The sequence below is a fragment of the Mesoplodon densirostris genome, chromosome 4, assembly GCF_025265405.1.
Source record: "Mesoplodon densirostris isolate mMesDen1 chromosome 4, mMesDen1 primary haplotype, whole genome shotgun sequence".
Classification (NCBI taxonomy): domain Eukaryota; kingdom Metazoa; phylum Chordata; class Mammalia; order Artiodactyla; family Ziphiidae; genus Mesoplodon; species Mesoplodon densirostris.
Genome location: NC_082664.1, coordinates 2,395,649 through 2,532,325, shown reverse-complemented (window position 1 = coordinate 2,532,325; position 136,677 = coordinate 2,395,649). Strand labels below are relative to the sequence as shown.

Sequence of the window (136,677 nt, the reverse complement as noted above, 5' to 3'; positions counted from 1 at the left end):
AAGGCCAGCCACCACGTGGCCACCGGTTCTCCGCCGGCCGCTCCCCACACTGCACATAAGTGTGTGGACGTGACTGTCTCCATAACGTTTCATTTGCGGGGACAGCTGGGCCACATTTGGCCCTTGAGTCATGGTTTGCCGGCCCCTGGTCTAGGCCCGTGGTTCTCAAACTTGTGCTTGCGTCATTTTACCCCCGCGGGGACATCGGAGCATAGATTGTCGGGGTCCACCCCCGGGTTTCTGAGTCAGGCCATCTGGCAAGTGTGCATTTCCAAGTTCCAGGTGAGGCTCTAGACCAGGGCTGGCTTTGAGAGCCCTGCTCCGAGTGCCGGGTGGGCAGGGAGCAAGTAGATGAGGCTGTGGGTGCATTGGGACCAGCCAGGAGCTTCCAAGTCCCAGACACGCCTCCCCCACCGTGATCCCGCTGTCTGGGTTGGGGCTGGGCCTCATATTTTATAAATGCCCCGGGAGGGGTTCTGACCACGAGCACCCCTGCGCTGGGTGCAGGGAATGGCTCTAGCAAGGGTGTGGATGGGAAGAGAGAGAGAAAAGAGGGTACGAAGGATCCCTTGGGGTCCAAGAAACAAGTTCCTCTGAACAACTTGAGAAGTAAAACAGATAAAGGCAGGGGTTGGGGTGACCTTGATGAGAACTGATGGCCCTGCCCACGTCCGCCAAACCCACCTCCCAGTCTGGGCACCACTGGCAAGGCTTGACCAGCGGAGGAGCCTTGGGGGATCCTGGAAGAGCTCTTCACTCCAGGGAGAGGGTCTGGGACAGCTCCCTGCCCCCAGGGGGCAAGAGAGGATTGGGGACAGCTCCTGCCCCAGGGAGAGGGCTGCATGTGTCATCCCCCCCAACCACAGAGTCGGGGGGGCCCAATCCCTGTGGGAGGAGCCAGATCCTCCGGCGGGGGCACGATGGGCACTGAAGCAGCCCTCCAGGGGTCGTTCGTCCCCTTTGCTCCATGACTGGGGGTCAGGTTGCCCAGGGCCTTCATCTTGCTCAGGGTCTGGGCACCCCCCCCACACACACACACACAAGCCCTGGTGTTGGCATGTGGACCCCACCTTCACCCCTGACTCGCCTGGCTTCTCCCCTTTTCCTGGCTTCACAGCTGCAATGCGAAGCTCAGGCTGGGCCATGGTCTCCCTGCTTCCACTCCGAGACACCTTGTTGCTGTGACTTTAAATGTCATCCCTGTGCTCTTGACTCTAGAGCATACAGCTGTTGTTTCCTCTGGGCTTTCCAGGTGGCATCTCAAACATAAGGCACCCAGTATGGCCCCAATTCCTGCCCCAGGCTTTCTGGACTTGGGAAAGAACATCTCCTCTGGTCCAAACCTGAGTCGTCCCTGTTTTTATTTTTAGTGTTCCAATAAAACTTTATTGGGGATGGGGATATATGTATATGTATAACTGATTCACTTTGTTGTAAAGCAGAAACTAACACACCATTATAAAGCAATTATACTCCAATAAAAATGTTAAAAAAAAAACAAAAAACTTTATTGGGGGACTCCCCTGGTGGCGCACGGGTTGAGAATCTGCCTGCCAACGTAGGGGACACAGGTTCGGGCCCTGGTCCGGGAAGATCCTATGTGCCGCGGAGCAACTAAGCCCGTGCACCACAACTACTGAGCCTGTGCTCTAGAGCCCATGAGCCACAACTACAGAGCCCGTGAGCCACAACTACTGAAGCCCATGTGCCTAGAGCCCGTGCTCCGCAACAAGAGAAGCCATTGCAATGAGAAGCCCGAGCACCGCAGTGAGTAATCCCCACTCGCCACAACTAGAGAAAGCCCACATGCAGCAACAAAGACCCAATGCAGCCAAATATAAATAAGTAAGTAAATAAATTTAGTAAAAAAAAAAACTTTATTGGAACTGGCCCAAGTGATGGGTCAGATTTGGTCCATGGGTCACTGTTTTCCACTTTTGCATTAATCCACAGTCCAGTGGTATGTTTTTTTTAAAAAAATTATAGTGATTTTTCTTTCTTTCTTTCTTTATTATTTATTTTTTTTATTGCGGTACGCGGGCCTCTCACTGCTGTGGCCTCTCCCGTTGTGGAGCACAGGCTCTGGACGTGCAGGCTCAGCAGCCATGGCTCATGGGCCCAGCCACTCCACGGCATGTGGGATCTTCCCGGACCAGGGCACGAACCCGTGTCCCCTGCATCGGCAGGTGGACTCCCAACCACTGCACCACCAGGGAAGTCCCTTTTATACAATTTTAAAGGTTACTTTCCATTTACAGTTATTACAAAATATTGGCTATATTCCCCCAAATATATGGAACACTTTGGGAATTTGCGTGTCATCTTTGTGCAGAGGCCACTCTAATCTTCTCTGTATCGTCTCAGTTTTCATATATGTGCTGCCAGAGCGAGCACGAGTCGTCCCTGAGTCTTGTCTTTGCCTCACACCCCAAGCTACAAAACATGCTCCCGGGATGACCACCTCTCACTTCCTCCCCAGCCACTGTCACCCTTCTGCGGGACCCTGACCGCACAGCCCTCAGCGGCTCTCCTGACCCCTCCTGTCTGCCTCTCTCCACACAGCAGAGCTTAAGTCAAACCAGCCAGCCTTCTGGGGGCTGACAGTCACACTTAGGGTTAAACCCAGGGTCCTTACCTGGCTCCACGGCCCCTCAGCCAGCATCTGACCTCCTGGGCATTGTTCAGACTCTCAGTCTTGTGCCCGTCTGGGGCCCTGGCACCTGCCTCTTTCTGCCTGGCATGCCTGCTCTCTGCTCAGGCTCTGCTCAGACATCAGCGCTCAGAGAGACTGTCCCTGCCGCCCTGTTGGAAGCAGGACCATCTATCAGTCTGCTGCCTGTTGTTCCTCACAACGCTTGTCATCGCCTGACACTGGGGGAGGGTCGCCTGCTGCTGCCCCTCCCCCCAGACGGTGTGCTCCAGGAGGACAGGGGCTGAGGCCCCAGGGCCCAGAGAAGCGCCTGGCACACAGCAGGCACCCACACACGTGTCACATAAACAGGTAAGTAAGAGAACGTTTAGACGTAGGTAACCATAAGCAAAAATACAATCAAAGCAGAATAGTGAAGAAGGCCGGCAGAGGAGCTGAGCTGCCTAGAGACGGTGTCTGCAAGTGACATTCAGTCACACACCCTGGAAGAGAAGCCACTGTTAGGATCACCAGAAAAGCCCTGCCCGACATACACACTTGGTTTCCTGGGACTTATGGTTAACCAGTGGGTTGTAAAGGAACAGCTTCCCAAGGTGAATTGTGGCTCATATAGACAGAGGAGCACGTATGAAAGAGTCTACTTACCCCACAGGCAGGGGCCCAGGCAGGTGTTAGGACCCGCTCCGGGGAGAAGTCCAATGACAGACACACATGTAGAGCAGGAACGGTGATGTGAACGTGCAAACAGATGCAAAACTGGGCTTTCTGGGTGGGGGTGCTGAACTGTGTCTCCCCCTATATTAACATGGCAAAGCCCTGACTCCTCAGCACCTCAGAATGTGACTGGCTGTATCTGGAGACAGGACCTTGAAAGAGATGATTAGGTTAAAACTAAAAAGAAATGTGGCCATTAGGGTGGGTCCTAATCCAATCTGACTGGTGTTCTTTTAAGAAGAGGAAATTTGTTTACTCAAAGAGACAAAGAGATGTGTGTGCAGAGAGCCATTCACTTACCAAGTAGAGGCCTCAGAAGAAACCCACCCTGCTCAGCTTGACCTGGAACTTCCAGCCTCCAGAGCTGTGAGAAAATAAACTTCTGTTGTTTAAACCACCCAGTCTGTGGTACTTTGTTGTGACAGCCTGAGCAGATTAACACAAACACTCACTGGACAGGTTCATTTGCTTGTGTGTAGACAAGAATTACTTCTGCATTGTTGTCAGTTATCAAAATAACTTCTGTCAATGAAAAAAATCAACAGTCAACCTAAGAAACAGATGGAAAATTTTATTTGAACCAACCTGAGGATTATAACCTGGGAGACAGTCTTTCATAAAGCTCTGAGGACTGTTCTGTCTCTTAGAGGTCAAAGCACACTTATGTAAGTATTTTTGAGAAAAAGGGTTATATGTCAAAGGACATATTGACAGTTTACACAATTCAGATCTGCATGTTCAAAGTGAGTAGTGGGTCATCGTGACCCCTTACAGGGTTAAGAAGGAAGCGTATCTCCTAAGAAGTTAAGAATGTGGTGGGTCATTTCGACCTTTACAAGAGTAAGAAGGAATGTTGTCTACTAAGGAGGTCTGGTTAATGCAAATGCACAATGCACGCTATGGGGGAGGGAGGAAACCCAAACAGGCAGAGAAAATTTTTATGTTTAAATTTTTCTTGACTTGCCATAAAATATGAATTTTATTTCATCAATTTCCCCCTTTTGATCATTAATCTTCTGATAGAAAGCATTAGGTGGTCAAATATTTGGTCCCTCAGTATCAGGGTGGCTGCTTACCTGCCCTGAGTCCATCATGTCCCTCAATGTTGGCTCTTAGTAAACCCAGTTCTTTCTTTCCCTTTAGCGGTTGCATTAGTAAGATATTTGGCAAGGATGAATGGTGAATTCCAATTTGTCCAATAGGACTTATGCCAATTTTACCTTGCATGTGCATTGTGCATGTTCATTAATTTGTAGAGAACTATAGGTGTGAGCAATAGTTTCAAGTTGTTTAGATATCATCTTAATAGAAGTAGGTGATACACAGACCGAAAGGCAAGAAACTATCACTTTATTTTTTAAAAATATTTATTTATTTATTTATTTATTTATTTAGCTTGCTCCGGGTCTTAGTTGTGGCATGCAGACTTCTTAGTTGCAGCATGCAAATTCTCAGTTGCGGCATGCAAGCAGGATCTAGTTCCCTGACCAGGGATGAAACCCGGGCCCCTTGCATTGGGAGCCCTGAGTCTTAGCTACTGGACCACCAGGGAAGTCCCAAGAAACTATCACTTTCTATGTTATACAAACTGTAATCAAAATTGACAATAGCAGTAACAATGTCATTAGTAAAGGTTTAAGCACAGATCCTGCTAAACCATATACCATTTTCCTAGTATCTCCCCTAAACTGGGAAGAGGATTCTTCAGAGCTGAAATTTGATTCTTCATATGTATCTTAAGATGAATTATGTTAGAAGACTCATCAGGTATAAAAACCCAATATTCAGTATGTGTCATAACACAAGTTCCCCCTTGGAAAGCAGTTAGAGAATATTTAGGGCCATACGATTCTGCAGGACTGATTTTCTCATCATGAAGAATTCTGAATCAAGCAAGCTAATGGCTTGATTACTACCATTCAAAGTTTGCTGAGTAAATTTTGTTAAAGCCTCCGTGGTTAATGTTATATTCTATTCCAAGTGAAGGAACAAATATTGCCACCAAAGGGTCATACCATTGGAAAATTGATCAAAGCCAGTGTGCTCACATGACAAGCAGATTGGCAGGGACTGTCTCCAAAACTACCCATAGGTGACCTTGAGCCAAAGGGAGAAATACATTTGGTTCATAAGCATAAGTGTGAACAATTATCAAAGTAATTGGTATACAAGCCTGGTCTTGTATACCATCTTGGGTCAGGCGTCTACTTCAGATGTTTGCTGTCTTCTCATCCTGGTCTGGAAGTGCTGGTCTTAGTTGAAGTAGGGTGTCAGAAACAGGAGTTGCAGTCCATTCAAGAGAGGAGGACTGTTAGGTCCCTTCCAACCTGGCTGTAAAGAATCCTTTATCTGATGCCTTTTCCAGTATGCATAATCTCCTGATCGAAGTTCATGGGGCATCCATCTTCATCCAAAGACAGATTATTGTGATAAGATTCAGGAACAAACTTAGAATGTCCTTTTAATATAATTCAGTTAAACTTTACGGTAATGTAACATAGCAACAAGGAGCCATCTGGGAAGTGATTCTTAGGTAGTAAATACAAAACAAAAACAAAAACACCCTTAAAGACAACAACACTAGAACTTAATGTTCACTGAAATGTAATATTTTTCTCTCTAAAGTTACCCTCATTTCTACCAATGATATAGCCAAATTAAGACTAATTAATTTGCAAAATAAGTCTGGTTTCAATAAACTTGGCCTGATTATTTCCATAAGTGTAATTGATCATACGGGGTCTTACAATATGGCTGTGCTGGAACTTTTTATAAAGAATCTCAAATTGAACTTTTAAAAGACCTCTCAAGGCCAGGAAAGCCATGCCAAGGTCTTGTCATCAGATTCTGCCTGTAATATCTATAGATTTGGGTGGGTTCCTTTCTTCTAGAGGTCCCCCAAATATCTTGAGATTCTTGCACCTGTCAGGAGGTGGCCTTCCTTGTTCACCTGCAAAGGCTGCTGGGAACTTAAGAGTTTCCAGTTTCTGGAGAGATCAGGTAGAGAGAAAAGATAAATGCTTCAGTTCTAATTACAAAGGTATAATTTACCAAATTTAAGTCATAAATAGCTTAAGGGGAAGAGTTTCCTGATATCTGGAAAACACAGATTAAAAACCAGTAATATTCCAGACAAAACCCCCCAAAATTATAACCATACTCATCAGGTTGCTCAGTCTATGTGACTAATCCTTAATCTTCTTTTAACAGCTTTATGAAGTCACCAGGTTAAATAATTCTTTAATTTCTTACCCAGCTCAGCAGTATGACCTGAAAGTGATCAGAAACCTGTACTTGTCCAAAAGTCCTTTATATGAATCTTCTTGAAGATGGAGCATTTTTGCAAAAGCATCTGAGTAAAACAAAAACTATCTATAAATGACAAAAGACTTTAAAAGGCATGGTTAAAGATCTGATTACAATGCAATTGACAAACTTGGTTACTGTTGTGACATACAACATTTTAAGATGTTAACTAGAATTATAATTGATAACATTTTATCAGGATATACCCAATTTTTAGGAGTTCCATATAATTTATTTTTTAAAAATAAATTTAGTTATTATTTATTTATGTTTTGGCTGTGTTGGGTCTTCGTTGCTGCACTTGGGCTTTCTCTAGTTGTGGCTAGTGGGGGCTACTCTTCGTTGTGGTGTGCGGGCTTCTCATTGGGTTGGCTTGTCTTTGTTTAGGAGCACAGGGTCTAGGTGTGTGGGCTTCAGTAGCTGTGGCACGCGGGCTCAGTAACTGTGGCTCGTGGGCTCTAGAGCACAGGCTCAGTAGTTGTGGCACATGGGCTTAGTTCCTCTGCGGCATGTGGGATCTTCCTGGACCAGGGCTCGAACCTGTGTCCCCTGCATTGGCAGGCAGATTCTTAACCCCTGCGCCACCAGGGACGTCCCTGTATAATTTCTAGACTATCTATTTTAATAAAATTTACCCATACAATATAACCTAAGAAGGTTTATCACTCTTTTGATGATGCTTCCCTTGTAATTTAACATACCAAATAAGCCTAATTAGTTTAATACGCTTCTTTGATAAGAAGAGCAAACAATTCTCTTGAGGTGTTCTGGGGGCCCTTGGGAAACATCAAAGTCAGAGGTCAGACAAACTTCAATTAGAATTTGATCTTTGTCAAAAATATCAAAAAGGCTTTAAAAACCCTTGGTCAAATAGGATCATAGGTCTCTGTGAAACAATACTTATTCACTTAACCAAGTGACAACAAAAGATTTCAAAGGCACATACATAAAGTTACAATAGATTAATTAAAAGGTAAAGGAACCTTACAATCTGTTATCAAAAGCAGATTGATATTCTAAGAAAACTTTGTTCTCTTAACAAAGAGAAAATCATACTCCATTTTTGTGCCAGCCTTTTTTTTTTTCTTTTTCTCGCTGCACAGCTTGTGGGGTCTTAGTTCCCCAACCGGGGATTGAACCCGCGGCCCCAGCAGTGAGAGTGCCGAGTCCTAACCACTGAACTGCCAGGGAATTCCCACCAGCTCATTTTTTTTTTTTTTTTTTTTTTTTTTGCGGTATGCGGGCCTCTCACTGTTGTGGCCTCCCCCGCTGCGGAGCACAGGCTCCGGACGCGCAGGCTCCGGATGCGCGGGCCCAGCCGCTCCGCGGCATATGGGATCCTCCCAGACCGGGGCACGAACCCGTATCCCCTGCATCGGCAGGCGGACTCCCAACCACTTGCGCCACCAGGGAGGCCCCCAGCTCATTTTTTTTTTTTTTTTCTTTTTGCGGTATGTGGGCCTCTCACTGTTGTGGCCTCTCCCGTTGCGGAGCACAGGCTCCGGATGCGCAGGCCCAGCGGCCATGGCTCACGGGCCCAGCCGCTCCGCGGCATATGGGATCCTCCCAGACCGGGGCACGAACCCGTATTCCCTGCATCGGCAGGCGGACTCTTAACCACTGCGCCACCAGGGAGGCCCCCCAGCTCATTTTTAATAACAAAATTCATTTACTCAAATTCAATCTAAATCTTAGTCCTGACCACCGTAGAATTCCTTATTTTTTTATTTTAAAAATTAATTAATTAATTAATTAATTGGCTGCATCTGGTCTTAGTTGCAGCACACAGGATCTTTATTGCGGCATGCAGGATCTTTTGTTGTAGTGCGTGGGCTCCTCTCTAGTCGTGGCGCGGGGGCTCCAGAGCGCACGGGCTTAGTTGCTCTGCGGCATGTGGGATCTTATTTCCCCGACCAGGGATCGAACCTGCATCCCCTGCATTGGAAGGTGGATTCTGAACCACTGGACCACCGAGGAAGTCCCTAGAATTTCCTTCTAAAAATCTTTTTTTTCCCCCTGCAAACCTTCTACAACTTTTTATATCCATATTAATTTGTGCTTTATTTTCTTTACTATTTAGAAATAACCAGCTTTAGGACAAAATTACTTTCTTTTCACTTACAAAAACACATTTCCATTTCTTTTACCTTCTTTTTCCTTGCATACAGTAGTGTTTTCCTTATTAATTTTTAATTATATATTTTAATTACAATTTTTAACCTTAGTTTTAAAACCTTAAAAAACCTTAGTGAAAACCAAGAAGAAGTTAATTATGAACTATTTATCATACCAGCATTTCCTGATTGGCAAATTTAAGAACATAGTCTAGAAACTAATTTCTTTCCTCAGTGGGATACAAGACCTGTCCAACGAACAAAACATCTTTAATTTTTCTCTAATAAGAAGACAAAAGTAAGGGCTTCCCTGGTGGCACAAGTGTAAAGAATCCACCTGCCAATGCAGGGGACATGGGTTTGCACCCTGGTCTGGAAAGATCCCACATGCTACGGAGCAACTAAGCCCGTGTGCCACAACTACTGAGCCTGCGCTCTAGAGCCCATGAGCCACAACTACTGAAGCCCGTGTGCCTAGAGCCCGTGCTCCACAACAAGAGAAGCCACTGCAATGAGAAGCCCACCCACCGCAATGAAGAGTAGCCCCTGCTCGCCACAACTAGAGAAAGCCCGCATGCAGCAATGAAGACTTAATGCAGCCCAAAATAAAATAAATAAATTAAAAGAAAAAAAAAAGAGTAGGTAAACTTAGACTTGTTTAGCAATGAATGTTTCAGTATCTTATTTGGAAATGATATGGATATTCAATGAATTCCCATCATTTAACTTAATTTAGCAGTTTCAAGTTACCAAAAATCTGGAGAAACTATTTTTAAGTAGACAGTCCTAAAACATACTTATTCCTAAAGAATTCACCTAGAAACTCTTATTTACATTTAATTTACTTAAAAGTTTCGTCATAGGGCTTCCCTGGTGGTGCAGTGGTTGAGAGTCCGCCTGCCGATGCAGGGGACACTGGTTCATGCCCCGGTCCGGGAAGATCCCACATGCCGCAGAGCGGCTGGGCCCGTGAGTCATGGCCGCTGAGCCTGCGCGTCCGGAGCCTGTGCTCCGCAACGGGAGAGGCCACAACAGTGAGAGGCCCGCGTACCGAAAAAAAAAAAAAAAGTTTCATCAAATCATTTTATTTTTCTTGCTGACAAATTTTGCAACAGGAATAAAATTTTTGTTTTTAAAGGAACTAAATTAAAAAAAATCATTTTTGGCTGCGTTGGGTCTTTGTTTATAGAACCGCTTAATTCCCTTTAAGCCAGTTAAATAGAGCTCTTTTAGTAGTTAAATTTGGCAACACCACACATCTACAACACACACATATACATAGGTACAACACACAGAGACCCCATAGTTCCCATTCGAAAATTTCAGCCATGAATCAGGTACAATAGTACAAAATCCATCAGTTACATACATCACAGGGAATATAGCCAATATTTTATAATAACTGTCAATGAAAAAGCAATCAGTCGATCTAAGAAAGAAATGGAAAATTTTACTTGAGCCAAATTTGAGGACTCTAACCTGGGAAGAGCATCTCAGAAAGCTCTGAGAACTGTTCTGCCCATTAGAAGTCAAGGCACAGTTACATAAATTTTTTCAGACAGAAGGCTGTACGTCAAATGATGTATTATTGACAGTTTACATAATCCAGATCTAAGCGTCATCCTGGTGAGTCATGTGACCCCTTACAAGATCAAGAAGGAATGTTACCGTTTAAGGAGTTGTCTTGTGGATGCGCAGAAAGTTCCTCTTCACGGTTGAGCAGGTGTTCCTGCCGATGGGGGAGGGGGAGGCCTGGTCGAGGCCTAATGCAGACACACAGTGTACGGTGCGGGAAGTGAGGAGGCCAAAGGGCAGAGAAGAGTTTTTATGTTCAAATTTTTCTTGTCTTGCCATAAAATATGAATTTTGTTTCACATAACTATAAATAGAGCATAACTTTTAGAAATTGTGAATCGCTATATTGTACACCTATAACATATAATATCTACATCAACTAAACTGCAATAAAAAAATAATAATAAAAGGTAAAGTTACCCACGCAAAAAATCTCATCAGTTACAAAATTGGGTTTCTGGAAGACGGAACAAATCAAGGTCACCTGTTTAGATGGCTAAACCCTTTGTACTCATATACAGGGAGAAGACATTTGTATCTGTCCTTGACAAGTCAAGTTCCAAATCACCTATCCTTCCCCTCCCTCTTGTTTTTTCTTAGGTTAAGAGTTACCGTCCTGAAATTTGCATTTTTAAAAGACGGCCTGGATAAGAGTTCCCAGAGAGGACCAGCTAGAACATTTACATCCGAAAGGCAAAGGAGAAAAGCAAGTTCCTCCTACTAGGAAGATTGTGTCCCCTTAAGGCCAGAATTATTTTTACTCTTGTCTTGCCAGAAAATAGGAATTTTATTTCATCACTTCCATGGAATCAAAATCAAGTACGGGAAGGGCTCTCTCTGGAGAGGAATCAATTTTCCAGCAAACCACGTCGTGGTCCCTGTCGTCCCCCCAGCCCGCCACCGCCGCCAGTCAGGGTACAGGGCCTTGGTGTGCTGGCACCGAGGGAGGGAAACACGGACTCAGTGCATCGGAGATGAAGGCTGCAGCTTGTTCCTCCGGTACCCTGCACCCCCCTTCCCCTCCCTCCGTAGGCTCTCCTGGGACTGAAAGTGGTGGGCTCTGTCTAGCCCTGGAGGGGGTCGCCTCGGGCCCTTCTGGACGGTGTGAGTGGGCCGGCTGGGGTCTCTGCCTGCCCCCGCCATCCCAGGCACTGGACACCGAGGGCATGGTCAACAGTGCTGGATCTGCTGGAGCGCCAGGGCCTGGGGGGACTGCCTGGGAGGGGAGAACGACCCCGCTCCGCATTGGGGGTCCTCTGGCACCACCGTCCGTGAGGCACCTGGCCTTTGAGCCACAAGCCACAGCTACTCAAAACGCCCCGGCCCGCTGCACTGAAGTCGGATCGCCTGGGATCGCTCGAGACCTGTCCCCTATCCCCCCACCCGGGACCGGACCCGCCCCGCCCCGCCCCGCCCCGTCCCCGCCCCCGCCCCCTCCCCCCATCCCGGGACAGGCCCCGACCCTCCAGCGAGTATCCGCCCCAAGGCAGGTCCCTCCACCCCCCCCGCAGGTCCCGCCCTCCTCCGCCTCGCCCCCGGCAGGCTCCGCCCCTCCCCCCGGCAGCCCTCTGCCCGCCCCGCCGCCTGCCGTCAGTCCCCGGTCCCCTGGCTCACGGGCATGGCGCGCGCGGCGGGGTCCGAGCGGCGGCTCCTGGTCATCTACACCGGAGGCACCATCGGCATGCGGAGCGAGCGCGGCGGTGAGTGGGCGCCGGGGTGGGGTGGGGGTCGTCCGCGCGCCCTCTGGCCTGTCGGGGGTCGCCAGGCCCCGCGGTGCCGCGCACGTGACCCCGCCGCTCCCGGTGGGCGGTCAGCCCGCCCGGGGGCACAACCTCTCCCCCGCGCTGTCGCCGGCTCCACCCGGGGCCGAGCCTCGACCACCGTGGCGTCTGTCTGAGCGCCCTTCCCCGCACAGACAAGCCGGTGGGCAGGTGTTCAGAATCTGCCGAGACCCCTCACTCGGGACCACCGAGCGGCTGCAAGGCGACCCCAGCTTCCCCGCTGTTCCCGGCCCGGGCTCGGCCGGGCAGCGGGCACCAGACACCTTTGGGAAGTGTTCACGTGCCCGAGCAGTCCGGGCAGGTTGGGCGTTTCGTTTCTCTGCCCCTGTGACGTTGGCCTGAGTCGGTCCTCGAGGCAGTGACTGCTGGGCCGGGCGCTGAGCTCTGCGGGCCACTGGGGCAGGGGTGCCCCCAGGCCGGGCAGAGCCCCTTCGGGCAGGGGCCGGGTTTGGGGAGCCTGGGGTCCTGCAGGGGCGGGAAGAGGACTGCACACACCTGCAGAATGTTCCAGCGTTCCCGGGAGAGCGGACACTGTCTGTGCCCTCCACACAGGCCCCCCCGGGCTCCCTCCCTGGCCCCAGGTGCCTGTCCGGGCTGTCCTCACACCCGGGGCAGCCCCACACCTGGCCCTGGAGTGTCCCCCTACTCGGATCGTCTGCCAGCCCCATAGTGGGGCACTTGACAGAGCTGCCCCGTGCTAACAGGACGGTCGCCTTTGCCCTTGATCCTGGGGCCACTTCCCCAGCACCCCCCTCCTGGCCACCGTTTCCGCTGAAGCAGCTACCCAGATGCCACTAGCACTTTCTCGCTCCAACAACTGCTTCTGGGTCCTCTGGGCCTGTTCGTGCCACCCCCCGATGCCGGCTGCCAATTCACAGACGTCTCTTGAGGCCCACTCTGTGCTGGGCCCCAGGACTCAGACCCCCAAAGAGCCCTGTCCCGGAGGGGCTCAGGGATGGGGAGCATGGTTTCCACACCCCCTCACACCCTTCCCCCCAGTTGCTTCTCCCGGGCTGCTGGGGAGTCTGCCCCGTGCTGCCCCAGGGCTGGGGCAGAGAGGGGAGTGGCCGGCCCTGCCTGCATCCCTGGACTGTCTGGGGCCCTGGCCCACCCCTGCCCCTCCAGGCTTGGCACCTGGCCAACTGTGATTGCTGAGATTCCATTGAGCTCGACTCATTGTTCTCCAGCGTCCAGGCTGCAGGGACAAGGTGGGCTCTGACCTGGATCCCACCTGCACTGCGTCGCATCCCCTCACAGCCCCCCACCTCCCCGGGGCCCCTCAGGCTCACTCTTCCAGGCGCTGCATTTTCCAGAGAGGATGTAAACTCCCACATCTGGAAGGTGGCCTGGAGACCGACTCTAGAAAGATGGGGTGTGGTGGGAGCACCTTCCAGACAGGCAGGGGTCATCCAAGAGACCTCAGGACAGCATCCCAGGCTGGGGACAGAGCCGGATGGATGGAGGACCCAGGCCTGGGCCCTGTGGGCCGCCGTGCTCTGCTGGCCTCTGCCCTCTCTGAGCCCAGCTGGGGGCTGGGGGGAGGCAGACACTCCAGGCCCTTCCTGCCCGGGAATTCTGATCCGGAGGGCGGAGGGCATCAATGATTAACTCGCCTGGCACTGCTGATGTGGGCTCCGGGGCCGTGAGGGGCGGCCACAGCAAAGCTGTTTGGATTGTCGCTGTTGGGAGGCTTTCTGCGCCTGCTGGTAAACAGTGGCCAGCAGGGCACTCGGCGCCCCACACGTGAGCGCTGCCAAAGGTCAGGATGGTGAGGGGAGGGCAGAGGCCGTGGCAGCTAGGGACGCCCCTCACCCATCCCCTCGGAGTTCGGGGAAGATGTTGCTGGTCAAGGGACATCGTGAATCCGAAATCAGCCCATAACCCCAAGCCCAAGGCCGAGCAGCATCACGGCTGAGGAGCCCTGATGCCCTGAGCGTCCCTCCTGGGCCTGGCTCCTGGCGGGGGGAGCAGGGTGAGTGGAGCCTCGGAGCCGGGCAGCTGAAGGTGCCAGGACACCCCAGGAGGCCACCGGAGGGCCTGGCAGCCAAGCCTCATCCAGAGGGGTGATGTCCGTGGCTTCTTGTGCCCTTGGCCTAGACCCCCTTCCTGAGCAAGTTGCCGCACGCTCACAAGTCCACTGTTTTAGAGCCTGAGCTGTCCTGGGACGGCCCTTACGGATGAGTGCGTCTGGTGGAGCCTCTGCCAGTGACTCAGCTCCCTGCCTGCGCGGCCCGGGGACAAGGCCTGGGCAGGGCGGCTTCTGCTTTTGTAGGGCCTGAAGCTTGGGGGCCCGTGCTGAGAAAGAGACTACAATTTACAAAATCAGAATTAGATGAGAAAGCAGATGTTTATTTATTAGTTTGTTTCGTTGTTGTTAAGTTTGTTCGGCTGCACCGCGCAGCATGTGGGATCTTAGTTCTCTGACCCGGGCTCGAACCCATGCCCCCTGCAGTGGACATCTTAACCACTGGATTGCCAGGGAAGTCCCCTTATTTTTGTTTTTCTTGGGGGGACAGGTGTTTATTTAGAATGACGAAGGAAATCACAACAATCCCAGAAAAATATTCTGTGTTCGTTGACTTCCTGACCCTCCCCAAGGCTGTTTTCTCCACACTTTTGGCTGCTTCGTGTAATGATGTGTCGGCAGAATTTTGCACAGAGCGAATAGAACAGAAGGAGAGTTCAGCCTTCTCTTCAGCTGGTGTTGCCTGTCCACCCACAGGCTCCCCAAGCGGGGACACCAGGGTCTGGGCCGTGTGGGGCTCGCTGACCCTGCGCCTTCCTGCCACCCCGAGGCGTGGGGTGTCCCCGGAAGCCAGTGTCCCACTGTCCACTGGCAATAGCCTCGCTCTGGGTGGAGGTGACCGTGCACATCACCTCCCCTGTCGGTGGATCCCCAGGTTTACATGGACACCCCAGTGCCACCCACTGGAAGGGCAGCTGGAGTGAAGAGTGGTGTGTGGGCTTCCTGTGGCTGCCCTGACCCGTGACCACAACTGGGGGCCTAGAGCAGCAGAAGCCTCTCTCGGGAGATGCCCCATCACTGCAGGCTGGTGTGTTCGTGTCTCTGCTCTGTCCTTACACGGCCTTCTCTGGGTGTCAGCTCTCTTCCGCCTCTGTCTTACAAGGATGCAAGCGGTGGCATTCAGCACCCACCCGCCTAAGCCAGCATCATCTCATCACCCCAGGACCCTCACTCAATCACGGCCTCAAAGACTTTGCACTTCAGGTCCTGGGGGTCAGGAGGGGACACCTTTGGGGGCCTGACGCAGAAGGGTGGGCGGCTCTGAGCCTCCCTCAACGCCCAGGGTCTGGAATTCAGGCCTCCTTGCTGTCAGGGCTGGTGAGTCCAGACCTTTGTGGAGGCAGGTGTGTGTCCTGGTCACACTTCAGGCGTCTCGGGAGGGTGGCTGGGCTGGCAGTCACACACGGATGTCCCCTCTGTCTACTGAGCCCCGTCACTCCTGCAGCAAAGCATATGGAGCCCCTAAAGGGCGCTTCCTGGGTTGGGGGGCTGTTCAAGGTGCTCCCCCTTGGGTCTCCTTCTATGGCTGGGGAGATGGCACCACGAACATCCTTGGGCCAACACAACTGTGTTTACTGGGGGTTGGCAAGAGCTGGGCCTGGGATTTACTTGGGGCAGTTTATTACGCAGCAGCAGCAGGAGACTGATACACCGGGCAAAAGGTGAAGGCTGGGAGCAATATCGTCGCCCAGGGTGACCACTGACCCTGGTCCTGAAGGTCTTACATGTTTCAGCCAAGGGTGCTTCTCGAGGGGGGACCCTGCTGTTCTCGCCTCTGTGTCCAGGTGTTCGACGTAGCCAGGCACGTGGGAGACGCCCAACAGAACCTCAGTGAGGGGTGCATATACCCAGAGAAGTTTAGCCGACTTGCCCAAGGTCACGGAGCTTGCAGGGAGCAGGGTGGGACAAAAAGCCAGGACCCCAGTGCAGAGCTTCTTCTGGGAACCTTTGCTGAGGAGTTGTTTGTTTCCAGGAAACACTTGTGACTTCTCAGGGTTTTCTTAGAACACACACCATTTCTGCCCAGTGCCTCCTTAGATGCATGTTTCTGGACATGGAGGCTGCAGGCAGAGGGCCTGGGCTGGACCCTGAAGGTGTCACACACAGTCCAGGTAGGGAGAAAGGGTAACGGGGAGCGTGTGGGAATGGCACCAGCATCTGGACATCAAGGAGGGCTTCCTGGAAGTGGTGTCCTGAGCTGGGATGAAGCAGCTGCCGGGTGAGAAGCGGAAAGTAGAGGACTTGCAGGCAGAGCCAGCAGCGTGTCCACGGGCAGAGCCGTGTGGACGTTCTGGGAAGTGGGGGACGGAGAGTGGGCACATGTGTCCTTGTTGTGAGAGGCCAGGGCCCCCTGAGCCTCGGGACGGAGCCCTGGGGCTGTCTGGGTGAGACTGGCACTCCCGACCCGGGGCAGCTGCCCATCCTTGCCAGGGCCCAGGGCAGCTGCAGGCCCGTCTGCCCAGCCCCTGACTTCCCTGAGGGCCAGAGCTCACCCAGCCAGCTCCCAGCGCCCCACCCCTGCTGGGGCCTGGCCCCCGGTGAGGAGGGAGGGGCCGGTGGCTGAGGGGGGATGTGGGGGGGGCGGTGCTGGTGGTGGCTACCAGCCTCTGACCCCGCCCCCTGCCCCACCCCGCCTGCAGTGCTTGTCCCTGGGAAGGGCCTGGCCGCCGTTCTGAGGACGCTGCCCATGTTCCACGATGAGGGGCACGCCCAGGCCTGTGGCCTCCCCGAGGACACCTTAGTGCTGCCGTGAGTGTTGGCTCCTCTGGGGTCCCGGGCAGGGACGATGGCCAGCTGTCACGGGGTGGGGGGCATCCTGAGACTGGCACCTGCCAGGCTGTGGCTTCTTAGTGTGTCCATGGCGAGCTGCCAGAGGATACTGTCCCCACGGGCTCCCACTTTGATGCCTCTAGAACTGACTACAGCCCCCTTTCAAGTGAGCCCCGTGGGGACTCAAGCCCATCAGGAGAGGCAAGGGCTGGCCCCAGGCGCCCCCTCCTTGTGAAGGTCCTTCCGTTTCCCAGTTCGTGGCCCAGGCTGCCCGGTGCTCTTCACTGCTGGCGGGCTGAGCGGGGAGTTGACCTCCCTCCTCCCAGGGTCGTCCTGGCTCACCGAGCGGAGGGGACACTGCTCTGGAGCAACCTGGCCTGGTCTGTCCTTGGCCCCTCCCGGGACCACGGTCCTTGCTCCTGGGGCCTCGAGTGGAAGGGAGCCGGTGGGGATGCAGAGCCCACGGCCACGGCCCTGGGTGCGGGGGCCTGGCTGGGCAGAAGGGAACGGGGCCGCCGAGCGAGCGGGCGCAGAGTGCAAGCCTGCTGTCCGCCTCCTGCAGGCCTGCCAGCCCCGCCTGCCCCGACCAGAGGGTCATGTACACGGTGCTGGAGTGCCAGCCTCTCTTCGACTCCAGTGACATGACCATCACCGAGTGGGTTCAGATCGCCCAGACCATCGAGGTGAGGTGACGGGGGAGTGTGGGCGGGGCTGGGGACAGGAGCCCAGTGGGTCGCACCTCAGCCACAAGGCTCCCAAGGCCGTTTTACCTGCACCCGTGCGGGCGGGCATCGAGGGCCACGTCCGCTTTCCTGGCGAGGCAGTGACCCAGGTGGCCGTCTCGGTTTGTTCAGTCAGTTTGTCCCCGTTAGTATCCTGGGCTGAGACGTGCAGTGCTTCCCTGCAGACTTCATGCCTGGCCCACCCCGTGCCCATGCCCACCCTAGACCGTATAGTCTTCGTGGATTTAGGGCCCACAGGAGGGCACGGAGCCTGCGAGGGCCTCGTGGTTGACACACAGTGTGGACGCCTTACCTGCAGCCCGAACCGCCCCCCATCAGCTTTCCTCCGTGTCCTGCCCACGCCACCAGCACCAGCCCCCATTCCTGCCCCAGCCTGGCCCCCGCCAGGCCCAGTTCTCACCTTCCTCCCTTAAGAAAGCCCGCTCCCCACAGAGGGGCTTGTCATCCAGCCTCCCTTCCTGGCAGCTGGGCGCTGGCCCCAGTTCCACACTCGTCTCGTTCTCCTGGGGCAGAACGGCTTCCGGGGCCTCACCCCTCTCACGGTGAGCGCCTGGGACCGCGTGAGGCCCTGGGCCCGGCCCTTGTGTCTCTGAATGTCCGTAGCCGTGATCTGGGGCAGTCTCCCTGCTCTGTGGCCAGCAGCATCCTACAGTTGGGGCCTGACCGCTTCTCTGAGCGCCTAGGACTGCTGTCCTGGCTGCAGAGGCCAGCCATGCGCAGATTCATTGTGTGGCCAGCAGAGGGCGCCCCAGCCCGCCACGTGGCTCGGCTCCCCTGCCGCTACGGGCCCAGCCTGGCTTGGTCTTTCACTGGGCCACGAGAGATGGTCCCCTGAGGTCCCCTTGCCTCCCGGGACTGTGCCCCTTGCAACCACAACACAGGCCAGCTGCCCACTGAGGCCCAGCCTTGGCTGCCTGCTAGGAGGTGGTGGCCGGGGGTGCATCCCTGCAGAGGTGGCCTGTGTGCCTGCCGGCATCCTCCCCACCTCCCATGTCACAGCCGGCTCCCAGCACTGGCTGTGCCTTGTGCCTGTCGCTTGTGTCTGCACCTGGCCCTCCCACTGGACCGAGAGGCTGGTGGGCTTGCTCACCCCTCAGCCCCTGCTGCCCTGGGGGCAGTGGTCACTGAGCAAGGGGCCCTCCAGGAGCACTGAGCTGACCAGTGTGCTCGGGAGCCCAGGCCGGGCATTGCACAGGGGGGACCTTCCTACCCTCAGATAAGAGTGTTCAGAGACCCCGACCTGAGTTCTCTCGTGGGCAAGGGGTGTCGCAGGGAGGCCCGAGGGGAGAACACGGGCGCCGGGACTCCAGGCAGAAGCTCCATTTCCAGCGGGCTTCCCCGGCCAGCGGTGACCCGGGTCCCACTGGTACCTCCCCGGGTCCCTCCAGCTGTATGTGGGGCCCTTACCTTCCTTTTCCTGGTGGCCCTGAAAGCCAGACCTCCCTGAGCTTGCCGCCCTCCTGCAGAGCCACTACGGGCAGTACCATGGCTTTGTGGTCATCCACGGCACCGACACCATGGCCTTCGCCGCCTCCGTGCTCTCCTTCATGCTGGAAAACCTGCAGAAAACGGTCATCCTCACTGGTGCCCAGGTAACAACCCGGGCTGCCCAGTGGGCATAAGGTCTGGGCCTTCCTGAGGCCACAGGACAGTTCAGTGCTGCTGGGGGCCCAGGTGGGTCCCCGGGCTCCTTGCTCGGTCCGGCAGCTCCCCGAGCTGGCTCCTGCTCAGTCTGAGCCGGCCAGCGCTGGTCAGCGCCCTGGTCCTGCCTGTTGCCAGCCCTGCCACCCTGGGGGTGGGTCCACAGCCTGCTGCCGGCCTTGTCCAGCTGCCCTCCTTTTGTTGCTGTCCTCCTCTTCGCACTGTGGTTCCCACCGATGCCATCCCTGGGCACCTGGGCACATGCTACCCCCTCCTCTCTCACCCTGACCCAGCACAACCCCCAAAGCCAACAGGTGGAATATTCTAGAAAACTGCTGGATTTGAAGGGGGGTGGTGGGGGAAGCCTGGACTTCCGTCGGGGCCTGCGTCAGAGGCTGCCTGCGGTGGCGCCATGGGGCCAGCCCTCCCCAAGGCCCTGGAGAGCCTTCCCCGGGGTCAGAGGTTGGGAAATCCCGTTGCCAGGTGCTGACCCGGCTGCCTGCCCTGCTCTGTCCGTGGTCCCTGCGGGTGTCACAGTGGGGCGGCACCACGCAGGGGAGGCCCAGGGCCGCACCGCACACACCCCACTGCTGCCGAGCACGTCCCACTCGGAGCTCGAGTGGAGGGATGGGGTGCAGGCTGCCCTGGCTCTTCCCAGACCCTCCTGAGCCCCTGGGTGTAGATCACCATCAGGCCTCTCCCAAGGGATGAAGGGCGGGATTATGAGCACTGCCGGCCCCGGGAAGGATCACGCTTGTGCTCTTCTAAGCCCCGCACTGGCCCTGACGAAGCGTCCCTGTTATAACGCAGGGGAGACTGAGGCTCAAGGCCCGGGGCTGCTGGCCCACTGCCACACCCCTTATGAGGACCCAGGACTGTGGCCCCAGGCCAGGGCTTTTCCTCTGGAGGCCCTGGGCCCACCCCTGCCCAGCCGGCCTGTCTGCACACCCCACAGCAGTCCAGCCCTTTGTTGCCTTCCTGGGCAGGAGTGGTGGGGATCTGGGTACGGGTCAGAGTCAGCCCTGGGGGCATTGGCCCTCACGTAGACACGGGAGCAGGTCTGGGACCCGGTGCTCGGAGGCCCCGCGTGAGGCTTCTGGCCATAGCATCCACCCACGGTCAGCTCTTGGCCACCCGGTCCAGAACTGGCTGGGGCAGTGAGGGACCAGAGCCTCTGTGCCCCGGGGCCAGGGAGCTGGGCTGGGCAGTGGCGGGTCCCTGGGCAGGAGCCCATCCGGCCGGCCTCCGGCAGCGGGGACTGGGGCCTGTGGGGAGCAGAGGGCGCTGGGATGTGGGCCAGACTGGCGTGGCCAGCAGGTGCAGCTCCCCGAGCAGCGGTCCCCACCAACCCGAGCCTGCCTGCCGCCTCTCCTGGACCCCTGCCCGGGCTCTGCACTGGCTCCCTCCTACGCTGCCTGAGCCTCAGCCCCTCTCCTCTCCGTGGCCGCTCCCCCAGGTGCCCATCCACGCCCTGTGGAACGACGGCCGTGAGAACCTGCTGGGTGCCCTGCTGCTGGCTGGCCAGTACGTGATCCCCGAGGTACCTCCTCCTGCCTCCTTCCTGCGGCTCCTGGGAACCCAAGCCCGGGGCTCGGGGTGTGGTGCTCAGGGGGACACACGGGGGCGCGTCTGGAGGGGTTTAAAGATCTGTCTTTCCCCTTGAACGCGAAGTACACCGTCACCGTAGAGAAAATAGGGAAATAGAGAAGGCAGCAGGAGACAGTCACTGCCTCTCACCCCCCGAGACGTCTGCTGCTGACAGTGTGCTGGATTTTCTCCGGGTCATGTATATATATATATATGTGGTTTACGTATATTTGTCTCATACCCACGGTATGGTATATATTTATTTACACTACATACATATGTACGTGTGTACGCTTCCATCAGTAGGTTGTACGGCGTGGTTTTGGAGAGGCCTCTTTTTCCTCTTCATCTTTCCCGGTCACGTGGTGACACCGGGGGACATTTACAAGATCCCCCCCTCACGTCTCAGGGGACGGGGAGAGGGGCCCTGGGAGGGGGTCGCCTGCCCTGGGGAGGGGCTTCACGGAACGCCGTCAGGGCCTGTCTCACTGCCGAGGTGCCCAGCCCGCCCCATGGGAACAGCTCCTGAGCAGGGCAGGGGCTCCCCGGCGCTGAGCTGCTCCCCGCCCCCCGCAGGTCTGCCTGTTCTTCCAGAACCAGCTGTTTCGGGGCAACCGAGTGACCAAGGTGGACACGCGCAGGTTTGCGGCCTTCTGCTCCCCCAACCTGCCCCCTCTGGCCACCGTGGGCGCTGATGTCACAAGTAAGCGGGCAGGGGTCACATCGCATCATGGCGTTCAGGGAGCTGCTGCAGGGACAGCGCAGGGCCTCCTGGGTGGGATCGCACGGCTCGGGGTCCTGCCCGGGGCTGCGGAGAAGCCGGGGGCCGGGGGGAGCTGCTCGGGGGGGGGTGCCCAGCAGGTAACCCCGGCTTGGAGCCGGGGGGCCATCCCGGGCGGGGCCGCGTTTGGGCGATCAGCCTCCTGTGCCTTTCCCCGGCCACGTGGCCCCAGGCCCAGGAGTTCCTCAGTGACGGTCAGTGGCTCTGCCACTCGCCTCGGCCTCCCGGGGACGTGGTTCTGGTAGTGCGACCTCGTCCTGGGGACTTTCAGGGGTGTTTCTGTGCCCTGGGGCCTGGCAGGCCGCCCAGTCCCCGTCGTGGGGTTGCCCGACGCCTCCCGTGGGTGGTGGACCCTGAGCCCTCCCCCCGAGGGACCCCCGATGCTGACCCTGGTGAGCAGCCGTCTCCAGCCTAGTCCTCGGCGAGCGCTGCTGGGTTGGTGCTCGGGCCTCACCCGACTCAGCCGCCCTCGTGGCCGTGGAGACTCTCTCCACCCGGGATGTCCGCTCTCCTGTGTGTCTCCGGGGCCCCCTGGCCCCGCTCCGGGTCTGCCGTGGCCATGGCCAACCCCTCCGTGAGGCGGTGTGACGGCTTCGCTCCGGTGGCCTTGCTGTCCGCCCAGCCCCTGCCGTCTACATGCTGTCCCCTCGCCACCCCCGTGTCTCCTCCTGTGCCTTTGAGACGTGGGCATCCAGCCATGGTGGCAGGCAGGATCTCTGCCAGGCGGTTGTGGGGCTACAGCAGGAGGAGGGAAGGACCATGCAGGGAGGCATTGCGGCCCCGAGCCCTGACTTCATCCTGGGGGTCTCACCCTGCATTTCCCTCCCCCTGCCCACCCACCCTGCTTGCTGGAGCGGCCCGGGGGTTGGTAAGGCCCAGAACGGTCCGTGCGTCTAAGCTGTGTATAGCACGTCCGGGTTCTGGGGGCCAGAGTCAGGGAAGGCTTCCTGGAGGAGGTGGCCCACGTGCTGGTGCTGGCAGATAGATCGCTCCCTTGCTGTGGTGGGCAGTGGCGCTCAGCCCCTCCTGCCCCAGTGCCAGCCAGCCGAGGAAGCAGGGGTGGGCGGAAAGGAGGGGGCGGCCGCTGTGCAGGCCTGCCTCCCCCGTGGGGGCTGAGTCACACCTTCTCTGGGGCTCAGAGGGGAGCTCCCAGGACGCAGCCCACTGGCAGGTGCGGAGTTCACCCTGGATCCCCAGGCCCCTACCTGTGTCATGCCAAGCCCGCGCCGGCCTTGAGGTGCAGGGCACACGGGTGCTGGCTGGGCCGGGCGGCTGGCCGGGCGCGGGGCTGGGGCAGGCCCCGAGAGGAGAGGCCGCCCTTGGACCCCCAAGCCCGTGATCCCAGGAGGATTGTGTCCCCCAGCCAGGGTGCCCGTGTGGTGTGTGAGGGCCCCGGGCTGTTCCCGGCACCTGGGGCTGAGAAACAGCAGCTTCTGCCTGGGCTGTGCCCGGCGGGGCCCCTGGGGAGGCGGGGAGCTGGGGGCTGCCACCAGCACTGGGGCGGCGGCGCCCTTTCACTGTTTTTTGTTGCGTTTTCCCTCCCCTCTGTGAAGCCGTCACAGACGAGGCGCTCGGGGGCTCAGGGGCGGGGAGCTGTGCCGGGCTTGGAGGGGTGCACGGCGGGGGGTGGGGGTGGGTGCTGGCCCCGCCCGTGGGGGTGGGTGCTGGCCCCGCCCTTCCCCTAGTGGGTGAGGCACGTGCGGCCACAGCGGGCCTCCAGGAGCCCCAGGTCCTTGCTGTGCAGAAGCCCTGGCCCCAGGGAGGGGGAGTCAGGCCGACAGGCTCAGGCCAGCAGGGTCCCGGCAGCTGAAGGGGACGCGGGACCCAGTGTCCCCTGTTAACGCGGGCTCCGCTGCGTGGCCCTGCGGTGGCACTGTTAGGACCGAGCAGGGACGGTGGTCCTCACACCACCTTTCCTCCTCTTGGCCCCTCTGAGCATGGGGACAGCGGTCCCCTGGTGTCCAGTAGGCCCAGGTGAAAGGACTTGGGGTCCCATGGGCTCTGAGGGGGCTGGGCTGGCCGGGCGGGGCGGTGCGGGCCCGCTCTGTCTCCGTAAACCCCCCTCGGCAGCCATAAGTCCTGGCTGGTGGCCTCGCTCCCACCCGCCGCCGTCTTATCTGCTCGCCCAGCTGGGGCCGGGGCCCGAAATCGAAGGACACCCCTCGCTGCTGCCGGATGCTGCGGCCGCCCTCCTCCCAAGCCCATCCCCCAGAGCCCCCGCATCTCCCACCCTCCCAGCTCCCCGTGAAAGGGCAGCACGTGTCTGGAACGTTCCTCAGTTTATTATCATATGAGAATTGCTCTGGTGGAAACAGCAGGAGGCCCGCAGGCTTGCACCCCCCTCCACGGGACTGGGGTGGTGGAGGAGCCCTGGGCGGGGGTCCTGGAGCCCGCATTCCCCTCCGGGCTCTGCACCTGACTCTGGGCAGCCTTGGGCAAGGCCCTTTACCTCCCTGGGCCTCAGTTTCCCTGGGCTGGACAACGGGCCCTCCTTGGTACCTGCTCCCTCAGCCCGGCCTCTGCCTGCTCGAGGCTGCCATGTGTGAGGGGCCGAGAGAATGGGACCCTGGGCTCAGCGCCGGGCTCCTGAGGGTCGAAGGCCAGGCCTGCTGCCCAGACCCCCGCCCCCTGCCCATGGGTGGAGCAGGAGGGCTGGGAGGCCTCTGGTGGCTTGGTCCCTGCAGAGCAGCAGCCTTTAGACCCACAGAGAGCCTGATGCTCTGGGGAGTTCTCTGCGTGGCGGGCACTGACCCCACGTAACTGCCCCCTTCCCTCTCCGCGGGGCTCAGGAGCCACCCTGGGCGTGGAGAGCAGGCTGGCCTCACGTTAGGCCTCTGAGACTTTGGGGTGAATGAGATGAAGGTTTTCTTTCCCCAAAGGTTAGGGATCCAGAAGACTCATTCATCCATCCATTCATTCATTCACTGACTTGCTGGGCCATGGGCCAGGTCGGTGCCCAGTAAGGGGCTCGTGAGGCTGGCTGGTCAGAGGACGCTGCCCCGACTGCTCCTGGGATCCAGGATCGCAGATTCCCGGTGATCCCCTGGCTCTGCCCCGTCTGCTGGGCTTCTCGCCGTTGCACGTGCCGTGCCCTCTGCCTGGAAGGCCCTTCCTCCACCTGCCCTCTCCCCTCTCCTGCACTGGCGTGGCCTGCTGGGCTCTGGTGGCCTCCGTCCCTGCGGGGTCCTCTTCGCCCCCTGGCCCCCACGCCCGCCCCGGGGGCTGGCTCATGCTGAAGCTGCGCCCCTCGCCTGAGCGAGCTGGGAGAGGGGGCAGGCGACGGGACTCCGGAGGCACCAGACGGAGGCCGGGGGGTCCGGGGGGTCCGGGGAGGCTGGGCCGGGGCCTGCAGATGGCCGGAAGGTGTGCATTCGGTCCCTCTGTCCTCACAGTCAACTGGGAGCTGGTGCGGAGGGTCCGTGGGCAGGGCCGGCTGGTGGTGCACAGCAGCGTGGAGCACGACGTCGGCCTGCTGCGCCTCTACCCTGGGATCCCCGCCACCCTGGTAGGGACCCCGGCTCAGCCCCCGCGGTGCTTGCCTCCTGTACCCCCTCCCCTCCCCACCTTCGTGTCACTGGGACCTGCGCCCCCTCCGCTGCCTTCTCAGCCCGTTCACCGTATTTGTGAACTGGGCTTGTCCCTGCGGACGTCACAGCACCGGGTTCCGAGGGCTCCTCTGAGGCTGGTGGAGTGTAGCCCTGGACGCTGCTCTTTCTTGTGGCCGCTCTGGTGGTCCCTGCCGTCCACCCCTTGGCCACCAGCTGTTTCTGGGGTGGACACGGCGCCTGCCTCCGTCGTGCCCAGTGAGTCAGGCCCAGATGCTGGGCTGCCAGTTGGATGGAGGGTCTCGGGTAAAAGCGTCTCTGGGCATCGCTGGCGCTGAGTGTGGGGCTGCGGGGCCTCAGAACACGCGTGCTTCAGTGCTGTGACCGGCGGGGCACTGCAGCGCCCTCCTCTACCTGACACACGTGGCTTCCCAGGTGTGTCCCTGTACCTGGGGCGACGTCAGGCTGCCTTTAACCTCTGGGCCACAGTCTGTGAACTGGAGCCTGCTCCCCTCCCAGGGCGCTGGGGACAGACGGGGCAGAGCCGCGATGGGACCAGAAGGGGTTTGCTGGAGGCGCGCTTTGGTGAGGGCTGCCCTCGAAGATGAGGGTCGTCCCAGGGGCTGGTGGCCGGATCCCACGCACGGGTCTCACATCGTGTAGTAGCCAGAGGTCACTGCACGAGGCTGCCATCTTCAGTGGGGCTGAGCTGCACAGGCTCCTTCTGGGAAAACATGCTGGCTTGTGAAGTCTTTCTAGAACATGCTGTAGCTGGGGGAGTGCAGAGCCATAAGCTGGGCCAAGCTCAGGCAGGGGGACGGGACCCCCAGGGCTTCACTCGACGGGGACTTCTGGGCCGTCGGGGCAGGGCCTGCTGGTGGTGACGTCGTCCAGCAGTGGGCCCTAGTCTCCAGTCTCCCCGCTCCCGGGTATCTGCCAGGAACAGGTCTGCTTTTACCTTTGGCCTCTACCTGGAGAAGCAGAGGGAGCCGATGGCAGGTGTGAAAGGCTCTGATGGGGGCACAGCCGGAGGGCTGGACACCTGCCGCACAGGCCAGCAGCTTGGCCTCTGGGCTCCCCGTGTAGCAGGTTCAGGGACAGACATGCTCAGCCCTGGGGCCTCTGGGCTGTGCCCACCCGTGCTGACACAGGGCAGGGCTGAGCTGGGCAGCAGGTGTCCCCGCAGGGTGGCCTCTGAGGGGACCATCCTTGTTCGAGGTAAACCCCAGGCCCTGTCCTCTTCTTTTTTTTTTTTAAATTTATTTATTTTTGGCTGCGTTGGGTCTTCGTTGCTGCGCACGGGCTTTCTCTAGTTGTGGCGAGCGGGGGCTGCTCTTCGTTGCGGTGCGCGGGCTTCTCATTGCAGTGGCTTCTCTCGTGGCAGAGCATGGGTTCTAGGAGCGTGGGCTTCAGTAGTTGTGGCACCGCGGGCTCAGTAGTTGTGGCTCGCAGGCTCTAGAGCGCAGGCTCGGTAGTTGTGGTGCACGGGCTTAGTTGCTCCACGGCATGTTGGATCTTCCTGGACCAGGGCTCGAACCTGTGTTCCCTGCACTGGCAGGTGAACTCTTAACCACTGCACCACCAGGGAAGCCCCCGTCCTCTGTCTTCCAGTGGAGCCTTGCAGCCTCGTGGGATGTGCGGACAGCACCCTGGCTTAAGCAGAACCCTGCATGTGTATTTAGCTGCAGGGCCCTTTCCCCACAAACTGGCTTGCTGGGAGCATCACCTGTGTGTGTCAGACGGGGCAGAGCTTTGGACCGGATGGAGGGGCCAGGGGCCGGGAGGGGCGGTGTGGTGGCCCGGCTGGGATGGGGGGCCCTTCACCCCGTGAGACCTCTGATGGCCCTTTCTCATCTCCAGCTGGCTCCTCGTGACCTCTGACCCATTTCCACGGTGTTTGTGGCCTTAACACTGAGAAGGGGACAAGGGTCCCTTTGGGGGGATGTGTTGGGGAGCGTGGTGGGCCCCGAGGGTGCAGGGCCAGCCTGTTGGTCCCCATGGCTGGAGCAGGACGCGAGGCCCCTCACCCTCGCCTCCCGGCCCCCGCAGGTCCGGCTCTTCCTGCAGCCCCCCCTGAAGGGCGTGGTCATGGAAACCTTCGGATCGGGAAACGGGCCCACCAAGCCCGACCTGCTTCAGGAGCTGCGGGTGGCAGCTGAGCGAGGCCTAGTCATCGTCAACTGCACCCACTGCCTTCAGGGCGCCGTCACCTCGGACTATGGCGCTGGCACGGTGGGGCGGGGACACCGAGGCCTTGGGAGGGAGGGCAGGGGCAAGTCCGGCCGTGACCCCGTGCCCCATCGTCCGCCGGCACCTCCGTTCCTGCAGGCCCTGGCGGGAGCCGGCACCATCTCAGGCTCCGACATGACATCGGAGGCGGCCCTGGCCAAGCTGTCGTATGTGCTTGGCCTGCCGGGGCTGAGCCTGGACGGCAGGAAGGAGGTGCATGCCCCTCCGGCGGGGGACCTGGGCCCGCACTGGTGGGCAGTGGGGCCCAGTCCGGGGGATGCATCCCTGGGTTTGGAAGGGGGGCGAGGACGGGGGGGCTCCCCCGATCGGTTGCCAGCCCCAAGCCCAGGCACTGCCTGTCCTCACCTCAAGGAGCCCCAGGTCTGGCTTGGGCCGAGGATCCCCAAACTGCTCCCAGGGTATCCCCTCCCTCTTGCTTTTCAGGCTGGCCTCAGACACAGCTGTCCCCGGGCCCTGGGGCTGGGCAGAGGCCACAGGGGCCCGGGGAGACCCTGAGCTGGAGGGCGGGAGGGTGGGGCTAGCCTGGTGTGGGGATCTGGCTAGGGTTAGGCTCCGGCCTCAGGCATGGAGCCCGAGGGAGGAGTTTCAGGCCCTGGGCAGCCCTCTCCTGGGGCCTGGGGTGCCTGGCCTGCGAGGCTGGTCTGGGCTGCCGGGTCTGGGCCCTGATGGAGCTGGCCCGGCTCTCCGTGTGCCCCCACGGCAGCTGCTGGCCAGGGACCTGCGCGGGGAGATGACGCCGCCTGCTGCGGACGAGCTCCGGCCCTCTCTGCGGGGCAGCACGCTGGGCCGCGGGGTCGCCCAGCTCCTTAGGCTGAGCCAGGTACTGTCCAGCGTGGGCGAGGGGGTCTGGGCGGCGGGTCCCTGAGGGATGGGCTCCCGTCCCCTGGCATTTTGGTGCCAGGAGCAGAAAACCACCAGGCGTGAACTGGTTCTGGGCTCGGGGCCACAGTGGGGAGGGTTTGCAGGGACTCGTGGGCCGGTGTGTGGGAAGGGCCCAGGCCGTCGAGAGGGGCCCTTGCAGCGTGCACACGGTACTCAGAACGTGGCCGCTCCCCCGGGGGGCAGCCGGGCCGGGCCTGCTGGCCCTGGTGCAGGGCTGCCTCGTGAGGGGGGCGCGCTCAGGCACCACGGGCAACTCCGTCCGTCCTGCTGCTGGCGGGAGAGAGGTGTCTGCTCTGGGGTCTCCCCGGGAAGAGGGGCCAGGCTTGGAGCTCCTTCCCCTTCTCAGCCAGGGTGCCCAGGCCCAGGCAGGGACCGAGGGCTTGCTTCAGGGCCTGGGATCTGAGATTCAAGCTGGGCCAGGCTCACGGGGGTGACTGGGGCCTCCCGCTGACCCACCTTACCGCCACCCCCAGCACCGGCCTCTGGGAGAAGTGTCCAGACCTGGTGCGCCTGGCAGGAGACGGGCACTGTGTCCCGTTGCTGACCCGGGTCACACCACGTGCCTCAGTTTTCCCTCTGCAGAGTGAGGGTGGGAGAGTGGCAGGAACTTAACCTGCTGGCCAGGGGTGGGCAGCAGCCGGACGCGGGCGGCCTGTCGTCCCAGCGGATGCCTCGGGCCTTAGTGACTCCAGGGGTCAGGACCCACCATGGTGCCTGGTGCGGGGATGCCTGCGGGGGCCTCTGATGGGATCCCCAGCCTTCTGGCGCCTTGGGGAGCTGTTAGGCGACCCATGGAATTCCCAGCACCGGGGCCAGGCGGCCCTTCCTTCTGGGGAGGGCCAGGCACCCCTTCCCACCTTCCCCCAGGCAGGTGCCCTATGAGTTACCTCTGCCTCCTGGCCCTCAGGGGAGGCAGGCGAGGACGTGGGTCTCATGGGCGGGTGGCAGGCCCCGGTCACACAGCTGCTGGGACGGAGCCAGGTGGGGGCCTGTATCCCGCCTGGACTTTGCTCCCGGGGTGGGGGTCCCGAGTAGGCCTCAGGTGTGCCCACAGCCCCTTTGTTGAGACTCGAGGGGGCGCTGGACCCCGTCCTGGGACTCACTGCCGGCGCGGTGTGCGGGCCAGCAGGGTTCCCACGGGCCCTGCGCCCCACCTCTGCCCACCTGTTCCCCTGCTCCTGGCCCTGTCCACTCCTGGGGGTGCTGAGGACCCCAGGAAGCGGCAGGGGTCCCAAGGTGCTGCGGTGCCCCCTCACTCCAGGAGGCTGATGACGTGCGGGATGCCCTGGCACCCAGCCTGGCCTGTGCCGCGGCCCACGCTGGCGACCTGGAGGCCCTGCAGGCGCTTGCAGAGCTGGTGAGACCCCTGCCCGCCCTCGGGGACCAGCTCCAGCTGCACCAGGCCCCGGGGGGTGGGGTGCTGCCCAGATATGGGCAGGACTGCCTGTCCCGGGGCTTGCTCACCTCCCTGCAGCCGAGGGGGCCACGTGGCTGTGTCAGGCCCCCCTTGGGTGCACCCCGACCCTGTCCCTTCCCTGTGGCCTACCTGGCCCTGGCCGGCCTCCTCTCAGTGGGTGACGATCCCTTGCATCGCCCCAGGGCAGTGACCTGAGCCTGGAGGACTTTGGTGGTCAAACTCCGCTGCACTCGGCCGCCCGAGGGGGCCAGGTTGGGGTGGTCACCATGCTGCTGCAGAGAGGGCTGGACGTGAATGCACGGGACAAGGATGGCCTCAGCCCGCTGCTGCTGGCCGTGAGGGGCAGGTACTGGGCTGGTGGGGGGCAGGCACTGTGGCGGATGTGTGGGCAGGGGTGCCGTGTGGGGCAGGGCCTGGACAGGGGTGCCTCCGAGGGGGCCTTCAGGGTACCTGTGGTCACACAGCATCCCCAGCCAAAGCCAGGTGGGACCAAGGACGCCTGCTTCCTGGAGCCTCGCCCACCCCCAGCTGGGCCCTAGGCACTAGCGGTGACCTTGCCAGGTGTGAACAGGGCCCAGACTGGGAGGACTGACTCTGGACAGGGTGGTCAGGGAGGGCTTCCTGGAGGTGACCACCAAGCTGAGCCAGGCAGGCCCGGCAAGACCCTGGCATGGAATTTCTAGAAAAGAAAAACGCTTACAGAGCACAAGGGGTCTCATGTGTGTTCCCTACATCCTCCACCTGAGGGGCTGGGGGTGGGGCAAGGGGAGAGACCCCCCACCCAGCACTGGGATGGAGCAGGTACAGAGCAGGTGACATAGTGCCAGACGTTGGGCTGGGTGAGCACAGGTCCCCAAGGGGGCAGGCTCAGCATGCATGCTAGTGGGGGTGTCCCCCAAGATGGCCCCATCCAACAAACCCTGGCTTTTTAAGGCAGGGCCCCAGCCTGGGTTTTTGGGGGGCCCCCACCCAAGTGGAGACTTGCAGAGCTGAGCTCTTGCTGAGGCCCCAGGGCCCTGGGCAGGCATTGTGGGCATCTGATGTCTGGTTCCTTCCTTCTAAGGAGATGCAGAGGCCCCCTGCCCTGCAGCCAAAGCCAGAGGCTGGGGCCCCCCGGAGGGGCCTCCCTGTGTGCTCACCTGTGACGTGCACTGTAGGCTGGGGCGGCGGCACCTTGCAGGGCGGGTTGTGTGAGGATCCATGTGAAGGAAAACGCACGAGCTGGTGGTCACCACCCGGGAGCCGGGTCACAGGCTCTGACCCCTTCCCTTGGGGTTGGGCCTGGCGGGCGGGCAGCCAGCCAGCCAGCGCGAGGCCGGATGAGCAGGCATCGGGGCTGGTGAGCACCTGTACCCGTGTCCTCTGCTGGGGCGGCTGTCTCCTTGCCCTCCCAGGCCCGCCTGGCATCTCTCCGAGGGGCAGGCCTCTCCTACTCTGACAGACAATTGGAACTCACGGCGGATGGGCACGGGTGGGGCCTGGTAGCCACTTGGCCCTGCATTCTAGGGGCTTACGTTGCTCCGAGGCCTGGAACTTTCTGGGCAGACCTAGCGGCAGGGCCGGGACTGCTCTCCCACCTGTTTCCCCGTCCCCTGCCCGGCAGCCGGGAGGGGCATCACATACATACCTGTGTGTGAGAGTGTGTGTGCGAGCATGAGCGTGAGTGCACTGGTGCACACGGGTGTGAGTGTGTGTCTGGGACATGGGTATCACAGCCCTTGCTTTCCACCTCTTATAGTCTTGCTGTTTCCGAACGCAGAGCTGGTCTCGGTTTAGCGTCTGCCACAGGCCCCGGGCCCTCCCCAGGGGGCTCTCGGCCTGCAGGACCCTGGGTTATTTCTGGGGGTTTCATGAGTCTCATGGAGAGCCCAGGCCACCAGACCACTCGGCTCAGTCCTGGGCCGGGGCGCCTCACCCTTGGGGCAGTGGGCAGTGGGGTAGCCCCTCCCTCCCAGCCTCCTGGGAGCATCAAAGTGTTCTCAGAACAGGCGGGGGACCGAGGGAGAGGGCTGCGCCTGGGGTGTGCCCGTGGCGCCCAGGCCGGGTGAGCTGGCTGGAGACTCTGCGGCTCACACTTGGGTGTGGGTGGCAGCATGGTGAGCTCACCCCGTCCTGGTCCCACCCGCTCGTCCCCAGCCTCCCGAACCGGTCTCCTGGCTCGCCCCCCAGCGGGCCCTGCTGTGCCCTGGAAGGGCTGGCCTCACCCTGGAGGGCTCTGGGGGGGTGGGGGAGACCCCACTCTCCTCCCCAGCTCCCTAAAAGCGGGGTGACCATGCAGTTGATGGTACACCCCCAAACTGGGGAAGGGGGCAGCCTCGGAGCTCTGTGCTCTCTGTTCCCTGGGCTCGGAGCAGGTGCCTCGACACCCACAGGCCTCTGGGCCCTGCTCCGGGCCAGCCTGACGCCCACGGTCTTCGGTCAGTGTCTCATGCCCACCCCATCCCCAAGAGCAGACTACCAGCCCAAGGGATTCCGTTTGCCCAGACTCGGCCCTGGCGGGTGTGAGCTCGGCAGGGAGGCTCCTTCCAGGGTGGGCTGTCCGAAGGTGCCCAGAGCAGTGCCTCGGGGCCTCGGGAGGGGGGGCTGCGGACAGATGTGCTGCTCAGCCAGGGCTGACTGACCGTCCCCCCGCCCGGCGTGGGTCTGGGTGCTGGGGACAGAGGTGGGTGGCCCTAGTCTGGGGAGGGTGCGTTCCTGGTCTTGGGCACAGGACAGGCCCTGCTGGCGTCTAGCGGAGGCTGCGGCGGGCAGGCGGTCACCATGCTCTTTCTCACGGCAGGCATCAGGGTGTCATTGGGCTGCTGCGGGCAGCTGGGGCCTGCCTGTCCCCCCAGGAGCTGGAGGACTCGGGGACAGAGCTATGCAGGTGAGGGTCGCAGGCGTACCTGTGCTTCCCGGGACGCGGGCTTCAGATGGGGGAGAGCCCATCGTGCACCAGCTGGGCCCTTGGAGCACTTGAGGGTGGGGTTCGTTCCTAGCAGAGGGAGCGGTCCAGCAAGGGGGGGTGTGTGAGAGTGTGCATGCGTGCGTGTGGGTCGAGGAGGGCCGTGGAGGGGTCGGCTGGGCTGCGTTTGGGGAGTTTGGGGCACGGGGTGGGGGCAGGGCAGTCGGCAGCTCTCACGCGCGGCTGCGCTCCCCCGTGGGGGGAGCCCCGCGTGGCCCCGTGCGGCGGGTCCTCGTCCCCGTCGTAGGGAGGACATCAAGGCCCAGCGGCTGCCCTGCCCTGGTGGGCACTCCGCTGCCAGCTGCCAGCAGGACTCTGACCTCAGCCGCTCTGAGCGGCCACCGAGCAGGCCTGGGGAGGCTGAGGCCCGGGAGGGGTGGTGGTAGGCCGGGCAGGGGGCAGGCCCAGGGCTGCGCTCGTCCTCCGTCCCCTGGGCCCCTCCGTGTGGCGCTGCTGATGTTCTGTCGCTGTCTTCCCGCCCGCCAGCCCCTCCTGTGTCCAGCCTGGGCTGCCGTGGGCGGGTCTGAGGCCTCGAGGAGGGGAGGGGCCGAGGGGGGGCAGGCCGGAGGGCCGGAAGCCCTTGGAAGTCAGAGCCCCCAGGTGTGGGCTGGGTGACAAGGGCGGTGTCTTAGACCGTGGCTGCTGTGTGTGAGGAGGGGTGGCTGCCTGTTCTCCAGGAAGAGGACCTGAAGCTCTGGCCCCCTTGTCCCCACCGGCCAGCATCCCCCCACCCCCGAGCCTTGGAGGCCCCCGTCCTAGACACAGTGGGGTGGAGAGAGCCCACTGGGCCCAGCCTCAGCCCCTCCCTCCCTGGAGTGCAGTGTCCCTGGGGGGACGAATCCCGCTGGCTCACCTGCCTCTTCTCAGCACCGACAGGGCTCAGGCTGGGGTGGGGGTGGGGGTGGGTCTCAGATGTGCGGGATGGCGGCAGGGCCCAGGCGGGGTGGGTCTTGGCTCTGCAGGGACTTCTGGGGTGACTTGGTTCAGAGCTGCACCCCAGGTGGGCCTCGATGGCTCCGTTGACAGATGGGGAGACAGGCAGAGGGGGGCAGTGACAGCCAGCTCCCACGGGAGTGGGTCATCTGACCTGAGCTGCTTGGCTGGATTTGCGGGGGGCCCTTGGCCGGCTCTTCCAGGAGGCGAGTGTGTGTGGGAACCAGCGCGAGAGGCCTGGGGGCAGATCTGGGGGCGGGGCGGGTGGTGGCGCCATCAGCATGATTCACTTCAGGAATGACCCAGCGCCGCTTTGGGGGCTGCTGCTGCCGTGTCCTGACCCAGAGGGAGTCCCGAGGGCCCACCTGCAGGATGGCCCTTCCTGCCCGGCGGCCCTGGCCAGCACACACCTGGCTTGGACTCCTTCCCTGCCTGGTCCCAGGGTGGGGAGTGGCCTCCTCTCAGTGCAAAGGGAGGATGGGGACGACCCCACGAGGGCCTGGGAGGTGCTCTATGAGTCCCCCGCCACCTCCCTAGGGCAGGCCGGCCCAGGGCCCCTCCTAGCCAGGACCCCCCCATGCGGCCTGCTGGGTCCAGGGCCATCCCCCCACTCCCCCGCCTCCTCAGACTTTCCTCCTGCCTCTGTGGGCCCCGCCGGGTGTTGTAAGATATGAAACTGGCGGACGGCACTCAGCGGGTGGGGTGTGTGTGCACGTGCGCGCGTGTGCGTGCATCCTCACGCGTATGCGTTCGTGTGTGCACCCTTGACCTGAGCCCCAGTCACCCCTGCTGGGTGAAACCAGACTCCAGGCCGTCTGCTGGCCCGCAGCGACGCCTGCACTCCCGCCCCAGGGCTCGGGCACCGCTGGGTCAGCTGTTTGGGGCTGGCTTCGCAAAAGTGCCGGTGGGCAGATGGACAGGTGCCCAGCGGCCTCTGACGGCTCCCCCTCCCAGGCTGGCATCCAGGGCAGACTGTGAAGGCCTGCAGGCGTGGTGGCAGGCAGGGGCCGACCTGAGGCAGCCGGGCTATGACGGGCGCAGCGCCCTGCTTGTCGTGAGTGCCACCACTGCCCTCCGAGGCCACCTCCTCCAGGAAGGCCTCCCTGACAGCTCCATGGCTCTCCCTTCCCCACTGCCAAACTCCTGCTCTCTGGGTGGATGCACTTCATATGCGGGAACCACAGGGGCGGGAGGGCTGTCCCTTTTTCCTGCCCCAGGTTCCCTCCCAGGGCCCAGACCTGTGGGGACAAGGGCAACGGAGGAGCCATGGGGTCCTTGGTGCATGGGTGGGAGGGCAGCCTGGTGGGCCGCTGGGGGTGGGAGGTGGGGTTCAGGGCCAGGTTGCTGGTCCGAGTCCCTGAGGCAGCCCCTACCCTGTTCCCCCTCATCCACCCTGCAGGCAGAGGCCGCTGGGAACCTGGAAGTGGTGGCCCTTCTGCAGAGCCTTCAGGATGGGGTTGGTGACCAGGCCCTGGGCCCAGTAAGTCCCCCACCCCTCTGTGGGGTTGGACCTGATGGGAACTGTGTCCTGGGGACAGAGCCGGTCTAAGTCAGTGGGGCCTCCAGAGCCCCTCCTGGGGGTGGGGCGCACCCTCTGTGGGAAGCTGCAAACTGCCTGGAGGGAGGGCCAACCCCAGACCCCCTGCTTCCGTCCTGTCCGGCCGCCCCATAGTGCACCCTGCCCCATGGCGCACCCTGCCGCGGCACTGGAGGCCCCAGCCATGGCCAAGAAGCTCCCCGAACCTGGAGGGGGCCTGCCCACCCTGCCCCGCCCCACCAGGACCAGCACCCACTGGGTTGGGTGGGCCAGGTTCCAGCTGACTCCCCACCCCCACGCCATCAGCTGGCCTTGCGGAAGACTCTCCAGGCTGGTTGGGTTTGCTCAGGTCCTTGGGTCCCTCCCCTGTGAAAGGCTGCTTCCCACTGACAGGTGCCCGGGCTTGTCTGTCTGTTCCGCCCCCATACAGTACCTGGGCCTCCACTCCTCCTCCAGAGACCTCCCACTGTCAGGAAGTGCTGCCTGGTGTCTAACCTGAAGCTGTCCTGCTGCAGCGTAAGCCATTCTTTCCTGTTGAGACCTGCTGGAAGGATGGCAGCAGACCCACCCCTGCGGCTCTGACTGTGCTGTGCGCCCCCTTCCCCTGCCCCCCTCCTCGCTGCTGGAGCTGCTTCCCATTCTGTTTCCAGAACGCAGCCTAAAGGTCTTTGTTGGGTAGAGTGGCAATAAAATCTCTCTGAGGGCCATTCCCTCCCTAGATCCCCAAAGCCCGGCTCCAGTGGGTCTGTCTGGGTCCCAGGACCGTGGGTATGTGTGTGGGGTGTCAGGCCCCAGGCTCTGGGTCAAAGGGCGGTGTCTTCAGCACCCTGGGGGTGAGGGACGCTCCACCAATCCTTCCCAAGGCACCAGGAGTGAGTGTGAGTGTGGGCCCCTGGGCGGGGTGGGCAGGCTGTTCCCTCCCCCAGACAACCTCTGCCCCATCTCTCCTCCCAGACCTCCTCTTGAAGCTTGGAGTCACCTCCTCCAGGCAGCCCCCACCCACATCTGCTTCTGCTGAGCTCTCCTCGCGGAGACCATCTCTCTGGTCCTCCCGGTCCCCCTCACCCCGTCTTCACGGGGACCTCTGCAGTGTGCTGGCCCCTCGGCCCCATTCATTGCAGCCCCTGATCTGCTGGGAGCGCCGGACCTGCCACCTCTTATGAGCCAGGCCCATCCTGGGGAGCCTGGGTGGGTGGAAGCGCCCTGCTGTGCGCAGGTGTGGGATGGGCAGGGCGGGCCCAGGCCTGGTGGGTGTGGCTCTCTGAGGCCAGTGTCGGTGCCTTACCAGAGGCCCTGCTGGGGCTGAAATCAGGTGTTTGGACCCATGGCCTGAACCGGAAGCACCGGAAGCAGTCTGGTGCGGCGACAAGGGCATGCCTTGGGCCTGGGCTGGCCTGAGGCCTCCCGCCCCCTGCCCTGCTGGGCGTGAGGAGCCTCCCCGCTCCAGGTCCCCCACCACCTTGGCCCCTCTCTAGCTGCCCCCATAAGGACTGCCTTCAATCTGTCCGTCTGGCCCCTGAGCTGGGGGCTCAGGAAGCCGCTGGGCCCAGCCTGAGGGCAAGGGTGACCCCAAAGAGCTCTCCCTTGCACCCACCATGCAGCCTCTCCCAGAGGCGCTGGGCCGGGGGCGGCTCTGACCGCACCCCCAGGCTTCTCAGCCCGGTTCCCAGGCCCGGGCTGGCAGCTTTCCAGATCTTGCCCAGACACGGGTGTGCCTGGGCCTTGCACAAACAGGTGACACCACACGAGCATGGTGGGGCCCCATACCCTGATGACAGCCTAGTGAGCTGGGGCCTGGGGGGAAGAGGGGCCCTAGGGCTCCAGAGCTGGGAGCCCCTGCAGTTGCCGGTGGGCTGGGACCCTCAGAAGGCCAGGGGGCGGCAGGACTGTTGGACAAATACCTGGACAATTGGAGAGCACCTTCCGCGTCCCACGGCCGGTACCCATCCCCACGTCCTCTGTGGCGCCCGGCACACAGCAGCTCACCAGACACAGCCACCCCACGGGGGACCGGATGCGGCAGAGCCTGTGCTCACGGCCACGCCACACTCAGCGCGCCTCCTAGGCCCCGCGGAGCCCAGACTGTGAGAGCTGCGGTGCCTCAAGTTACCCCCGCCATGGGCCCTCCCTCCCAGAAAGCCTGCCAGTGGAGAAGTGCCCACTGGAGCCCGGTGTCCCAGGGGGAGAGCGCTCGCTGCACTGGCTTTTCCCCAAGTGGGTCATCGAGGGCAGGGGAGAGGCTTCTGCCAGCGGGGCAGATGCGGGGAGCTCCCCTCCAGGCCCCCCGTTCTCAGGCCCCTCCACACACTTGGGGGATGCAGAGCCCTACAATGAGCGGCTCCTGGACTGGGCAGGTGTCCCAGAAAGCTCTGGAAAGTCCCAGGCATCTGTCTGGAAAGTTCCCCAGGGCCATTCCTCAGAGAATGGCCAAGTCGAAGCAGGGGAGTCAAGGGCCGCCCTCCTCGCCCCCAGCGCCGCGCGAGGGTGGGTAGCCCCGCGGATAACAAAGTTGAAGGATCACCTGCCAGGCGTTTGCTTCCATCCCGCGACGCCCCTGAATGGGCACCAGCCCATCTTCCTTCCCACTTTACAGCTGAAGAAACTAAGGCCCGGGCCTGTGCTCAGAGTCCCAGGAGGGCACGTGGCAGAGCTGGGCTACCAGCCCGTCTGGCACTGCACCAGCCCGCTCGCCTCTTGAAGGTAATGCCACCGGAGAGGTCGCCAGGTTGGTGGGAGACACGGGAGTGAGGCGAGCTCGGCGAGGGCGGGGTACACGTGCAAGGCGCCCGGAGCCCCTCGGGGGCTCGGAGGGGCCGGAGCTGTGTGGCTCACGCCCGGTGATCTCACTTGGGGTGGCGCTCCGGCTCCCAACGGCCCATCTCCTGGCGCTGGGATCCCAGGGTTATGGCTGGGAAACATCTCTCATTTAGGCCGTTATCCACGTTTACCCAGTGTCTTCCGTCCTAAGATGAGATTTCTCAGTCAGGGCCGCCCTCACCCCAGCTACAGGTGACACCTCAATACCTCCTGCTGCGAGTGGGGGCCCCGGGCGCTGGTACTGGTCACCTCTTCCTCTCCATTCTTACCAGTCCCCTCTGGCGCCGGCGACAGTGGCAGTGTGGAGGGAGGGGTCTGCCCCGGACTGGGCTGCACCAGGGCCCAGAACAGGGGACAGGAGAGGAGGGGTCTTTCCGCCCGTGCGGTGACGGGGTGGGGGGGGAGGAGCTCCCAAGCTCATTGTCTTGGTCACACACCTCTGTGCCCCCTCCCCCCAGTTCCTGCCCCCACACACTGCCACTCAGGCCTGGGGACTCAGCAGAGACGTGGGGTGTGGAGTCCCAACTCCACCATGGAGCGCCGTGTGACCTCTTGAGAAGTCACTGCCTCTCTCTGAGCCTCAGTTTCCCCAACTGCAAATGGAAACGATGAAACCTTTGCTACTCACTTTACTGGGTGGTGGTGCAGGTAAACCACACACAGCATGTGTGACAAGGTCTGGAGGGTCCGTCACAACTCGGTGGCTGCATCCCGGCCTGGGACCAGCCTGGGCTCCCGAGCCCAGAGGACACGGGGGTGCAGCTGGTGGCACGGCCTTGTGTGGCCACCCCGGACTTAGCCAAACGATGGTGACCACCGTCCTCGCCCACCCACCCCCGGGCCGCACCAGTGGCTCAGGGTTTGGGCTGAGGACTTTAGGGGTCACCTCCCTCCAAATTTTCTTTCCTAAAGCTTGGACTCCGCCATTAGCCTCCAGTGGGCAGCTCTGCTGCCCCAACATGTCCAGGTGACTAAAGCGGGCAGGCCGGGGTGCATGGGGCTGCGGGGTGCTGGCCCAGGGCTCCTGCCAGGCGTGGAGGGGACAGGGACAGGAATGTTGTGCCCTGGCTCCCCTGCCGCCCAGGGTGGGGAGTGTGGGCGCAGGATGGGGCTTCCAGCGTGGGCTCTGAGGAGGGGTCCGGGCTGCCCTCCTTACCCCCTGGGAGGAGACAGGGTCTGAGAACCAGAAACCTGCCGGCGCGTCCTCACCCTCCCTCTAGTTTCACTTTCCATTTGTTCCCCTCCTCCCCTCTCCCACGAAGTTCCCTTTGAAGTGAGAAGGGACACGGGTGGGCGTGTCCAGCCGGCCCTCCCGCCACCCATGGGCGGTACCCGGGTCCCGGGCTTCTGCCGGCTCCGGTCCTCACCTGGGCACCAACTAGGCCGCCGTCCCCACCTCCCCGCAGTGAGCCGGGCGCCCCGGGTCCCTGGCGGGACGGTGCGGGTATGGTCCCCGGGCCCGGAGCGTGGACCCTAGGGGCGCCGGGGGCAGCGGGCCGGGCGGGGCCGGGAGGCCGGTGAGTCAGGGCCACCCCCGCGTGGGCGCGCCGAGCAGGTACCCGGGCCGCGGACTACCGGCCGCGCGACCTGCCGGCCCGGGAGCCGCCCCGCCCGGAAAAACCGGTCGGGCCGGCGCGGCGCGGGCGCATTCCGGCGGCGGGGGAGGGCGGCCACCCGCTTAAAAGGCGCCGCGGCGCTCGCCGCCGCCGCACGGACGCACCGCCGGGCATCGCGGGGCCGTGGGCGGAGGGGACGCGCCGCCGGGACGGCTGGGCTCGCGGGGGCTCGTCGGGCGCGGTTGGGCGGGTGGGGCTGGGTCCGGCTGCCTCGCTCCTCCTGCGTGTCCGGGCGTCGGGGCTCTTCTCTCCACGGCGCGGAGGACGCGGATCGCGCGCTGGGTTCAGTGGTTCTTAACAGTTCAACAGTTCTGTAGCGCAATTGTGAAATGTTTAGGACCACTAGACCCGGCGGGCCTGCGCGCAGCGACAGCGATGGAGCCGCCCACGCGCGGCCCGGGAGCAGGGCCGGGAGCGGGGGCTCCTGGGAGGAGCCCTCGGACCCTGCGCCGCGCACCCCAGGCCAGCCCGGGCCCTCCGCACCTCGCCCGGCAGACCCAGAGGCCGGGCCTGGGGCCGAGCGCGGCGGGAGGCGGCGGGGCGTGATGGCGCCGAGCGCTGGGAAGGGCTGGGAAGCCCTGGGAAGCCCTGGGAAGCCTTGGGAAGCCCTGGCAAGCCCTAGCAAGCCCTGGGAAGCCCTGGGAAGCGCTGGCAAGCGCTGGGAAGGGCTGGGAAGCGCTGGGAAGGGCTGGGAAGCCCTGGGAAGCCTTGGGAAGCCCTGGCAAGCCCTAGGAAGCCCTGGGAAGCGCTGGCAAGCGCTGGGAAGGGCTGGGAAGCCCTGGGAAGGGCTGCGGTTTGGGCGCGCCGGGCCCACGCTCCTGGCGCGCTGCCTGCGCGGAGAAGCCACTGCTGTCCTCCTGTAGCCCGAGCACCCCTCCACCCCTCCGCCACTTGAAACTCCGTCGGCTTCCCAGCCGGGCCCTGGCGGTGGCCGCGCGGGGTGGAGGAGCTCTCCTAGACCTCGGCCTCCCGATCCTGGTGACGCGGAGGCCGCGCCCTCCGGGGCGGGAGTGGGTCGTGGGCTCGCTGGGGGAGAGCTGGAGCCTTCGCTTCGCAGAGGGCCCGTGCGGGGCGATTGCAGGGGCCCAGTGAGAGCGTGTGGAGTGAATGAAGGACCCCCAGGGACAGAAACGTGGCGGGGGGGGGAGGAAGTTGGTAGACCACGCCCCAGGTAGGGGAACAGGCCCGCGGACTCGGTGGGCCGGACCGCCTTGGCCAGGGCGTCCCCACTGCAGTGCGTCCTGGGAGCACGCGCCCTATAGGTCCCGTGGGAGCCGCGGGAGCCCGCGTATCTCTGGGAGGGGCTGGCCCCGGGAGGGGCTCAGCAAAGTGTCACCCCATTCCCACCTCCCGCCAGGGCGAGGCGTCCCTCCCGGAGGATGAGACTGACCTGCCCGGGAGCCTGCCTGGCCCGCGGGTCTGGCGCCACCCTCTGGGGAGGGAAGGTCCCTGCCTCCTTGGCCCCGGGTGTCGGGGAGCCGAAGGGCAGCCTGATGGCGGGTCGGACAGGCTGGGCTTTGAGGCCCACCGGAGGCGCGCGGACCAGCTGGATGGCTTTGGGCCAGTCACCAGCTCGTGAGTGTGGTGGTGGTGGTTCGGGGCGTGGGAGGGCGGATGCCAGGCCCCTACAGGGTGGATGTGAGGACAGGAGACGTGGTGTGGAGGGAGAGAGCTGGCCGCAGAAGGATGTGGCCCCAGTCCAGGCTGTGGGCCCTCTGGCTGCCTGGGGGAGGGGGTCGTGTACCCGGCATGAGGGTCCACCTTCCAGCCAGCACTTTCCCCTTTTGCTCAGTAAACTCCACTGCAGCCGCCTCTCGGGAGCACAGCAGGGCCAGGCCGGGTCCGCGGTACTCTGAGGGGCCCAGAGCGTCTCAGCAAGGATGCTGACGCTGTGTCCTGACCGCCAGTGGCAGCTTCATTCGACGGTGTTCTTCCTGCGCCGCCTGCTGTGCCCCCAGCAGCCCACAGGCAGGGGCTCCCCTGCTGGGGTCCAGGTGAGGGGTCATGGGGTGTTACCTAGTCTGTGGTCCGGAATCATTTTGTACGATGTGAATATATACATTACAGACTGATGAAAATAAACGTATGTTCTAAAGCATCATCGTGTCCTGGGCTGGCTGTCCTTTCTCCCCCGGGCCTCATCGTGGTCTCTTCTTCCTTCCAGCCCCAGAGGAAGAGAAATGAGGACAGTTGTGTAGGAGGGTGGCCAGGTCCCCACCTGGCCTGGCTGCCAGCCTCTGGCCCCGTGGTCTCCCAGCAAGCCCCTAGCCCCTGCCACCAGCTTTCTCTTAGTTGGGGAAGGGACACCTCCTGAAACCTTCTCCCACCTCCCTGACCCAGGCCCCTGGGCCCCTCCCCCCCTTCTCTTTTGAGCTGCTGCCTTGAAGAGCCGGGCTGGGGAGAGGGCTTGGTCCCGGGGCCCCAACTTCAGGTGGCTCCACCTGCTTCCAGCCTCACCCTATACTGACACCCGGCTGGCTGCTACCGTGCCCAGCCTGGCTGGGCTCTGGTCACAGGGAGGGGCAAGTTTGGAGGGCTTAGGGGCTGAAGTGATGGAGGACCCTCCTCGGCCGTACCCACCCCCCTCCCCCATCCTGGCACAGACAGAGAGTCAGTCGTGGTTACAAGCCTTGCTGCCCATAAGCAAGTGACCATGGCAGTTCCCTCCTCTCAGCCCATTGCTTCCTCTGGCAGCGGGGCTGGTAGTGCCCATCTCGCGGGGCTCGCTGCAGGGCCACTCCCAGAGCGCTGATGTGGGGCAGAGCTAGAGCTGATCGCAGGGACGGTAATACCTCGGGGGGGAGGGCTGGTGGGGGGAGACCCCAGGTAGCAATGGGGAGGGGTCTCACCCCATGCCCCCTCGGTCCCTGGGGCTTTCTGTGACAAGCCCTGTCTCTCCTGACATACATTGCCCCCTGCCCCTGCCCCCCGACACCTCTCCTCTCTCTGGCAGATGATGCTCAGGGTCCCGAGTACCCATTCTCTTTAGCAATGGAAGCCCCTAGTGTCCACTGGGCACTTGGCCCCCTGGGCTGCTAGTGTGGGGCACGGGCCTGCCTCTACTTCCTCTTTCCCCTTTCCGGGTGGAACCAGGCCACTGTGGTGCTAAGCCCGCCCTGGCCTTGCAGACACAGGACCACCCTGGGCCATGGCAGAGCCTCTCTGGATGAGGCTGACCAACTCGTCAAGGTTTGCCTGGGACTTTCAGGTTTTACCACTGGAAATCTCATGTTCTGGGCACCCTCTTTGTCCAGGGCAAACTGGGACAGCTGATCACCCCACCCAGGACTAGTTCGGGGGATCCGCCACCCTGGTTCCTTGGACCACTTACCAGCTTGTCTTTTCCACAAGAGAAATTAACCTTCTTTTTAAAGCCACTGTTATTTTGGTCTCTATTAAAGTAGCTAAACCAGTCTTCTGAGCAAGTGGTCTCCAGCTTTGCCACGTGGCTGTCACCGGGAGGGCTGGTGAAGATCACCAGGCCCAGGCTCAGAGCAGGATGGACAGGGAGCCCGCGCCTTGGCCAGGTTCCCAGTTGATTCTGATCGAGGCTCGAGGCCGGAAACCACTGTCTTAAGTAGTAGATCTCAGCAAGAGAAAAGAATTGGAGGAATGAGGGTAGACAGACCCCGGAACCTGTGGCTTTTGGAGACATCCCGAGCCTCTAATCCCCAGGGGAGCAAGAGCCCGGAGCAGATACTGCCTGTCAGTCCCTCTGTCCCCAGCATCCCTGCCTGAGTCCCTACTGCATGGGCAACCTGCTGGGGGTCCCCCCAGGCTACAGTGAGTCTAACTCCAAGTGCCCCTGAGGTTGAGAATCTTCATAGAGGAGGAGGGACAGATGACGGTTCCCTACTTTCTCCACACCCTCGGTGACTTGGTGAGTGTCCACTGTGACGGGCTCTCTGAGCATCTGCTATTGTTCTTAAAGACTGCAGGGCCCACAGGTGGGAGGGGCCACGTCCAAGAGAGCTGTCCTCAGGCCCTCCAGTCGCCGGGGATCACTCTTGGTTTTTTTTTTTTGGAAGTCTTATTTTATTTTTTAATCATACCTCATCTAAAAAAATAGCTCTGAAATTGCAGTGGGTACTATTGAATACACATAGTTGATGACTTTAATCAGGTATTCTTTGTTTTTTTTTAACATCTTTATTGGAGTATAATTGCTTTACAATGGTGTGTTAGTTTCTGCTTTATAACAAAGTGAATCAGTTATACATATACATATATCCCCATATCTCCTCCCTCTTGCATTTCCCTCCCACCCTCCCTATCCCACCCCTCTAGGTGGTCACAAAGCACCGAGCTGATCTCCCTGTGCTATGCGGCTGCTTCCCACTAGCTATCTGTTTTACATTTGGTAGTGTATATATCCATGCCGCTCTCTCACTTTGTCCTAGCTTACCCTTCTCCCTCCCCATGTCCTCAAGTCCATCCTCTACATCTGCATCTTTATTCCTGTCCTGCCCCTATGTTCTTCAGAACCTTTTTTTTTTTTTTAGATTCCATATACGTGTGTTAGCATACGGTATTTGTTTTTCTCTTTCTGACTTAACTTCACTCTGTATGACAGACTCTAGGTCCATCCACCTCACTACAGATAACTCAATTTCTTTGCTTTTTATGGCTGAGTAATATTTCATTGTATATGGGGATCACCCTTGTCTTTATTTTTTCAGCGTCTAGAGATGTAATTAACATATAGTAAAATCTACAATGTGTGTTTAAAGCGTACAATCTGATGACTTTTGCCATATGCATACATCCATGAAACCATCTCCATCATCAAGGTAAGGAGCAGATCCATCACCCACGGGGTTAACGTGGCCCTTTGAGATTACTTCCTCCCTCCCCAACGCCCCCCCACCCCTGACACGAAGTTTTCTTTCTTGGAAGGTTTTCAAATGCAAATTCAATATCTTTAATGGATATAGGACTATTTGGTTTATCTATTTCTTCTCAGGGGAGTTTTATCAGTTTGTATTTTTCAAAGAATTTGTTTATTTAATCTAAGTTGTCAGATTTATTGGTATAAAGTTATTCATGATATTCCATTATTATTCGTTTGGCATCTATAGAATCTGTACAATGTCCCATCTCACATTCTTTTATTTTTTCAAAATTTTATTTATTTATTTATCTGCCTGGCATACGGAATCTTAGTTCCCCAACCAGGGATTGAACCCGTGTCCCCCTGCAGTGGAAACTCGGAGTCTTAACTGCTGGACCGCCAGGGAAGTCCCCTCCCCTTCTTTTTTTTTAAAAAAACCCAGAGTCCCTGATGGTTTTCAGGGAGGATTTTTTTTTTAAAGATTTTAAAATTTATTATTTATTTTATTTATTTTTGGCTGGGTCAGGTCTTAATTGCGGCACCAGGATCTTCACTGAGTCATGAGAGATCTCCTGTTGTGGCACGCAGGCTTCTCTCTAGTTGTGACGTGTGGTTTCCAGGGCGCGTGGGCTCTGTAGTTTGTGGCGCACTGGCTTAGTTGCCCCACGGCATGTGGAATCTCAGTTCTCTGACCAGGGATCGAACCCGCGTCCCCTGCATTGTAAGGTGGATCCTTTACCACTGGACCACTAGGGAAGTCCCCCCTCCCATCCTTAATATTGATGATTTTGTGTTTTCTCAGCCTGGCTAGAGGTTTATCATTTTTATTGATCACCTGAAAGAACCCACTTTGAATTTGATTAATGTTCTCTATTGTTTTTCTGTTTTCTATTTAATTGATTTCCACTCTTTTATCTCTGTTATTTCCCTTCTTCTATTTACTTTAGGTTTTGTTTGTTCTGCTTTTCTAGCTTCTTAAGATGGTGTCTGTTAGGCCATTTGAGGTTGACCCAAAGCTCCCTGAAGCTCTGTTCATTGTTTTTTTTTTTTAAATATTTTTTTATTTTTTTATTTTTTTGCTGTACGTGGGCCTCTCACTGTTGTGGCTTCTCCCGTTGCGGAGCACAGGCTCCGGACGCACAGGCTCAGCAGCCATAGCTCACGGGCCCAGCCGCTCCGCGGCATGTGGGATCTTCCCAGACTGGGGCACGAACCTGTGTCCCCTGCATCGGCAGGCGGACTCTCAACCACTGCGCCACCAGGGAAGCCCTAAAAATATTTATTGATTGATTGATTTGGCTGTGCCAGGTCTTAGCTGCGGCACGTGGGATCTTCATTACTGCGTTAGGGATCTTTAGTTGCAGCACGTGGGATCTAGTTCCCTGACCAGGGATGGAACCCGGGCCCCCTGCATTGGGAGTGTGGAGTCTTAACCACTGGACCACCAGGGGAGTCCCTCTGTTCATTGTTTACAGTTTTGTTCTCTCTGTGTTTCACTTTGGATAGTTTCTACTTCTAGCTAAATAATTGCTTCTTCTGCAGTGTCTAATTGGTATTAATTACATCAGTGTAATTGTCATCCTGGACATTATATTTTCCATCTATGGAAGTTCGATCGGGTCTGTTTAATAGTGTCATCTCTGCTTAATGTATTTAAGCATTCCTAGATCTTCTTGAACATACTGAAATAGTTACAAAAATAGTTTTAATGTTCTTGTGAACTGATTTTATCATCTGCATCATTTCTGGGTCTGTTTCTTTGTGTGTGTGTTTGTGTGTGTGTGTTATTAATTTATTTATTGAAGTATAGTTGATTTACAGTATTGTGCTCGTTTCAGGTGTACAGCAAAGGGATTCAGTTATGTGTGTGTGTGTATACATCTATCTATCTGTCTATCTATCTATCTATTCTTTTTCAGATTCTTTTGCTTTATAGGGATATTGATATTGAGGGACTTCCCTGGTGGTCCAGTGGTAAAGAATCTACCTTCTAATGCAGGGGACGTGGGTTTGATCCCTGGTCGAGGACCTGAGATCCCACATGCCACAGGGCAACTAAGCCTGCGCACCACAACTCCTGAGCTCGAGTGCCTCAACGAGAGAGCCTGTGTGCCACAAACTACAGAGCCCACGTGCTCTGGAACCCTCACACCACAACTAGAGAAGAGAAAACCCAGACGCCACAACGAGAGAGAAGCCTATGTGCTGGGATGAAAGATCACGTGTGCTTCAGCGAAGATCCCACAAGCCGCAACTAAGACCTGATGCAGCCAAAAAAAAAAACCAAACAAACAAAAAAAACAAACCAGAATTTAAAAAAACCCAGATATTGAATATAGTTACCTGTGCTATACAGTAAATCCTTGTTGTTTATCTATTCTATATATAGTAGTGTGCATCTGTTGATCCCAAACTCCTAATTTATCCCCCTTTTCCACTTTGATAACCGTAAGTTTGTTTTCTATGTCTGTGAGTCTGTTTCTGTTTTGTAAATAAGTTCACTTGTATTATTTTTTTAGTTTCCACATTTAAGTGATATCATATGCTATTTCCATCTGATTTACCTCACTTAGTATGATAATCTCTAGGTCCATCCATGTTACTGCAGACAACATTGTTTCATTCTTTTTTATGGCTGAGTAGTATTCTGATATATATATATATACACAGATATATCTCACATCTTAACCCAGTCATCTGTTGATAGACACTTAGGTTGCTCCCATGTCTTGCCTATTGTGAATAGTGCTGCTATGAACATTGGGGTGCATGTATTTTTTCAAATTAGAGTTTTCATCTTTTCTGGGTATATGCCCAGGAGTGGGATTTGCTCTATCATATGGTAATTCTATTTTTAGTTTTTAAAAGAACCTCCGTACTGTTCTCCATAGTGGCTGCACCAATTTACATTCCCACCAGCAGTGTAGGAGGGTTCTCTGGGCCTGTTTCTATCGACTGATTTTTCTCCTCATTTTGTGGTTTTCTGTTTCTTTGTGTGCCTGGTAATTTTTGATTGGCTGCCAAGCATTGTGGCTTTAAACACTGTTGGTTGCTGGGTAATTTTGTATCTTACAAACATTGTGAGCCTTGTCCTGGGATGTGGTTGAACTACCTGCAGAGAGCTTGATCCTTTTGAGGATTGCTTTTAGCTTTGTTAAGCAGGAGATGTTCAACATTTATTCTGTTTTATTCTGTTGCCCCAACAATGAGGCAGCCCTCAAGTCCTCCACCCCACACCTTGCAAACGATGAGGCTTATTCCTTCTGGTCAGTGGGAACACACACCATTCCCAGCATGTTTAAAAAATTTTTTTAATTATGGGAAAATATACAATACATAAAATTTATTCTTTTAACCATTTTTTTTTCGGTATGTGGGCCTCTCACCGCTGTGGCCTCTCCCGTTGTGGAGCACAGGCTCCGGATGCTCAGGCTCAGTGGCCATGGCTCACGGGCCCAGTCGCTCCGTGGCATGTGGGATCCTCCCGGACCGGGGCACGAACCCATGTCCCCTGCACCAGCAGGCGGACTCTCAACCACTGTGCCACCAGGGAAGCCCTCTTTTAACCATTTGTAAATGCACAGTTCTGTGGCGTTAAGTACACTCACATTGCTGTGCAACCATTACCACCATCCACCTCCAGAACTTTTTCTCATCTTGTGAAACTGAAACTCTGTCTCCATTAAATAATAGTTCCCAATTCCCCTCCTCCCAGCCCTTGGAACCACCGTTCTACTTTCTGTCTTTAAAAAAAAATTATTAATTTATTTGGCTGCACTGGGTCTTAGTTGTAGCATGCGGGATCTTTGTTGTGGCACAAGGGATCTTTAGTTGCGGCATGCATGCAGGATCTAGTTCCCTGACCAGGGATCGAACCTGGGCCCCCTGCATTGGGAGCGTGGAGGCTTAACCACTGGACCACCAGGGAAGTCCCTCTACTTTCTGTCTTTAAGAGTTAAGACAGTTACCTCAAATGAGCAGAGTCGTACTGTATTTCCATGTTCCGTGACTGGCTTATTTCACTGAGCAAATGTCCTCAAGGCTCATCCATCTTGTGGCAGGTGGCAGGATTTCCTGCCTTTTCAAGGCGGAGAGCAGTGTTCCACGGTGTGGAGGGACCACAGCTTGCTGACCTATTCCTCTGTCAACGGACACTTGAGCTGCCTCCACCTTTGGGCTGCTGTGAGCGATGCTGCTGTGGACATGGTGTGTGCGCCTCTGTTTTGGTTCCCACGTGGTTGAAACGGAGGCAGCTTTCCTTCCGTTCCCTCCCGGTGGCTCCTTCTCTGGCCTTCGGGAATGTCCTTTCCTTCACGTGCTGACGGGCACTGGGCTAGAGACTCAAGGGGCCCCTTTGCCGGTCTCCAGACCCGTGTTGGTTCTGGCAGCTCTTTTCTCTGAGACTCTGCCCTGCAGACTCGCGCAGCCTTGGCTTCCCCAGAGTCCCGATGGTGTGCCGTCTGCCCGGGGATGCCTGAGAGCTCCCGCTGGTGCCCCCGCCATGTGCTGAGGCCCGTCAGCTCTCCCCGGCCAGTGGGCTGGGCCAGCGCACGCCCTGCCTCACCTGCTGCCCTCTCTCAGGGGTCCCTGTCCCGTCCTGCCTGAGAGCCAATGTCTGTGAACGGTTGTTTCATCTATTTTGTCCCTTTTTAAATATTTCTGGTGGGAGTGTGAATCTGGTCCCTGCTGCTCTATCTTGGCTCAGAAAGCACCCCCGCCTCGATACCCCAAGAATAATAGCTCAAACCTCTCCCTGCGGTCTGCTGATTCTCTGCCATGGTCCTTTCCCAGAAACGTTTCTGGCTGTCCTCAAGGGATGACAGTATTGTGACAGACACACAGGGGCGTCTCCCTCCTGCTCTCCTCTGGAGCTAGACCTCTCCTGGACTCTTCGTGCTCACCACCCCCGATGCTGGATTCTCCTGGGGACGCAGATGTTCCACTGGCTCAGTGCTGGGCATGGAGGCTCCGTCAGAGCCCACCTACATCCACGTGTAGCTCGTCGCATGTACGCACAACTTCCTTGAGGGCCTGGCCTCAGCAGAAGTGGGGGGAGGTGGCCACCTCCAGGAGTGCTTCCTGGGGGGTGTCTAAGTGGCAGAGCCAGCTCAGTCCCAGCAGGGGGGACCCTCCAGGTACCTGTCCTCCTCCCTCCAAGACGCAGCCTCCCTTTATCTCCAGGCCACGTCCCCAACGTGCCTGAAGAGTGTCTTGGGAAGATGCCCCAGCACACAGGTCAAGGTGACACGCCATGGGCAAGGCGACACTTGGCCATACATTTTGTGAAGTCTGGCTTCTTTAGTCTTTGCTCCTCATTTTAAAAAACATTCAGATAAGAGTTTAATTTTCCTTTGGAGTCACTTTGGTCTCAGACCGTGGGTGGTGGTATAAAGCACTCAATTGCTTTCTTTGTAATTTCCACTGGGATTTTTCTCTAGAGTTATTCAGAAGTATGTTTTCACTTTCATCTACATTTCTAAATTAAACAAATACTTTCTTTTAAATGTGAACTTTAAGCATTTATATAATTTAAAAAGTCAAATAATAATTATAAAACTTGTTAAGAAAAACAGAAGCTTCCTGTCCTATATTTTCCTGCCCCAAGTTAGCATACTATGTCACAATCCCTTTCTGGTACAGCTTTTTAATTAAAAAAATAATTGCCTCATTTTTTAATTTGCATAGTTATGATGGAAGTTTATATCCCGTCTAAATGTGTTCAACACATTATGTAATCTATATCCTTCCTTCCCTCCCTCCCGCCCTCCCTGCTTTCCTCCCTCCCTTCCTCCCTCCCTCTCTTCCTTTCTTCCTTCCTTCCTTCCTTCTTTCTAAGGCCTCCTTGTACAGTGCTCTGAATGCCTGCTCCAATCTGGACCCTTAGGACTCAGCTGACACCTGTAAACCTCTGTTCACCACCCTGGAAATGCCCTTTATCTCTTTCCTGGGTTGGAGTCCCATTTCCTTGATCCCATGTCCTCTTTTTCCTTGGTTTAGTTCTTTATTTGGGAGGAGTCCATCTGCCAGGAACTTGGAGAAAGGGAAAGATCAAAGGCCAAGTTTTTGTCTTTATTCTACTTTTCTACTCAGTTGATAGTTTGGCTGGGTATAGAATTCTAGATAGGGAATAATTTTTCCTCCGGGTTTTGGAAACTGCTCTATTCTCTTCTAGTTTCCATTGCTACTGTTGAGAAGTTGGAGGCCAATCTGCTTCTTGCTTGACATGTGGATTCCTCCCCCCATCGCAAGCTTTTAGTATCTTCTGTTTGTTCCTGGTGTTGTTTTGAGATTTCACAAAGATGTTGGTCTTTCTTTCTTTCTTTTTTTTTCATTGTGGAAACCATTAAATCCTCAGTCCTTAGTTCTGGGATTTTTTTTTTCATTATTTCCTTACCCATATTTTTTCTGCTTTTTTCTCCTGCAACTACTATTATTCAGATATTGAACTTCTTACTCTAATCCTGTAATTTTTTTTCTTTCTCCTCCTCCCCTTATTTTTCTCTTTCTTTTTCTTCTACTTTCTGGGGTATTTCCTTGACTTTATCTTTCATCCTTTTGAATTTTATTTCTGTTATCACAGTTTTATTTTCCAAGTGCTTCTCTTATTGTTCTCTGAATTGCATCTGTACTTAAGTTCATGGAACTCAACATCTTCTCTTCTTTCTTTGAGGAACCCCCATGGTCATGCCCAGGATGAGTGAGGGATGGTGGCTCATGAGGCATGCAGCTGTCCTTGACATGGTCAGTGGTGTGCCTGGACCCTGGGGTCTGGAGGACATGGCTCCCTCAGCACCCCCATCTTTATTCATCCAGCATACCAGCTCATGCTGTTTGCATTCTCAGTGTGTGTGGTCCATCATGCTGTACACTCTTGTGTAAGCTGTATTACACACACACACACACACACACATACACACACACCCAACCTGTGTTCAAAAGGGCAGCTTCATGTCCAGCCCTGGTTCCTGCAGATCCAGAGCTGAGCTGGACTCTGCCCCTGCCCTGGAGAGGTGTAGGGAGCTGTTTGTATGCGACAGTCACCCAGACGGGCTCCTCAGGAAGCAGGAAGGCCATTTCTGGCACGTTGTCAGGGCAGTGATGCAGCTGCAGTAGGGGTTTCCCAGGGCTTTCCAGCTTGCACCCCCTGACCCCATGTGTCCCTCTACCCTGGTCATTGCTTGTCCTCGAGGTAGAGGTTGAGCCCAGGTCTTTGAGGGGTAGGGGGAGACGGAGCAAGAATGGGGGTGAGGGAGGAGGAGGGAGTCAGGGGTGGGCTGAGGCCTGTGGGGGTGGGGGGGACACAGGGAGGCACGTGGAGGGGAGGCTGAAGAGGTCTCAGGGCTGGCACCTCTCACTCTCAGGGGTCTAAGCAAGCCCCTACCCTTCTCAGGGCCTCAGTTTTCCTATCTGCATAAGAGGGAAACCAGACGGTTTCTCTCTTAAATATTGATGCATTCTTTTTCACCAGCGACTGTGGCCAAGGGGCGCCATCTGCTGGCCACAAGTGACAGTGTCCCCATTGCAGCTGTGACTGCGTGAACACAGGGGATTGGCTTCCCAGAGTCCTGGTTCCTGCCCTTTGACCCCATCAACCAGGGAGTCGGGGAGGAGGGGTCTGCTCCTGCTACTTGGTGACCTTCCTGACTAGTTTCCTGTCTTCCTTAAACATTCACTGACACCTGGGAATCAGTGACACCTGTGCCCTGGAGGGGCACAGGAACATGCCAGGTGTGGCAGGAGTACCAGGACTGGGGGACTAGTTCTGCCTAGGGCTGGAAGCCTTCCTGGAAGAGGTGGCATCTGAGTGCACCCTGAAGTTGGAGTCGGTCAGCTATGAGGGGGAAGTCCAGGCAAAGAGGACAAAAGAAGTTGAAGGAGCGGAGTCCAAAGAGGAGGAGGTCCAGGCTGGTGCCTTGCGGGCAGGCTGAGGGACCACCACTTTCTGTGGGGCACCTCCGAAGGGCTCAGAATTTCTACTGGGGCTGGGAGTCTTGCAGGCTGGGCTGGAGGGCCAGAGTGCTCCTGTCATGGTGCGGCTGCTGATTACAGGGTTTGGGGACCACTCAGTGCCACGTACATTTCCTCTCAGGAGCTGGGGAGGTGCAGACAGATCAGGAATGCTTCCATCTGAGCTAGGAAGTGTCCTCAGGCTGGTCAAACCTGCTGACCTAGGGCTGGGCTGGGCGGGTCTGGTCAAGTCATCCCAGGGTCAGGGTCTGACCCTGCAGCCTTGCTCTGGATCGGGTGGGAAGGAGGGCCAGAGTGAGGAGGCCAGAGCAGACATCCAGGTTGGGGGCCAGAAGGGCTGCACTCAGGGAGGGGATGGAGGGCAGGGGCCCCTCTGCAATGGGACTTCACACAGGAGTTAGCAACAAAGAGCATGCCGGGAATCACTCATGCCTTTATTTCTTCAACAACTATCAGTGGGTGTCTACGCTGTGTCAGGTACGAGAGAAACAGCTGACTTTCTAATAGGGATGATGGGCAGTAAACAAGACAAATAAGAAACATTCATAGTAACGCGTGGAAGGTGCTGAGGAGGAAAACTAAAGCACTGGGGTGCTGGGGAATATTGGGAGGGTTTGGGGTTTTAGGTAAGGTGGGTAAAGAGGGCTTTGCCGGGAAGGTGACCTTCCAGAAAAGAGAGAGAGAGCAGAGTGGATGTCTGGGGAACAGCGTCCCCTGCAGAGGGAACAGGAATGAGCCCCTGAGGGGGCCGTGCTCAGCAACAGCAAGGAGTCTGTGAGGCTGTGGGACGCTGGGGCTCCCAGGGCATGAGAAGGGAAGCAAGAGCTCTGAGCAGAGAGGTGGTGTGATGTCACCCACCTGCTCGAAGAAGGCACCCCTGGCTGCCGTGTTGAGAGCAGATCCAGGGAGGTGGTGGTGGTCACAGAGCCTCCAGTTAGGGGCCACTGCAGTAAACATGATGGTGGCCGAGACAGGGCATGGACATTCTGTCAAGGGAGCGGGAACAGGAAATCCTGACGGATAGGACCCAAGGGCGCCGAGAGCAAGCAGGAGTCAAGGATGACTCCAGGGTGATTGAACTGAGTGGACGAATGAACAAGCGAATGACGGAAAACCCAACACCCAGGAGCCCCTCCTCCACTGCCCTTATCGGAGCCCATCCCCACGTGACTCGAAGAAAGGGCCAAGGGGCGGGCCCTCGCGCCACATTAGTACCTCTGCCGGCGCTGGCCGAGGTGCTGAAACCACGGTGCTGGAGGTGGTCCCATCTCTCTGGGCCTGGGGCTCCTCCTGGCGTGGGGTGCTGGGCAGGGGTGCGGGGCAGAGGGCAGGAGGGGCTGGCCCAGTGACCAGTGAGGGTCCCTGTTCTACAGGGAGCCGGCCTGACTCTGCTGGTCTCTCTCTCTCTCTACTTGACGCACCCTTATGCTGCAGCCCACTGCGGCAGGGGTGGGGGTGGGGATGGAAGATGGAATGTGATCATCCTCGCCTCCTGCTTCTGAGCCCCGGCTGAGAGCCCCCAGGTCAAGGCCCTGTCCTGCCCTCCACAGCTGCACTACTGAGGCCAGGCCCTGGGGGTGAAGGGGCTACCTGCACAGACGCTGGATCCAGACGTCCTGGGATGCATTCTGGCAACTTAGTTCACCACTCTGCCTGTTTCCTCATCTGTGTGCTGGGGACCGCAATAACACCCCCTGCTAGAGTTGTTGTGAAAATTAAATGAGTGGCCCCCAGCCCTCAGCCACCCCTGAAGGAGAACTGGCAACGTGGCTGATCTTCTCCTGACCTGAAGCCTGCCCCCCCAACCCCGCCAGAGACCCTGCCCTGAGCCGAGGTGGGCTTCCCTTGTGGACACGGTGGGGCTGTCATCACGGGCTGCCCTCCTGAGGCACCCCTCCCCCCCAGACATGAGCCCAGACTCTTGGAGGGGTGCTGAGGGGGCGCCTGGCGAGCTGACGAGACTTGGGGAAGTTGGGAGGGTCCCAAGCCCCCCTTGAGATGAGGGGGGAAGGTTTCTTTCCCTCCCCCACCCTGCCCATGGAGGGGAGGGAGGGGCTGCTCCATGCTGAGTGGGGTCCTAGTTCGAGGACCTCAGATCATCTTATCTCTGGCAGCAATCCTTCTTGAACTCTTTATTAAACGCCCACACTCATGGTTTAAATGCCCTGCAAGAGTTAAAACCACACGGGGCGAGAGAAAGTGGAGAGAAACCTCCCCCTGGCCTACCCTCTCCTCTCCGCAGAAGCAACAACTCCTACCTGTCCCTTGCATCTCTCCCAGGAAAGGTCCAGGCCTTTATGGGCATAAATGTGCTCTAGAAACGCAAACCTGACCCTGCTGCACACTGTGTCTGGGCATCTTTCCAGGATCCCCTGGTTTTTGACCTGTGTCTACTGTCAGTGAAGATCGAGTATTAGGATCTGTTGGTCGTTTCCCTACGGGTCCCCTTTCCCACCATCATAGAGACTGCTGCCAGGCATTCGTCTTCCAAAGTGCAACGTGGACGCATGTCAGGACGCCAGCTCAGCTCTCAAACTGCTGGCTGGAAGGGCTTGGCCCCTCTTAGAAAGGCTGGCTGGGGGTGGGCTGGAGACCACCCATGGGAACTTGGGTTGCATGTGGAGCTGGGGGGGGTTCCCAATGTCCCCAGCAGGTCGTGGTGAGGTGGTGGTGTGGCTCAGGCTCCCCATGCCCGGTGCAGGACTCTGACCACTGCAGCCTGGTGTCCTCCTGCTTTCCGGAAATACTGCCACGTGGGGTCTGATTGGAAGCCGAGTCCAGCAATTAATCCTGTCAGAGCTCCACTCAACTGCAGGGGTTTTTCTCCTTTGCTCCCTTGGCCTAGATTTCCCCGGGGACAGCTCTGACTGGCCGCGGCATGCTTGGTAGATTAAATGTTTAAAAAAATCCCCACGATGGCTTTAATCAATCCACTGAGGTGGTGGCAGCCCCCTCCCAGAAGAGCGGGGTCCACTGGAGGAAGCCTCCCAGGATCAGGGTCTTGGAGAGGTGGGGAGGGAGGAGGGTGGGAGGTCCCCAGGGTGGCCTCCAGTGGCCGACAGGAGGGGCTGAGGAGGGAGAGTGGGGGACTCCGGACCTCCTTATGGCTTGCCCTGATCTCTGCCCCAGGCCAGGAGTGGCCATGGGGCTGGGGATGCAGGCAGCTCCTCCTGGGGTGTCTCTCCTGACGCGAGGCCCGGGTTGGGCAGAGCAGTGGTAATGGTCCTGTGCCGGGCAGATAAGGTGTTTATGATGAGCCCGTCGGGTGCAGTCAGGTGGAGACAATGTCCTCCAGTTGCCACTGGAGTGTCGAGGGAGGAACCCCGTGAAGCAGGAGGGTCTCCCGGCGGCGGAAGAGGGGTGAGGAGGGAGAGTCCATGGTCCTTTCCAGGGGGCAGAGGGGGCTGCGGGGCTGGCCCAGCCCAGCTGTCATGTCAGGCCATCTGCGCACCTGCGCCTCTGAAAGGGCCCAGCGCTGTGACCGCCAGGCCCTCGCTTCTCTGGTCTTCTTTCCATGCCTGCTTACCTCCCGGATCCTGTTCAGGTCCATCTCCCGCGGCACTGCTGCCTCATACCCGCCCTGCTAACTCCCAAAGACCTCCCCGTGGGCCTCGGTTATTTAGGAGACCCTGTCCCGGGGCTCCACCCTCCCCAGGCAGGCGTCCCGCCGCCTGGCCTGCGCCCACAGAGGGCGCCCGTCAGCTTGCGAGGCTGGGGGGCTGCGCACTGAAGGAGCGCGGGATTCGGGCCTGAGTTTGTGTCCCGGTAGAACCCACCCCCTGCTCCCCGAGCGTCCCGCCACGGACTCCGAAATTTGGTGGCTCCTGGCGAATAGCAGGGATCCTCCAGCCCGCGGGAGTTCCAGGAACGGCCGGAGGGGTTCAGGTCAAGGGCAGAGAAGGCTGCAGGTGGCTGCGGAATCCGGGTCCTGGAGTGAGGCGCGCTGGGGTCCTGGCGGGACGGGCCTTAGGAGTCCGTTGACCGAGGCTGGGGTGTGGGATGCGGGGCTTCCGAGGAGGGGCCCCAGACAGGAGCGCTGTGGAGCATGGGCAGAGGGGGGAGCGCAAGGTCACTGGGCTCCCTACACGTGTCTAGGGACTGGGACCCCCAAGGCGCGGAGTCCCCAGGGCGGATTGGAGTGGGAGGGGCCACGACACACCCCCTGTCCGCCGAGGTTTCGCGGAATCCCGCTAGGCGCTGCTGCCCAGACCCTGTGCTTCCCGGCCAGAGCACCCGGTAGGAGGCGCGCGAAGCAAGGGGGTGCGGACCCGGGCCGGGCCCCGGCCCCCATCCTCCGCCCCAGGCCCCGCAGGGTACTCGCCCCCCGCCCCTCCTCCTCTGGTGTGCGTGTCCGGGAGTCTGGCTCGCCGCTCCGACTGAGGGGGCGCTGTCGGCGCGGGCGGGCGGGGCCGGAGCGCGGGGGCGCGCGGCGCGGAGCCAGCGCAGGGGCCGCCGACGCGGGCCGCGGAGGACTGGGGACCTGGCGGGCTGCCCTGCGCCGTGCGGGGCGCGGCGGAGGCGGGCGCGCGGCTAGTGAGCGCGCGGGCGGGGAGGCGGCGGCGGCGGCGCGGCGGCGCGGCGGCGGCGGCGCTGGCGGCGCTCCCCGCGCTCCGCTCTTCCATGGCGCTGCCGGGGCCGCCCGAGCCGCCCCGCGGCGCGCCCCGCAAGGCGCCCAGCCTGCTGGAGATGGGGGCGCTCTGCCTGGACTCGGAGATCATCCTGGGGTTCACCAGCCACCTCCTGCGGCGCCGAGCCAAGGTGAGGGCCGGGCGGCGGGACCCGGCTGGCGGCAGAGGCGCCGTCCCGCGACTTTGCGGCGCGGCTCCCGCGGCTCAGGGTGCGGCGCCGGGAAAGAGGCGGCAGGTCCCGAGCAGCGTCGCGCAGGCCGGGCCGCACTTTTCCCCCTTAGTGCTGCCCCATCTCTCTCTCTCCCCTCAGCGCGGCGTCCTGAGCGGGGGACTGTCGGCGAGGAAGGAGATCGCAGCGCGGGGACTCCGAGTCCCACCGCGCGCCTTGCTGGGGAGGGCGAGGCAGGGGGCCGCGGGTCTCGCGGCTGATCCCGAGTCCCGAGGTGGTCCAGGTTCCGCGGGGCTGTGTCTGGCTGTCCCCGGGAACCCGGGTGTAGGGTGTGAGCGTGTGCTTCTGGAAGCGCCGCAGCCGCGCGGACAAACGAAGTTGCGGGTGTGGCCGGCCCCGGGCATAGGACAAGGGCTCCTGGGGCCGATGTGTTTCCGGAGGTGCAGGTGAGGAGTGTGTGCGTCGGCGTGCTACAGAGTCGCGCTTCCCGGGCCTGCGTATGTGTGTGTCTGTGTCCCAGAGCAGTTGAGGGGCGGGGGCTGCCATGTCCCGCCGTAACCAGATCCGGACGGGGTGACGCCCCTTTCCTTCAGGAGGCTTCGAGGAGCTAGGAAAGGGGAAGAGCTTCGGCCTCCAGGCCGAGTGGAAAGGGGCTGCACGACGTGGGACCGTGGAGTGAGAGTGGGGACCCTCTGCCCACTTTATGCTCCCCTCGCCGCTTTGCAGGCCAAGAACAACTGGGAGAGCTGGGGTTGGGGGGCAGATCACCCCGCTCCACTCTTTTCTGGGGAGTGAGTGCGTAGGTGGAGAGGACCTTTCAAGTGAAAGGGAGGGTGGGCAAAACATAAAGAAGGAGTCGCTTTGAGGGGCTCAGGAGAGGCGGGGAGCGGCTCGAATCTGTGTGAGGGTCTCACTGCGTGCCGGGGAGCTTCGGTTGGGGTCTACGCCTGGGCCGCGGTTTTCCAGCCGCCCTCTGCTCTGGCTCCGCTCCTTCTAGCCCCCCTCCCCCGGCGCGCCTCTTCGCCCTGGACGTGTGGCGCGGGGCCTCTTCCGAGCCACGCGGCGGCGGGTGCGCGGCGGCCAGCAGGGGGCGCTCGCGTCGCGAGAAACCGGGTGGCCGCGCCCGCGGAGCCCGACCCTGGATTTCTGGCTGACCCAGAGCCGGACCCGGAGCCGCCTGCCGCCTCGGATAGCGAAGACACTTAGGGCTAAGCTGGAGCGGGAGCAACTGGTCGCCGGAGAAGGGGGGCGACCTCCCAGCCGGAGACTAACAGGCAATTAATTCCGGAGCTAAGTTCCCATCTGCCCGGCCGGCTGACAACAGGTCCCGCGCACACCCCCAGGGCCACCTCCTCCCTCTTCCCGGGCGCACGGCGCGCACACCGGCCTTCTTGCACACGCGCGGCTGCAAAGACTCTCGTGCCGTTTGCAGACACGCCTAGGCACAGATACACTGGCATGGGCGCTGCATGTTCCGAGACGCAGAGCCCGGCGATACTCACCCACGCGTGACAGTTAGACCCAAAGTGTGGCCACCGACACGCGGAGTGCGCTGGATTTTCAGGGAAAAGCGATCGGGAGCCTGGGGGCCGGGGTTCCCTTCCACTTTGTTGTGTGACCTTGGGCAAGACCTTCCCCTCCGTGGCCTCAGTTTTCTCGCCTGTAAAGTGACGAGTGGGTTGGGGCCTCCCAGGGGACCCCAGTGTTCCAGGAGAGGAGCGGGAAGGCGCATACGCGCGCGTGTACGGGGCATCTCACCGTGGCCCTCAGCGCCCCTCCCTCGGGCTGGGACTCGCCTAACAGGTTGGGGGCCTCGGAGTGGGTGCGGCCGCGCGGCGCTGCGGGACCCCCTCCCCCACACACTGCAGAGCAAGGGCTTGGGCTGGGCGGGACAGCTCTCCCGGAGCCCCGCCCCTCCCCGCCCCCGGAGCCCCCGGCCCCGCCCTCGTTTCCGAGCGCGCTCGCCGCCGCAGCCACCGCGCTCTCCGCCACTTGCCTGCGCCGCGAACTTCGGAGCGGCCGGCCGGGCCATGGGGGCGTCCCCAGGCCGGATCACGTAGCCGCGGCGACCCTGGAGAGCCCTCGTGGCCCCGAAGCGACGGCCCAGCCCTTCCTGCGTCCCGGCCATGGGCAGCCGCGGCGCCCCCCTGTGTGCGGCGCAGCCCGCGGTACGCGCAGCGGGGCCCGAGAGGGAGGCGGGCGACGGGGGGCGGCGGACGGCCCGGGACCGAGCCCGGGACGCAGAGCACACTGGCAGGGTGCGCGGCGCCCCCTGGGGGCCGGGCCTGGAGCGGAGCGCGGGTGGCGACGGGCCTCCTGCTGGGGGGGGGCGGGCAATGAAAACCTCCCGGGATGGAAGAACACGGCGCGCTGCAGGTTCGCGCCCAGCGCTCGTAACTTTGTCGAGTGTGTCACTCGGGCTGGGTCGCTCAGAGGTCTGGAGTCTCCGGTGCTGGGTACCGGGGTGGCGCCGCCCAGCGGCCCAAGCTCACTGTCCCCTTCTGCCCCCCCCCAGGTGGCAGAGGGCGGCCCGGCCCGCGAGCCGCTGCAGCTGCTGGAGGTGCCCCCCCGCAAGAGGCTGACCGCCGGGCCCGAACAGGATCCATGCGGCAGCCGCCCTGCGCCCGAGGGCGCCGGCGCGGGCGCGGAGCAGGGCCACTCGCCCGGTGGAGGCGGCTGGTGCCGGCACTGCCACACGAAGCTCGCCGAGCTCAAGCGACAAGCGTGGAAGCTGGTCGGCGGGCCCGGGACACCCCTCCGGGTAAGTGACCCTTCCTCAGGCCGGCCCCTGGGACGGGTCCCAGGCTGGAACTTGGGAGTCTTCGGGGCCCGGAGGGAGGCGAGGTTCCACCGTGGATTTGGTGCCAATCCCTTCCCTTCTCTGGGCCTCGGTTTCCCGTGTGTTAACACCTTGTGTGTGAGTTGGGGCGTTTCATCCTAAGAGGGTCCCACTGTCTGATCGGAGGGGCTGGGCGGGCGTTTCTGCTACAGATGTCCCACAGCTGGAAGCCTAGTGTGTGTTTGGGAGAGGGAGAAGAGGGGGAGATGGCAGGGCCTCCACCCCGGGCGGGACAGCTCCTGCCTTGCCAGCGGCAAGAGGTTATTTGGTGCGTTGTCGCCCTTGGGGCACCTGGGCCCCCAGCCAAGTGTCTGGAAACTGCACACCTGGGGCAGGAGGGCTTGGAGGGCCAGAGGGTGGGCCAGCTGCTGTGAGGGGGGGGCCCTCCCTGTCCCCTCCCAGGGCCATGGATAAGAGGCGCGTATGGCTCACAGCCTGGGGCTCTGCCAGTTTAGGCAGTGGCCACCCATCTGGTTCCCCAGGCTCCAGCCCCAGCTGCCAAGGTGTTGGCCAGGGGACGGGGCTCTGCCGAATTCTGCAGCCAATGGGCTTGCCCTGGTCTTGGAAGGAGCGGGGACCATTGTTCCAGGAACAATGCGCTCTGGAAGTTTGCACAGCCTGGGAAGCTGGGGGCTGGGGGGGGGGGTCTCCAGAGGAAGCCCTTCCCGCCTGACCTGCAGCCTTTCTGAAAGCTGTCCTGGGAAGTAAGCCTGCATAATCCCCATTGAATCTAAATACAGTTCTCTGAGGAGGCCCTGCGGTCTGGGCGAGACCCTGGCCTCCTGGGGTCCAGCGGTGTTCCCCGTGGCATTGGGAGTGGGGATGTGAGTCTGGTTTGTGTCCTGGGCACCCTTGCTCTGCGGTCAGGGGAGGGGACCTGTGGCCCGTCCTGGGGTGGGGCTGCACGCTCCCGCATCTGCTGCCCTGAGCAGGGTGCAGCCTTGCCACGCTCTGTGCCCCAGATGGCCTGAATCTGGTTGAAAAGACATGAGAAGACCTTCACGGCCCCGGGAGAGGGTGTTCTGGGCTAGACTCCTGGGGGCCTGACAGGGCCACAGGGCCATCTTACTACCCCGTTAGGGGCAATTGAGGCCAGAGAGAGGAGAGGCTTTAGTGACTGAGCTGGGCTTTGCCTGGTGGTGCTGGACATGTGACCGGTGGGTCGCAGGTGGGCAGGGGATCCTGGTGGAGAGAGCTGCAGGTCACCCCAGTGGCTGGTGGATTCGGGGTCCCTCACCTGGGAGGTCTCGGTGGTCCTCTCCTGCAGACACAGCGCATCAGGGAAGGCCCTGGACCTCCCAGATGCTCACCTCCCACCTCCCCTGGCCTCCTCGAGTTTGGCTTTTGACACTGGGTACCCCTCGGTGCCGGGTGAGGGCTCACCCCCTTCCCCAGCTGTCCCTGGCCCCCAGCGGCCTGTTCACGCAGCAGACCAGGGTCTCTGGCTTTGTTGATCTCTTTGGCCCCTTCCCCCGCTGCATTTCCTCCTTTGTCAGATGGGGGTAGCCTCTGGGGTGCTGTCCAACCTGTAGGGTGCTGTGCCTGAGGAAGGGAGGGCCCCGTCATCCACTGCTTCTCCAGAGAGGGTGGGAATGGGCCCAAGGGGGCTTCAGGCCCTTGGGCTGAGCCACCCGGGCCGTGGGACGTGGGACAAGGTGGCTGGGGCCTTGGCGGGTGTCGTTGTCCTGTGTGACCCCGGCTGATGCGCACACAGCCTGCAGGCTCACCCGGCCTGCCCCAGAGCTTCCCGCAGGGCAGGCTGGGGAGATGGTGCCTGGGATGGGCTTGTGCAGCTGCTTCTGCTTTTAGTTTGGGAGGGACCAGGGGGACCCGTGTGTGCCCGGCTCTGGGTGAGCCCCAGGGGGTCCTCCCAGGAGTCTGGCCCGATGGTCCAGGGGCACTGGGCTCTGCTCTGAGGCTGACAAGGCACTGGAATGTAGAGTTTGTGGTCTAGAATTTTCCCTAGGGGGCCCTTTCTTCTTTCTCATTGTGAGGAGATGAACTTTGTGAGAACGGCACTTCACAGTTTACAGAGAACTTTGCTGGCTGTCATCTCACTTAGTCCCATGCTTGGGGCATCTGGGGAGGCCCCGCACCGGAGGTGGCTTGCTGGGCTCCCATGGCCTGGGGTGAGGGTGGAGCTGGGACCCTAGGCTGGCCGAGAGGCTCTTGCCCCTGGGGTCCCTGCCTGGTCTCAGGTGGGAGGGAGGCTTGCAAGGGTCGAGGGACGTGATCTTTCACGGCCACCCCATCCTCTGCCTGAGGCATCCCTGCCAGGGCTCGACTCCCCGCTGGCTTCTAGCCCACCCTCCTGCCAGCTGACAGCTCCGGGCTGTGGGGCCTTGGGCAGTTTCGCTGAGAGCTCGTGGCCTCGGTTTCCCTCTCTGTACCTGGGACCACCTTCGCACCCCTTTCACAGGTGTGTTGGGCCGCGTCTGGCACAGGCTGGCCCGTATGCCTCAGCCCTTGTTGCTTTTGCTGGGATGTGGGCTCGGGGGTCATGCTGTGCCCAGGTCTTCGGTGCCCATGGGAGGTGGGCGGGCGGCCTGGGTGGAGGGCCCGCCTCTCCCTTGCTGCCTCTGCTCCCTTCTCCCTGCGCCTGCCTCAGTTTCCCCACCTGGGCAGTGAGGATGACCGTGGTTCCCGCCCAGGGACCTCATCCATGCGGAGCAGATAGGACTGTGCCCCCTGCTTTTGAGCCCCAATGTCCCTGGGGGAGGGAACATGCTCTGCCTGCCCAGCTTGGAGCCCAGAGACCGTCCTGCCTGAATTGAGAGGGGCGGTGGGCCGGGCTGTGGAGGGGATTCCAGGCTGGGGCCTCTGGGCCTCCCCGGAGCCACCTCTGCTCTCACCAGGGTCCAGGGCCTTGTCTCTGAGTGACCCCGTCGGACGCCTGCGTGGCCTGGAGCATGCCCTTCGGACTGTCCTGTGGCCTCCGTGGGCCGCTCCTCCCGTGGGCCCCGCTGCAGATGCCCTGCTGCTCCCCAGACCCCCTCCCCCTGCCCCGGCCTCCCCGGGTGGTCCTGCCAGTTCCCTGCTCTGCCCTCCCTGCCCGTGCCTCTGAGAGGCCTCTGCTGGGAGCTCCCAGAACCCCCCACCCAGGGACCAAGGCCAGGCTTTCCTCTCCTCCACGACTGAGCGCCCTCCAGCTTAGCACTGGCCACTCCATCCCCCGAGTCAGAACCTGAGGCCCCAGCCTTCCCTGGCAAACTGGTCACCAAGTTCCTACAGGCCCCTTTCATTGTCCCCCGGCCCAGCCCACCCACAGCTGCCCACCCTCAGGGCAGCCAGAGGGGACTCTCTGAACCGTGGGGCCCTCAGGAGGGTCCCTGGCCAGTCCTGGGTCCTGCTGTCCAGCTGGGCCCTGCCAGACTGAGGCCAGACCGAGGCCCCCCGACAGGCACAGCCCCTGGGCACGGGGCCGCTTCTGCATTGCATGGTGGTCTGCCACAGCGCCCCTTTGGCAGACTCCCCCCCCACCGCGTGCCCCTGTGGCAGACTCCCCCCACCGCGTGCCCCTGTGGCAGATTCCCCCCGCCGTGCCCCTTTGGCAGACTTCTCCCCCACCCCTGGCCCCATACTCATTTGGTGGAACCGCACAGCCTGAGTTGCCCTGAGCCCCGCTTGGGCAGCTGACAGTGGTGGGGGACTCAGACCTCACTGAGTGGCCTCACTTTGAGCGCCTGGCACAGAGCCTGGCGGCCCTCCATGTGCAGTGAACCTCTCCTCCCCTCCCCTCCCCTCCCCTGAGCTTTCCCTCCCCCACATCTCCACCGTCCTCCCCGAGGCTACCCCTGCTGCCACCCGGCCCCGCCTTTTCTCAGCCCTTCCCACACTGCACGACCACTGTGTGGTCTCTGTGGCCAGTGTGCTACCCCCAGGCCGGGAGCTCTGTCAGGGCCGGCACGGGGTCTGGATCACCCAGAAACGTTTGTCGAATGACTGAGTGACCAGATCTTGCCTCCCACGCCCTGCTGTGTTCACCCCGAGGGCTGCTGGACTGGATCTTGGCTCTCCCCCCCGCCCCATAGGAGGCCCTTGTGGAGGATGGTGGTCCCCAGCCCCTTGCAGCCGTGGGGGGCAGGGGTCCTGCTCGGGGATCTGCTCCAGCTGCCGCCCAGATGCGTCGCGTGGAGGTGGTGACTCTTCTGGAACCCGTGGCTTCCACGTGTCAACACGGCACTGAATTGATGAGTGCTCCGATGGCGAAAGTGATCACTTCTCCTTTCGATCTTGCGAATCTCTCGCTCACCCGGGCAGGGGGGTCTCGTCCTCCCCCACCCTGCGAATTCCAGAACCACTGCCCACCCATGCAGCCCCAGCACTGGTTTGTGTTTTTCGCCAAGCTGGACAGCGAGTCTGAAGGCTGCCGGGAGGCTGTGGGCTCACCCCGGGAACAGCTCGGGGTGATGTGACCAGGCTCCTAAGGCTAGAGGCTTGGAGACACTCCCATCTCTCTCTGGGGCCTGGCTCAGGAGTGGTGGGCCTCTGTCACCACCCCCAGGAAGCCTGCGTGGTCTGTCCCCACTGCCCCCGGCTCTGACCGTACTGGTGTGCCATGGTGGGGTCCCGGGGGGGCAGGGGCTTGGCCCAGCTGGTGCTGGACATTTGCCACCTGGGGTCACGGTCCCTGGGCCCCTGTCCCCCATGCTGTTTGGAGCCTGGCCTGAGCTCCACCAGCTTCTGGAGGGGGGGTTCCCCGGGGCGGGGCACCTGGTGTCAGCAGCATTCTCCAGCTGAGCCAGGTGTTGGTAGGCTCCAGAGGCAGCTGGGAGGTGTGAGAGGGGCCGGTGCTCCCTGGGGCTGGCTGCTGGGCAGTCTCCCAGCTGGTAGGGGACTGATGACTCAGCCAGGGGGCGGATCAGGCTGCGGGGACCAAGCCTGGGCAGGAGGAGGGAGGAGGCCGCTCAGGCCTTGCCTTGCCACCTGGCCTCTGCGAGACCTCGGTCGGCCCCTCCACACCCTGCCCTGGCCCCCTCCTCCCTAAGTGGGCAGTGGTCTAGCTGGTGTCCCCTGCTGTCCCTGAGAACTTCCTTTGGTCCCATCCGTGTGCCCGTCTTGGGTCCTTGCTGGTCGGGGGTTTCAGGGGGAGAAGGTGGGCAGTGGGGGCGGGACTGAGCTTCAGGTCCTGAACACCTGCCCTCTGAACGTCAGCCAGAAGCGGAGATGGGGCTTTGGGGGCCGGCCGGGGTCTGGGGTAGGGAGCTCTGTGTCTCGCAGGAGGGAGCTTCTTGAGGGGAGTCCAGCTGCAGTCAGCACTGGGGCTGAGCAGGGGAGTGAGTTGTGGTGACTTTCCTCACTGCCTCTCTGCTGAAAAGGGGAGTGTCAGGGTGTCACCCCTGTACCTCGGGCTGCTCAGTGTCTTGCCGGGGGCTTGTCTTGGTCTGGCATGGCTTAAAGGAGGGGGTCTGGGGCCTTCTCAAGGCTCCCTCGAGTGTCCTGAAGGGATCGTTTACTTGGCAGTTGGAAGAGCTGGTTGTTGTCCTGAATGACAAGGAAAGTCTAGTTTCCTTTTTCCTTTGCCTACCAGGAAGCTCACAGCAAATGCAGTCTTCAGCTTCCGCCAACCGCATGGGCCCTTTCTCACACGTCTGTGGGAACTGATCGTTCCTAGCTTCTCTAACATGACTGTCTCTAGCCACGTGGTTTTACTTCCAATTTATGTCGAGTAGTTCCTGGAAGCCACCGCAGTTTTTGTGCAAGAAGGTGCGGGGTATGAATAAATAAACAGGATAGAAGTGGATCGAGTGTCCCTCAGTGTGTCTGGCCTCTGTCCACTTGTCTGCTTCCTGGGGACGGGGAACCCCTGTGGTGGGGGGTGGCATTCAGGGCCAGGCTGTCCCCTGTCAGGTTTCTGGAAGCAGCCAGTCTGGGCTGGCTGGGAGCCTCTGGGAGCCGCTCTCTGGTCATCCACCCCTGAGCCCTGACCTCTGAGCCCCATGATCTCCCTTCCCACTGGGTGGACGCGTGGCGGACAAGCCTCTCTCCCCACCTCTTGTGGCCCCCAGCTCCTGTGGCCCCAGCTCCTGTGGCCCCAGCTCCTGTGGCATGGTCGCTTCTTGGCAGGGCCTCAGCTGCCCTGTCTGGGAACAGTGTCTTTGGGCTGAGTAGACACTCTGGACCCCTCCGGGTGAAGGGGCACTTTCGCTTCTGGTGCTACGTTTTGTGGCCAAGGGACCCACGTGGACTGCAGGGCTCCTCGGAGGACTCCCCGGACTCATCTGGTCTGGTCCCTGCCCACCCTGGGCAGCATCCCAGGCTTTGGCTGTGGGCGCTGGGCTGGGGCAGGGGTGGGTGGGCTCAGCTGGGTGCCTGGGGCTGGCGGATTTATGGTCCTACACGGCCCAGTGACAGGCTGCTGTGTCCACCTCGGGTGGATGTCCTTACACCGCCGTGTACATTCACCTCTGATCCCGTGTGATGGATGCTGGCCTGCGCAACTCCCTCTGTTTCCGGGTGGAGTGTGCCGTGCGCTTGCCCTGCCCCGTGCCCTGTGCGGGGGTGTGGGCTGCAGGGTCGACTCCTTCCTAACTGTCCCGTCCTAGGCTCCCCGTCCCCATCCTCCCCCACACAGCCTCGGTGCAAGGCCACAGCCCAGTTTTGCTTCCTGGAATCCCCGCCAGCCCCACATACTTGGCCTGTTCAAAACCAGTCACCAGGGAGCAGGCCTCTGGGAATTATGTGCTTAGCTCCACCACCCCATGAGCCAGGGGAGGAAATAGCGGACACACGGGTGTGAGTGACTTGCCCGAGGCCACGCACCCTGGCTTCTCCGCCTCTGAAGTCTGTGCTCTTAACCAAAGTGCTCTGGGAGGGAGGGCTCTGGAAAGGGGCACCCAGGAGGACCTCCTGGAGGAGATGGTATTTGATCTGGGCTGGAATTAGCTCAGAGATGGGGTGAGGGTCTCCAGGGGTGGAGCATCAAGAGCTCAAGGATGGGGATGCCCGGAGCACACGTGGAGACTGTGTCTTGGGTGCCCTGTAGGTTGACAAGGGGAAAGCAGGATGAGGTCGAAGGTCAGGAGGTGGGGTGGAGTGCAGTTGCGCTCCAGCCCTGGAGTAGAAGTGGGGCCTAGGGTGTCCTGGGAAGCCCTCTGATAGAGAGCCGTAGTTCTGGGCTCTTCTGGCAGCCTTGTCGGAGGGCCTGGCGGGCGTGGGTGGCCCTGTGTGCAGGAGAACACGGTATCTGGGGCCACCTGGGGGCAGGGGCCCCATTCGGCTTCTGCACCTCCCCATTTTGCCGGGGCTCAGAGCCCCCCAAGTGGCATTGGGGGCCCTGGCCATGGCTGGGCTTGCGGGGTGCGATCTGTCACGGCCCGTTGTCCAGATGAGGAAACTGAGGTCCACAGGCTGTGCTCGCATCCAGAGGTGGACAGTCAGACTGAAGGTCATGTCTGGCTGGGCTCCAGGCACCCCCTCCCACCCCGCGGCGGGTGTCCTGATGGAGCTGCTTCTCCACCATCCTCACCCACTGAGGCCGTCCTGCCTGTCTGGCCTTTAGCCCCGCGGGCCCCCGCCACCCTTGTGTGGCCTCGTGTGGAGGATAGGGAGGCCATTGAGGGGAGGAGGTCTCAATGAGCTAGTGTGTGCCCCGAGCTAGCCAGCTGGCTGGCGCCTGGCACAGAGCCTTGGGGATGGGTGCCGGGCAGCGCTGGGTGGGCCAGGCTGCGGCCCCCCTGCCCCTCCCCCCGTGTCAGCTTGGGGCCTCAGAGCTGCAGGCCTGCAGGCCGGGGTGGTCTCTGGCAGCCTGGCTGGCAGAGGGAGGGTCGGGTTTGGGTCTCCAGACATCCCACTGGACCCAGCAGGTGGTGGGGCCTGGGGCTGGGGGCCAGGCCCCTGGTGAGGCTCTGGCTGGGTGGGAGGGAGGGAGGGAGGGCCTGGGATGGCTGCGGTGTGGCTGGAAACCGAGCCCACTGCACGCGACCTGGGAATGTCCTCGACAGCAGAGCCTGGGAGGGCAGCGCCCGGCCCGGCAGCCAGGGGTCCCTTCCTGGACCTGTTGTCAACTCCGGAAAAGGGGGCCACGCGGGGTCACGGCCCAGCTGCTTTGTTTGTGGAGAGAAGGGAGGATGGGGCGGAGGGAGCTGTGGCGGGTGGGACCTTGCTCAGCGCCTGCTTGTCGAGCCTGACCGTGTGTCTGGCCTCTGGGCCCGTGTGCTCTCCTAGCCGCCCTGCTAGTGGGTGCCAGGGCCCCCTTTTAAAAGATGCGGTGATGGGGGCTCAGAGAGGGTTGCCTCATAGCCCTGCGGCCTGGGGTCTTTTCTGAATTGGGGAATAGAGCCCCTTCCCACCCCCTCCCAGGGGGGCATCCGTGGCGGTGGGGTGGGGGGCTCCTGGTCATCTCCCCTCCTGCCCTGCGGGGCGGCCTGGCTGGCCGGGCTGGGGAAGCCTCTCCTGGTGGTGATGGTGGGGCAGCGTGGCCCCCTCCAGGACTCCCTCACAGGAGCAAATGGAAAGATTACTTAAAGCAACTTGGAGACCCAGAAACAAAGCGAAGAATGAGAAGTCATCATTTTTAAGTGCGGGGAGGCTCCCTGAAAGCCAGGCAGCATGCAGGGTAGCTGGTACGCAATGCTCAATTGAATCAAATTAAGAAAAACATTTTCCAGTGCAAGTAAAATATCTGTTTAATTAGGCCACAAAGAGGAAACTAAAAGTAATATTTTGCAGCAGGAAAACTACTGTCTTTCTGAAGTTGCTGGGCTCCGGAGGGGAGGGGTGGGTGCCAGGCTGCACGGTGGCCGGGGCTTTCAGGGGTTAAGATTCTGGAACTTGGGCCTGTGGACCCTGGAGCTGCCAGGAGCTGCCCCAGGGCTGGGAGAGGAGACCAGGCCCAGGGGAGGGAGGGCTGCTCTGCCCAGGCCTCCCCCAGCTCCCCACCCCGTGCTGGGGTCTGAGGATTATTGGCTGCACTGGGGGAAGGGGTGGCTGAGGAGTGGGGAGGGGCCTTTGTCTCCCTGAGGGCTGCCCAGGGGTCGGCAGGTGGTGTGGAAGGTGCCGTCACCCCTCACCTTCTGGGGTCCAGGGTGCCCGTCCTGGGGGTGGCCCATGCCAGCTCCCAGGAGAAACCCCCTCCCTGGAGCCCTGAGCGCTGGGCCAGGGTGCGGGGGGCGGGGATCCTGGCTCTAGGCCTGTCCTGCCCAAAGCTTGCGGTCCCCAGGCCGGTCCCCCCAGTGTGGGCTGTGGTTCTGAGTGACCAGCGTGCAGTGACTGTCCCAGGCTGCTCAGTGGCCCAGCTGCCGCCCGAGCAGCCGCTTTGGCCTCTGCGCTGGCCCCGCCGCTGCTGCCTGGCCTGAGGGGCTCAGGGTCCACTGGGCTCTCCGTGTGGTCACCCCAGGCCGGTCCCTCCTCCTGTTGGCCTTCGCCATCTCACGTGTGTGACAGGAGACGGAGGTTGGAGAGACGGGCCTGCCCCACGCCGGGAGCCCCTCGAGGCCCGGGGGATCGGCCAGGCCTTCGGCGGTGATGATGTGAGGGTCCCCCAAGGGGTGGGCTCGGCTGCCAGCGCTGCAAGGGGGTGCCTGGCCCCTCAAGGGGGCTCTAGCCGTGGGGTGGGCCCGGGTGTGTTGGGCCTGGCCCTTCTGGGAACGTGTGAAGCAGGACTCGTGGGGACGCCACGAGCGCGGAAACCCCTGCAGTTGGCTCAGCGAACAGGTGACCGGGCGGCCCTGGGCTTGTCTCCCTGTGCGGGGGGTGCTGGAGCTTGGGGGGCTTGTGGTTCCCACGTGGGGCTTTGATGCTCAGAGCCTGAGGCCCGAGGCTGCTGGGGCCTCCCTGGCGCCCCACCTGAATTCCTCGGGACCGGCTGGGGGCGGGGCTCGGGCTGGGGGCTGCCGTGGCCGGGCGGTGGGGGTCTGGTGCGGGCCCAGGGCTGTTAGCAGCCCCCCGTGCCCTGCGCTTCCCACTTGCCTCCTGCCTCCTCCTGTGCAGGCCGCGGAGGGGATGCCAGGGTTCCCCAGAAGCGGAGGCCCTAGAACAATGGGCAGCTGGGCCTGGGCCGGGCGGGGTCTGGGCCGCCTTTCAAGTCGGTTAATGGCTCTAGCGGGCCGCCCTCCCTTGCCCTCTCACCAGCCCACCATTAGCTGCCTCCCGCTGAGTGGAAAAACCAGAGTCATCAGGGCCGGGCCAGGAAAACTGGCAGGGTTGGGGGTGGGGGATGGAGTGACAGCCGGCCCCTGTGAGCCAGGCATGGCTGGGCCGCCGTCTGGATTCCATCTGTGGCCCACGGGCAACACGAGTGGGGTCCCCGTGGCGTTTCTGGGCCTCCCCCGGGCCCCACGGGGGAGCAGCAGGCGGGGGTGGTGTCACTGATTGGGACCAGATATCCCCGGCGCTTCCGAGGCTCTGGGGCCCGCCAGCCCCAGCTGGAGAAAAGCCAGGCCTTCCGGAGCGGCCCGTAAATCAGGTAGCTGGCAAGGCCTGGACTGGCTGGGGTCACGCTGTCGTTCGACCAGGCCTGTCCGGGGGCACGTGAGGGGGCAGCTCGAGGGCCGAGCGTGCCGGGAGCGTGGGGCGGCGCAGGCACACCCAGTTGGACGTGCTTTGCTTCACTGCGCTTCACAGGTGCGGTGTTTTCTGCGAGCCGAGGCCTTGTGGCAACGCTGTGTCCAGCGAGTCTGTCAGCGCTGTTTTTCTGACAGCGTCGTTTTTAAATCCGTGCTGTTTTTTAACGTTAAATTTTTTTTTTAGACACAATGCTGTTGCGCGCCGAACAGATTACAGTGCGGTGTAAACAGAGCTCGTATAATTGGGAAACCAAAAAACTCATGTGACTCGCTTTATTTCAATACTCCCTTTATTGCGGTGATCTGGACCGAAACTGAAATATCTCCGAGGTCTGCATGTCCTGGGGACACAGAAGCAGAGCGATGGCCGGCTGATGCTGGACCAGCAGAGTGTACTTTCGTGGCAAGGCCACTCTGTCTCAGCTGTCACCCCCTGGAGCCCTCCCAGGCGTCTGTGGACACTGGTCAGGCTCGGGGAACCCTGCTGGGATGAATGAGGCACCCCCTTCTGCATGGTGCTTACGGCTTCTGCATCTGAGGGTTTGGGGAGGTCGTGGTCCCTTTTTGGCCACGAGGGTGGCTGGACTGGAGCCAGGCCTTGCCTAGAACCTTTTGGGAGAAGTGTGGCCAGGGAGGGGGGAAGGCCCCGGCTCTGCAGATTTGCAGCGGGTCCAGGCTGTGGTGACGGGGAGGGATGGGGCCGGCCGAGTCCACTGGCTGGCCGAATTGGAGACCCAGGCCCGCATTTGGGGTTGGCTCTGTCAGGTGGCACTGGGAAAGTCCTGGGTGGCCACAGCCACAGCTGGGCTGGGCTCCTGCCCTGCTGAGGGGCTGGTCCCAGCACAGACCCGGAGCCCGGCGGGGCTGCCCCGGGCAGGGGCAGAGGCAGAGCCTGGCTGGGGGTCGAGGTGCAGGGGCTGGGCCCCGAGAATGGGGCTCTTAATGGCCTCCCTCCAGTGAGCTTCCTTCGGAGGATTGGCTCCCTCCTCCTCTTCTTTCTTCCAGAGATGTCACCTCCTCCAGGAAGCCCTCCCTGACCTCCAGGCTAGGCGAGGGCCTCCTCTGGGCTCCCCTGGCTCCTGTTCTTAGCCCTCTCTGGTTACCAGGCTTGCAGTTAGACCCGTGTGTCCCCCTCAGTGCAGGGCAGGGGGTGGGCTGCAGGGACCAAGTCCATGCCCGGGATGGAGCATGGAGGCCATCGAACCTTGCCTCCTGTCTCTGCTGGCCGCGCTCGGCCTCTGTCTTCCCGTGGACTTGGAATTGCCAGCTCGGCCCTGTGGAGCAGGGCCGGAGATGCCGCAAAGGCAGGGGGAGGGTCTCCAGCCCCCCAGCCCCACCTCCACTGGCTCTGGAATAGACGTGGCTTCCAGCCGGGCCTGCTGCTGGCCGCCCCCAGCCCGCCGGGGATGCCTTGTTCTGCCGGCCCCCTGGCTGCTCCTCGGCCGGGCGGCCTTGGCCTTGGCTGCTATCTGCACGTCGGGGAGCGTGCGAATGCCTCGTTAGCCGTGAGCGAGCGTGGTGATGACGGCAGGAGGAGCTGGGCAGTTGTCAAGGGCACCGCGAGCCTCACTCTCAAGCCCCGATGGTTATTTCCTGCTGGGTGTGTGCCGACGGCACCGTTCAGGGCTTTTTAGTCAGCTGAGGATGGTGCAGCGGCCGCCATGCATGCTGGCTTGGCGCCGTGGACGTGAGGACCAGGCGGTGAGTCCTGGCACCCAGGCACTGATCCCTTTGTCCCTTTGTCCCCTGTTCCCCCAGGACCCGTGCCTCTCCGCTCTGCTTCTTGACGAGGTGCCTGCGTGTCGCCCGGAGGCTGAGCGCCGCTGTGACGTCTGTACCACGCACCTGACCCAGCTCACACGGGAGGCTCTGCGGCTGCTGCAGGCGCCCGCCAGCCGCGAGGACCCGGACGCCCCCCATGGAGGCCCCGGACTCATGCCTCCCAGCCCCGGTGCCGCCGCCAGCCCAAGGGATGGACCAGCGCCTGTGGGCCCGGTGGGGCGGCAGCTGGGCCGAGCGGGGCCAGACCGGAGGAAGGGGCTGGGCTGGCCGTCCGGGCCCAGCGTCCAGGTGTCAGTGGCACCCGCCGGCCTGGGCGGGGCACTGAGCACGGTCACCATCCAGGCCCAGCAGTGCCTAGAGGGCATGTGGAGTGTCTCGAGGGTCAACAGCTTCCTGCCACCGACGTGCCTGGTGAGTGCCCGGGGCGCAGTGGGCTGTGGGCACCCTGGGATACCAGGCAGGACGCTTACAGTCGGTCAGGGCTGGGCGCTCTCCGGGGCTGAGTGCCCAGCTCAGTGGGTGCCCTGTAGCACGGCTCCCCCTAGAGCAGGGGGGCTGTGCCTTTTGGAGGAGGCCCCAGACATTCTCAAGGCCCTCGTCAAGTCAGCCTACAAGGTCACTGGGGGGCAGGGTCCTCTTGTGTACCCTGGAGCATCGCTTCCACCTGGCACAGCCCTGTGGTTGGGGACGGTTTGGCCACTCTCAGAGCATGCATGGTGCCGTGGGCTGACGGAAGGGCCCTGTGGGCTGCTGGGACAAGATCAGACCGTCATCCAACATCTCCTCCTGGTGACTCCCCGTCCAGGCTCTCCTGCCTGGAGCGCAGCAGCCCTGGGTGACACAGCCCTGCCCCGTGGACAGGTGACAGAACCTGGAGGGTATCGGGGGGCCTGCAGGTGGTGGGGACCCCGTTCCCGCTTACACGGGGCCTGGTTTCTCAGGAGCCGCCTCTTTTTGGGTGACTGTGGGATACCCCCCTCCCCGCTCCGGGGCTCCCCTACTCAGGCCCACCAGATTGTCACCCACAGCAGTGGCGTAGCTTCCGTGGAACCAGCTCTGGGCACCAGGGGTGCTGGGGGTGCCCCGGACCTGGGCTAGGTGTGCTCAGGGAGGGCCCCGCGGCCTGAGATGACCCCAGCTCCGGAGGGCGGAGCTGGGGGCCCGGCCCCGCCTTGGTCACAGGGCTTTGCTGGTGGGAGTTTCTCCCAAGTGTCCTCTGTGTCCCCACAGTCTTCCTTCTAAGAGAAGGCGTACCAGGGTAGGGGGGTCGGGAGAGGGTGGGTTTTTGGATCGGGGGTTTCCTGGGACGCTGGAGGGTTGCTTTGAGTTTGGTGGTACATGGGACTAGGTGTGCTAGGCACCGGCAGGGCCTTTCCCCAGGAGGCCCAAGCCCTGCACGACAGGGTGGGGTTGGGTGCCTTCTCCTGGGGGCCCAGCCGTGCCCGGAATAGGGGCTCACCAAGCGACAAAGTAGAAGGGACCCTGTAAGCAGAGGGACTGGTCTGTGTGCGTGGAGGTGGGGAGGCCTTACTGGGAGACAGAGCTGGGGGTGGGTCGCGACCGGCAGGGAGCAGGTGCCCGTGTGGCACAAGTGTTGGTGGCTGTACCGTCCGCCCCGCGTGGAGCCCCAGGGGCAGGGAGACGGGTAGGTGGCTGTGAAAGCCTTTCCAGTCGCCACAGCGCCAGCCGCACCAACTCGCCCAGCAAGTGTCTCTGAAATAGAACACGAGGCCGACGTCTCCTGGGGTCTCCGTGCCCTGTGGGGCTGTGGGACATGGAGGCACGAGGAGGTGGGGCAAAGTCCGTACAGCCCCCGGGCGGGACTGACCCCCACCCTGCCCCCGCCTCTGGGCTTGTTGGCCCCTCTGAAGGCACTGAGATGTGCTGGCTGGACGTTGCCGCCCCCAGGGTGGCCCTTGGCGACGCCCTGCCCTTGCTGGGAGCTGGCCCGCTGTGACTCGCTGCTGGAGCTGGTCTGCCCGAGGCTGCCCTGTCCTTGGGGCCTCCCTGGCCCTCAGTAGCCTGGGGTGCACAGGGGGCTCCCAGGAAGAACTTCTGGTCTGAACTAGCCTCTAGTTGGTGTGACAACGCACCCTGGGTGTGGCCTCACTGCTTCTGACTCCTGCATTTGTTAAGTCCTGAGTGAGGCCAAGAAGAGGGAGGCCAGCCTCTGCCGTGCCAGTCCCATGGTGCCTCCTGGCCCGAGAGCTGGGCTGCCCGGGAGGAATGTGCCGAGGGGCTCGAGAGAGCTGGGCGGCTTCCTGGAGGAGGTGGCATTGAGCTGGGCCTGGAGGGAAGTGTCAGAGATGGTGGGCCCAGCGAGAAGTGTATGGGGGCAGAGGAGGCTGCTGGGAATAGCCAGGGGGCTCCTTACCTGGGAGGGAGCCGAGCGCAGTCTTGCAGGTGGAGAGCGGGCTTGGCCGCGGCTCTGAGGGCTCCAGGAGGTGGAGGAGTGGGGTGAGCGGAGGTGGGGGAGGGCGGGATGGCGCAGCGCCTTGGTGGCGTCACTGGCCTCTAGCTGGGCAGCCCCACCGGCGGCCTGCACACCGTAAAACGTGAGCGTTTAAGGCTCCCTGTTGGTTTTATGTGTGCATTGATTGCGATCAGGGCGGGTGGGAGTGGATTTATAATTAGACAACAGTCCTGGCGATCAATAGAGAGATTATTAGAACCATAAATAGAACTTTTGGACTCAGATGAGGTAATTTCCCCTGAGCCGGGTATTGACCATTAGAGGTGGCCCTGGAATGTTGAAATACTGCACGTTAGGCTCTAGAATTAAATACTTCTGGAGAGACGTGCTGTGAATCTCCAGCACAGCCCATCAGCGGGCCTGGGTGCCATGGTCTCTAGGCGGACTTGGATCTGGGCGGGCGAGGTGGGCGGAGAGGGCCTGGTGTGTTCTAGGCGCTGTGGCTGGGAGCCTGCCCCATGGGCTGCCGGGGGTCATTCTGTGCGCATGGCTATCTAGTGTCCGGACAGAGCAGCCCTCAGCCAGCCACGCTATTGTTGAGACTGTAGCCCACTTCCCCGTCCAGAGCACAGAGCTCAGCCCTTTCCGGGTCATTCACCTCCGGAGTGTCCGGAGTGTCCAGTGATGATTCCCGACAGTGGGAGCCGCCCAGCGGGACAGTCGGGCAGTTGCTTTCCAGACTGCGTCAGACAGAGGCACTTCTGCCGCCGTGGGGGATGGAGGTGCCCGTGGGCCACCCCAGGTGCTCGGCCCTGGCCTGCTCCACGGGGACACAGCTGTGAACTGTGATGTCTCCCCCATGTCGGCAGGGCCCCGTCAGATGTTCACAGGACATCTGCACTCGTTTTACTGCTAGATGCCAAGAGATTGAGGCTTTGGCCTCCTGACCCCACGGTAGGCTAGAGGTAGCACGGCCTGTGGCGGCCGAGGGCGGGACTGAGTAACTGGGTGAAGGGTGCAGCCACCTTGGGTCCAGGCTAGCAGAGCCTGTGCGAACCTTCCCTAGTCTTGTAGACACGGGCCGGGCCCTACCCAGGGCCCCACAGTTCGTGGAGGAGGACCTGGAGCAGAGGGTTCCCAGCCTGCCGCAGGGGCTGGGGCTGCGGAGGCTCGGCCTGGACAGGGAGGATGGAGGGCTTCCTGGAGGAGGTGCTGCACGCTGCTTTGAGTGGGAGGTGAGGTCATTTTTGGTGGAGCCAGGATTTCCCTCTGTCCATGGAGGCTGGGTGGCCCCGGCCTGGGGACCTGGCTCCTGCTGCCTCTGTGCCTGCCTGCTTGCCTCCCCCCACCTTCCCGTGAACCCTGGCAGGGGTCCCTGGTGGGTGCTCACCTGTCCTCGGGGACAAGGCCGAAACGGTGTGGGATGGAGGGAGCTTTGTCTCTCTGACCTGGCTAACCCGTTGCTGGTACCCCCTCTGGGCCTCAGTTTACACACCCGTGGAGTGGAAGTTGGACAGATGGCCCCCCACTTCCATGTGAGGTGCTTCTGTGACATGGGGGCGGGACAAGGCACCTGCAGAGGCTAGGACCGTCCCAGCCCGGGGCCCTCTGGGTGACCGGGCAGAGCTTTGAGGGGGCCCAGCACACGCCCAGAGGACAATGCCACCCGTGCCCCCTGCAGCTCTGGCCGCCCCTTGGCCACCCCATCCTCTGCCTCCCCACCTTTCCTCTGGGCGCGAAATGGCCCCCGGAGAGGTGTTTATCCTGAGGAGCTGGGGAACGCTGTCCTTCACGGGCCACAGTCTTGCAGGTGCGGAATGCAGGCCCAGAGGGCTCCTAAGGAATGGGTTAGCTTGGTGTTCCCCAAACCGTGCTCCTTGGCACCCTGGCGCCCCATGGTGGGCACCCTGTAGAGAGATCTGGAGCCTCCTGCAGGGGCCTCCCGGGACGGTGGGCCCTCCTTATGCTCTCCTCTCTTCATGCTTTTCTTTCCTTGCTGCTGTGGCGCCTCCGTCACGTTTTCTGTTTGGCCGCCCGCCCACCCCCGCCCTCGCCCCCCCACCATCTGCTGTCCCCGTGTTGTGTCGTGTCGTGGTCTTCCCTCCCGCCGCCCTCCCCCTCGACTTCTTTTCGCGCGTCTGGGCTCTGCTTCCGGCAGGAATCGGCAGCGGCCTCCCGGTGGCCGGAGCCGGGTCTCGGCAGCTCGTGGGCCGGCGGAGCCGAGGTGCGTGCGGGACCCCCAGCAGGTCAGTGTGGGGCTCGGCCGGCCGTAGGCAGGCTGGGTGGCCTGCACCATTGCTGGTGGGGCCGGACGTTCTGGCTGAAGGCAGAGATGCCAGCGTGGGAGGTGGGATGCTTGGGCCCCGCGGGAGTGGGTGGAGGGCCGTGTGGGGCCGTGACCTCACAGCCCTGTCCCCTGCCGTCCAGGCGGCCTTGCTGGCCAGCGTAAATGGGCCAGCCTGGGCCGCTGGATGTGGGCCCCGCCTTGGGCCAGTTGGAGCAGCGGGTACCAGGGGTGTTGCGGGGATGAGCCCTTCCCTGGCCCCTGGGAGCCCCCGGCTGTGCGCTGCTCACAGAGGGGTGCTCAGCCAGACCCAGGCCAGACCCTGTGGGTGACACAGCTTTTAACATCAGTCCTGTCCTCCACCGCTCTGCTCGGCAAAGGAGTTTAGATCTCTCATGGGGAGCACGTATGTTAAGTGACAGAAAGGGGACTGACGTTTGAGGTGAGGGAGCATCGCAGGTCACGTGCGTGTAAGGCCGCAGGGGAAGCAGTCAGCGTCCAGGCTGTGGGGGACCTTGGCTGCCCCGCGTCACTCACGTTTGCCTTGAGCTCCACAGCTGCCTGGAGGAGAAGCAGCGTCGGTTCCCGTTGCCCAGGTCTAGGCCTGGCTGACCCTCCACCCACCCAGCCTTGTGGAATGTTCCCTGTGAGCGGGTGCCCCTCTGTTCCTGCAGCACCCCCCACCCCCGCCCTGGGGCACAGGGCCCACCTCCTGGCCGTGAGCCCCGCGTGTCCCTGCCACGCCTTGTGCTCCTGGAGGACAGATTTATTGAACACCTACTATGTGCCAGGCAAGGTGCCGTGGACGTGGAGGAGGCCGGGCAGGCATAGAGGCTCCCTCCGGGGCCTCCTGAGTCCTGGCATGCACTAGGTGCTCGTGCAAGCTTGGGGGATGGGAGAATATGGTGCTGGGTAGTTGAGCCTGGCCTTGTCTCTCTGGGAGTGGGCAGCACTACATAGACTGGGGGAAGCCGGGGGAGGTCTGAGGGCTGGGGGAGGCCAGGGCAGGCACAAAGAGTGGCCTGGAGAAGGAGAGGGCTGGCCGGACTGGGTTCTGAGGGATGCATAGGAGTTCCTGCCCTATAGGCAGCTGCAAGGCAGGTGGCAGGGTGTGGTGCGCTAGCACAGTGCCTAGCGAGGGCCTGGACTGTTCCAGGTTGGCCCTTCTCTGCCACTGACCTGTCCTTGTAGCCTTGGGGGTGCTGCAGAGGGGCCAGGTGGGGGTGCTCGGCGTCCATCCAGCTTAAGGTTTGGGGCTCGCTTTGAACTTCCTTTGCAGACATGGTTATGCTGAGTCCCTAGGGGGGTTTTGGGAGCTGGTGCTGACCACAGGCTGAGTGGGGTGAGACCCTCTGCTGTGGTGAGGAGGGATGCTGCCGTGAGGTGGCGGGACCTCCTGCCAGAACATTCCTCCTGGGGCCCATGATGGCTTATTCTGCTGAAGTGCCACCCTGGCTTGTGGCCGTGTCACTTGGGAGACCCCGAGGACGCTAGGCCCTCTAGAGTGTGGGTGCTCCCTGGGTTCCTCACAGGCAGGGTCACCAGACAGGCCCCTGTCCTTTCATCCAGGTACAGAGGATGCCCTGGACAGGGCTCAGGGCCAAGTGAAGCCAGAAGCCCCAGGGACTGGGCTGTGGTGCCTGGGGAGCCTCGGAGGCTGGGGCCCTTGGGGGAGGGGATGGGGCTTGGGTGGCCGACGTCCATCCCCCTCCAGGGCCAGGTCTGGCCTGGGGGTCCAGGGCCCGGCACGTGTGTATAAATGTAATATACAGTGGCCAGATCTCAAGTTGGCCAGCGCCGTCCTGGGAGCGTTTAATTACCTTTGTGCTTCGTTACGAGGGTGTCTCCCTTTCCGGAATTTATTTTAGCTAATTAGCTGGAAATGCCAGAGTAGTGTTTCAGGTGATGGGAAGACAATGTATTATCTATCATACATGGGGCAGTTAGTGCTCGTGACAGATATTTATTGTGGTTCCTTCTCAGTTGTGCCTCTGGGTGCTCCCAGACAGATGGCCCAGGGGTGAGGGGTGGTCCCTGTCCATCGGCCCTGCCCACTGTGGTCACTGTGTTTCTGGAACTGGAAGGGGAGGGGCTGGAAAGTCCAGTCCCCGGGCGGGCGTCTGTGCACACCTATGCTCCAGCCACTCCCCGAGCCGGCTGGTCCCGTGCGTGCAGGGCCCAGGGGGCTTGCTGGGCTCCAGGGTGCACGGGCCTGCTTCCCCAGCTCCCCGGTGAGGGACGGGTGCCTGTTCCTCATGCGGGCTCCCTGCTTCCCTCCAGGCTGAAGCAGCGGTGGCCGCAGTGGCGGTGGCAGACACGGTCCGGGACGGCCCCCCTTCCGTGGGCCCTGATGGCGCGTCGAAGACGTGGAGCCGCGGCGGGGCCTGCGCAACGGCCCTGGTCACCCCAGCCCCGGGCACCCCAGCGGGGACCTCCACGGGCCCATCAGCCGCAGCCTCCTTCTTCCTCAGGTACGTCCTCCTGGGGCAGGGCCAGGGCCCGGCTTGGGGGCAGCTTGGGCGCGGACAGTGTGATGGGGCCTGGGGACCTCAGCCCCTGGCCTGGCGGCCTGCGGGCCTTCCCGGGGAGACCTGTGGCCTCGCCCTGCCGGCAGTCAAGCAGAAGGGGAGCTCGCAGCCGTCCTTCCGTCCGTCCGGCCTCTCAGGGCGCCACGTCGACGGCAGTGTGAGTGGAGGCCTCTTGCCCTGGGGGTGGGGTACAGCCAAGGCCAGGGTTCGAGCTCTGCCCCTCCGAGCTGTGCGGCCCTGGGCAAGTCACGGAACCTCTCTGTCCTCTCTGTGCCTCAGCTTCCTCAGAGGTGCAGCGAGCGGATGTCTGTGAGGCCCTGCGAGGACGCTGGCCCAGCGGGAGGACGCTCAGCCGTGGACGGTGGACGTCCTTGGGTGGCCCTGAGCCAGGGCCGGCGGGAGGGGCAGGGGGGCCATGGATGGGAGGCAGATGAGGCAGGTCTCAGGGCAGCTGTCCCTGCAGTCGGGGAGCACAGGGGTGGAACGGGCCCGGGGGAGCGTCCCTGGGCGACCGAGGAGGTTGGGGTGAGCTGGGAGGCTGTCCTGGGGGCCGGCTGTACCCACACCCCACCTGCCGGGCTCCGCCTCCTGGGGAGCTGCTGGCACATCCCCTCAGGGCTCTGCTGTCAGAGCCGGCTCCACTGTCAGCAGGAGCCGAGTGGGTCCCCATCCCAGGCCCGGGCTCCAGGGCGTGGGGCCGACCGGGGCCCAGCGTTCGCTCCGTCCGCGTCCACGGGATGCCTTGCGTGGCCCCGCAGACACCAGGTCCTGGGCCGTCGGCTGGCATGGACGAGGCCTGGCAGGCCGGGGCGCTGCGTGAGCAAGGTGCGGGGTGCGGGGGAGTGGTGCGTGGGAGCAGGGGGTCCCTTCTCCCACCTGTGCGCCCCCCGGCGATGCCCTTGGGTTCCGAGCTTCCCCCTGCGGTGTGGGGAATGCAGGATGTGACGGTGGTGATGAGTGGTGGTGGCTGGCCCAGCACGGGTCACTGTCCCATTAGCAGCCCCTGCGGGCGCTAATCTGGTCCCCAGATCCCAGGAGCCTGCGCCGCATCAGCTTGGCCCAGTGGCGGGCACACGGTGGGGCGTTGGGGGGCGCCGGGCTGGTGAGCACAGCATTGTGGCCCTGTGCGGGCTCACCGCCCCAGTTAGGTGCAGAGAGCCCGGCTGGGACTCTGGCTGCGGGGCAGGTGGGGCCTGCCTGGAGGGCCCGGCAGCCCTGTGGAGGGGGCGAGAGGGGCAAAGCGGGCCTCGGGAGGTGTCCTGGCCCGGGTGGTCTCTGCCCCTGGGCTTTGGGCAGCAGCCGCGCTCCATCAGGCCGTGCTTGCTGGGGGATTTCAAGCCTGAGACCCTCTGAGGAGGAAGACCAGCTCCGGGGGTCTGGGGGCCACACTGGCTCATTAGCAACCCAGGGCCTGCAGGAGGGGTGCGCCTTTTGTCTCCAGCCGAGCTAGGCTGCCTCCACTGACCTTGGGAAGTTGCCATAGAAACAAGCGCTCAGGCTGGGGGCTGGGGGCTGGTTTACAAGGCAAGGGGGGGCGGTGGGGGACACTGCCGGCTGCCATTACTTCCAGCCTGTTGGATCCCCCCAGTCACAGTGGCTTCCGGAGGGGCATGGGCCACGTTGTGGGGTGGGTGTTCCTGATGGGAACACCATCTCCAGCTCGTGCCTGATTTGGGCCCGAGACCCTCTGCCCTTTGGGGCTGTGGCACCCTTCACTGTTGGGGTGAGGTGGGGTGCTCTCAGCTGTATGTGCCCTTCTTTGTTTTGTGGGGCTGTGGCTCAGAGGGGGAAGGGGCTTATCCAGAGTCCCCAAAGACCAGGAGCTGCTGGACCCTGGGGGGCCTCGGGCATGAGCTGAGCACGTGTTCCGTGCTTCCACCTGCATCCCTCACTGGGCATCTGGGGGGCAAAGCTGACACCCAGCCCATGCCCTGCCCCTCGGAAGTTTCTGGTACTCGGGCGTCAGGGTGGGGTCTGTCAGCCTTTGACGGCAGGATGGAGCCTTTGAAGGAGCCGAGCAGTGTCACAGGACACAGGCTTTGAGGGTTGAGTAGGAGTCCGGTGTTTGCCAACTGGAGGCGGGATAGGGTGGGGTCAGGATCTGGGTTCTCCACTGGCCCCGAGCACTCCCTGCCGGCACGCTAGCCACAGGCCTTCCTGACCACCTCCGAGCCCCTCGCCCTGCTCTGGGCAAGCCAAGGTGGGGGTGATTCTGTGGGTGGCTTGGTGCCCAGGGTCTTGTTACAGGACGTAGGGCACAGGGGTGAGGCCCAGCGCCCTGCAGCCCTCTGCTGGGCTGGGTGGGTCGCTCGGGCATTGCAGCCACAGCTGTGACCGAGAGCTCAGCGTGCCAGCCCCCACCAGAGTCCTGAAAAGGCCGGGCTGCCAGTAATTACATTTTCTCCGGAGGCTCTGGTGACCTTGACTCCCCCTTCCTGAGTCCTCCCACTCCCCGCTGTGTGATGTCCCCGTCTTTCCTGTCTCTGCAGCCTCTCCTCCCCCGAGATGCGTCCATTAGCGCTCTCTCCTGCCTGCGCTTCTGGGCCTTTCCGGGGCTCACCACCTGGACCCCTGGATCTAGATGCTGTGGGAAGAACTGCTGGGGGTCTTCTGGGAGGTACAGGGCAGGGGGAGTGGTGGGTTCCTTCGGCGACAGGAGCCCCCTGCACTCGTAGGCACCCCCGCTGCCCCATTGCAGCCTCAGCGGAGCCCCCTTCCCCATGTCTGCCCGGGTGACCAGGCCACGGAATGTCAGCCCGGGTGCCCAGACCACGGAACGTCAGGTGTGGCACCTGGCAGAGGCCCAGAGCCAGAGCGGGTGCTGCCCAGAGGCGCACGGGGAGGAGGGCCCCACGGAGAGGTGTCACTCAGCTGCAGGGTGCGCGAGGCAGCTTCATAGCCTCAGCGTGAAGTTCCGGGTGACGTGGAAAACGCAAGCAGGCCACGGCAGGGAGCAGCGGTCCAGGTCAGGGCTGCTAGGACCTTGGGCCTCGGCCTCGGAGGCGTAGGCCCCCTTAGCAGGCAGCTCCGAGGGGGGGATGCGGGCGTGGGGCGTGGCATGTGGCATGTGGCCTGGTCCGCCGGCCTCCAGGCGGCCCAGGCAGGAAGCCCTGGGTTGGCCGTAACTGACCCCCACACACATCCAAACAGGCCCGTGTGTCTCCTCAGGGTGATTAAGGGCCTCACCATCAAGGCCAACTGCCTGTGAAATTACCTTCTTGTTTGGAAGAGGCAATTTTTCTTTGTAAAAAGGCAAATATTTTCTTTTCTGTTTATGTGAATTAATGACCCGGGCCAGTGAGCCTGGGGAAAGGCCTCTGGGATTAGGTGAGAGGGCTGGGGGCTCAGAGGGAGGTTGGAGGAGCTCGGTCCCTCCCTCATTCGTTAGTTCACTCCCTCCCTCCTTCCCTCCCTCACGGCCCCATCCTGAGCTTACTTGTGATCTAGGCCTGGGCTTGGCAAACCCCTGCCCTCCGGAGTCCCCACCTGATGGGACACAGCCGTGTGAACCTGTGGCTCAGGGCGTGGAATGGTTCCCGTGGTAGCAGCAGGCACAGGGTTTGGGGAAGCCCAGTGTGGGGGCATCAGGGCAGGCTTCCCGGGGGAGGTGTCCTCTGAGGACGAGGAGAGCTGCACGTGCAGGTGAAGTTCCTGCTTTTCCAAGTCTCCTCTCTAGAGCCAGACCACTTGGACATGCCCACACGCCCGCTGCGGGCTCTGCCTTGAGCACCCCGCACTCCAGCCCTGCTCCCCAGCAATGCAGTGGGTGTTCGGGGTCCTGAGTGTGGTGCCTGTGTGTTCCCTTAGCCTCTGTGAAGCCTGGCATCACTTACTCCCCCACCCCCACTGCCTGGAAACCAGGTCCGTGCACCCAGAAGGCTGGGACCCTCCCGAGACCACCCCCAGACCGTGTGAACGGAGGTGCCGTTGCTCAGTGGCTGACGGGCTTGTCCCGGCTTTGAAGGAGCTGGATTTCCTCACAGGAGACAGTGCTGTCCTGAGGCCTCTGAGTCATGCCCGGTGAGGCAAGCCTGTAAGAGTAGAGACCTGGAGGGCTGGGCAGGCTGGGCACAGCTTCTCAGCTCCCAGCCCCGCGGGGGCTGACCCAGGGCCGGGGAGGGAGGAGGGGATGCCCCGAGTTAGGTCAGACCACGGGGCAGAGACGCCCGGCCAGTACCGTTCCAGCCTCGTGGGGCTGGCGGGACTTCAGATGGCTCTGGGCCCAGCCTCTGTCCAGGCGAGACCTGGGCGTGTCCAGCGGGTAAGGACACCTCCCCGTGCTCTGCTGCTGGGACCTGAAGGTGACGGAGGGGGCTGAGGTCTGTGCCGGATACCCTGGTTCCTGAGAGAGTCACAGAGGGTGCGGAGCCGTCTGTGGCCTTGAGCACCAGGCAGAGCGCTGCCTGCGGTCGTGGCCTCTGCAGCCCGATGTCGTCCTGTCTCCCCCAGCGCCTTACTGGGGTCCTCCCGGCCTTCACGTGCCCTTGAGCCTTGGAGGGTTCAGGGTGGCCCCACCCCAGCCTCGGGGACCCTGGGTGGCCCTGCCCGACCTAGGGAGGAGCGGGGAGCCAGCTGTGATGGGAGCGGGGGACACACCTCGGCCGTGGTGGTCTGCTGACCCATCCAGTCTCCCTGAGGGCCCAGGCGGTGCCTCCCAGGACAGGCTGGTGCCAGGCAGTCCCTGTGCTGCCCCTCCCCCACGGCCTGGGGACAGCACCGCTGCGCACGCGTGGAGCTGGGGAGCCCAGTCCACCGGGCCTTCTCCACCTTTACAGGCGCCAGTCCGTGTCCCCGCTTCCCCAGCCCGCCCCGCCCAGGTAGGCTGAGGGCCAACCCACCTGCCCTGGGTGTCCCCGCCCTGGGGCAGCGCCCGGGGATGGGGCTGCCTGCTGGACCCTAACATCCTCCAGGTCCTCCACGTCGGGCTGCAGCTTCTTCCCGTGGGAGTGGCTGGCGGCAAGCTGTGGCCTAACCCAGGATGGCCGGGGTCGGGCGGGGCAGGAGGGGCCCCAGGAGCTGAGCTGGTCCCCTGGTCCCCGTCCTTCCCTTCTGAGTTCCTCTGCCCCCGGTCCTTCACCCTGTGCCCGGGGGACAGTGTCAGCACCTGTTCTGCCCCATGTGCGATCCTTGGGCGCCGCGGAGATGGGGGCCAGGACGCAGGACTTCTGTTCAGACGGTTTCGGGTTTAGGGCACATGGGCTCAGGCAGGAATCGGGGCCGCGTCTCCGGCTGAGGGCCCTGGCCCGAGTTGTCTGGGCTGCTCGTGGGTTCCGCTCACAGGCGCCCGCCCCCGCCAGGCGTGCACCAGCCGCCCCACTGCGTTAGGAAGCGTCCGCCCCGCACCGTAGATTACTTTTATTTTCCTTGATGACACCTCGCTAGGAGGAAAGCCGTCCCTGGGGTCTCTTAAAAGACAGCTCCTGTGAAAGATGAGAGGAGTTAAGCAAAATGCGGGTAGCTGCTCTGAGTGGGAGGCGGGCTGGGGGCCGTGTGCCTGGAGGGTGCAGGCCCTCCTGTCGGGCCCCTTTGAGGGGCACAGGTGAGACTCAGGGGCCTGGGGGCTTTGGGAGAAGGAGGGCGGGCGCAGCAGGACCGGGAGAGGGGCAGCTGGGCGGGGCGGCGGGGGGCTGCCTGCAGACCTGGTGGGCAGCTTCTTTCAGTCCTGAGCTAGCCCTACTCTGGCCTCCAGCCCCTTTCGCCGGTACGGCAGGCGGGGTGGGGGGCGGACGGAGGCCTGGGCCGTCTGGAACCAGGGCCATCTGGACCCAGGCCTGTCTGTGTCACCTGTGCTGGGCGCCTTGAATGCATTTGCGCCTCAGGGCTATACACGAGGGCCTCTGGTGGTCATGTCATCCCATGTTAGAGATGGGGAAACCGAGGCACAGAGAGGCTAAGTCACCACGTGTGGGTCACACAGCCTGTGAGTGGCTGACCCCAGCATGTGCCGTCCTGCCCCAGCTGCTGAGTTGGGGCCCTGGGGCGGCAGAGGGTGGGGGGAAGGGGAATGCCCTCAGTGCGGGGTGTGGAGAGGGGCCGGGGTCCTGTGTCTGCCTGGGGCCTCTGTCGCCTGGCCTGTACTGGCAGAGCTGTCAAGGGCTGGACAATGGCAGCCCCAGCCCCGGGGGCCCCTGCTTGGCTGGGCGGGAATGACCTGTGGCCGTGTAGGCGCATTTAGGGCGGGGCGGGTGGCAGGACAGCTCTGAGCGCCCGCACCCACCTCTCCCCACGCCTCCCGCCCCTGCCCTCTCCGCCCCTCCCCTCCCCAGGGCTGCCCAGAAGCTCAGCCTGGCCTCCAGGCGCAAGAAGCCCCACCCACCGCCGGCCCCCGCCGCCCGCGGAGCCTCCACCTACCCCACGGACTTCAGTGGGGTCCTGCAGCTGTGGCCGCCCCCTGTGCCCCCCTGCCTGCTCAGGGCCGCCTCCAAGGCCAAGGACAACCCCAGCAGTGTTGGAAAGGTAGGCCTTGCCCTGGTTTGGGGGTGACCCTGGGGGGTGGCACGAGGCTGGGGTGTCTGGGCAGGTGCGGGATGGGGCACGGGAGATGGAGGGGATGCTTCCTTCTCCCGGGCTGGACCAGGTTGGTGAGTGTACAGATGGGGCGCCGGAGGCCCAGGCTCACCTTGACGGCTCCAGGCGGCAGCAGGGAGCCTGGGAGACTGTGGTGGGCCTACGGGGAGTGGGTGGGAGGGTCCCAAGGGCACGGGCTGGTCTCAGTGTGGGGCGGGACGGCCAGGGCTTCCCGGGACTCAGGGGTGGGGTCTGGCCCCAGGAGCCCCCTTGCCTCGTCTTTGTTGGTATGCTGCCCTCGGGGGCAGGGGTGGGATCCCTCAGCTATCCAGAGTCCTGGCAAACCCCAGCCGCAGCCTGACGTGAGAAGTGAGGGAGCAGTTGAGTCAGGATGCTACCCGGTTTCAGGTGGGGAAGCAGGCCCAGAGTGGAGAAGGCCTCGCCCAGTCACAGGCCGGCTGCCTCCTGGCTCCTGTGCCTTCGGCTGAGACCGGGTTTCTGTCCTGGTCCCATCTGGGTTGCCTGTGACTGCCCCCCGAGTCTGGGTCGGGGCCTGCGTGTGCGGCTCTGTGTGAGTGCGTTAGTGGGGGGATTCTGTGCCTCTGGAGAGTGCGAGACCAGGGCACAGCGGGGTCGGGCCTGTCACCGGGGCCGCACGGCTCGGGGTGAGGACTGGACCCCAACGCCGAGCGTTCACCCGCCGCGTTCCCCTGGCCTTCTGCCCGCTCTGCCCCTCCCCGAGGGTGGCGGCCGCCCACCGGGCACTGGGTCCGGCCTTGCCAGCGCCCAGAGGCCCAACCCCTGCAGAGCTGGGGGGGCGGGTTCCACACACCCCTGGACCCAGTCTGTCCTGCCGCCTAGGACACGCCCCAGGGGGCTTCTGCTCCTAGTGACGCGTCTGCAGAGGGGTCTGATGCATCTGCGGGGGGCACCCTGCCCGGGCCCGAGCTGCTCCCCAGGCCCCCACCCCACCCTCCCCCTGGCCCTCCTGCTGTAGCCTCTGTGCTCGGCCTCCCGGAGGTCAGTCCCCGTGTCCGGACGTCCAGGAAGCTTTCCCTCACCCCATCACCACCACGCCCTGAGACGGAGGTAGACATGTCCCCTGGGAGCTTGCTGAAGTGGGGAATCTGGGCCCTGCTTGGGTGGTGGGAGTGCCGGGGCCCGAGGGAGGACACCGCGAGCTGGCCGTGGGGAAGGGGCTCTAAGCAACTCTGGGCCTGGTCACTCGGCCCATCTGGGGTGGGGGCTGGGTGGCTGGAGGGTTGAGGAGGCTCGTGGCACAGACCCTGCTTTCTTACTGCCGCCGTGTTACTTGGGGCTCCAGCAGGCCTCCCCGTCGCCCTGGGGCCAGGCCCCCCACCCAAGTATTCCAGGGCAGGGGCTCCTCCCCTCTCTCCGGCAGACCACCGCTGTGCGCTGGTCCCCTGCGGCAGGGAGCCTGTGGCCACCCGTCCTGGTCCTCTCACCGTGCCCCCCAGAGCCCCCTCCCCAGCTCCCTGGATGTTATTTGCACGAATAGCACGTAGTTAGAAATGCAGAAATGCCTCCTGAAAGGCATTTAATATTGTCAGAGGAAAGAAAGTTAGATTACACTCGATTCCTGACATTAATGTGCCACTTAAGATAATTCATCATCCTGCGGTATTAAAGAAGACGGCCCCTCCCCCCAGGACTGCCTGGGCCGTCTCTTAGGAGCGGAAGCCCCTTTTTATGCAAAATGTATTTTTTCCCTACCTGGCAGCTATTCAGCGGGGCTTTGCAATATCTGAACGTTTAGGGGGGAGAAGTGCTTGTGTGGCGCGAAGACCCTGTCATTTCCCTGCGGTAATGAAAGGATTCTCGCAGACAGTGACCCGGGCATTTAGCTGGGACGGTGGCGCGTGGCGTGGGGCTGGCGCACGCGACGTCCCCTCCCCGCCGGGAACACTCTCCGATCCGCAGGACCCATTTGGCTCCTGAAGCGGCCAGGAGTTCACGCTGAAAAAAAATTGCCCCAAATTACTGGGAAGTGCACATTTTCATCTGCTTGGCAGTGGCGTTTGGAAATGAAATAGTTTTGTTCATGTCGTCGGGGAATAAGAGAATCGATTCTCGCCTAATGGAGCCCAGGTTCGGAGGAGCTCAATAGAAAAGTATGCCTTGCCGCGTCTCCCCGGAGGACCCCCTCTCCTTACGCGGCGCGAGTTTGCATGTCAATTTGCCACATGCCGAAGGGACGGAGATGGTGCCTCGTGCGAACGGCCCACGGTAAACCAATTTCGCCGGAGTTATGTATCTGTCACTTACAATTAAACCCGTGAAAAATATTGGCTCTGAGATGAGGCTGGTAATTTGATTTACACTGTACTGGAGAAATCGGAGATTTCACCGGAGAGCGGAGGGCGGTGTCCTCCAGCGGAAACCGGAGTCTGGTGCCTTCTCCTGGGAGGGGCCCTCCCCCTGGGTGGCTTGCCCTGTCAGCACTCGGCCCCCCTTGGCCACACACAGAGGCGTGGCCCAGGGTGTTTGTCCTCCGTGCGGGTTTTGGGGTGTTTGCAGTGTGGCTTGTTCTGGGCTCTTGCATCTTGGTTCCTGGCCCCCCTCCCCTCTGAGCCTTCTGTTCCCTTGAGGGCCTTGGGGCTGGTAGTCCAGCCCCAGGAGCTGGCATGAACGCGGGTGGGGAGCAGGGGCAAGCCTTGCGTCTGTTTTTGTGTTCGGGGGACTCTCGGTGGCAGAGGCTGCCTGGTGGCCTGTCCAGCCCTGCTCTGTCCCCATCCCGGGCCCCCACCCCAGCCCAGCCTCCGTCTCTCCACCATCTCCCCTGGCCTGGGGGGGGGGATTCAGAATTCCCGTCTCCTCTGGGATCATCCTGCCCTCTTCCTCCCGGGTTCTGTGCCAATGGGATTGCCTCTGGCGTCCTGCTGACCCGGAGTCCTGCCCCAGGTGTCCAAGGGGTTTGAGTCTCCCCAGGTGTCCTTGGGGTTCCGAGCAGCTCTGGGGTCAGAAGCACCAGATCCCGTTTCTCCCCGAGGGCACCGCAGGCGTCAGGCCCGTCCCCCTCCATGTGTTTGTCCTTCCTTCACTCCACACACTCCTGCCAGCCCCCCGCCTGAGGTGCAGACACGGGAGGATGTGCCCAGGGCCCTGAAGGCCTCTGGTTTGGGGCTGGGAGCTGGGAGGAAGGGCTCCCTGGAGGAGGTGAGGCTGGACAGACACGTCGGGGGCCGGGGTGTGGGGCACTTGTCCCTCCCCTCAGCAGGGAGTCAGCTGCTCACGCGGCCTGCGCGCCCCTCGGCCTGCCCAGCCGCGGGGCACGGCTGTCTGTCCTTGGGGCTGCGCCTTGCTGTGTGTGGAGCCCGAGGTTGGCAGTTGGCGGGTGTGTGGAGGCCCCGGCTCTGACGCAGCCCCTGTCCTCCGCATCAGGGGTGGAGGACGCACCTTCAGAGGAGCGTGCGTGGGGCTCTGAGGGGACCTTGTGGGAGGGGCCGGGGCCTGTGCCTTCCTATCTGGTTGGGCCGGGTCTTGCTGCCCCGATCTGCTTGCCCCTCTCTCTCCGCCCTCACATTTGGGGTTTGGGATGTCAGGAGACCCACTGGCAGGCTGTGTGATACGGGTGAGACAGTCGACCTCTCTGAGTGCGTTTCCTCCCCCCTTCTGAAGCCTGTGCGGGCCTGGGGGGGCGGGTCGCCATGATGGCTGGTCCAGCGGGGAGCTGGCGGGCCTGGGGCGTGCCTGGGGGGGGGACCCGCCCTCAGAGGCTTGTGTCTTTGGGTTCAGCTCCCTGGGTGCTGGCTCTGCCTCGGAGTCAGCGAGAGGGCGCGGAGGAGCCCCAGGTCGAGGTGGGGTGCGCTCCGGGTCCCGTCCTCGTCCTCCTGTCTCTCTGCTCCCTGTCCGCCCTGCCCTCCCTCCGTCCTGTGCCCCCCGTGCTGTGCTGACGTGCTCTGTTCCCGGCCAGCCTCTCCTCTCGCTGGCCCTCGTTTTCTCCCTGCATGGCTGACCTCCTATGGGAGGCGCTCTGGCCTGGAGCTGGGGTGCCGGCGCCGCGTTCCTGCGGTGGGGACCCCACGCCGGGGCCTGGCCCACTGTCCTGACTCGCGTGAAGCTCCTCCTGCCCTGTACTTAGCAGCCGCTCAGATGCCCGCCCTGCCCACCTCCCCAGGTGAAGGTCATGCTGCGGATCTGGCCTGCGCAGGGGGCCCAGCGCCTGGCCGAGTCCACGTCCTTCCTGAAGGTGGACCCGAGGAAGAAGCAGGTGACCCTCTATGACCCGGCCACGGGGCCCCCAGGCAGCGCGAGCCCCCGACACGCCGCCATGGCTGCCGTTCCCAAGATGTTTGCCTTCGATGCCGTCTTCCTGCAGGACTCGGAGCAGGTGAGGGTGACAGTGGCGGCCTCGGGCGGGGGCGGGAGGAGGCGCTGAGAGGAGGCCGGCTGTGTTTCCCCTTCCTCGCTGGCCTCCCCAGCCCTCGTGGTGTCTCCGCCCAGCTCCTGGCCTGGTTCTCAGGCCAAGTTTTTCAGAGCCCATGCCCCATGGAAGCTTTCCGAGTGGTGCTTTGTTTCCCAGAGATGCTCCTCCGTGCGTCCCGTGTGTGCGGTGCATGCCTGCAGCATGGTGTGTGCCCGGCGTGGCCGCGAGGGCACTGTGACTTCTGTGTGTGCGCGTGTTCACTGCGTGTGCCTGTCAGCTGTGTCTGGCTGGTTCATGCTATGAGTGTGTGTGTGTCCGTGTCCGGTCCGTGTGTGTCGTGTGTCCACGTGGAGATTTTTGTGTCCTTGGTCTTGGGTGCCCTCCCGGCCACCTCGTGGACTCACTGTCTGCACGTGATGAGACAGAAATGGCGGGAGGCCGGTGGCTGCCTGACTCTGTGCCCCTCCCCCAGGCCGAGGTCTGCTCGGGGACAGTGGCCGACGTGCTCCAGTCAGTGGTCAGTGGGGCTGATGGCTGCATTTTCTCCTTCGGCCACATGAGCCTTGGTAAACGCCCCTTACCATCCCCTCTCTGCAGTCGCTGGGCACCATTTCTGGGTGCGGTGGTGGGTGGGCATATCCCATATGGGCAGCAGGTGGGCACCTGGGGCGGGGGGCTTGTGGAGAGGCAGCTGAAACCCTGTAGGCCTAGAAGGTAGAGCCATGGAGTGGGTCAGAAGAGGCCCCCGGGGTCTCAGTGGCCCCAGGTTGGCCCTGAGGGCCCCGGGCAGGGCCAGGGAAGCAGCTGCCGGGTCTGGCTGGGCTCTGAGGGCTTGTCACGCTGGCCCCCAGGCAAGTCCTACACCATGATCGGGAAGGACAGCTCGCCCCAGAGCCTGGGCATCGTGCCCTGCGCCATCTCCTGGCTCTTCAGGCTCATTGACGAGCGCAAGGAGAGGGTGGGTGCCCGCTTCTCCGTCCGCGTCTCGGCCGTGGAGGTATGCGGCCGGGACCAGAGCCTGCGGGACCTGCTGGCCGAGGTGGCCTCCGGCAGCCTGCAGGACGCCCAGTCCCCGGGGGTGTACCTGAGGGAGGACCCCGTCTGCGGGGCGCAGGTACGCCGAGGCTGCCGCGCGGGGAGCAGGGCCGTGGGCTCGGGGGCCGCGTGGGGGCGGCGGCTTGGCCCCGAGCCACTCAGGCGCCGTCCCCGCTGTCCGTCTGTCTGCAGCTCCAGAACCAGAGCGAGCTGCGGGCGCCCACGGCTGAGAGAGCAGCCTTCTACCTGGACGCGGCACTGGCTGCGCGCAGCACCAGCCGGGCCGGCGGCGAGGACGCCCTGGGCAGCTCGCACATGCTCTTCACGCTGCACGTGTACCAGTACCGAGTGGAGAAGGGCGGCAGGGGCGGAAGTAGGTGGCCATGGCGCCTGCCTGGTGTGGGTCCGGCCGCCCTCCCTCTCGGCAGGACTGTCCCGGGCGTGGGCCGCGGGGCAGGGTGTGGGTGCCCTGCGGCCGAGCCTTCACCCTCCTGCCCTGTGGTTTCAGTGTCTGGAGGCCGTAGCCGCCTGCACCTCATCGACTTCGGCAGCTGTGAGGGGGCACCCGGCAGGGGTGGGGAGGCCCCCGGGGGCCCGCCGTATCTGTCCTTGTCGGCCTTGGGCAGCGTCATCTTGGCCCTGGTCAGTGGAGCCAAGCACGTGCCCTACAGGTGAGTGGTGGGCCCCTGGCCGGGGCCCTGGGGACCCAGCCCAGCCCAGCCCACGTCAGGCGTGTCCAGCGTGTCTGTGGTCCCCGAGCCCCTCAGTTCTTTGCTCCTCCATCACCTGAGGGGCCTTGCTGCCCGAGGGCTTGTCGGGGGGTGTCCTGGCGCCCAGGGCATGGGGAACAGAGGTGGGCGTCAGCCCCGACTCTGAGGCTCCAGGCCTGGCCCTGGTCCAGTGAGAGGCCCACCTCCCTCCCTCCAGCCCTGCAGCAGCCCACGCGCCCAACCTCCCACCCGGCATGCCTGCTGGGCCCTCAGCCCCTGACCCCCGCCCCTCCCCGGCCCCCAGGGAGCACAGGCTCACCATGCTGCTGCGGGAGACTCTGGCCACCGCCAACTGCCGCACCACCATGATCGCCCACGTCTCCGACGCGCCCGCCCGCCACGCCGAGACGCTCAGCACCGTGCAGCTGGCCGCCCACCTCCACCGCCTGCGTAGGAAGAAGGTCAAGGTTGGCTCCGCCTCCCGCCTGCCCCGCCCTCTCCCCGAGGGCCCCTGCCTGCATGGTGGGGGTGCTGGGGCCCCGCGTGCCCTGGGGTCACAGGGCTGTGCCCACATGGCCTTGCCCAGAGACGGCAGGGCCCACGCTCGAGGTCGCCCCCAGCAGAACCGGACCTGCTCGCACTGGGGGCTGTGGTTGTCTGGTCTCCATCTGCCTGGCCCAGGGGTAGGTGTGTGCTCAGGGCAGCCTGGTGGGATGCCCGTGGGCTGTACCCCTCCCAGGCCTGGTCCAGCAGGCATGCACCATGCAGCCCTCCGTCGGGCCAGAGGGTGGAGTTAGGGGTGCCCCGGGGTGCCCTGGGTCTGAATCCTGGGTTTGCACTTACTCTCTGTGCGCTGAGGGCACGTGTTCTCACCTCCCTGTGACTCGGCTTAACGCTTCCTTGGAAGTGGCTGAGGAGGCCCGGTTATGTTCGGGGCCTGAGACCTTTCGTGCCGGTCCAGTGCTTGATGGGACACGGTTGGTGGCTGCGCCGTCACTTCCTTCACTGGAGCGTGGTGTGTGCGGCTGGGGTGCGGGAAAGCGGGGGCAGGCGGGGAGGCCGCTCAGGTGGGCCTGCTCTGTCCCCAGTACGCGTCCAGCTCCTCGGGTGGGGACAGCTCCTGCGAGGAAGGCCATGCCCGCCGCCCCCCGCACCTGCGACCCTTCCACCCGCGCTCTGCAGCCCCAGACCCTAACCACCTGGCCCCCAGCTCGCCCGGTGACCCCGACTACTCATCCAGCAGCGAGCAGTCCTGCGACACCGTCATCTACGTGGGGCCGGGGGGGGCGGCGCTGTCAGACCGCGAGCTCTCGGACAGCGAGGGCCCGCCCGACTTCGTGCCCATCATCCCCGCGCTGAGCCGCCGCCGTCCCTCCCAGGGCCCGCGTGACGCCGACCACTTCCGCTGCAGCACCTTCGCGGAGCTGCAGGAGCGGCTGGAGTGCATCCACGGCAGCGAGGGCCCCCCAGGAGGCCTGGGCGGCACCAGTGGAGCCCAGGCTAGCCCGGCCCGCGGGGGCGGGAAGCCCTCGCTGCCCGAGGCCGCGACCCCCAGGAAAGCCGTGGGCTCCCCACTGGCCGCCAGCACGCCTCGCGGCAGCCCCGGCCCAGATACCCACCGGGGTGTCCTGGAACCCTCCAAAGCTGGTGGTGACCAGAGAGACGACGGCGGTACCAGGCCTGAGCTGCCTGTGCCGGATGAGGCCACGGGGGGCAGAGGCAGGAGGCCGCTGCCCAGCCCGGCCCCCCCACTGCCTCGGCAGCCGGAAGCTGGCGGGGCCTCAGAGGAGCCTGCGGGGGCCGACGGTGTGGGTGTGGTACGGACACCCCCTGTGGGCATGAGCGGGCAGGAGGGCTGCCCCCGCCCCTCCGCACGCGGCCAGTGTCTGGAGCGGGGCCTGCTGACCACCACGGTGACCTTGCAGCAGCCCGTGGAGCTCAACGGCGAGGACGAGCTGGTGTTCACGCTGGTGGAGGAGCTGTCCCTGGGGGCGCTGGCCGGCCCTGGGCGCCCCTCCAGCCTGGCCAGCCTCGGCAGCGACTGCTCCCTGCAGGCCCTGGCCTCGGGTTCGAGGCCCGTCAGCATCATCAGCAGCATTAACGACGAATTCGACGCCTACACCTCGCAGGCTGGGGGGGCCCTGGACGGGGCGGCCGGCGCTGGCGGCCGCCGCGGCTCCTCCCTCGGCTCGTGGCTCAGCGAGGTCAGCGTGTGCACGGCCGACAGCCTCGGCCCCGCCCCGCGGCCTCCCTCGCCGGCCAGCCCGGACCCCGTCAACCCTGGCTCACCAGCGGGGCCTGACCCTCTGGGTTCCCCGATCCTGGACGGCTCCTTGGAGGACAGCAGCTTTCAGTTCTCAGAGCCCGACAGACCGGACAGTCCCGGCCCCACCCAGAGTCCTTGTCCCACGGAGGAGGCCACGGCAGCTGCCAGCCGACCTGACCGGGAGCCCCACGCCGCGTCTCCACGGGGCGCCGCCCCAGCACCAACTATCCACTCCAGCCTTCCCCGCAAACCGAGGACTACCTCAGCGGCCGGTCGTGTGGGCTGCCCCCGCCTGGCCCCAGGCCCGCCTGGCCCTGGAGGCCTCTTCGAGGACCCTTGGCTGCTCCGGGCGGACGAATGTGGCCCGCTGCCCCTGGCCTCTGCCAGCAGGGCCCCCAGCCTGGCCCCGATGCTGGCTTGTGCCCGGAGGGTGGTGGACGGCTGTGAGGTGGGCAGGGCGGCCCACAGGCCAGAGGCCGTGGCTCAGATACCACCGCTGCGGAGGGGGGCCACCACGCTGGGTGTGACCACGCCCTCCACACCCTTCGGGGACGCCTCGGCCGAGGCAGCGGCCTGCCTGGGCAGCCCAAAGGCCGCCTCCAGCAGCAAGAAGAGTGTGGCCTCCAAAGGGGACCTCTTCCCGCGGCCTGGCGGGGGGGCGGCCCCCCCGGCCCCGCCGGTGCGCAAGTCCAGCCTGGAGTACAAGAACAGCCCGGCGCCGGGCCCTCCCCAGGCCGGGAGCCTGGCTTGGGCCGGGGCTGCTGCCTTCCTCCGAGGGGAGGGGGAGGCCAGGCCTGGCGGCCGGGCCGACCACTCCATCCCCAGGGCCACGTCCAGCCTGAAGGCCCGGGCTTGCAAGGCAGAGGCAGGGTGCCATCCCGCCACTCACGGGTCTCTGGAGCGGTGCGAGGAGGGCCTGGTGCATGGCAGCAGCAAGGCCAGGGAAGGCCCTGGGAGGCCGGCCCGGGCTGTGCCCAGGTTGGGTGTGCCGCCTGCCAACCCCACGCCTGGGCCCACTCCTGCCTGTAGGAGCAGCCCGGCCAAGGGCGTGGGGGCCCCCAAGCCCCCCGCCAGCGGGGGCAAGGGCCGCAGCCCGGCGGCAGGGTCCAGGGCTCTGGGTGCTTCGGTGAAGCCGCTGGCCCCTGCGGCGGGCAGGACCCCTGGGGGCCCGGTGACGGGCCCCAGGGTCACCCCGCGAGCGGTGCCTTGCGTTGGGGCCAAGGCCAGCCGGGGCACCATCATGGGCACCAAGCAGGCGCTCCGGGCCGCCCACAGCCGTGTCAACGAGCTGGCGGCCGGTGGAGGCCATGGCCGAAGTGGCCCCTTGTGGGGCTCGGCCGACTCGGACAGCGGCGGGAACGTGTCCAAGGAGCGGCCGCCCGCGGGCCCGGTGCTTCCCTCCCCGTACAGCAAGGTGACGGCCCCGCGGCGGCCGCAGCGCTACAGCAGCGGCCACGGCAGCGACAACAGCAGCGTGCTGAGCGGGGAGCTCCCGCCCGCCATGGGCCGCACGGCCCTCTTCTACCACAGCGGCGGCAGCAGCGGCTACGAGAGCATGATGCGTGACAGCGAGGCCACCGGCAGCGCCTCCTCGGCCCCCGACTCCATGAGCGACAGTGGGGCCGCGTCCCCGGGCGCCCGCGCCCGCAGCCTCAAGTCCCCCAAGAAGAGGGCCACAGGTGGGTGTGGCGCAGCCCCTGCAGGGTCCGGGCCGGCCGCACTTGACAGCTGGGCGCCGCCTTCGTGGATCCCAGTGTGGGCGGCCCTCGAGGGTTTCACAGACGTGCCTGGGGCTGTTCAGGCCGTAGGCGTGTGCAGCCCCTGCCGTCTGTAGACGCACCCCGCGTGTGCCCTTCTCTGAGCCCCACGCTGCCTCTGAGGCTGGTCCCCATCCCCTGAGAGCGGGCTGGCAGGGGTGGGCCCACACGGGGCGCCCTGCCGAGGCGTGGGGAGCTGGGCGAGGACTTGGGTCTGGGGCTCGAAGCCTGGTGCTCCCCCCCGGGGCTGGTGGCCAGCTGCCTGGGAGCCCCCTGCTCTGCTGTCCCTGCCTCCATCTCCTGGACCTTCTGTCTCTGGGGACCCGGGTAGGGTGGGCCTGTTTCTCATGCTGTGTGGCTGGGGGGAGTTGGCCACTGGCTGATGTCCTCCGGGGGGGCGGGGGATGCACGCCCTGGCTGAAGGTGGGCTGAGAAAGCAGGAGGCCGGCGTGGGGAGCAGGGAGGGGTGTGCTGGGAGATGTGGGTGGTGCCACAAGCGTGGCCCTGGCTTGGGAGTCTGTCCGGAGGTGGTGGCGGTAGAGACGGTTGCGATTAGGAAGCAGCGTGGCCCCTTAGGGTGTCTGAGGGCTGCCTCCAGGGCTGGCGGGTGTGCCCTTGAGGCTGCTGTCCAGTAGGGAGGGTGTGGCCGTCCAGGCGGGAGGCGGCTGGGGGAGGGGCTGGGGGACAGGAGCCCATCTGTTCCACCGGGCGGGCAGGGGTGGCTGGGTTTCCGGCCAGCGCTAGGCTGAGCATTTCAGGATTGGGAGGGCCCCCGTGGGCTCTGCCTGTCAGAACCGTAGCCCGGCACCTCTCTCAGTCCTGGGCTGGGGGCTGGGGGCTGGGGTCCAGCCTCTGCTCACCCAGCGCCCGGCTCTCTGTTGCAGGTCTGCAGCGGCGACGGCTGATCCCGGCCCCACTGCCCGATGCTGCTGCCCTGGGCCGCAAGCCCAGCCTCCCCGGCCAGTGGGTGGACCTGCCGCTGCCCCTGGCTGGCTCGCTGAAGGAACCCTTCGAGATCAAGGTGTACGAGATTGATGACGTGGAGCGCCTGCAGCGGCACCGCCTGCCCCCAAGGGAGGACCCGGCCGAGGTCGGGGCAGGCGGTCCTGGGAGGGCAGGGTGGGCCCCTGGGGGTGGCAGGGCAGCCCGCTGACCTCACCTTGCCCTCTTGTCCACAGCCCTCCCAGAATGCAGAGAAGGTAGGAAAGGCCCCGCTCGGCCCTGAACCCCTGGCATCTCTTGATGGCCCTTGTGGGCCAAGTCAGGGGCTGGAGGGGTCCTGAGGCCACCGCTCTCGTGCCCTGGAGTTATGCCGGGGTGTGAGCGTGCTTCCCGCCGCCGTGCCCACTCGTCCAGGGCCCGGGTTCCAGACAGGCACAGGCTGCTTTGGGAGCACGTGGCGTGAGCCCCCTCGGGCAGGAGGGTCCCAGGTCCTACCCCTGCCCTCCTTTGAGGCCCCGCTGTGCGCCTGCCCGGGCCCGGGGGGTGGAGCAAAGCTCGCGGAGCCCCTGGGAGCAGGCCGTCCTCCGTGCCTGAGCCCACCCACCACCGTCCCCGCTGCCCAGGGCCCGGTGTGCGTCAGTGCGAAGTTGCGGCTGGCCGAGCGCAGGCAGCAGCGGCTGCAGGAGGTGTGGGCCAAGCGTGAGGCGCTCCGCGGGGAGCTGGCTGAGACCCAGGGCCGGCTGATGGTGGAGCCCGGCCGCTGGCTGGAGCAGTGTGAGTCTCCCCGCTCATCCCCCCACGCCCCGGGAGGCGCAGGTGCAGGACCCCAGGCTCCGCGCCCCACCTGTCCAGCCCCCAGTCCAGCCACTTCACCCCGCCCCAGGTGGGGACCCAGAGGCTGGGAGGGAGAGAAGCATTTCCTGGGCCCTGCGGGGACCCCGGCCTGACCAGCGGTCTGCCGTCCATCCCTAGTCGAGGTGGACCCGGAGCTGGAGCCCGAGTCGGCCGAGTACCTGGCGGCCCTGGAGCGCGCCACGGCCGCCCTGGAGCAGTGCGTGACTCTGTGCAAGGCCCGCGTCATGATGGTCACCTGCTTCGACATCAGCATCGCTGCCGCCACCGCTGCCCCGGGGCCGCAGGAGGTGGACGTCTGAGGCTGGGCACTGGGACACGGGGGAGGGGACGGGGGTGTCGGGGGCTCGAGGACGGGACGTGGGATGGAGCGAGGATGTGGCAGGGGTTGGAGGGACGAGGATGCGGAGGGTCCAGTGGGGACCCGCGGGTCTTGGAGGCGATGGAGTGTGAGGCGGGGGAGGGGCCGGCCGAGCACGTGGTCGGAGGAGCGAGTGAGCGGGACACGGGAGGACTATCGCCCCCGACAGCAACGCAAGTGCCTTTAACCTTGGACTGGATTTCTCTCCTTTTCGCGTTTGGTGCTAAGGACTCAAGACACCAGCAGACGGTGCGCTGGGGCCGCCGGCCCGACTGTTTGATCTGATCGCGCCTTCTTTACAGCCAAGCAGTTCCATGTAGCAAGACAGCCCCGGGCTCACCGGGCTCTGGTTTAGGATTCAGGGTTGCTTTTCTTTCATAGCTGTTTCCTCTCAGCAGAGCCCGCCTTGGTGGTCTCCAGACCCTCGGCCTGCATGTGTTCTCTGCGCAGATTGAGCCGGTGGGGTCTCCCAGGCGGGGATGGCCGACCCTCCTCTCCCCAGGACCTGCTCTGTTCTGAGGTCACCGGGAGGGCGGCACCCAAGGGCTGAGCTGAAGGCACCTGGCGCCTTCTTCCACGGCAGGAATTCTTACCAAAACCACAAGCAAAAAACAAACCAACACACACAAAAATGGTGGGGGGAGGGTTTTGTAAAGGTTCTGTTAGGTTCGTATTTTTATATCGTTTTGCCTATAAATGAGGTATTTGCAGTTGGAATTTGAAGACAAATGATCTATGTTTTTATGGTTTTCTATGGAAGGTGTCACTCCGGCTGGACTCTTTCTGGGGGGTCCCCAAGCAGGGCAAGGGTCCTCGGAGGCAGTTGTTGCCAAACGTAGACCGGGGTGAGCCTGCTGACGAGCGGGACATTCCTGTCACTACGGGTTCTGTTTTCTGATCGTCATGTATTTTCCAGGGTTGTCCAAACCTTTGTACAAACGTGTAGATAATATCTTGCTACAGCTTTTTATTTGTGAATAAAAGATGCATCCATTGTTCATGTGGCTCCTGAGTTCACTGGGCGTGCAGTCCTCTGAGGGTCCTGGGGCGAGGGGGCCGCAGAACGTTGGAAGGATGCATCCACGGGATCAGAGGGCTTCGGGGTCAGCAGGGGACCCTCCCTCCGCCCACAAACCCTACAGCACCCCTGCAGGGACCAGCGTTGTAGGCGAGAAGGCACTGACCGGGAGGAGGTCCTCCTGCAGGCTGGGATGCAAGCCCCCATCTCCTCTCTGTCCCCCTCCCCAGCCACTCCGTCTTGAGTTGCCCGGCTCTCGGGGTCCTGAGGCAGGGAGCCAGGGGCAAGGGCTGGGCTGATGGGAAGCAGCATTTTCTGGTGGGCTCCTGGCCCCCTTCCCAGAGGTTATGTTAGCTGGGGAAATCCTGACAGCGGCCATGGTGACCCCTCAGGAGACCCCCACCTGCCTTTCCAGGAGGTAGACGAGTAGACACTCCACGGGCACGTCAAGGTTCAGGACCCCCTGAACTGGAGGGGGTCCCCACCCAGCACAGCCACCCTCCCCACTCCGCCCCTCTCTGCTGTGCTCAGGCCGCCCTACCCGATGGCCCTGGATGCTCCCTGGCTGCCGCCCCCACCCCATCTGGGTGTCCCCACCGCAGGCACCCACGCGGGCACCTTGAGGCCCCTCCCAGCCAGCCGGGCCTCTCGCAGCCCCTACGTACGCCTGGGACTTCCTCTCCGGGCGGTGAGTGTCGGGGCCCCTCCTTGGTGGCCTGGCTGCCTGGGGCTGCATCCACCCGGCACGTCACACCCTGTTTGGTCTCAGCCCGTCTCCCGGCCTCGATGGGGCCCCTCGGGGGCGTGGTGGGGTCTGAGTCACGGCTGCACCCCCTCATCGGGCACAGGGCTGGGCCCCAGTGGGGCCCTGGGGGCACATGCCGGATGAATGAATGAGCGAACAAGTGAACGAGGCCTTGCCTCAAGGAGCGTCCCGGGACAGAGCAGGTCCAAGACCGAGAGCACTTAACAGTTTACAAGGTGCTTCCCTGAACCCTCCCTGTCCTCAAACAGGCCCGGTCCTCTGTGTGGCCATGTGACCCACGTGGTCCAGCCCCAGGGTTGCCCACACCGAGCCCCGGGCTGCCTCCTCGCTCTCCGCTCTCAATGGCATTTGAGGCCCCTGGGATCGGGGTTGCATGTCTGCCGAGAGGCACTGGGACTCTGGACCCCCCACCCCACCCTGCAGGCTCTCCCTCTCTGTTCTGAGGCCAGCCTGATGCCTCCCAAGCCTTCTTCTCTGTCACTGAATTTGGGGGGTTCTGGGGGGTTGGGACAGGTGTGGTGGGACTTGGGGTGGGATGGGGACATAGATCCTTTCAGGACCTGTGATCTGAAGGGAGGGGCTGAGAAGACCCCCTGTGGATCCGGTGATCCAGGGTCTGACCTTGCTGTGTGGAGGTGCTGGCCCGGCTAGGTGGCCCTTCCATCTTGAGGGACCAGGGTGCTGCTGGGGTCTGGGTGGGTCAGGGATCCGTGCTCAGGGACCAGGGCTGGCCTGTGAGCCCGGGATCCATTCTGAGGGCTGTGCTCTTGCTCCCAGCATGCCTTGCACCATCTCACCTGGGCTGTGTGGGGGATGGGATGGTGCGTGGGGCATGCTGGGTGGGTCCCTTTCTTCCGCGTAGAAACCCCTGCTCCCCTACCTGAGCCCCAGTCACTGAGGGGCCCAGAGCCTGCTTCTCACCGAGGAGGCCCCTCCTACCCTTGATCCTCCTGGGCCCCCGTCCCAGCACCTGTCCTGGGTGGGGGTCTCTGTGGAGCAGGCCCAGGCTGGGGCAGCTGACCTTTGGGGCCAGCGGAGCACTCTTCCCACAGTCCAGGGGAGGCTCGGGAGGGCAGCGCCTGCTCTTCTGGACAGGAACCCCCTGTCCTGGGGCTAGCCTGGGAGCCTGGGCAGTCTTTCATCGGGACCATCAAAGCCCTCAGCCCTGTCATTACAGGCTGGGAACCCAGCGGAGGAGCAGCTGTGAGGACGAGAATGCCCATTTTATGGATGGGAAAGCTGCAGTGGCGCGGGACCCAGCTCCTTGAGCAAAGCCCGGCCGCCCCCTGTCGTGCTGCAGGCGGGGGTCTGTGGGCATCCTTCTCATTCAACATCTGGGGAAGCCAACACCCAGAGTGGGCAGGTCCCTCCTCCTGGGAGGGGAGGACGAGGGGCGTTCCCGGTGGAGGGCCGGGATCAGCCGCGTCTGGGGTGGAAGCAGAGGGCGGGGGGCTGCCTGGGCCACTCGGGACAGGGGCACGAGCCCACCCAGGCAAGGTCTCTTGCGGCCTCCGAGGTGCCCGCCTGACTCACTCTGTGAGTTCAGGCCTGCTCCGCCTGCCCCCCGCCCCAGCCCTGGGCACCAGGAGGCCACGTGGGGAGGTGGGGCTGGGGGGGGCGGTCGGGCCGGGCTGGGTGACCAGGGGCGGGGGGCTTACCAGGCCCAGCGGTGGCTGGGAACAGGCCTGAGCCAGGGAGCATGGGCGGGCTGGCGGGGCGGGAACTGAGCACCTGGCTTGCGGCCCCCGGGGGAGACTTGCCCCCTCTTTCCTGGGCCTCATCTGGACCAAGGGGCGTGCTGACCCCCACCCAGTGCTTCAGGTGCCAGGAGAAGAGTCTGGATCTTCCAGAGCGAGCGTTCGGTCCTGAGCCTCCTGTGATCATCCGAGCTGTGGCCCTGGGGAGGGTGACAGCAGTGGGGACGGTGGCGGGAGGGGTCAGAGCAGTGGCAGCAGAGGTGCGGGGGCCTGGCAGGCCGCCTAAGGCCGTCTGGAGCCCGGGCTGCAGCAGGCTTCTTGCCTGCCTCAGGCCCTTCTCTGCCCGTGGGGCCATCTGTCTCCTGGGCTCTGGCCCCAGTGATGCCAGCTGTGGGGCCTTGTCCCCTCCTGACCTGTGTCCTCCCTGGGAAATGGGGGTGAGGTCACGTCAGCCTCCCCTGTGGGGCTCCCACTGGGCCTGAGCCCTGTGGCCTGGCGGGGGTGGAGTGACGGATCCTAAATAAACAGCAGTGACCCGCCGCCCGCCCGCCCCTCGGGGGGCACCTGGCGCTCTCCTGAGGTCTGGGGCAGGGGCAGCGGAGGGTAGTGGCCTCAGTTCCTGCCTCTGTTTTTTTTTTTTTTTTTTTTTGCGGTACGCGGGCCTCTCACTGTTGTGGCCTCTCCCGTTGCGGAGCACAGGCTCCGGATGCACAGGCTCAGCGGCCATGGCTCACTGGCCCAGCCACTCCACGGCATGTGGGATCTTCCCAGACCGCGGCGTGAGCCCGTGTCCCCTGCATCGGCAGGCGGACTCAACCACTGCGCCACCAGGGAAGTCCCAGCCTCTGTTTACGCCACCGTTTGTGTGCTCGTGGCTGGGCGTCCGTCCCACCCCTGGGTCTCCCCCCAGTGCCAAAACCCCTGGCCAGCCTCCTGGTGCACGGTGCCATCCAGGGGGGCATGCACAACCTGTCTTGGGGTGCATGACATTCACTTGGGAATCCCTGGCCCCATGGTCCCAGGGGAGTTCGAGGCCCCCAGTGGGATCTCCCTGCAGCCCTGGGTGGGGGAGGGTTTGTCTCACGGGTGGAGACCCCGCTACTTGCCCCAACAGGGTGCCTGGAGCCCCCGGGGGCCGGGGCTTGGCCCTGGAGTCTGCGCCCAGCAAACAGGAAGCTCGAAGGGTGACTTCTCTCTCCTGATATTGTGTTTACCAAGGCGGGATCCAGGGCCCGTTTCCACACAGGAAGCCCCGGAGGCTGGGAGGGGGCCGGGAAGGAATTCCCTGGGCCGGCCAAGAAGCCCGGCTTCCTGTGGGTCAGGTCTGTAGAGTGGGGTGGTGGGGGTGGTGGGGGATGGAGCTCAGGGAGGACCCTACCCTCTTGGAACTCAGGGCTGGGGACCCTGGGGACCCTTGTGGTTGGGGACGGTAAGGCCCAGGCCCAGCGACTATCTCCCTACCAGACGGGCAAAGGGCCAAGGGGCATTGCGTCTCCCCGTCCCCGAGTCCAGCGTGGCCTGGCACAGGGGCAGGTGGGCGCACAGGGACGTTGGAGGTCTCGGGGAGGGGTCTTCTGGGAGGGGGTGGGAGCCGGGGCGGGGCCTCCGCAGGCGCTGTACCTGGAGCCTGCCCTGTGGGCCCTCCCTCTGTGCCCGCTGCCCTGCCTGGGGGCCACCCGCCTCCGCGCCCCACTCCAGCCTTGGGCAGCCAGAGGGTCCTCCTCAAACTTCCTTCTGACCAGGTTACTTCATCCCAGATTAAAAACTACCAATGCTCTGCTCAGCCTTCCAAACAAAGGCGGGCCTGGTAGCCAGGCCTGGAGGCCTTCATGAATGTATGTCTTCCTCCCTCCCCTCCCCTCCCCCCCTCCCCTCCCCCTCTTTACCTGGAGAAACAACCCCTACAGAGACAAGCACAGAGTTTCATTATGTACCCACCACCCAGCTGCACCAAACCTTAGCCTCCTACTATCTTGTATTTGTTTCAGAATCACCTTTCAAAAATAAACTTTATCTTAGATTTATAGAAAAATTCAGAAGGTAGTACAGAGAGTTCCCATATACCCCATACCCAGGTTCCTCTAATATTAACATCTTACATTAGTGTGGTGTTGTACATTTGTTATAATGATAATTATTATTAACTGAAGTCCATTCTTTGTTCAGATTTTCCCTAATGTCCTTTATCTGGTCCAGGGTCCCACCCAGGGTAACACCGTGAAAGGACGGTGGCACCTACGTAAATGATTTGGAATTATCCTACAGAAGCGAGCTATTAATTATACCATCACTTACGTCTACTGCTATGGACTTGCGGATATTTATTTTATACATTGGGTTATAATCCAATACTACCTAATCTTGTTACTCAAATCCCTCCAGCTTTGGCCACTGAGAGCCCTTGCATTTGGCCAGTCTTTTTTTTTTTTTTTTTTTTTGCGGTACGCGGGCCTCTCACTGTTGTGGCCTCTCCCGTTGCAGAGCACAGGCTCCGGACACGCAGGCTCAGTGGCCATGGCTCACGGGACCATCCGCTCCGCGGCACGCAGGATCCTCCCGGACCGGAGCACGAACCCCGCACCCCCTGCATCGGCAGGCGGACTCCCAACCACTGCGCCACCAGGGAAGCCCCTGGATTCATTTTTAATGTCCTCGATGGTTGCATGGAGGCCCTTGTGCCCTACCCAGGTGGCCAAGTCTGGAATGGGCGGCCCACCAGCCATCCAGTGGCAAATTCGGGGCCCCCTCCCCGCCCTGGCCTGCCCGGCCTGGCCTTTCTGCTGACTCTGTGTCGGTGGCCACAGCGTCCTCACCAGCCTCCCACTGGGCATTATATGCCTGCAGGCCTGGGTCTCCAGCACGGGGACGGCCCGAGCCCCTGAGATGACAGCTGTGAGGGCTGAGGCCCTGGGGGCGCTGCAGTCTCTGGGTGCCCAGGTTGGGGGAGCAGTCAGCCTAGGTCCCCTCCTGGGGCTCCCTGAGCAGAGGGGAGCTCCGGGGGACAGGGACTGTGCCGGGGAGGCACCCAGGCCCCACCTCTGAGCAACCCTGGAGAGCTGGGAGTGGTGATGGCGTCCCTGGGGGTTGCCCGAGGCTGGGTCCGTCTCCTCCAAGGCCAGGTGCCAGGCTCTGGGCCTCACAGTGGACTCCGTGGCTGACCCAGGAGGCGGCCTGCTGGCTGGAGGGCTTGGGGCTGCAGTCTCAGTGCCGACGAGGCTGGACTAATAGCTGGTGTGACCTGGCCACCCGGCCCGGCCCCAGGGCTGGAGAAGGGGCAGTGATGTCCCTGACAATCCATAGGGCGGCTCCAGGGTGAGGTCACCCTACACCCGCCTTCACGCTCTCATCACTTGGGGAATGTGAGGTCAGCTGGGACATGCCGCCCACCCCCTGGGAAGCCAGGCCTCCTGCCATGGATCATCTGGTCTGCCCACCGCCTCCAGCCATCTCCAGGGACAGCCATTGCCCACACCCCCAATCTGGAGAAAGGCAGCCTCTCCCCCACTGGCTTCTGCTTTTCTCAGCTATTTGGGAAAACACGGTCCAGGTGAACAAATGGTTTCAAGTGTCCTCTGAAGACGACCTAGGTGCTCCACCGAGAGAAAACTCCCAACCTGGGAGCAGCTGGTGACCCGAGCACCCCCAGGACGGACCCCTGAGTGTGGGGCCTGAGACGGACGAGGCACTGTGGGTCCCGGGCAGGTCCCCCTCCTGTGCCTTGGTTTCCCCTCCAGTGGAAGGAGCCACTGCCGGGCTGTGTCTGAGACGCCCAGACAGCAGACACAGGCCTCTTCGGTTTGGAATAAACCTCTCCTGTTTCTCCAGCAGCTGAGACGTGGGGCCGTATTTCTTGCAGCCTCGGTGGCCACCTGGGGAGGCTGATCTGCCTGGCAGAGGGGTGATGCTCTAAATCCAGTGCCTGGTGCTGATCTGTGGGCCGGCCTGTGCTGGCCCCGGGCTCGCTGGCCTCTTTACGAGGCAGCATGAGCCTCGGCTGGGAACTCGGGACGGGATGGGGATGATCTACAGCCTGAGCCGGCCCCGCCTGCCCACCCACCAGCCACACTGTGTCCCCTGAGCCGGGCCCGGATCAGCCACCATCTGGGCCCCAGACTGAGGTCGCGAAGAGGCCGGTGCTTGCTCCACGTCCTTGCAGTTTGGCTTCAGGAAGGAATGCTCGCGGGACACAGTCAGTGGTGGGGACTTCCCAAGCCCTGTGTGCCCAGCCCTGGGCTGGGGCGAGCCAAGGGGGACAGAAGATGCAGGGAACCGGGGCTTTCTGGGCGCGGGGGCAGGCGGGATCTGCGGGTGGTGGCCTGCAGCCTGGAGGCGTGAGGAGGCCGTCCTGCACTGTGCTTCCCAAGGCTGCCGGCAGAGCGTCAAGGTTACAGGTGGGCTCTGGCACCAAGCCTGGGTGCGAAACCCAGCTCTGCACCTGGGGTTTCACCATCTCCAAAACAGAGCAACAAGGTCATAGTGAGGGTCACGTGGGCTCCATGGGCATGATTCTTCACCTGTGTCAGCAAGCGCCCGCCTCTGTTGTTCTAACCTCAGGGCAGGGCTGACTCATGGTCCCGCCCCCATCCACCCAGGGTGCGCAGCACACCCCGAAAGCCAGGCTTCCCCAGGGGGTTTCCCGTGTCGCTCCAGCCCCCGGGGAGCCTGCTGCCTTCTTCCCAGGAGCAAAGGTCCCGGCTCCATGTCTCGCCGCTCATCTTTGGGTGATTTGATTTGCTCAGAAGTGGACACGGTTCTAATGACGTGCCGAGCTCCGGGGCTCCTACAGGGAGGGGCAGCCGATGGAGGGAGGGGGCCGCGCTAGAAGCAGGGTGGTGGGTCCAGCGTAAGGGTCGGCCTCTGACGAGGGCCCTGCGGGTCTCCCGAGGGGGTGTGCAGTGGCAGCCCTGGGATGGGAAACTGACCCTCCTGGGGGCCCGCTTAGCTGTGAATGTCACCTGCCGGTCCCTGCTGGTCACCACGCATCGGTGACTGTCCTAGCAGGACACGTTTGGAACCCCCTGAGCCTCCATGCCTGTCTCACCAACCCCTCCTAGAGCTCCCACCAAGACCCCAGCCTCCAACCCCGACAAGAACCTCAGCCCCTTTGGGTACCTGGGTGGCCATTGCCTGGATGGGCTGCAGGGCCCACTGTGCCCCAAGGCCTGCTGGCCACTCCTGACTTCAAGACCGCCCGCTGCCTACATGTGTGGCCCATTCCTGGGGTTCTGGTCCCTAAACCGCCCTGCAGACAGGGGGACACTGCTCTTGTCTCTGTAAGGGACAGTCTGCCGGGGGCTCTTTCTGGCTGAGCCTGAGACTTTCCTCGGGGGGGATCCAGGCTCAGCCAACACACTCATCTGCTGAGCCTGTCACAAAAGGCTGGTCTCATGCACTTGCTGGCGGGCATCCCTCCCACAGCCAGGAAGCACAGTGTTGCCCCAGTTCCGTTTCTGGAGCAGGACAGAGCCAGGTCTGTGGCCTGGTTCCTGCACTTCCTGCTGTGTGATGCTGGGCGGGGCAGTGACCTCACCTCTCTGAGCCTAAGTCTCCTCACTGGGAAAGTGAAGAGGATAAGCAGGCCGCCCCTCAGGGTGGCAGTGAGGGGGACCGAGGGAACACTCAGTGACCCAGAGCCTATCCTTCGAGGTCAGGCACCTCCCGGGCCTGCCTGGGCTTCAGCGCCACACTCAGGCCGCTGTGGACTGGCATCTCTGCTCCCTGCATCCGCTTCTGGGCTCGGGTTTCTGGGGCCTTCTGGGGGTTTCCCGGCTTTTCTGGAAGCCGGGCAGGACCGACCCTTTCAGGGACGTGAGCCTAGATGTTCACGTGTCTCTCAAGCCTCTGGACCCTGCACTGGTCCACTCAGAGGGGTGCACCGGGCAGTGGGAGGCCTGGGATCTCCCAAGGATGGACTGTTCTGGGCTGTGTCATGCTGGGGGGATGCTGAGGTGCCCCCAGGGCCTGGTGAGCTCCAGCTGGGGACTCCCGTTCTCGAGCCCTTTGGGCCTGGAAACCCCAGCCTGAGGGAGGCCCCGAAATCACGCCTCCTGGTCCCCAGGTCTGGGGTGGGGTTGTCTCAGAGCAGCAAAGCAGACGGCTGTGAGCTGGGTGGCCTGGAAGGTGACCCCTCCTCCGAGACCCAGGCACCGGGGCAGGGGGTGCATCTCACGGTCCCATCTCCCTGCTGGCCCCCCTGCCGTGCTCTTTTCTCTCTCCTTGGAGAGAAAAGCATCTTCTCCTCCATCAGCCAGAAGGGAATCGGGAATCTGGGAAGCAGTGGCAGTGGGACAAGTGGTCTGGTGCCCCTGCCTGGCCTGGGAGGGCAAGGCTGGCCTCATGTTCCAGCCCTGTGTGATCCAGGGTGGGCCCTTCTACCCACAGTTCACTGTTTCCCTATAAACACCACGGTGACCCCGAGGGCCTGCCCTGAAGAACCCCAGTTAGCTACACGCAGGGGTCGTGGGGGGCAGTTTCCCAGGGCTGGCAGATGTGTGAGGGGAACCAGGAGGTCCTGGGGACAGTCCCGGGGACCCCAGGCCCCTCCATGGGCCATGACAGGCAGTGAGGGCTGGGAATCTGGCGCGGCTCTGAGCCCTCGGCGGAAGGTCCAGACTCAGCCAGTCCTGGGCAGGGCCCAGGGCTGGGGCGGGTGGGTGGCAGGCAGGGAGGTGGCCGCTGGCCGATCGTGGCTGGAGCATCGCAGTGTTTACTTATTTCACATTATGCTGATCAGATGGGGAGATTTAGTCCCGGGGGAAACGCGTGTCAGGCCATACGATTTGTTAATAAGCTGAGGAAGATAATGAGCTTGGTGGGAAGCACGCCACCCCCAGAAAGACACATTTATTACTTGGCGTGCACGGGCACAGATACACGCACGCGCACGCATGCAGGTGCGCGCGCACACGTGGGAGTTTGGTCCCAGTGCTCTGTGCTTGTCACGTCAAAGTCCTTGGAACCCCGATGCTGGGGGGGGTCTTTCCCATCAGGAGCCCTGCTCTCAGCCTCTTTCCCCACCTACCCTGGTCCTGGAGGGACCGCCGGCCGGCCAGCTCGGGGGCTCAGTGGCAGGAGTGGTGACCTTCCAAGCAGTGAGCATGTGACCCTTGAGTAGAGGATGGGCGGGCTGCGTGTCCCAAACTTGGCACTGCTGGATGCCTGGGGCTGTTGGGATGAAGAGTCCAGATTCTGGACCCACAGGGCAGCAGGAGGGCCCCTGAGCTGCTGCCGGGAAGAGGGTGGGGCTCTGCGCTGCAGCCGGCTGGGCAGGTGCCCTTGGCTGACGCTGGGGTTGAGAGAGCAGGGCCCAGTGGGCACCTTGGTCTGTGGAGGCCAGTGGACCAGCTGCCCCTCACCAGCCTCCCCGCTGGGTTGAATAGGGGTCTTTAAGTGTAATTTAAGAACACCCCCAGTTAGCCACACTGGCTGACAGCAGCTGAGCTGGTCCTGGGCCAGGTGGGATGAGAAGCCCTCCCTCCGTCTCCCATGGGGGCAGGCGGGGGTCCAGGCTCCTGGCAGTCAAAGCTGAGGTGATGAAGCTGTGCAGGGGAACCCCTCCTTTTTGGAGCCCCCAAGGGGCTGGGGCCCCGGGGCTGGGAGGAGCGGGGGTCAAGGAGGCTGCAGGAGATGGGTGTGGGTGGTGGTGCTCGGGCCCCAGGACCGTCCAGGGTGAGGGCAGCCATCTGGCGGGCTGGGTGGATGCCGTTTGCGGGGCACGCACCTTTAAAAAATGATTAGTTCCTCATCCTTTCTCTGGGTTTGTTTCTCCAGAAATGTTCACCTCCAGAGCCCCTGTGGCTCCACGGCAAAGAGGGGCCTGGCTCCAGAGAGGGCTGCCCCCCAGTTCCTGTAGTTCCTGCTCTTTTCCCGGGGTCTGGTGGAGGCGGGGGGCCAGCTGTCAGCTCCGAACGGCAGAGTCTGGACAGCCTCATTCAGCAAGGGGAGGGCAACTGAGGCGAGGGGCGCGGGCTCGTGCCAAGGTCTCCCGGGCACTTAGAGGGGTCAGGACCGGGCCCAGGCCCGAAGGTCTCCATCACCTCCCTTCCTGTCCTGTCTGTCCCCCTGCCCTTGTCTGCTTCCTCTTGCCCCCGCTCTTTGTCCTTCACGATGGGCTCCGTCCCCGGCCCGTTTAGGGTCCTCACAAGCCATGGTCACCGGCCCCAGTCCTCCCTGGCCGGCCCTCCCTGGGTGCCATGAGCCAGGACCCATGCGTCTGGCTTCCAGGCCTGGTCCTGGCACTTAGATCACAAGGTGGCTTCTCCCCAGGAGGCCCCCTTTCTGTCCCCGGGCACCAGGAATGGGGCAGGGGGAGGAGGGGGTGGGTGGGGGGCTGCTGGCTTAGGCTGCCTCCCTCCCCGCTCAGAGCCAGCCTCCACCCGCCATGCTCTCTGGGAGGTTCTGGCCTCCATGCCTCCCTCTCAGCCCCCATCAGCACCCCCTCCTGAAATGGGGCCTCGGGCAGCAGGGCAGTGTCTCCTGCCCCGCAGCTGGCAGGCGCCCTGTGTCCCCTCGCCCAGTGCTGGGGTCAGGACAGCCTACCTTGTAGGGAGGAAGGTGTCGGTGAGGTCTGAGTGAGGCACAGGTGAGGGGGCCGTTCCTTTGGGTGGCTGATGGCGGCTTCCTTGTTTTTCATCTATCCCAGGCCTTCACCGTGAGCTCTGCTCCAACTGTCAGCTCCCGTTCCAGCTGCTCCTCGGTGGCGCCTGGGGTAGTGAGACGTTCCTGCCTCTGGGCGTGGGGGCACTCTGTGCCTGTGACGGTCTGGGGTCTGGGGTCTCAGGGTCTGAGGGTCTCAGGGCCTGCAAGTATGGGGGCCTGGGGGCCTGAGGGTCTGGGGGTCTGGGGTCTGGGGTCTCAGGGCCCGCAGGTATGGGGGACTGGGGGCCTGGGGGCCTAGGGGCCTGAGGGTCTGGGGGTCTGGAGCCTGGGGTCTCAGGGCCCGCAGGTATGGGGGCCTGGGGGCCTGAGGGTCTGGGGGTCTGGGGTCTGAGGGTCTGAGGGTCTCAGGGCCCGCAGGTGTGGGGCCTGGGGGCCTCAGGGCCTGGGGTTCTGGGGCAACGAGGCTCTAGGTGTCTCAGGGTCTGTGATCTGAGGTGGGAGGATTTAGGAATCTGAGGGTCTGGGCATCTGAGGGTCTAGCTCAGGTCTTTGGGCTGCTTTGGAGTTTCCCTTGAAGGAAGCTGGAGTTTGGTACAAGGATTTTCTGTTTGAAGCTTCTATTGGCCCCAGCTGGCCATGCAAGGGGCAGGTGGGCCTCCAGGGGCCCCTGGCCTCCCAGCCTAGAGTCCTGAGCAGACTGGCCCAGACCCCAAGGGCATCCCCGAAGGTGGTGGGCCAGGGGTCCCCACGGAGGCAGCAGGTGTGGGGCTCGGGAGGGGGCATTGAGGGAGGGGCAGGGAAGCTTCTAGGGCTGGAGTCAGGGTGGAGTCAGGATGGAGGGGAGGGGGCAGGGCTGAGACCTCTGCAGTCCCAGAGCCACTCTCGGGGTCCCCACTGTGCTCATGCTCAGCTGTAGCCACCTTGAAGTTCTCAATTCCTAGCCCTGGGGGAGTGAGGTCCCACCTGCTCCCCGCTCCCTGCTGCACCCCAGTCCCTCCATTCTGACTCTTCTCCCTGTTCCCCAGCCGATGCTGCAGGAAGGAGCCTGCGGGGGCGCCGTGATGGGGAAGGGGGGAGGCGGGGTGGAGGGTGGCCCAATGTGAGCTGCGGGAGGTGGGGAAGTAGAGTGGGGAGAGAGCCCTGTCCTTGCATGTTCCCAGCCCCCTCCTCCAGGAAGGCCCCTGGGCCCCAGCCTGGCCTAGGCCCTCTCCCCACACCTCCCTGACTGCCCCTTGGGGGTCCTCCCTTTGGCTCCTGTGCTGTAAGTCGGGTGAGGAGGGGGCCCCCATACTTGTGAGCTTATAGACACAGCTCACCCAGGCAGGCATCTCGGCTCTGGGCTTCGGTGCCAATATATGGGGTGTGAAAGGCAGAGCGGGAGCAGGGCGATTAGACTTGCAAATGGACCCACAGCCCAGGAGCGGGGCCTAGGGTGAGACCCAGCCCTGCTAGCAGACGTCACCCCAGTGCAAGGCAGGCGGCGGAGATTGAGGAGGGGTTGGGGCCCCTTGCTCAGGGCCGGCCTCCCTTTCCCCACACCGAGGTCACAGACAGGCTGCAGAGGAAGGTGCCACGTGGGGCCACTCCTCCTGGCACCTGGGCCCCTCCGCTCCGGGCTTCGGGCTTCGCCTCCTCCTGGTTGTTCCTCAGCCGCCCCGCCCTGTGGGTGTCCTTTTGGTGGCCCTCCTCCCTTTCCCCTCTCCCCCAGGACCACCTTGCTCCACCCTGTGGCTTCATGTCCCCAGATCTGTGATTCTGTCGCCCCTACCCCCACCCCTGGCCTCTGCCCTGTGCCCCTTGCACTCCCCAGACCTGCGGGGTCCAAACCAGTGCTTTCTCTCCCCTCAAACCCACCGCTCACCCTGCCCTCCGCCCACTGTGGGAACGCTATCCTCCTCCCAGAACCTGGGGTGACCTGGGCTCCCCACTGCCCCCTGAGGCCTCCAACCCAACCCCATGGCCGCACCAGTCCTGACCCTCGGCTCTCAGGCATGACCGGGAGGGACCCAGGTGTCTCCATCCTGGGGAGGGAGGAAGGGCGGGGGGTCTCTCAGTGACAGGCCAGAAGGTACCCTGTACTCGCAACTCAGCATTTCACTCAAAAAGACAACACGTATTTCCCGTGAAATCTTGTCTGCCCTTTTAGTCTGCTTTTGGTCATTGCTTTATTTGCTGAGTTGCTTCCCGATGTGGTTGAGCTGAGCAGTCCCGCAGTGGATTTTGCGGTCCGTCTGGTGTGTTCCTCATGGACGCACCTGAGGGTCTCCTGCTCTTTCTCGAAACAAATATTTGCACGGAATCCTCTGTTGCTCAGCTCAGCCCCAGGGAGCTCTGTGGCCGAGGGGGACGCCATACCCTGTATGGTGAGCGGTCAAAGTCGGGCTAAGGCTAGGATGGTGGGGGTGCCTTCCACAGAGACCCAGCTTCCGCCCCACCAACACAATCAGCACGGGAGTGATGCTGTGCCTTTGGGGAGAGATGCCTGTCCCACTGCTGCTCAGGCTGAGCTCCCGTAGGTCCCAGAAGCAGGACATATGGTCTAGCAAGTGACCTGCAGTCTGGGAGGCGACCTAGGCCAGGAGAGAAGTCAGAGAACGTATGTGGGGGGTGGCTCGGAGGAAGAGAGGTCCTGGGGCAGGGGTAGTCAGGGAAGGCTTCCTGGAAGAGGAGACACTTAGTGAGCTCCTGGAAGGCAGAGAGGACTAGACAGGCAGGGCTGAGTGTCCTCCTGGCAGAAAGGATGCTAGGTGTAATTGCAGAGGATGTGCACGGCGAGGCAGGCAGTTCAGTTCCACTGCTCTCTTGGCTGCCGGGGGAGGGGAGGTCCATCGGGGTGGCCAGGCTGAGATGGGGCCTCGGGAGGAAAGCAGAGTGCTGGCCACCTCCCTTGAGGTCCACTGAGCACCCAAGACCTCGTTCAGCCCTCGCAGCATCCCTGCCCTGCAGGTCCAGGTCCCTCCGTAGACCCTCCACCAGTGGATGGGGAGCTGGACACAACACACTGCTGGTGTTTGGCGTGCTGGGCCTCTGGCCACGGCCTCACCCACAGCCCTTCTGGTTTAGGAGGCTGGTGAGGTGGGAGTCCCGGGACTACAGGATTTGCCAACATTGCTTTGGGAACCTGTTTAGTCTGAAATGCTTTAGACAGTCCAGGGGACCCACAGGCAGCTCCAGAAGGAAGCTTTGGGCTGAGACACAGAATTCGTCCGTTCATTCATTCATCCATTCATTTATGTCAGGCAGGTGTGGAGGCAGGGGCCACGCTGGGAGCCGGCTCCTCTTGGCCAGCGAGAGCTGCTAAGTTTTCCGGGCTTTCATGAGCCATTTGTGAAGCACGTATGTCGTTATGCCGGGCCGTGGTGCTGGGTCTGTTTCACCCTGTCCCCGCTGCAGAGCCCTGCGCGAGGCCAGTCCCTAGAAGTGGTCAGATGGTCTGAAGAGGGGGGGCTCTGCCACCCGGGTGTGTGGCCCCTGGCAAGTCCCTCGACCTCCCTGAGCTTCCGTTTTCTCCTCTGTAAACTGGGGACAGTGATCCAGGACCTCTGCGCACACTGGCCCGGGCTCCCTGGAGCTGACCGCATGGGTGTGTGTGGTGGGGGCGACACAGAAGGGCCACTGGGGGCTCGGGGGGCTCCAGAGCCAAGACGCAGGAAGCCCTGGGGTCTGTGGCTCAGGGAACCACTCCTGCGGGCCTCGGAACTCTCTGCTGCTCCCTGGACCTGCAGGACTGAAGCCAGAGGTTTCCTGCAGAGGGTGTGGGCCGTGGGTGTGTCGACACACGCGCCTGTGGACAGGGATGGGGCAGGTGTCTGGGTTGAATACGTCAGATCAGGAACCTCTTTTCAGTGCGGGGGGAAGCAGCGTCAGGAACAATCATTTGTGCAGACCCAGGGATCCCCGTTTCTGCTTTCCAGGAGAGGGCACTGAGGTTCCTAGCGGAGGTGACGCTCTTGGGGTTCCCGCAGGTGGCAGGTGGCGGAGCCTCTGGCCTGTGCCTCTCGTGGCCGGCACGAGTGTCCCCCTGAGCTGCTCTCCAGGACGGGCTGGCCTAGTCCTGGGCATCAGGGGTGCAGGGCGGTCGGGCGGCCGTGGCCCAGACGCAGGCTGAGCCCGGCCTGGCCCTGGCTGAGAGCATCATGATGACCGAGGCGGGGCACCGAGGAAAAGCGCTGAAACTTCGCGCCATCCGTCTCTGGGTGATTTGCTGTGAAGCCGGCTAGGAGCTGCGTCCTGAATCACGTCGGGGGGTGTTGCACACGTATCACGAACAGACCGACTCCTAAATTGTCTTTTATGAGCCCCCGCGAATCTACGGGCAGCGGGCGTCTGGACCCAAAGCCCGTCATTATTTGTGGCGGCAGACGAGGAGGCGTTAATTATTGATGCGCCAGCCCACCTCTCCGCCACCTCCAGTTAAAATTCATGGTCCGGCCACGGGCAAATATTGATTCTGATCCAAGTTGATGTTTTCCCCTTAACATTATTATAATGAGGAATAAAAATCAAATCGCCTTCACTGAAACTCAATCATTCTTCTGTGCCATTCCTCATCGATCTTTCTTTCCCCAGGTTTTACCATAAATTATTCTATTCAATTAAGTAAACTCACACATAATGGCATTTTGCAAACTGAATAATTTATTGACTGTGTTTGGCAAAAGTCTGGCTTGGGGGGGGTCAGGGAACGGGGGGGATTTGGTCCCCAGCTCGTGGAGGCCGGTCTGGGCTGGGGGCTCCAGGGGTTACCTTCTCCTCCCCGAGGGGCTCTTGGGCTGTGGGGTGGGTGGGACACAGAGCAGGGACAGTGAGGTCCTTGGGGAGGCTCTGAGGAGGACGGCTGGACCTGGGTGGCTTTCAGGAGGCGAGGGAAGGGAGGGGCCAGTTCAGGCTCAGGGCCTGGGGCTGGGGTCCCGGCAGCCCTGGAGAGGGGCTGAGAGCGGTCACCTGTCTGCCCTCTGCCCCGCCTCGGCCTCAGCTTTGTTTCTCAGTATAAAACATCTGTGTTCGCCTTCTCGGGGCCGCCGGAACCAAGTACCAAGCCCGGCCGACTTAGATAACAGACATTTATCCTCTCGCAGTCCTGGAGGCTGGAAGTCCGAGATCAAGGTGTCGGCAGGGCTGGTTTCTCCCAAGGCCTCTCTCCGTGGCTTGCAGATGGCTGTCTTCCTGCTTTGTCCTCACCAGTCTTTCCCGTGTGCCTGCGAAGCCCTGGTGTTTCCCTGTGCGTCCAAATCTCCTCTTATAACCAGTCAGACTGGTTTAGGACCTGTCCTAAGGGCCTAGTTTTCACCTAATCCCCCTTTCAAGGCCCTGTCTCCAAATGCAGTCACATTCTGAGGTGCTGGGGGTCGGCTTTGACATGGGAACCTGGGGGACACAGTTCAGCTCATGCCAGTATCCCTGTGGCCAGCTTGGTCCTCTGACCAGCCTTGGTGTCTGGGTCCAGCTGGCTTCTCCCAGCCTCCAGCCTCCTCAGCTGCTTCTGCACAGGAGACCGAGGGGAGGGTCCCACCCCGTCCCCAGGGGCCTGGCTGCCCACCCCACCACTCACTCAGCCTGTGCCCCACCCCACTGTCCCCTGCATCCCTGCCCTCGGCCCGCAGTCTGAGGGGAAGCAGGACATGTGGGGGCATCTCCACACACCCCTGGGCACTCTGTGGACAGCACAGGCGGGCGGGCCCCGGGCTTCCTGGGAAGCAGCTTCCGCAGCCCCGTATGGCCAGCCCCGGACTGTCCCCTCGGCTGTCCCTGCTGCTGCCCTCACCCACCTGTGTGGCCCCACACAGCGCTGTGGCCTGCCGTGGCCGGGACAGCCTCAGCCGTGCCCTCCATCCACACCTCCACCTCCAGCTGGCCCTGCTGTTTAAACTCCAGATCAGGTGTCCAGCTGCCCTTTGCCTGTGTCCCCTGGACACCCCTCTGTTTCGACACACCCCAAAGAAGACCATTGCTCCCCCCGTCCTGCCCCACCCTTTGCCTGGGATCCCAGTGCCAGCGGAGGGGTCACCGTTTACCTGTGGTCCAGGCCGGGAAGCCGGGGTCACCGGGCGCCTCTCTTCTTGACCCCCCTCCACCCCCATGGCCCCCGAGCGGTGCCAGGGTGGCAGAAGCTCTCGCTGTGGGTTGGGGCAGGGTGGGAGTCAGAGACCCACCTCTAGGTCAGCCCTGGCCGGTCCTGATGCCACCTTGTCCAGGGCTTGGCTCCCAGCTCCACCCCACCCTGGAGCTGCCCCTCAACCTCAGATTCTCCTTGAGATGGGAACAGGTCCCTCTCCCTCCAGGTAGTGCAAGGTCAGGGAGGGTGTGGAAGGACCCTGAGACACAGAAAGTGCTGGTGGGCGTGTGGTCCGTGGGTGGGGTTCTGGGTGGAGCCAGCCTGAGCCTTCTGGAACCCGGCTCCCTCCCCCCTTTCCCCCCCACAGACCGGCTGTCGGAGGGGCCAGAGGGCAGGGACAGGCCCCTGCTGCCACCTGGGGGACCCACGCAGCTCAGCCTCGACTTCTCCTTCATGGGCCTGGGGGCGCGGGGACCGGGGATAATTACAGTTAATTGCTCCTGGAACTGGCCCTGCAGAGGCTGCCCGGGAAAGCTGTTAGCACTCATCAACTCGATAATGAGCTGCAGTTGGCGGGGCTCTCGGGCTGCGGGCTGTCCTGGGGAGCCCTCCCCTGCACCCTCCCGCACAGGCGGGGGCCCTTGCTGGAGAAAGCCTCATGAGCAGGCCCTCGGTGGGGGGAGCCGAGGGGAGGCTTGGGCTCACCCTGCCCCCCAGAACCCTCGTGGGGAGGGGCATCCTCGGAGGGGGTCCCTGTGGCTGTCGTGGGGTGAGCGAGCGGATGGGTGAGCGAATGAGTGATGCTGGCCTGAACCGTGGGGAAGATCCACGGAGCCTGGGGCAGAGGCAGGGCCCACACTTCTCCAGTCTCTGCATTTTGCCCGGGACTCACGTCAAGCGCAGGGGCACCGAGAACGCTGGACCCTGAACTCACGGTGGAGGCCAGGGGTCTGGGACACTCGGGCTGTGGAAGCTGCTGGATGGTGGAGGAAGGGACCACTCCTCCTGAAGGGCGGGCGGGGAGCTCAGGCCTCTGTGGGGCCGGGGGGCCGGGTGGGCGTCCTGGGGGTCCCGTGAGCGGCACGCCATAAACTGCCCAGGCTGAGAACTGTGTGTGGAACTCTTAAGTATATAAACATTGGGCCCGCCGGAGCCACGCTTTTCCAGATCAGCAACTGCGGGGTGGGGGCTGGAGTGGAGCCCCGGAGGGGGGAAGGGGGGGCTCCTGGCTGTCTGCGCCCCACAGCAGATGCCGGTGGCTCGGACCAGCTTCATTCCTGGGCAGAGTCAGCTCCGGGTGGGGACACGCTGGCCACCAGGGGCGCTGACCCGAGGGTAGGTGTGCAGGGGGCTTTGGGGATGTGCTGCGATGGGGCGTGTGCGTGGCCTTCCTCCACCTCTGCCTCAGCCCCCGCCGCGTGAGGCCCTGGTCTGGTGGCCTGGTGTGGTGGGGACACAGAGGGGTCCCCCACTGCCCTCTGTGTCGCCAGCCTCAGCACTGGGCGAGCTCTCTCTGTGGCCTCTGGCTTCGGGGCTGGCGGTGTGCGGACCCAGGGCAGGGGCACGCCGTGGAGTCAGCCCGGGACAGAGCCGGGCCCGGCCCTCCCCCGCACGGCGGCTGTAGGGAACCCGTGTCCTGTCCGTGTTTACGGTGCTCTGGCAAGTACCCTTTAGGAGTTGTTCATAGGCAGAAAAGTGACAGAAGGGGACAGGAGCAAGGTGCCAGGAGAGGAGGCTCTGACTGCCCCAAACTCTGAGTCTCAGGGGAGCAAAGACTGCGGGGGCCGGCTGGGGGTGGTGACGCTGGGCAATAGACCTGCAGATTTATCCTGGGACAGCGCATCTGGCCTTTTCTGTGTTGTTTGGATTTTCTACGATGACCTTGAGCTGTTTTGAAACAGATGAAAAAAATGTAAGAAAGTTAAGGGATTGCACCTAAAAATGTGATTTGCAGAATAAGGTTTCCTTTCTCACGCCCAGTGACATTTTCACTTATCCCAGGCCTGAGCAGGGGAAGCCTGACCGGCTCAGCCCTCAGACCCGTAGTTTAAACCCAGTTCCGGCAAACCCCTGACGCAGCAGGTGGGCACGCAGTGCGGGGCAGGGGCGCTGCTAGGGGCAGGTGTGGTGACCAGCTTGGGGGAGACAGCTGGCAGGAGCCTGGCACATCGGCTCCTCAGGGTATCCCAGGCCCCAGAATGCTCAAGGTCACTGCAAGGACACTGCACCAAAGGTGTGTCCCTGGCTGTGTTTAAGCTGAACGGTGGGTACACAGAGTCCTTATTTCCAACCAAGAGACTTGAAACCCTACAGCTAAGCCCTGGCACCTAACCGGGACATTTGCATTTGGAGAGCATCTGTGTAAGGTTGCCAGAGGGAGGGGAGGAGGGTGTGTGCTCCACATCTCCAGCTTTCCTCCATTAATTTAATCACTCAGCGAACAGCAGCCCACGTGGGTTGGGGTTCAGCATGTGCCTGCCTTGTCCTAAGGGCAAAAATGTCCTGTCTCCCCGCATGAAGGGAGGTGGCAGGGGGACAAGGCTCAGGCTGCCCAGTGATGGCCTGGGATTGGGGAGGGGGGAACCTCCAATGGTCCCACCCTCTGCCTCCGTCTGTTGTTGGGTGGGGGACAAATACTGGTACTTGAGGAAGAGCTCATTTTAGGTGTGCAAAGGCCACCTGGGCTCGGAAGCTTCCTGCCTCCCAGGCCGCCCAGAGGGGCTCAGCTGGCCCTGCCCCTCTGGCTGTGGGCAGGGGGAGGGCATTCTGGGGAGTGGCCACTTGTTCCCAGGGGATGGCCTTGGGCTGCATATCTGAGCAGAACCCGTATGCCCATGGGCCTGCGCGGTGGGTATGTGGGGGGCAGGCAGACCAGGGGCCGTTCCCCTGCCCTCTGTCTGTTCTGCTGCTTCAGAATGAGCTCCCAAAGGCACCGCTCTGATGGTGGCCCTGCCCTGCTCACGCACCTTCCATAGCTCCCTACCGCTTCGGCCACCCAGCCTGGGTTCCCATCATTCCCCGTCCTTCCCTGACCTTGGAGTTTGCTTGGCTGCTGCATGGCACACAGTACCATGGCCTGTGGGGCTTAAACAACAGGCATTTATTGTCTCAGCCTGAGCCATTGTGTGGGGGGGTGAGGGTTAGAACTTCAACATGCAGGTTCTGGGGGACGTAATTCAGCCCACAAGGCTTGGCTCCGGCCAGATTGGGTGAAGCAGCCCCTGGAAGCGTGTGACACACCCCCGCCCCACCCGTCTTATGCTCTAACCCCTTCCTTCCCAGCTCCGCCTTCAGCCCTCGTGGAGGTGGACGGCCCCAGGCAGCAGGCCTGTGGAGCAAGGGTCTGGGGGTCAGGACAAGGGTTGGCGGGGTTCATGGGCCTGGGAGAGCCAGGCCGTGGGTTCCCGTGAAGCCACAACAAAGACTCCAGAATTCCCTGTCTCCTTTAGGAGGAAGGGGGCAAGGGACCAGTGGGCCGACTGCACCAGCTGTCGGGTGTGACCGGCCTGCGGGGTGCCAGGGAGGTGGGCAGAGGCCCGGGCAGACTGGGCGGCCCCCATGCCAGAAGCCCCGCTGGGCGTGTGGCCAGCCTGCGGGTCAGCATGCCCAGCTGGGTCATTCCTGGGCCTGGGGCTCGGAGGACGGTCCCCAGACGACCCCAGGATGGACTTCCAGGGTGAGGATTAACTCGTTTAAGGCAATCAAGCCGCAGCGAAGCCGGTAAGTGGATTTTGCTGGGGGATGTGCCTCCTGTGACGGCTTCCGGGCTGGCTGGTGGTCTGACCTGTCTTCTCACCGCACCCCCTCTTACGGGTCCTTCAGCTCTGTCTGGCTTTTGTTCTACTGGGTGTCCTGGGGGTGCAACCTGGGAGGTGATTTAGGGGAATCTCCTGGCCAGAAATAACATTAAGGAAAAATGGGTCTTGGACCATCTTTTGGTTTTTCCATTAAATCCTGTTCGTTTCCATTTCACAAAATGGTTTTCTAATCCTATTTGTAACATGCCTGTAAGCCACAGATAAAAATGGGACATTTGCGTCGGGGAGTGTGTGGGGCGGGCAGCCCCCTTCCCTAAAGATAATATCAGCTTCCTTAACGCACTCGCGCTCCTGGGGTTTAAAATTTTTATATGGAGGTTTAAATATTCAAAACCAGGTAGGGCTTTCCCCCTTCTGCTAACTATGAGAGACAGATTACATTTAAAAGAGATTTAATCTGTCAGCTTGTCGCGAGCATCAGTGGAGGATAAGTGACGCGTGTGGAGGGGACGTGTTGCCTTTGTCTGGCCGAGTCGGGGGCTGTCTGGGGTTAGCGAGGGGCGTGATGAATAGTGAACGATCTCACGCGCTGCCCGGCCCCCTCCGTCTGCGCCAGGGTCATCAATTACCTCTGGGGACACCTTACTGGGAGGAGCGCCGGCGATGCCGCCCACGAGCCCGTGGGCGCTTGGGGGTGTTTAGCCATCAGCCCCCGTCCCGTGCGGAGACCCTCGAAGGAGGGGACTCGTGCGGGTCACACCAAGGGTTGGGGTCAGGGCTGGCCCTGAGCATCCATCCAGGGCTCTGACCCTGGTGCACCCTGGCAAGCAGGGTACCCGAGCCGGGAGTGCAGCCGTGTGTGATGGGAGAGGTCCTGCTTGCTGTTGAGCTGGGTGTCCCCCGGGACAGTGGAGGAGGCCGGGTGCTCCAGTGGGGCAGCAGTGGATCCAAGGGGGAGAACTGAGCGGGGCCACGGCGAGGATGGGGATTCGGGGAACGGCTCAGGTCACCTTCAAGAATACGGGGCTTCCCTGGTGGCGCAGTGGTTCAGAGTCCGCCTGCCGATGCAGGGGACACGGGTTCGTGCCCCGGTCCGGGAAGATCCCACATGCGGCGGAGCGGCTGGGCCCGTGAGCCATGGCCGCTGAGCCTGCGCGTCCGGAGCCTGTGCTCTGCAACGGGAGAGGCCACAACAGTGAGAGGCCCGCGTACCACAGAAAAAAATACCAAAACCGAATATGAACTACAGCCCCAGGAGGAAGGTCTTGGGGGTCACAGAGTGGCGTGGAGGCAGCGGGGACGTGTGCCCGGGGCCCGAGACGGAGCAGGAGGCTGAGGGACAGACTGGGGACCCTTATCGAGATGGCTGGGCCCCGTGGGAAGGGGGGATCTGGGCGTCCTGGGCTTCTGCCTGGGAAACTGAGGGCTGGGTGCCCCTTGGGGAGCTGGGGCGGGAGAAGCAGGGGGCAGGGGCCCCTCGGAGCCTGGGCTGGGGCCTCTCTTTTTGGGTGCCCCGTCCTCTCCTGCTTCGCCACTAATGGAGTCTGGGACAAAGCCCCTTCTGCTGTCTTGTGCAGCAACCCCATGGCAGGTGTCAGGGTCTGATGTGCCACAGGTCAGGAGGGGGCCTCGGTCTCCCCACAGATGGTGGGACAGTGGATGCCCAGTGCTCAGGACGTCTGCTGAGCTGCCCTGGGGAGACAGGAGACTCATGAACCCCCCATGGGGCCCCATGGGTGGCTGACTGCCCCCCACTCTGGAACCATGGATGAGGCTGTCAGGGTCTGAGTGCACAGGTGGACTTGAGGGTCCCGAGCACCCCTAGCCCGGGGCCCACAGCAGACCCTCCTGCTTCAGAGCTGGGGACGGGAAGCCCCGGCCCCTGGCTCACAATCCCCCGTCCACCTGAGCCCGTGTGAGCGGCCCTGGAGACGGGCCCTGTTCTGGGCCTACCAATTAGAGCCTCTTAGTGGAGGCCTGGCCTGGCCCGGGCACCTGGGCACCCTCCAGGGACAGGGACGAGGATTAGGGGGCCCAAGCCCAGCCTGATCTTTGCTGGGGGATCAGCCGGTGGATGCTTTGTGTCCCGGCAGCAGAGTCTGTCTGTCCCTGGAGCTTCCAATTATAGCCCCCCTTGGGAAGGCAGCAGTGGGGTGTGTGGGGTTCCTGGGCCTTTGCCCTCGGAAGAGTCCCCCAAGCTCCTTGGCTACACCTCCGGCCAGAGCCTGAGCCCAAGCCCCGCCCTGGGCAGCCACAAAACCACCACCATGCAGTGTAGGCGTGGCCAGGGCTTGGGGCCTGTCCTGCTGGCCGGGGGTCCCTGAGGTGCCAGGAGGCCTGGGCAGAAGCTGCGCTGGCACCTCTGCTGAGCCGGGTACTTGAGGGACCACGAACTCCAGCCGGATGTGCCAGGGCTACGCTTTCTCCCATGGCATTTGGGAACCTGAGTGGTCCAGCGGGGGGCTGCCGAGGCTGTGGCTATAGGTGCTAAAGGCAGGACGGGCCGCCCGGGTCCTGGCCCGGCCCCCTCCCCTGCAGACCCCAGAGGCGGGTCCGGGCTCGTCCCCGCCACCAACCTGTGCTACGTAGATGGGCACCGAGGGCTGGGAAGCTGGGCGGGTGTGGCGGGAGGGCCTCCCTCTGGCCATGGGGCCCTGCACCCCGCTGCCCCTGAGCCACGGAGGTACGTCTCAGGAGCCCCCTCCCTGTGCCTCAGCCGCTGCACCCCAAACGCACGGTGTTTCTGGGAGGGCCCGGAAACACTGACGCTCTGGAGTGGGGCCGCCCTCAGAGCAGCAGGAGGCCTGAGCCCCTTCACCTGGGCGGCTGGGCGCTGTGGGCCCCCAGGACATGAGTGTTGAGGAAGGCCGGGGGGTGCGCTGTGGGGGTCGAACCGAGGGGCAGCAGGCCTGGAGCTGCTCGCCGGGGTTGGTGGTCTCCTCACCGGACACAGGTCCCCGCTGGAGCATGCCCGGCCTCAGCGCCAGCCCCGGCCGCCTTGGCCTCCAGCCCCCCTCCGCCCTGGAGGTGTCTGAGTCATTCCTATCTTCTTCCCCAGGAAGAGCCATAAGCCGGCTGTGGCTGGGGTTTGTCCTCGAAGCCGGCTTCCTCTGCTGCACCCCACTGCCGGCGGCTGCAGGTTGATTTAGAATGTTCTCCCGGAGCTCTGAGCCTCACGAGGGCTGGCAGGAGACAGCCTTCTTGGACCCTCACTTGGCGGCCTCCGCAGGACCCCTGAGGCTGAGACGTGTGCCTGCCCCGCCCGCCCGCTGCCTCGTGCTGGGCTGTTGGTACAGCTGGCTCCTTCCAGCCGGGCAGCAGGTGCGACGGCCACAGCAGCCGGGCAGGTGTGGGATTCATGGGGGCCCCTCCTGCTGTGCCCCCGCCGGCCAGTGCCAGTGAGCCAGGTGACCGGCGGCAGCTGGGGGGCCCTGCCCGACCGAGAGGGGCCTCGTTTGTATCCACCACGGCCCAGGGCCGGCCTGGCCCTTCCTGATGGCCATCCGGGGACGCTTGGTGCCCCCCCACCCCAAGGAGGCAGACCGCCAGGGTCTCGGCTGCTCCCGTGTCCGTCAGACCAGCCTGTTGGAGCCTTTAGGAGGTAGCTTCGAGTCTGGCTAATTCCTTGATGGGGACGCATTTGTGCCTGGAGTGTGTATGTGCACCGAGTGAAAGCACAGATGGGCAGATGACGGTCAAACGGTGCACAGGGACACGTCCCAGTTTGGGACACACCGGCACTGTTCCCCCTGCAGACAGGCGACGGGCAAGATGTCCTACAGCTGGACCCTGGGGCGGTCGTGAGACAAGGAAGCCGGGGTGCTTGGGCTCCAGGGGTACAAGATGCAGGCACAGATGATGCTGGCAGAAGGGGAGAGTGAGGCATGATCCAGGGGTTAGAGAAAGTTCTAGAAAGAGGAGGGAGAGGCTACCCTTAGCTAGGAGAATCAGGGAAGGTGCTCGGAGGCGGCCACGTGCCTAGTCTCCCCTGCCCTCGGTTCCCTCACTGGCCTCCCAGTGGAGGCTGCTTCTATCCCTTGGGCAGCTCCCCACACCTCACCCCCTGGCTCCAGCTCACCAGACCCCTGTGTCTGCCCACGGGGCTTGTTCAGCCAGCTGAGCTTTCCCATTTACGCTCAGGCCAAAGCAATCAGAGGGAGTTGAGGCTGCAGAAGGCTCAGCTGTTTAGGGGTCCTCTGGGTCTGCACCACCCACAGTGGGTCAGGGCGATGGCCCCGAGACATGGTACGTGGGGGGTGGCGGTTCCCTCTGGTCCCCTTTGTTCCAGCCCACGGGGCCGTGGACAGGGGGAGAGGGACACTGAAGCTGGCCTCAGAGGACAGCTTAGGACGGCGGGTATCGTGGGGTCACTTGGCGGCTGTGTCTCCCGGGGGCCGGAGCAGCAAGAAGCCTGTGAAGAAGGCTCCCTGCCACGCTGTCACCGGGAGGGAGTCCTCTGGTCAGTGTGTCCACCTGTCCCTCCCACCTGGACATCCTCCTTCTTCCTTTCCGTCCTTCCTTCCTTCCCTCACGCATCCATCCACAGCCTCCCTTTCCTTCCGTGTGTCCACTGACCCATCCATTGGTCCTCCGACCATCCATTCCTCCCCCTCCCCCTTTCATCCATGCTTCCTCCTGCCCGTTATCTCTTCGAACACAATCGTGCCCAGTTTGGCCCTAGGCTGTGGGGTCACACTCGTCATTATGGTCCAGTGCTGTGGCCCGAAGAGAGGAAAGCCAGAGGCCGGGAGGACCCAGAGACTATCCCCGCTCAGCCGAGGGCCTGGGAGGCACTCCTGGGAAGACATTGCGGTGCCTGGCCAAGTGTGTTGGGGCAGTGAACCAGGACAGGCCATTGTGAGGCATCCTGGAGTGTCCCTGAGCTGGGACGTCCCCTTCGTGGGGGGAAGGCCGGCCACGTGTGCTTCCCCTTGGGGTGGGGCTGGAAGGTCCTGGGCCCCGTGACTCACCGTGGCACCCACATCCTCTCGGAGTGGGAGGTGATGGCGGGCGCACCGGTCCTGTGTGTGTGGAGCTCTGCGCTCTGTGGTGAAACTTCTCGGTGGTCGGCGGAGCCCATTTTATGGGGTGATTCTGTGCATGCTATGGGTGAGGAAGCCGGCTCTGAGCACATGTCTCTTGCAGCCTCCTGCTGGCGGCAGCAGCTCTGAAACCCGCCCTGAGGCCCAGCTGGGTGACGGTTGATGTCCTGAGCTGGGTGTCACTGGAAAGCTGAAGGGGCTCTGACCTGTGTGGGGGTCAGCAAGCCTGTCCCTGCAGCCCCTGGGGCCTGGGGACCCTCCCCTCCTGCTGGGACGTTTCCAGGGAGGGTCTCACAGAAGCCGGTGCCCTCGCCCCGGTTTACCTGCTTGTCCCTCTCTCTCTCTCTCTCTCTGTCTCTGGCCCTGTCACATCTTCGTCTTCAGGGCACAGATGGTGGACACCTTGCTGCTGTCCAGGAGGGCTGGAGCCCGAGGCAGGCAGAGACGGCTCCCCGCAGGTGTTTGATGAGCACCCTGTCCATACCGACAGGAGGAGGGAGGTGCAGACGAGGGCTTGGGTTACCGCTGCCAGGCTGGGGGCGGGGGCGGGGGCGGGGAGAGAGAGCCGCCCCCTCCCCGCCCCGGCCCTGCGCATGTCAAGAGCTCCCGGCGTGGGGTGCGGTGTAGCTGGGAGGAGAGACGGTGAGCCAGCGGGTGGACAGGCCTGGCTCTCCACGTGGTTCCTGGGCCACTTCTCGGCTCCAGCCCCGCAGCACTGGGTCCCGTGGCCCTGCCCGGTGTGGAGCGAGGCTCTGTGGGGAGCCGGGGGCGGACGTGGGACAACCTGAGCTCTGTGCCCTGGACTGAAGCGGTGCCAATTATAGCCGCGCCCACTCCCCAGGAAGGATGTCCCCCAGCCCGAGGGTCGGATGCCACTTCCCTGGTCATTCGGCAGCACTGGGTCCAATCATGAGTCTAACGGGGGCGGTCTTATGTAAATTCAGGGATTAGACCTGTCCCCCGGCTCCTAATGAGCTCTGCTGTGCGTGTGTGCACGTGTGTGCCCGTCCGTACAAGCTTGTGTGTGCATGTGTGCACGTATGTGTGTGCAAGCGTGCACATGCAAGCGTGTGCCTGGCAGGGTGAGGGCACACTGCTCTTTATGAGGGGAGCCCGCAGGCTGCCCCCTGCCGTGGGTGTCAGGTGAAGGCAACTGAGCTCTCGAAAGATGACAAACACAGTGATGGGGCCCCACACTTGAACTTGACCCACCCGGCTTTGGTCTGGCCAACCCAGACCAAAAGGGAGTGGGGAGTGGGTGGCCCCGGGTCCTTCCAGAGATGAGAAGCTCAGAGCTGGGAGAGAACCCCTCGCTGCCCAGCTCGTGAGGCTGAGCTGCGGGCTCAGGCCCAGGGGCAGGGTGGGCAGGGCTTCCTGGGCCGTGGGGGTCTCCCTCTGTGGGGGGGCTTTGGATGTGGTGTCAGCCTGGAGGGGAGGGGCAGGGCCTGGGGGCAGCTCTGTCCTGGGCATGTTCTGGGGGCTCCTGGGCTGCACCCGCCCTAGTGCCGAGCCCCTGCAGGTCAGGGGGACACGGCCTTCCTTCCTTCCTGCCTTCCACCCTACCATCAGACCCGCTGGGCCTCGGACAGTGGATCTCCATAGAAACCCAACAAGTTCTAATTAGACACAAGTAAGTGCTTCCCGAATGCATTTTAATTACAGCTCTGCCGAAATAAACGTCAAGCTGAGGATTCAATTGCCACTCGCGTGATCTGAATCAGCGCCTCTTCTTACCAGCCGTCAGTGCGCCCTTGGTGCTGCTTTGTGCCAGGATCCAGCAGGACCTCAGAAGTGCTCGGCGAGGGCCCATCCCCGCCCAGAGGGGCAGCTGCACCGGGAGCTTGGGGGGTAGTGATGGGGGCCCTGGGCCTGGAGGGCAAGGAGTCCGGAATTCCAAGAAGCGGGATTGGCCAGTGGGCAGGTGGCCAGTGATGGGGGATGGGCTGAGGTGGGGTCAGAAGAGCCAGCCAGCCTGGGCAGGAGGGGGTAGTGGGCAGGGCACTCCAGAGCATGCCAGAGCCCAGGGGCTGGGAGTCCCTGTAGGGCTGGGTCTGAGCCAGGTGCCCAGGAAGGAGGCTGACCCTACACTGGTAGGTCCAGGTCCAGGGAGCCGGATGAAGCCTTGAGAAGTTAGGGGGTCTATGAACTCGGCTGGTTTTCCTTCCTACCTGGAAGGAGACCTGGGACCTTGGGGGCATCACTCGAGGAACTGACTCCAGCCCCCGAGTTCACAGCCGTGGTCCCTTCTGAGCAGGTGTTGTGCACATCTCCGCCGCCCCCACCCCCCCGCCCCATGCCTGTGTGTCACTCCTCCATCCCCCCCTACCATGCCCTCCGCCCCAGGCAGGAACCTGCCTCTCAGGCACATGATGGGTTTCTGATCCCTGGGAGAAACTCAGAATGTGACAAATCAGCAGAAAGAAGATCCCAGGTGCTGAAGGCAGAATTTATTGTGGAGAAATTGCTCCTCAACTACTGTCAGCTTTAGAAATAGACTCTTCAGTACATAAATCCTGCAGCTCCCGCCTTCAGATAAGCCCGGCCCATCTGTCTGGAGGGATGCACGAGTGACAGACTGGGTGGCGTTGGGGTGTGTGGGGACCCGTGGATGCTGCCTGGGTTGCTCAGGGGGGCAGTGAGCCCGTGCTCTGTGTCTCGGGTCTGCCGGGGTCTTGTGCTCGCTGGCCAGCAGGGTCCGAGCCATCCAAGGCTGCTTCTGAGGGAATGGACATTCGGGTTGGCCCCTGACTCATTGGGGAGGGTGCAGGACCGGGGAGGAGGAGAGCTTGGCAGGAACACAAAAGAACTGGAGGTTAGGAGGGTGGCCTTGCAGCCAGATGGGGTCGGTCCCCACTCTTGCAAATTACCAGTTTTGCCATCGAGGGTGGGTTATTTCATGTCTCTGCCTCGTTTTCTTCATCAGTGAAAGGGGGGCGCATCCTCTGGATCTCAGCTCTCAGTGTTTGGTTGAGGTTCCCCCAGAAGTGAGCCTTGAGACTCAGGGCAAGTGGTAAATTTGGAGAAGGATCCTGGGGTCACCAGCAGATGAGCGGGGACAAGACGTGGATGGAGCAAGCCAACACAGGGGGTTGACGATGGGGGGTGGAGCGCAGGCCCTCTGGGGGCTTCTGGTGCTGATACAAAACCTACCAGAGTCGGCCCACCTGAGCTGGCTGGGCTGATCCGGGGGGCGTGGCCAGAGATGCCCTCAGATGGAGGATCACAGGTGTGTGTGGCTGGACGGTGGGCTCTGAGGGCCGATGGCTCGTGGCCAGGGCACCCACGGTGTCTACACTCAGGGACTGACTAGATCTGGAGCGTGCAGGATGCTCACTTGCACCCCTGGGGTACTGAGCACACAGCCTCTGACATGGCGGGTGCTCCATAAACCCGCACGGGCCCTGAGGCCCACGGCCTGTGCAGCATGGCTGGGACAGGAAGCCAGGCCCTTGGCCTCCAGGCCCCTTCAAGGACTGGAAGGTCAGCTTGGGCCCAGGGTGGACCAGATGGGGCCAAGAGCACCTGACTGGGGACGGTGGGAGGTGAGGTTGGAGCCAGGGGGGAAGGCTCTGGGGTGCACCACGCAAGCTCGGCCCAGATTCTGTTGCCCTGTGGTTCCAACCTGAACATATTTGACCCTGAGCTATTTGACCTTATTTCTATGAATATTTTCGTCAGCACAAGGCTGCCTGCGGTGGGCAGGTTTCCAGGATGGTCCCGTGGCCCGATCCACTCTTGTGTTCTGTTACATGACACCAGGGGCTTCATAATTAAGGTTATGAGTCCGCTGACCTCAACACAGGGAGATTCTCTGGGTGGGCCTGACCTAGTCACATGGCCTTTAAATGCAGAAGGTTTTCCCTGGCCCTTGGCAGAGGTGGGGTCAGGGGCTGGAAGCAGAAGGATTCCACACGCCACTGCCACTCAAGGTGGGGAGGCCACATGACAAGCGACCTCTGCTTGCGGAGATCCCCCATCCCCGGCCGATAGCCAGAGAGAGAGCTTCTGTCCTAGGCCTCAAGGAACTGAATTCTGTGAAAACAAGAAGGGGTCTGGCTGGGAGCCTTCCCCAGGGCTTCCAGGTGAGAACCCAGACCAGCCTGGGTGCAGAACCAGAAGGGACCTGCTGGCACCCTTCCCCAGGGCTTTCAGATGAGAACTCAGCCCTGCCCGAGTGCAGAACCAGGCCACGCTGCGCCGGGCGTCTGACAGACAGGCTGCGCATCCTCAGTTGGTGTTGTCTTAGGGCGCCAAGTTTGTGGTGGTCTGTCACACAGCACCAGAATCTAACACACCACCCGATGGGGTATTTTTCTGGACACGTGCCTCCTATTAGCTTCCTGTGGCTGCCATAACAAATTACCGCAAACTGGGAGGCTTAGAACAGAAAAGCATCCTCTCAAGGCTCTGGGGGTCAGAAGTCCAAAATCAGCATGACCAGGCTGAAATCGAGGTGTCGGCCGTACCGAGCTCCCCACAGAGGCTTTAGGGAAGGACCCTTCCAGCCTCCTCCAGCTCCTGGTGGCTGCCGCATCCCTTGGCTTGTGGCCACCTCCCTCCAGTGCCTGCTGCCACCCTCACAGCGCCTCCTCTGTTATAAAATCTCCCTCTGCCTCCCTCAGATAAAATACACATGATGCACCTGGGCCGCCCCCGCCCCGCCCCCATGGCCAGAAAATCCAGGATAATCCAGGGTTACCTCCCCAGCTCAAGAGCCTTGATTAATCACACTTGCAAGGCTCTTTTACTAAATTAGGTCACACTCCCAGGTTCTGGGGTTGCGATCTCCTGTCTTTGGCGCCACGTTCAGCCTCAAAGACAATCGAATTCCCTGATCAATTTTCTCTGCAGAGGCGTGGATTCACATTTCTAGCTGTCTTTGTAAACATTTCCATCTCCCTGAAGCCTCCTTTGCCCATGGTTTTCCGGGCACATCCTGCATCGCACGGTTGATCTGTGCTCATGCCCTCCCACCCTGGCTTCTCACCCGGGAGCCGCGGCGGGTGGAGCACACTTCTGCCGGGCTTTATGCAGGCACAGCATTTTCCAGGAGAGTTCTGACCATTGCCAGTTTTATTTTGTGTTAATTATCCCTACCAGTGAACGTCACTGTGAGGGGGACAAAGGCTGGGAGTGAGGCTCGGTTTCCAGGCGGGGGGTGGGGGGGTGGAGAGGGTTAATGGGAAACGCTGCTTCTCAGCCTTTCACACCCTGTCCTGCTGGGACTGCCTCTCAACACCTTGGAATGAACTGGAAGGAGTGGCTGGAGAGGCCAGCGGGCAGCGGACCCCTCCCACAGGGATGGGGGATGGGCTGCCAACAGTCCCCCCAGGCTTGTCCTCCAGGAGGAGGGTGTGGGCCAGGGCTCCTGGGGAGCGGAGGGGCTCCCCCAGCTCCCTCCCTGAAGCCTCCCCACGAGCAGAGCCCGCGGAGTGTGGGACGTGGAGGGAGGCAGGAAGGGCCTGAGACTGGGCGTTAGGACCTGCTGGGTCAGCTGGGGGCACCGCGCCCACAGGCTACGAGGGGGTGAGAAGAGGTGTGCTGACCACCCCCCCCCAACCCAGGCCCAGGGGCTGCTGCCCCGCCTCCACCCTGGCGTATCTGACCACGGAGCAAAGGGCTCTCTGCTGAGTGACACCGGCCCCGCAGGGTGCATGGAGGCGCGGAGCCCCTGCTGTGGGCAGGACGACCGCCAATTGGCTTTCCAGTTGTGTGTAGCATCAGGCAGGTGGGGGGGGTCACACGCAGCCCCAGCTGCCCCTTCTGTCGGGGGTGGAGGGGCCGGGGAGACCCCAGCAATTCAGTCCTCCCAGCAACAAAACGCCCTTCCTTGCCAGGTTTGGTGGGGGGACAGGAAAATCCTTTTCTCTCTTTCTTCCAGGCTGGAGAAAGTCCTGGAAGTATGGATTGGGGAGGGGAGGATGCTGCCCGCTCGGCCTCTGCCCAGATGTGTGCTGGGAGGAGGGCACACATGGGAGCGGGTCTGCCCAGCTAACCCAGCACATGCCCATGGGTAGGGGAAACTGAGTCTGCTGCTGGCCTGCCGCCCTAGCTTGTGATTTCGACATTGAATGATGGGGAGGGGGAGGGAGGCAGGGGCAGAGGCTAGGCCAGATGTGAAGAAGGTGGGACGGGGGGGCATCACCTCTGTGGGTCCAGGGGCACAGCTGGCAGAGAGGTCATCTGGCCTGGACTCTCGCCCCTGTGAAAGAAAATATTCATGGCGCTTGTTAAACAGGGTAAGGCAGGCTTTATTTAAGGGGCCATCAGGATAGGCATGGGGACCACGACCACGGTGATGGGATTTTGCAGAGGGGAGGGGGATTGGGCTCAAATCCGAATACAGCATGGGCCAGTGGGGTTTATAGCCAAGGAGCAGGTGGGTCAGTGGACAGAAAACTAATAAGAGGAAACAGAGGTGGAGGATCTGACTAAAGCAGGGGAGGTGCTGGGAAATGTTGGATGAGGAAACACGACAGTTGCCTTCTCTGGCTTATCTCCCAGGCTGACCAGGACCACCATGACTGCAACCGTCACCACCACCACCATTATCACCACCACCAACACGACCACCACCACCATGACCATGACCACGACCACCACCAGCATGGGGTGGCGCTAGGCAAGGAAATCCCCACCAGGAGGTCTGTTTCTGGAAATCAGAGGTTTCTGGATAGCTGAACAGCCACTTCTTAAAGAAACCACTTTGGAAAGGAACAATTTTGCATCAGAATCTCTCTAAAATGAAGGATGGACCTGCTCGTTTCTTAAGCAGAAGGCACAGTGCCTGGTTAGGGGCCCCTGGGGTCCAGCAGATGTGCATTTACAAACTGGCTCCGTTTCAGACAATCCAGGAATCGGGAGTGATGGGGCCTGGCACAGATGTGGGGCTCTCTGAGGATTAAAGGAGACAAGGCAATGCCACTGGACGGTCAGAATGTTCCACGAGAATGTACCTTTCTCTAGAAAGGGGGGGAATCTTTCAGAAGCTTCCATCCTCATGTACCGAGCTCTTCACCTGCCCGCTGTGATGATTTTAGTCTTATCTTTGGAAGGAGAGGGGAATGCTGCTAGAGCCGCTGCCCTTTCAAACAAAGGAAGACATTTTTATTCCTTCTTGAAAATGTAAACATCACTGTTCTTTTTTTTTTTTTTTTTTTGCGGTACTTGGGCCTCTCACTGTTGTGGCCTCTCCCGTTGCGGAGCACAGGCTCCGGATGCGCAGGTCCGGCGGCCATGGCTCACGGGCCCAGCCGCTCCACGGCACGTGGGATCTTCCCGGACTGGGACACGAACCCGTGTCCCCTGCATCGGCAGGCGGACTCTCAACCACTGCACCACCAGGGAAGCCCAGCATCACTGTTCTTTAAAACAGATATATAATTCAGTTCTTTGAGGTTTTTTACAAAGGGAATTTTCAAGAATATACATTTGTCACTAGTACAATTGTCACTGATTTTTAGAGATTTACTATGCAAATTCTTTTAAGATAAAAACGTCAAATCCTTCTTTAAAAAAACAAAAAAACATGCAGGCAGCAAAGCCAGAATGCAGATCTGTTCGGGGGGGGGGGGACTGTATCTCACACCTGGGGCTGAGGCCCCCTCCTGCGGGGTGGCCCACGGAAGCAGGGGCTTCTCTTAGCCAAGGAGCAGAGGCTGGACAGCTGGACGGTCCCTCCCCGCCCCACTCCTTCCTTTGGTGCCGGGACCCCAGGGCCTGCTGGGCCCAAGGCCCCGTCCACGGCAGGCTGGCATGGGGGGGTCACCTCCCAGCGCCCTGGCCCTACTTGGTCCCCTCATTAGCTCAGCCCTGTCCGGGAAGATCAATCTCTAATTTGCATAGCTGTCCCCTCTCGCCTTTCATCAATATTTAATGACAAGCTACGGGATGCGATTGGTGGCAAATCCTCCTGCGGCCCCTTCTAATGTGACAGCGACAGAGGTCTTGGCAGGTGTCCGAGCTCACAGGTCACCTCCTCGCTGCGGTGGCCAGCGGTTGGGGGGCCTGGAACGTGGTGATGGATTTTAACAAAGTGTCCGGTGGCCTTGCGGTTAGGGGCCTGCGGATGTCTGGGTGGGCTCCAGATGGGACGCAGGTCTGGGCCTCCTTTCTGTGTGGGGCTGCGTGGTGAGGTGGGGGAGACGGGCTCCCCATGGGGAGGGCCAGGTGAGGGGGTGGCGTGAGATGGTGCATCGTCTCCTGGAGAGACTCAGCAAGAAGGAGCGTTTCATTCGGTTCAGCAGCTGATCAGAAACCCTGCTCACACCAGGGCTGTGCACAGCGTTCCTCTGCAGGTGTCGCCGAGAGGGGACCACGCTGCCACCACCCCCTCAGCAACAATAACACGGTGGCTGCCCCCTCCCATCCCCTTCAGCATTCTAGCCTCTAAGAGAGAAGCTGGTCCTGTCTGCATCCATGAAGTGCCCGCGATGGGCCAGGAGCCCGCGGTGGCTGGAAACCCTGGGCTCTCGGTAAATAAGGCAGCACGGGGACATGTTTGGAGCCCGAAGATGAGCATGCAGTGTCAGCTTCCCACCTTGTCCTGGATAAATGGGGGGTGACAAGGCAAGCGTCCAGGGGGAGTCAGCTGTGGCTGCCGTGTGTCTCTGGGTCTGGTTTCCACGCCCATAAATAACTCAGCCCCCTTGGCAGGCGGGGAACACGGAGCCCAGCATGTGGGGGCTGGAGCTGGCCGGGAGGAGGATGCTACCACGTGGCTGGCAGCCTGTTCCTCTGATATAATGGAGGCTCCCGGCTCAGGGATTATTCTAGCCATGGATTTATGGCCCTTTGGGAAGGCGGTGGCAGGGTGCTATGGACTCAGCCCCACATGGTGTTTGGTGCTGGGGTCAGGGGTTGGAGAGGCCTGGCCTGCTCTTTGGGAAGGAGCATCCCCCGCAGGTGGGCAGGTCTGAGGCCTCCAGGGGCCTTCTCCGGGCTGGCTGTCTGCGTCGGGAGATGCTGCCCGGGGCTGAGCACACAAAGTCCATTTCATGCTAATCAGCTCAGGCCAGCGGGAACCTCTGTGGGACCCTCTGTGGCAGGGGCCTGGGCCAAGCGGGGGGGGGGGGCATGGGGCTCCCCATCCCTCCCCATCCCTCTGTGGGCCACATGCTCTTCCCAGGGAGGGCAGGGGGAGGGTATCTCTGCGGCAGGTCCTCCAGAGGGAGAGGGGAAGGAGAGGGTGTCGGCCAGGGGGTTTACCACACTTTGAAGCAGGTTCAAATCCAAGGGCTGATAAACAGTGAGATCAGGGTCTCCCCTTGGTGCCCACGTGGCACAGGCCAGGTTACTCAGTGCTCCGTGCCTCAGTGTTCCTATCTGTATATGGGGGTCAAGGTAGCAGCTTCTCAGGGTGCTTGGGGAGAGTCAGGAACATCGGGCAGCTGGTCCCTGAAGCTCCCAGAGCCCCCAGACCCTCCCCCTCCCGGCTCTACACACAGGCAGCTCCTGGCCCCCTGGGTGAGCATTGGCGTCTGCCCTGTGGAGGAGGCGGGTCGAGGATCGAAAGCGTCTTTCTCTCTGCTTCTCTGCTCGGCGGAGCTCGTGTTCTTGAGCGCCTACTGTGTGCCAGGCCTGGAGCTGGGCCCCAGGCTCCTGAAAGGCGTCAGAGCCGGGTCTGTCCTCTGTGAGCTCACGGCCCAGCAGGCGTGGGGACCAGGGTTTGGGAGGGCCCAGGGGCTGGAGAGCCCTGGACGGGGAGGGAGGAGATGGCACCAGAGGAGCCTGGGCCAAGCCCTAGGGTCAGAGATTGGTGTCTAGGAGGGAACAGCAGGGGGGCTCTCAGTGTTGGGGGCTGGTACCTCGTGGGCAAACCCAGAGGATGGAAGAGCTTTGCTGCCAGTGCTGAGCGAGTGGGCATCCAGGGATGTCTGAGGGGCTGGATGCCAGGTGAAGAGGTGGACTCCGTCCTGCAGGTGGGGAGGGCGGTCTGGACAGCCCCAGGCAGAGGGGTGACTGTTTCAAAAGGTCTGGGGCCTTGGCAGCCCTGGCGCCCACGAGGCCCTCTGCCCCCCGTACCTGGACGCTCGGGTCCGGCTCTGCTAGGAATCTGCCTTCCCCGGAGGTGGGCAGGCCCTACCCCAGCCTACACACCCTCCACCCAGACCACCCACCACAGGCTGCGGCCACCTGACGCCTGGGAGGCTGCCTCCAGGGCCCCCGGCTCTGGGCCCTGACAGAGCAGATAAAAATGATGAGATGTGTGTTCTCTGACACGGAGACCCAGACTCTCGTGTTTGAGGTAATTGGAAAAAGCCCTTCCTGCTGACCTCGGTGCGTAGGTTAGAGACCTACCCTCAGGCCTCTGCCTGTAGCTTGCCCCGCCTTGGGAGGTGGCCGGTGTTGACGACTACGCCTGGGTGCAGCACCCATGGGCGTGGGGCATCTGGTGGGTGTTAGGGAGCTTGGGACCGGGGAGGGAGGAGGGGACGTTGGTGGGGCCTGTTTCGGCTCCCGCGGAGCCGCACTGTGGCTGGCTGGCCCGGGGATGTGTCTGTGCGTGGCTGGGGGCTGCGGGGACGGTCCTCATGTTCTCAGACCTTGGTAGTACAGGGAGGACATCGGGTGAAATTGAGGTTAATGTTTCCATTAAACCCAGACAGATTTCCACTGGCTACAGGGAGCTACCTGTGCCGTGGGCTGCAGAGCAGGGGGCCAGCCTGCAGCCACGGCCCCGCACCTGCACCTCGCCTCCCGGGAGGCCGCGTGGCCCGCTGTCCCCCACCCCACGGCCCTTCCTCCTCCTCGGATGAGTAGAGGGCCCTCGCTGCTGTTCCCTTTACAGCTGAGCTGTAGTCAAAACAACACAACCCCCCACTCCCTGCGGTCACTACTCTTGCCGTGTGCGTGTTGTCTGCTGGATGAGTCCTGTCTGTTGGCCTTCAGTTCTCAGCCCGTTTCTGTGAATTCTCATCTTCCATCTCCTTCCCCTGACGAGCCTGCTCAGGAGGCTTTGCGGTCTGGTATCTGGGGAATGTCTCCAAAGAGATTTATGGAGCTTCCCCCTCCCTGGCCCCTCCCTCACCTTTAACAGGCAGCTCGGGTTGGCGGGGCTGCTAGATCTGATTTGGTCCTGGAGCTTGGAGGACGGAGGTGTGGGCTGGGGACTGCGGCCCGGAGGCCGGATGTCAGCTTTGGACGGCGAGACATTACTGGCTAACGGTGCATGTGGCCCAAGGTGACCCAGGGAGAGTGAGATGCACGGCTGGGGCTCTGCAGATGGCCAGGCTGGGCCCAGGCTCTGTCCGCAGACACAGCCACTTGACTGGTGCACGCACCCTCAGCCGAGCCCTCCCTGCCGGCAAGGTGGTCTTCCTAACCCCGTCTCGTGGGTGAGGGCTGCCCTG

General features: G+C 62.3%; 3 protein-coding genes and 1 non-coding gene across 4 annotated transcripts; 2 read left to right on the top strand and 2 right to left on the bottom strand.

The window, feature by feature from the left end:
* Positions 1–2,287: 2,287 nt before the first annotated feature.
* Positions 2,288–2,394, bottom strand: LOC132489670 (U6 spliceosomal RNA). The gene has a single exon (XR_009532061.1). It is a non-coding gene; the product is annotated as a U6 spliceosomal RNA (small nuclear RNA).
* Positions 2,395–11,977: 9,583 nt separating this feature from the next.
* Positions 11,978–35,689, top strand: ASPG (asparaginase). The gene is made up of 16 exons (XM_060097866.1): positions 11,978–12,059; positions 16,806–16,914; positions 17,507–17,618; positions 19,145–19,270; positions 20,776–20,859; positions 21,483–21,609; positions 25,080–25,192; positions 27,282–27,464; positions 27,561–27,674; positions 28,186–28,302; positions 29,626–29,721; positions 29,964–30,127; positions 32,561–32,647; positions 34,613–34,712; positions 35,058–35,138; positions 35,669–35,689. The coding sequence occupies exons 1-16, from the start codon at positions 11,978–11,980 to the stop codon at positions 35,687–35,689; spliced, it is 1,716 nt and encodes a 571-aa protein (XP_059953849.1).
* Positions 35,690–38,198: 2,509 nt separating this feature from the next.
* On the bottom strand, positions 38,199–57,049 carry LOC132487583 (collagen alpha-1(I) chain-like). The gene is made up of 12 exons (XM_060095312.1): positions 56,661–57,049; positions 56,074–56,355; positions 53,594–53,730; positions 53,286–53,413; positions 52,413–52,551; positions 41,390–41,480; positions 41,019–41,253; positions 40,443–40,677; positions 39,588–40,186; positions 39,345–39,485; positions 38,860–39,036; positions 38,199–38,342 (listed from the first exon to the last, which is right to left on the bottom strand). The coding sequence occupies exons 1-12, from the start codon at positions 57,047–57,049 to the stop codon at positions 38,199–38,201; spliced, it is 2,697 nt and encodes an 898-aa protein (XP_059951295.1).
* A 2,301-nt stretch (positions 57,050–59,350) lies between these two features.
* KIF26A (kinesin family member 26A) lies at positions 59,351–98,333 on the top strand. Its single transcript, XM_060097865.1, has 15 exons — positions 59,351–59,392; positions 59,740–59,985; positions 72,327–72,761; positions 79,328–79,518; positions 85,842–86,031; positions 90,221–90,433; positions 90,942–91,035; positions 91,321–91,583; positions 91,697–91,877; positions 92,013–92,175; positions 92,519–92,681; positions 93,303–96,159; positions 97,122–97,327; positions 97,803–97,953; positions 98,152–98,333. Exons 1-15 carry the CDS (start codon positions 59,351–59,353, stop codon positions 98,331–98,333), a joined length of 5,577 nt encoding a protein of 1,858 aa, XP_059953848.1.
* The last annotated feature ends 38,344 nt before the right edge of the window (positions 98,334–136,677 follow it).

Bases quoted from the DNA above. Each gene is read 5' to 3' on its own strand.
- ASPG (XM_060097866.1), top strand. From the start codon at position 11,978: ATGGCGCGCGCGGCGGGGTCCGAGCGGCGGCTCCTGGTCATCTACACC. The intron at 17,619-19,144 runs GTGAGGTGACGG...GCCCTCCTGCAG, and splicing joins AGATCGCCCAGACCATCGAG to AGCCACTACGGGCAGTACCA. The intron at 21,610-25,079 runs GTAAGCGGGCAG...CTGTCCTCACAG, and splicing joins CGTGGGCGCTGATGTCACAA to TCAACTGGGAGCTGGTGCGG.
- LOC132487583 (XM_060095312.1), bottom strand. From the start codon at position 57,049: ATGGAAGAGCGGAGCGCGGGGAGCGCCGCCAGCGCCGCCGCCGCCGCG. The intron at 53,414-53,593 runs GTGGGGATGGGC...CTCCCTTGACAG, and splicing joins TGGCCCTTTCTTCGAGTCAC to AATGTCCATGCCCTGTCTCG. The intron at 52,552-53,285 runs GTGGGTGACATC...GCACCTCCCCAG, and splicing joins GGGGTGCCTTCTTCGAGCAG to CTCCTGAGAGGAAATGTACG.
- KIF26A (XM_060097865.1), top strand. From the start codon at position 59,351: ATGGGCAGCCGCGGCGCCCCCCTGTGTGCGGCGCAGCCCGCG. The intron at 72,762-79,327 runs GTGAGTGCCCGG...GCTTCCCTCCAG, and splicing joins TCCTGCCACCGACGTGCCTG to GCTGAAGCAGCGGTGGCCGC. The intron at 96,160-97,121 runs GTGGGTGTGGCG...TCTCTGTTGCAG, and splicing joins CCCCAAGAAGAGGGCCACAG to GTCTGCAGCGGCGACGGCTG.